Source organism: Glandiceps talaboti, chromosome 5, assembly GCF_964340395.1.
Source record: "Glandiceps talaboti chromosome 5, keGlaTala1.1, whole genome shotgun sequence".
NCBI lineage: Eukaryota > Metazoa > Hemichordata > Enteropneusta > Spengelidae > Glandiceps > Glandiceps talaboti.
The window spans coordinates 14,573,477-14,717,655 of record NC_135553.1 but is presented as its reverse complement, the minus strand read 5'-3'; the positions used below and the strand labels follow the sequence as shown (position 1 = coordinate 14,717,655).

At 37.0% G+C, this 144,179-nt stretch overlaps 6 protein-coding genes across 9 annotated transcripts in view; 4 read left to right on the top strand and 2 right to left on the bottom strand.

Moving 5' to 3' along the window:
- The first annotated feature begins 43,510 nt into the window (after positions 1-43,510).
- Positions 43,511-54,315, top strand: LOC144435611 (alcohol dehydrogenase [acceptor]-like). The gene is made up of 15 exons (XM_078124202.1): positions 43,511-43,720; positions 44,969-45,034; positions 45,476-45,621; positions 45,845-45,945; positions 46,887-46,936; positions 47,514-47,642; positions 48,324-48,440; positions 49,802-49,894; positions 50,133-50,186; positions 51,044-51,094; positions 51,333-51,427; positions 52,019-52,208; positions 52,816-52,868; positions 53,492-53,659; positions 54,161-54,315. Exons 1-15 carry the CDS (start codon positions 43,517-43,519, stop codon positions 54,291-54,293), a joined length of 1,650 nt encoding a protein of 549 aa, XP_077980328.1. The 5' UTR covers positions 43,511-43,516; the 3' UTR covers positions 54,294-54,315.
- Positions 54,316-56,424: 2,109 nt separating this feature from the next.
- LOC144435193 (alcohol dehydrogenase [acceptor]-like) lies at positions 56,425-69,757 on the top strand. Its single transcript, XM_078123769.1, has 15 exons — positions 56,425-57,495; positions 59,444-59,509; positions 59,956-60,101; positions 60,336-60,436; positions 61,391-61,440; positions 62,114-62,242; positions 63,007-63,123; positions 64,410-64,502; positions 64,783-64,836; positions 65,831-65,881; positions 66,187-66,281; positions 66,925-67,114; positions 67,734-67,786; positions 68,200-68,367; positions 69,533-69,757. Exons 1-15 carry the CDS (start codon positions 57,292-57,294, stop codon positions 69,663-69,665), a joined length of 1,650 nt encoding a protein of 549 aa, XP_077979895.1. The 5' UTR covers positions 56,425-57,291; the 3' UTR covers positions 69,666-69,757.
- Positions 69,758-76,225: 6,468 nt separating this feature from the next.
- Positions 76,226-91,740, bottom strand: LOC144436023 (glucose dehydrogenase [FAD, quinone]-like). Of its 4 annotated transcripts, none has more exons than XM_078124696.1 (16): positions 91,525-91,740; positions 89,747-89,995; positions 87,648-87,713; positions 86,547-86,692; positions 86,077-86,177; positions 85,302-85,351; positions 84,919-85,044; positions 83,864-83,980; positions 82,881-82,973; positions 82,186-82,233; positions 81,050-81,100; positions 80,452-80,552; positions 80,112-80,301; positions 79,472-79,524; positions 78,206-78,373; positions 76,226-77,600 (listed from the first exon to the last, which is right to left on the bottom strand). In XM_078124696.1, the coding sequence occupies exons 1-16, from the start codon at positions 91,723-91,725 to the stop codon at positions 77,471-77,473; spliced, it is 1,890 nt and encodes a 629-aa protein (XP_077980822.1). In that variant the 5' UTR covers positions 91,726-91,740; the 3' UTR covers positions 76,226-77,470. The 4 variants fall into 4 exon arrangements, with proteins under 4 accessions (XP_077980822.1, XP_077980823.1, XP_077980824.1 ...); XM_078124697.1 differs by having other exon boundaries at positions 85,302-85,345; XM_078124698.1 differs by having other exon boundaries at positions 89,747-89,955; positions 91,525-91,600.
- Positions 91,741-93,834: 2,094 nt separating this feature from the next.
- Positions 93,835-121,876, bottom strand: LOC144435398 (glucose dehydrogenase [FAD, quinone]-like). The gene is made up of 12 exons (XM_078123994.1): positions 121,676-121,876; positions 120,549-120,614; positions 98,852-98,997; positions 98,495-98,595; positions 98,166-98,215; positions 97,755-97,880; positions 97,353-97,469; positions 96,747-96,790; positions 96,219-96,408; positions 95,214-95,266; positions 94,852-95,019; positions 93,835-94,138 (listed from the first exon to the last, which is right to left on the bottom strand). Exons 1-12 carry the CDS (start codon positions 121,868-121,870, stop codon positions 94,009-94,011), a joined length of 1,386 nt encoding a protein of 461 aa, XP_077980120.1. The 5' UTR covers positions 121,871-121,876; the 3' UTR covers positions 93,835-94,008.
- A 14,619-nt stretch (positions 121,877-136,495) lies between these two features.
- Positions 136,496-140,104, top strand: LOC144435397 (uncharacterized). Its single transcript, XM_078123992.1, has 3 exons — positions 136,496-136,655; positions 138,804-139,835; positions 140,092-140,104. Exons 2-3 carry the CDS (start codon positions 138,955-138,957, stop codon positions 140,102-140,104), a joined length of 894 nt encoding a protein of 297 aa, XP_077980118.1. The 5' UTR covers positions 136,496-136,655; positions 138,804-138,954.
- LOC144435732 (uncharacterized) overlaps positions 139,829-144,179 on the top strand; it is a 7,931-nt gene continuing 3,580 nt past the window's right edge. Inside the window, exons 1-5 of the mRNA XM_078124341.1 lie at positions 139,829-140,416; positions 140,825-140,901; positions 141,245-141,535; positions 142,384-142,566; positions 142,911-143,224. Coding sequence (XP_077980467.1) covers positions 140,233-140,416; positions 140,825-140,901; positions 141,245-141,535; positions 142,384-142,566; positions 142,911-143,224 — 1,049 coding nt within the window. The 5' untranslated portion in view covers positions 139,829-140,232. The remainder of the gene's footprint in view (positions 140,417-140,824; positions 140,902-141,244; positions 141,536-142,383; positions 142,567-142,910; positions 143,225-144,179) is intronic.

The following is a 144,179-nucleotide window of genomic DNA, read 5'->3' as shown; positions in this document are numbered from 1 at the left end:
CGAGTTCATGCTTGCGAGAATGGCAGGAAACGCTAATCGCTGTGCAAACAGAATTAAACTATCATGGGTGAATTAAACTATCATCAGCAGAATTAAACTATCATGGGTGAATGACTGTGCATACTCCTTCTCCCCTTACACTTGTCTCGCTGCCAGACTCGTGACTATCGTCCCTAATCTGTTTATGCATGCCGAGCGGCGCAGCCGCGAGAAGAGGGGGACTACTACAGCGAGACTACCCTTACACCTCCATACTCTAATAATGATTAGAGAATAATAATATTGCCATTCCGGTTAGGGTTAGGTACCCATGATATTAACCTACATCAATGAAATTGCTGCTGACAACAATGTAGTGAATTAAGGTGGCGATCACTCGGAACAAAACAAACGGCACAAACGATGGAAACAGAGGCAAATACAGGCATCTAGCTGCTTTCGCTACATGTCATCAGATTTTAATAAGATTGCTTGGAATCTTACCTTTCGCGTTGTCACGTACAGCTGATGCAACAATCGAAGGAACCCTTGTCACATTGTGTTGTAATCCTTTTCCAAAATATACATCTAGGAGGCATAGAGTAACGCAGAGACAAATGAAAACGCATTTGGGTGTGGACACGCGAACGTTTATGCCACCATCACATAGACGGTCCATTGCCACAGTTGTACATCCAGAACCAGAGGGAACTATCGTGTTGTGTATTTTCTTGCAAGAAAAGGAAGCATAAACAAAATGCACACGATTAACGAAGTTGGATTGATTCTGGAAGTAAATCCCGGGTCTTTCACTATTCTACGAATCACTCATGGACATGACAACCTGTCTAAGGGAGCCGTCAGTAATTACAAGAGGGGAGGGCCGGGGGAAAATCAGGTTCGGGCTGTTGCCTAAAATGTGACCCTCCCCGATTCTGTCGTGCTAAAAAGTGGCCCTCCCTCAAATTTCTTTTTTTTTTCTCTAAAACATGACCCTCCTCTTGTTTAAGTAGTTGTAAATGTGAGTTAAATGCAATAGAACACGAGTTTCAGAATCATTGGTTAGGATTCAGTTCCACCGCTACCACCAATGTTAAAAGTTTTAAAGGTATTGGTTATTTCCCACTACTATCACCACGTGGATGAGTGTGAAGGCACTGCATTAATAAATACCCGTGTTTGGATCTCATTGGCTGATCCGAAGGCTGTAACTCCCACCGATTAGATTGACACACTCCTGACATAGTCGGCAACAAAGTCATGATCTCAACATTATCCATAATATCTTACCTAACTGTTCCCATTTTTGTATATTTGTGAGATCCACTCAGCTCTTCACACCAGTGACAACATATGAAATTAATTCACTACATTGTTGTCAGCAGCAATTTCATTGATATATGCTGATATCATGGAAACCTATCAAACCCTAACCCAAATGGCAGCAATGGAATGACACAAACAAATAATGCAATGTCAGGCAATACAATGAGTCGAAGAAAAATTTGACCCTTCCCTAATCACAATTTATTAAAATATGGCCCTCCTCCGACAGCCGGTTTATAAAAGGTGACTACCCCTCTGATTCCCTTGGCCCTCCTCCCTTGTAATTACTGATGGCTCCCTAAGTTTGAGCAGCATACGATAGACCGGTACTCTGAGACCACTAACAATAGGTGTCCAAGACCTGAATGATAAAACATGACCATGGTTTATATTCAGCAAATCGAATAAAATTGAAAAGAATTAGCAATGAAAATTAACGTCTTTGTTCAGTCTTTTGTAAGTTCGCAATAGAAAGTGGAACAAAGAATAATTGAGGACTTGAGGTGAAAGAAAAGACTTATCAATGGTAGTAAGTTACGCAACAATAGCCTTACATTACTGTAGAGACTCGCTTTGGAGTTGACATTCAAAAATGTGAGGCATGTAAATGATGTTAATAACATTGTGTGACAACAACACGAAATTTTCAGTGGCATAGAATTCACTCGAGCATGTTTCACAAGAAAAATTATTTTTGACTATGATACATTGTTCCTTTTTCTTTGAAGAATGGGACGATGATTTAAATTGAATTGTCAGTGTGATCCAATTCATTCAAATGTGAATTTTATTCTGCTTAATCTTAGCCGGGCTGTCAGGTCATGGATCTATTATAGCAATAATAGATGGTCCATGGTACGTAGTATGTCCATCATGATGGTGGATGTAAGCATAGACATTGGAGAACAAATTTCTTCTCCACTGGCTAACGTAAGGGAATTAACTTTCAACTACGCTTTTGTCTTCATAGTTATTTATATTTTCCTGGACATAACGAATCGGATGTCCCTCAACATGTTGCAGCTGAATGACGGGAAAACTGAAATACTGTACATTCGTTCAAGATTCGACCGCCTTTCTTTTACCTTAGGGAACGAGCAGACTTTTCGGCTAGGGGGGGGGGGGGCACTGAGGAGAAAATATTTTGGTTAAAATCTTTTTCACAGTCTCCCTCTGTGATCTCAAAAATATTCATTCAATGAAATATTTGAACGGGGGAGGGTCATATTTTAGAGAAAGGAATTGAGGGTGGGTCACTTCTCAGCACAACGGACCAGAGGGAGGGTCACATACCGGGCTTGATTTCCCACTGTCCTCACCAGTAATCACCTGAAGGCTCCATTACGGAAGTTAACACGATCAGTCGCCTTTACAATATCAACAACAATTTGCGAACCTTCCAATGGAACTTGTCTTCGTACGGTAATTATGATGTCACGCACTTCCGGCCGACAATACAATCCCGAATCTAGCCTATAGTTTTAAATTAAGAAACAAGATCATCAGAAATATTTAATTCAGCTTCTTTGATGTTTATTTGGCTTATTACGTTCTATTCCGATTGTTTTCTATATACTTATTTCATATCTATTTTCATATTGTACAAGGGTGGCCTAATGTACTGAATAAATCATGTCCTTCATGCAAACTCTACTATTTCCTCAAGAGATTCTCCAATGGTATGTTATAATTTAATGGTAATGAAGGTACATTTGATATATTCGGGATGTTACCTAACCGTGGATCGAAGCATACTTCCCACGGTATTGGGGACGAATCTGGTAGGTATTTTGCCAAAGATTTCATGAACCCTATCACAGCAATCTTCAGTTTGTCTGTAAACATATCATATGCTTTCTGTCTGTCGTCGAATTTTCGATGGTAATTACCCTCCGTATTGTTTATAACGCATCGTATTCTCTCTTCAGTAACAGTCTCAGATACATTAAGAAAGGCTGCCATCCTCTTCAATTCGTGGATTTTGTTTTGTTTGAGATTTTCGTAATGGACGACAAGAATAGGAAGCCCAGAGTCCGACCACGTCAAAACTCGATCCCTATACATTCTCGCATTAAATGCGGCAAATTTTAGCCACGCTGAAATGAAATATACGAATCGGTTACAATTTGAACCACACCGTAGTCTGACACAACAAAAATGTCACAAAATTAAATGATAATTTTCGTTCAGATACGCGATCGTTTAGTCGCCATCAGTGTAATCAGTGACGTTATCAATTTTGCTAATCCTGCCACAGAGGGCGCCTTTTTTATTATTTCGCCAGACTGAAGCAATGTAAGGTTGGTCGGGTCATGAGAAAATGTTACATAGAATTAAGTACGACAGCCCTTACAACAAGGATTATATACTTTCTAGGAGTACTAAATTAACAATGAAACTTTACCTGTGCTATTTCGTAGTCTTCTATCCCACATGTGCAAAGCTACTGCAGTTTGGCTCTTTGAAAATTGTCGATTTCTTTCAGCTATGATAACATCGATGGGGTTACGTATCAGCACAATAGCAGCGGTCAAATTATTTTGCATCTCCGATGAAAGCTTCGAATACAAGTGATGAGTTTTCATTGTTAAAGTAGTGCCTGAAGAGGGGTCTTCCATCTCGCCTGGATATCCTTATAAAACAAACACGAACGCACTTGTTTGAGGTCATAGTTTAACATTTACGCAATATTCTGACACACTTTGTTTCAAGCTTCAGGTCGCTACCATAGTTGCTATAACTTAGGATTATGACTGCAACTGGAACAGTTTTGTTAGACATAATGACATTAATATTGCATACTTTGAATAGTATTGAATCACATGTGGATAAACACATGTTGTGTAGAAGTACATACAGCATGGTGCAATATATCAATATTTGGGTTCGCACCCAAAAAAATCAGTGCTGTAATACAGTTGCTGTAATTCCAGGCAGCATATAGACGAAGACAGTCTGATATCAGCACTATTCGTTTTACATACACACACACACACACACACACTATATATATATATATATATATATATATATATATATATATATATATATATATATATATATATATATATATATATATATATATATATATATATATATATATATTTCACACTTTATCTATATATATAACACTTTACACGGAGGTTCTATATATAAATAATATCATGTACCATACAGTTCTGACCTAAATATTTCGAAGAGACAGAATTTGACAGAGCTGGAGACACACCGATGATGAGCAGCTCAGTCTCTTCGAAATATTTGGGTCAGAACTGTGTGGTTTATGATATTATATATAGATACGTGTATATATGTATAGGGAACTTGTGAAAGTAATTCGAACAAGTTAAGTATTATGAACATTTGCTCACGAGTAATTGGTTATATTTCACGGTTATTTTAAGTGAAGTTGGCTGAATGGGTTGACTTCACGTGCACATACTATCTACGTTTAGGTGACATTCCCATTTACTTGTTGACCAACATGTACTATGTACTTGAATTATGTGGGTGCCTATTCGGCGGCCATGCCACCAAAGCAAACAGCTACTTGAACGCATGTTGCTGTCTCGGTAATGTTGTGGTTAGTATACGCTAAATCTATGTCAATGCGTATGCACCAGAACAATTTCAGTGATGTATCATTATGGAATGATGGTGCAGTACTTTATCGTTCAAACCTTTGATTGAAAGCAATGCTACCGTATTACCCTGCCAACTTTGATGCATGTATGTTTTCCCAAACAGTACACAATTTCATACAGTAAAACTTTCAAATTCATGACATTTCTAATAACTGCAACGTCTCTTGAAGTCCATACTTCTCTAACACAAGTAAAGTTTGGCTATTCCATACGGTATAAAACAATTGGGTTCAAAGGTGCTACGTACACTTGTGACACAGTTCTTGTATCGAAAGTCGAATGTGGAACCCTTCTGTACTAGAAGCTGACAACGAGGGAATTACGTCACAGTGATTCGCGGAGGGGTACCACGTTGAACAAATGATGAGACGTTATAGGGTGTATATTTTGGATGTAAGTACACGTTCTTTCAAATAACACAAATCATAGTAGGGTCTATGCACAAAGTCATTTCTCTTGTATTTCTATTTAGAACACATTGTGCACTTCAACTTACCATTATCACCTAGCCCTGGGTATTGATACATTGATCCTGTGTAAAACCCCGTTGCTTGTTGAATGAGATGTCGAGTCCATGTATTACCAGAACCAGGAGAGCTGATCAATGCTACCAGAGGAAATGTCCCCGGTTCAGCCATGCGAACAATACAGTCAAGGGACTTCTTTTGTGATTGTGCTGGTAAAATATACAAAAGATGACATTTCAAGTTCAGGGTTTTGAATAACAATACACTTCATAAATGTATGACAATCGCACCTTTCACATTTTGATAGGTCGTTACTCTAATTTAATAGACTTAACCCCCGACTTAACCCTAGAAAAGGGACAAGGATCGACTTCTTACCTCCATAGCCTGTAGTCAAGTCGTATGGGAATTTTGATTATGATCGCCTTCCCTCATGCCGAGAATTTCGCTATTATAAACGTTCGTTTATACAAACCTAAAAACTAGACACAGCTACATTCTGCTGCAATATCCCTATGTGATACTTAGACAGGGCGAACAGCGTCCTCACAGTACAAAGACTATTGGTTCTAATCACATGGTGACGCTGTTTAACGCCATCTCATAGCACATTAGCAGTAAAACTGACCTGCAAATTTAATTGAACTATTTTCTTATAATATTCATAAAAACACACAACCCCCTCCCCAAATATTAATGCTTATTGACTAATGTCAGACCACTAATACAATTCTTTGATGGTCTGAGGACTAACGCATGGCACATATTCGTTTCCTCGCACCTCGTTGGTGCTGACTCGATCCTCAGACCACTATAAAAGAGTTTGAACGGAGTCGTGACATGTTAAATTTCTATTTAAGGTTTAGCGCCCTCTGGTCCGTACTAAAAAAAGACAGGACCTATCCAAGTTATCCAGCTTTTATTATAGACATATAGCTTGGAAATGGTTAATTTTGGATTAACAAAACAACTTTACTATAGTTTCCATCTTAAGGAGGCTCGCTATTAATTATTTGACGACACTATAGGTTCCTCAAAATGTGTACAGGTGTAATCAAAAACTAGAAAAATCAATGGTTGCCATGGTAATCTCCATTGAAACTTCACAACTAAAAGGTATAGAATTAATATTCGACATATATTCCAAAACAATATTTCCACTTTTCCTTATAAAACAAACATTAGGATGCTAAACACCATACACAACAATTACATCAATGTATTGTGGGTAACATGTTTCACTATACCTGACCACTATAGAGGTCTATAGTGGTCTGAGGTAACAGATATAGGGTTACTTTGGCATCCTCTACAGTTTGAAAAGCAATCTATTTCTGGCTAACTTTATGAGTGAGACATTCTTTTATGGATTGTACATTAGATTGAAGGTGATGATATTTTTATTGGATGAGAATTAGTAAGTTTACATCAAATTTTAGCGATTAGAATAAAAAAAGATACCCGGGGGCTCGGAGAAGAAAATTCTTATGCCTCATTAAAACCTTATCCCACTATAGAAATAGAGTTAAAACATTACATTTTGGCCGCCAACATTTCTTATTCTATGATGATCAGTACTAGTACTACTTTTAAAAGTTACCTAAACAAACCGACCGTCACTGAGATGTACAATAAATTTTAGCCGATGTATTCTTTTCATTCTATGAAGATTGGTTCTTTTCCAAATATAGCTCTGTCGCACCTAAAGCAACTTTATTGCAAATACGACACGGTTTCCCAACGAGCGTCAGTTGTACTTCAAAATTTAAACAAGACATTTATGATGATTGGTACTTTTTTTTTTAGTTGTCAAGATAATGTTGTCCAGAAATTCTGTCTTCTGCCTGTACTTTCACAGTCATATTGGCTAGGTCGATGTAATAACAATGTCTGCTTCGGATATCAGGGCCTCATTCCTAATGAACGGGATCTCCGTTTTCATACGTTAGAATCAATACGATTGGCCTAAAAATTTTCCCAGCTTTGTACCAATTTTTTTTAAATTTTTTTTATGCCACTGCAATAACGCGCAACAAGACACTTTATTAGTAGCCCGCGCTGATCTTTAGAACACTCGAAACCGTGAAGTGACGATAACAGAAAAGTACGCGCGCACCGAATTAGCCGCGACCCACCTTAAAACATTGTGGAATAACATTATGTCAAGCTCCTATTTGTAAGTCATTTATTGGGAAAAATTTAATTAATAATTTGTTATTGTATAATAGACAGTGGAGGGGAGATCCTTTCTCTATTGTTTATGATTATACATACAGGCGCAGTCTTTTCCCTGTCTGTGGTACAGGAAGTGATTTGTGAACACACTAGGTAAGTTTAACACTAACCACAGACAAGTAACACACTAATTAAATATATTTATACATTGTGATATTTCAGTATATGCAGCTTAAAACGATTGGTTATAGCATGAAAAACTGTTGTACATATAATTTGTAAAGATTGAACTAAAATTTAATCAACCGGAGAAAACAGATGCCAAATGACGTCATGACTAGTAAAATCAGTGTTGATTCAAAACATCTTTTCCTTGCAAGGTGTCACGTAATAAAGTAACAATTTGAAAAGCTGGTGTTGTGTTCTTTTTTTCTAAATCAATTGGTTCTTTTGGCTTTACTATGGCTACCTTATTAATAATGAATGAGCTATTCTAGCGAGCGCTCTCGAGCGGCGACCCTTAGAGAATGTCGGCAACCCCTGTAACAAGGGAAGCGTCTCTTTCTACAAAGTAAAAAGTAAACAAACAAACTTGGAAATAAACATTTCAAAACAAATACAAATGCCTATTCCGAGTCCCTATGGTTGAAGGCCAGATCCGCAAATAGTAGACATTGCCTGGACCAAGAACAACCTTCTTCATTTACCAACATCCCCAATGTCTCTTTAACCACAGTGTTCACGCTTCTCTCTCCTTTCCTATCACCACAACCAACAACTGGGAGTTGTATTTGATTCTACATATTTTTGTTACATCATATTTTACTGCAGTGTATAATACCACAAACCTATATATGTACCATAGGTAGCACTATCAAAAATTAGCTTATGTTGCTTTCTGTCAACATTTGCTACATTTGTAAAGACTAATTTTTATAGAAAGAGTTGTATTGGCTTGCAAATAATTATAGTCTTCCATGGATTTATGCTGTGTACTGAGATACTCAGACGAAATTACATGTTCCATAGATTCTAGATAACCATCCCAATGAAAGCAATAATATCGTATGTCTGTTGGAATCTTACCTTTCACATCGTTACGAATAGCTGATGTAAAATTCGGAGGAACCACTGTCACATTGTCTATTAATACTGGAAGTTGACGAAAATTAAATCCTTGCCCAATATATACATATGTTTTATTTTTTTACCATTGCTCCAATGTGTACTCGAAAACGTAATGGAATTATACAAGGGAACACCTTATCTTTTATGACTTGGAATATACGAGGTGTTCAGCAAAGATGTACAGATATCATTGATTTCCTTAATATAATCAACTCTTACGACTTTGTAGCCTTACAGGAAACATGACTTAATTCTGTCGATGTTTTTTCTCTTAGCAATTTCAACTGCTTTCGTAGTGCCAGGACAAAAAATAACCAGATTTTAGCTGAATGCCTTCCATAAGGAATTTCATGATTTATGCAAGAAATTTAGCTCTATATCTGTGATTTGTCAAATCCCAATGAAAGTAATAGTGGTCAAAAATGTTGTTGAAATGCCCGCCATGCCTCCTATTCTCAGCACAGGAAAGCTTGCCATCCTTGACTTCACTCGGCTTTCGTGATCCCCAACATACCCAGGATATGGCATGTGCGTATCGAACTTCCTTCTGTCCCACCACGAGTTTACGGGAAAATTGTCAAGATTTTGTTGAGTGGCGCGCCCTCACTGTACACTATTATATAGAGGTCAATGTATAGGTCACCATTATTGATACATTGTCGCGAAATTTTCTTCACAGGCTAGGTGAGGCTTGGTCTGTTTTCCATATTTTGACCACACACATGATTTGGGTATAAATTATAGATTATTACACTTGATAAATATGTGAGAGTGTATTTATATCCAGAGATACAGAGCTAGATAAATGATTATGTACAAGCCTTGCAACGAACAGCGGTAGTTTGTTATCGAGAGAAATCGGAAAAGAACATGGTAAAAAGGAGACGGTTCGCGGTCAATATAATACTTCCCAAACGTCTAATCGAAAATCTAAAAAGACACGATTTCTCTTTATTCATCTGCGCATCAGTGTGTGAAATTTGAAAATGATAAGTCCATATTTGACGAAATAGAAACGATGATAAATATTTCACCTGTGTGTGAACTCCACGCTCATTGTAAACCTATTTTCAGGCCAAGAAAAAAAATTGTTTTCTTGTGAGTTTGAATCACTTAAATACCCTGCCTCGGAGTCTTCTTTTTTTGTGTTTGTCCAGCCAATGCAGAGTGCTGATCCAAGGGAAACACAAAATAAGGTTGGCACGTACGAAACCCCTGAAAACAGTCATCAGTGTAGAGCTATGTAGAGGACGAGTATAAAGTTGGCGTCAGATTCAGATTCAGGTAGCCTCAGATCCAAATACACCCGACGGCAGTGAAGCAGAATCCTTCCCTGTAGTCTCAATGGTATTATTTCAGGTTTGAGTCCGTCGGGTGTCTTCGGATCTGTGGCCATCTGATGCTCAATATAAGGTTCATAAGATAAGGCTACCTGAATCTGAATCTGCAGCCAACTTTATACTCGTACGATCGATTAATTACTCAAATTGGTCATTAATATTCATCGGATTATTACTAAAACCTAATCAGTTCTGGCCATCACCCTACGGAACATGTCTATGAAATTTCGTTTGAATTGATGCAGCCGTTCTTTCGGAAATCGTGATAGAGACACACACACACACACACAGACTTCATCGGTATATTATCACCTTCCTTACGGAAGGTAAAAATGCTAGGCGAAATTCGAAAAACGCATGGAGGCGTTTAACAGTCCATTGAAGGACTGATGAGAAAAACGCATGGACAGTTCGCTGAGGGACTGATGAGAAACAAGCGACCTATCGGTCAGAATAGCTCCGCTGTTTTTTTTTTTAATTCAATTTTTTATTTTGGTGACATGTAGAAGTGGTTCAGGTCTTCAGCTCTTCACTATGCAGTTTTGTTTTAGCGATGCAATAAAGTGGTTAGTGGTTTCATATGATGTCTCACTATAAAACACATTTTACACAGAAGTTGGTAATGTATTGTACTTTTATACCATAGTCACCATTTTATAACAAAAATCTACTGTTATGAAAAATTGCACAAAATCTCAGAAAAAAATGACTGGGAAATTCACACAAGAAAAAGTAAAAAAAGAGGATTTTGAGGTTGGCTATAAATAATTCCAGTGTCTTACAGCTGTAACCCTGGAAAATTTTAATGATGAATGAAATAAACTAGGGATCTAAAATAATTTTGAGGCAATTTGAATTTCAATTTTCTAACAAATTTACAAAGTCAACAACATTCAACTTGTACTAGTTGTGGTAGATATATATAGGGAAGAAATGTATTAATCGCCATCTTAGTTTCCGTACGGCGACAAACTCAAGTACCCGGAAGAGAGTCATTCTCAGCCATACGTTACAGTGGTAACACTCGTTCATGTTCGGTTACCTTTCACAAAGAAAACACAACGAAATGGTTGAAATGATCTTTTTTTAATTTCTTTTCATCACAACAACAAAATCTGTGTGATCAAAAGTGTTGTAAACTAAACCAGAAAGAATTATCGGACTGGCTAAACTTCCCGATGAACTGGAGTATGGTCCTACTACTTCCAAGTAAGCCTCGATAGTACTATAGTACGTGAGAAAATCGTCTCAAACTAGCGATACAACTTTCAAAATATAACTTGACATGTCTTCATTTGTTAGAGTTGTACAATTCAAGACGGGTTTTCACTCGAAAACAACAATTCTGTGAATAATGACACTCTGAACGCAGCGATTTCTCGGACGATGTTACCACTGTAACGTATGGCTGACAACGACTTGCTTCCGGGTTAGTCCCTCGTGCATACGGGTGGATTGTCGGCGATTAATACATACATCGTCTGATATTTTAATTCACAGTGTTTCTTGTGACCGGCGCCTGTCAGCAGACTCTGCCATTTTTTTTCATCATTCCATTGTATTTAAACCTTGTACTTGACATTTCGCAATATTTATAATTCTCAACAAAATACCTCAACATGCCTCACTTCGCTCGTACTCAAAGCAGCCCCGCGCGTAGTCCTGCTTGCATACGGAGGAATTCGGGACTCGATTCTGACAATTGTCCCTCCCCCTCCGGTGTTTAGAGTCAAGTCAGTAATACAGACTCGTGCACCCGAGGACTATCCCGCGCGGTATGATCACTGACACTGATGACATGATGAGAGAGAACCTTTTCGGATTTACATGTAAAACGGGGAAAGATACGCAAAAAATAATGCAAAGTCTGAAGCCAAATTAAAGTTGTAATTATTTTAATTATTTTTACTTGCCAAATATTTGCATTTTGGAAAGGCAAGACACGTTCATGTCGTTTAACTTTACATGTGAACTGTCGGCCATAACTTCAACCGCATGCCTGGCATGCCCTTCCTTACGCAAGTTGTCTGAATTCTGGTTCACTGTCATTCCAAAGTGCACGACAATATAGAATTAACCACAAGTTACATCATGTTATCTGAAAACATCACACTTTTATAGTGGGTCTGAAGTGTGATTTTAGTGAGTACCAAGAACGTCCTGTGTTGATACTCAAGATACTTGCTGTGGAAAATCGCTCGGTCGAATGAGGTCACCTTCAGCTTCTGGTCGAATCAGGATAGAGTATGCAAATGAGGATGTTGCGGACTGGCTGATTATGTAGAAGGGTGCAGAATTGGATTTGAAGTTTACAACCCTGTTTCGAACAAACGCTTGTCATTTGGGCGCCCAATGCGTAGAATTATGACTATAGCACATATTACATTGCTTGTTTGACGTCAATAGTGTCTTTTGAAAAGTGGCAGTTTACTTAAAGTCTCGTCGACTGATTTCCAATATGGCGTCGGTCATTATGCTCATTAACATATTCATTTTTTTTTTAAATTACAAAAAAAAAATCATAAAAAATAAAAATGAGGATGTGCTGACTTGAAATTAACAAATCTGAGTAAGCTACCCCCTGCGCATCAACACGCCAGATATCAAAGCAATCTAATAAGAGGTTTTCAAGGAGTTGATGAAAATGACATTATATGAAAAAAAATCATAAAAAATTGAAAATGGCACAGATCAACTTGGCATGAACAAATCTGAATAGCCTCCCCCCAGGGAACATGCACACCAAATATCGAAGAATTCCGACTGTCACTTTCGGAGTAGATAGTAAAAATATAAAAGTTTGACGGACACCTAGGATTCACTCTACTCTCTATACCTCAATACCCACCTATACCTAAAGCTACGCTTTCAGCTTTCGCTGACAGCGGAGCTAAAAAACGTGAAGGGGCATTTAAAAGTCCACTGAGGGGACAAATAAAGAAAACACTGAGGGGGTTCAACAGTCCTCTGAGGGACAGACAGAGACAACTGACACTGCTACATGACAACTCGAGTCAAGGCGTTTACATGTAATAGTGCATCGAAGGAGGTTTGTGAGTGCTGGTAGAGAAGCTCATTCTGAATAGTAGAGATGTTCGGGAGTCTTTTAAGAAATGCGGTGTTTGAAAGATGTGCGAACTTTATACAAACAAACAATAATCCTGAGAAATTTTGAGCACCTCGAGTGCATCAGAGGGTACCTTTAGACAATTGAGTAAATTGTCTATAATATGAAATCGGCCAGAATTAAGCGAGTGAATAACTTACGTTTCGTGATAGAGCATCACACAAACAAAACAAAATGTTCACACCAGCTTATGGAAACAAGATTGGAACTGCTCTCGCCCCGTTTGAGATTAGTTATCTTATGTAAAATAATTAGTAATGCCAGGAGGGAAATCCTGTTTGACAAACCTGCTAGAATTCCTAGGTGAAGTAACAACATACACCGATAAAAGATTCCCCGTTGATATCATCTACCTGGACTTTGCTAAAACCTTCCACAAAGTACGAGCACATGCATGTATAGTTGGAGCTAACTGGATTGAAGAATGGCTGCCTTACAGACAACAGTGTGTTGTTGTTGTTGTTTGTTCAGGGATGCAATTCACCATGGAACCCTATTCCTAGTGGGGTGCCACAAGGATCGATGTTGGGCCCTGTGCTTTTCTTAACTTTTATTAATGTCATATTGATGTAGGTATCCATCACAAATCAGAAGTTTACAGATGATATTTAGGCGTAAAAAAAACTTGTGTGGTTCCGATTACATTCAATTTTAAAATAGGTGGGTAGGTAGATTTTTTTATTTCATGTGTGAGTGTCTAGTTCAGGTTTCCGTTGTTTTCTAAATGGTCCCTGTGTTGTTTATTTCTTCCTATCAGATGTACAGCCATTACAGATAGGAAGAATATTTTTTTATTGTCTTTTTAAGTTGATGTCAGTTTCCACTATTTCTTGCGAGACTTCACGATTTTCGCGATTTTATTATTATTTTTCTCGCATACATAAAACTTTTAGGGTCGACGTGAAAAACTAGGTGGGGTCGAGTACCCGGAACCAAACTACTTTTTTTTTATTTGGCCTTAGATGTTATTCCCCAATATTTTTCTTTGTTCAGCAAAGACTGTAACTGCAAATGCTGAACTTCATTTTCGCACTTCTAACCAAATTTCACGCCTTCAATGATAACAGTTTCTGTACTTACTCCTGACATGCTGATAAGTTGATAACCAGATTTAAACTGAATGCCTCCCGTAAGGGAATCACTAATTATGCAAATAACTCATTAAACTAAAAAAAACTATGGTAACAGGCTTCGTTTTTTGGACAAGCGTGCTTTCTTAGGTTAATGTATGTAAGAGTGTATGATACTGCTTAATTACTGAATATCGTTCATTATTCAAAATACTCATTAAAGGAAAAAGTTGTAGCAACAAACTTCATAGGACAGGTGTGTATTATTATGGTTGATGTATCATATTATACGAAATTTGAAGCTTGCATTTTTAAGATACAACCTAGTTACCTGAAATCATTAATTATGCAAATTTTTCATTAAAACTAAGCTATATAAAAGATTTTATAGGACATATCCGCTTTGTTATGGTTAACGTATGTACTAAGTTGTATTGAAATTGAAGTATGCAGTCTTAAGATATAGCCTAATTACCGAAAATCATTAATTATGCAAATTATTCATTAACACTGTAAGGTACATCAACTAACTTTATAGGACATACACAATTTGTTATGGTTAACGTGTGTACTAAATTATATTGGAATTGAAGTATGTATTCTTTAGATATAGCCTAATTACCGAAAATTATTAATTATGCAAATTATTCATTAACACTGTACGGTGCATCAACAAACTTGACAGGACATATGTGTTTTCTTATGGTTAACATATGTACTAAATTGTTGAATTTGAAGTATGTATTCTTAAGATGTAGCCTAATTACCAAAAATAATTAATTAAGCAAATTATTCATTAACGCTGTAAGATACATCAACGAATTTTATAGGACAAATGTATGTTGTTATGTTTAACGAATATACTATATTATATTGAAATTGAAGTATGCAGTTTTTAAGATACTGCGTAATTAGTTGATTTCATTAATATGCAAATTTCTCTAATTAAACATTAACAGATCTGGCTCAAACCTAATCAGGTCTTGCTATTACCCTAAAGATTATATATCCCAAATTTCATTACAATGGAGCAAGCCGATTTTTAGAAAATTATGACACAGACAGACAGACAGACAGACAGACACACACACACAGACACACATGCCCCTTTTAATACCTCCCGTACCCTTACGGGAGGTAACAAATGAATTCTATGTGACATTGAGTGCTGAGTTTCTGGTAGCGTTTTGGTATGTTAACCATCATCTCAGTAAACAGGTTTAAAAGGTTGAAAATTCATGTTTATCATCATGTTTTTACATTACATCGATCGTAGTGGTGTGACCGTTACATTTTGCATCCAGGGCTTTCTAAGGAGAAATGAAAGTACTGTATCAAGACGTACCTGCAGAAAAACAGCACACATCTCACTCGTCAGATCAACCATGGAATACGGTGCAATTATAGGGACACATAATCACAATCAGATATAGACAAACTAGAATGCATACTAAGGCAATCAGCAAGATTTATATAAAAAAAAGAACTACAGATCAAGACAGTCATGTTCATAGGAAATAACATCCGCCCACTACAGGAACGGAGAAAAGAGAACTTCGCCTCAAATTCATGTTTTAAACTTGCTTGGGGCCTGATACTGGCTATACATCAGGCCTGATACATATCTCATACTACAACCAACACACAGCAACCCTGTGGAAAGCACACAACAAATAACACCTGGTTTCAAATCATTACCTCATTCAAATACACACATTTCCTGGAACTCATTTTTACATCTGGATTGGTGGATGCCTTCAAGGCATCCATGCAGTGTGACTAAAGTATATCGCCTTCCATTGACTGTTTACCAGTTATTGACATATTTATACTGTTCCTGATACTGGTGCACATCTGTACACTGGAACAAGTCTTGATATTAGTGAATATCAAACTAATATTGCAATATTAGGCCATCGTTAAATACTTCAATATGTTTTTACTGTTCAGTACTCCCCCATCCCCTCCCTCAAAGGAAACACCACTTCGCTAACATGGATTGAATGACTCCGCCAACCCAATCATATTCCGTTGTCTGTTAACTCGCTATTGTCCTTATTACAGACGTTTTTTCCGTCTCTTCTCTTGAAGCTCTGACAATGGTATCGTATAATTCAATCGTATTGGAGCGATATCTGATATATTTGGGATGTTACCTAACCGTGGATCGAAGCATAATTCCCATGGCATTGGGGACGAATCTGGTAGATATTTGGCCAAAGTTTTCATATTCGATATTACATACGCCTTCATTTTGTCAGTAAACATATCATATGCTTTCTGTCTGTCATCGAATTTTCGATGGTAATTACCCTCTGTATTGTTCATAACACATCGTATTCTCTCTTCAGTTACAGCCTCGGATACATTTAGAAACGCTGCCATCCTCTTCAGTTCGTGGATTTTGTTTTGTTTGAGATTTTCGTAATGGACGACATGAATAGGAATCCCTGACGTCAGCCAGGTTAGAGGGCGTTCCATATATTTTTGTGCAAGGAATCTGGCATATGTTAACCACTCTGTAATAGAAATATATATATATAATTTATATTAGGGAGTTCAAAGCAAAAATTTCAAATCAATTTAGCTTTATTGCAGTACATGGATTTTGAAATATTATGGATAAGAAAAAAAGAAAAACAAATTTTCAAAATCCATCGAGAACTTTTAGAAGTACAGCAATTTGAATGTCGAAAAAAGTGGCTTTTTCGTGAAATTTTGCCAAAAAAGTGCGAAAACCACAAAATTTGCATTTTTGTATATGTCCAATTTAAAGTGTATGTAAATAGGTTTCCAAAGTTTCCGACTTTTTGCCTGCAAATGACGAAGTTTTCATAGGTGATTAAAGATTTGTATGACATTTTTGACAAAAGTACGATATTAATAACGAAAAATTGATTTTTTTGGAAAAATTCCGGAAATTGCCGAAGTTGTTTATGTATTTCATGACGTCACAACCAGAACCAACTTCAAATATGTCCGATTGCATAACATGGGATAGCCATTCTAGTGGAACCATGTTCCACTATTTAGAAGTCAAAATTGACAATGACAACAATAAATGGAGTACTAGTACTAGTGATGACAACGATGATGCGGTAGTGGGGGATGCTTGTATTGTACCCAATCTGATTAAAAATCCGATGTAGATGTCGGCTAATCGTGCATTGCTATCTTACCATTGTTATTTAGCTTGAATTGACTTCCTAGTACATGTTTACGTTTTTAGCCTGATCGCCTCCTCTGAAAATGTAAACATGTACCAAGAAGGTCAATTCAGGCAAAATAACGAAGGTAAAATAGCAATGAACGATTAGCCAACATCTACATCGGATTTTAATCAGATTGGTATTGTACCGTTTCTATATGATCCACTACCAAAACCACGACTACAGCCAAACAGCAATCCCCAGCTGCAGACATGCATAATGGTTGTTGACGATGTTATTGTCGACAGACTAAATAATACTGACTGGTAAGTTATGATAATAAAAAGTAGATATTTAAAATCAGCAGATGAAGGAAAACATTGGGTCGAAATTTCGAAAGTAGTTGTCCCATTGAGATCGTAACACCGTAACAGTAGTACTATTTAGTTTAGTTGGATTATAATCGACTTACTGACTACACAATATGTGTACGCTGACATGTGTTTAAACCACAGGCATTTGTTTCCCGAGTTATGTCTCAGAATGCAATAAAATGTCGATAATATCGTTAATATTGACGTATTTTATCCAACTATATATGAACATGATGAAAGGGGTAACATTACACATGTTTCTGTGATCGCGCAGGTTCACCCGCCGCGAAAGAAGACAGGCCGCCATTAGTATATAGTACCGTAAGTACATGAACTTTCAACCGGCCGTTGTAGTGGGCAAACATTTCGACGAGTGTGAAGCTACCATCATATTCATATTCATCTTCACTTTCAAAAGCTGACCTCTACGATCAATGTGAATATGATGATAGCTTACACATTCATCATCAGATTCGAAGTACTTCCGAATGGGTACGAACATGCGTTCGGCAAATCACATATCCTTCATTGGCAGGTTGAAATCATGTGATTGTAATTACTTTTCACTTGATTTGCCTGGATTTGCATGCTCTCTTGTTATTTTTGCCAGAGTATCCAATTTGCACCATGAATTATTGTTGTCATGGACCATTATTTTTCACAATCAATTGCGTTGACCGATCCCGATCAAGGGAACTACACACATTGTGATAATTGTGGTCTTGACAACACTATTTTGTGTAAATTTCACCAGTGTAAGTGTTAAGTAGGGTTTCAAAGATAGCAGCACTGCGGGAAATCAAAACACACCCAGCCAGGTCGTATTTTATTACATTACTCATACAGGTTTTTTTGTACACCCAAATATTGATATTTCATGTTCAAAGATATGGGAAAGGCATACTAAACATCCAAATTAGTTTTTTATATGACAACAATAATTCATGGTGCAAATTGGATACTCTGGCAAAAATAAGAAGAAAGCATGCAAATCCACGCTAATCATGTGAAAAGTAACTACAATCACATGATTTCAACCTGCCAATGAAGGATTTGTGATTTGCCGAACGCTTATTTGTACCCATTCGGAAGACTTCGAATCTGATGATGAACGTGTGAAGCTATCATCATATTCACATTGATCGTAGAGGTCAACTTTTGAAAGTGAATATGAATATGAATATGATGGTAGCTTCACACTCGTAACATTTCGAACATTTCACCTTCCGTTCCTTTCGCGGTGAGTGAACCTGTGCGATCACAGAAACAAGTGTAATTTTACCCCTTCCATATATAGTTGGCTAACTACGTCAATATTAACGATATTATCGACATTTTATTGTATTCTGATAGACATATTCTGAGACATAACTCGGGAAACAAATGCCTGTGGTTTGAACCACCATTCGTATATTTCATGTAAACGTCTATGTAAAATTGAAGGTATGATCGGTTGTCAATCTTTAAAGGATTTTGTGAAATCATCATTACCAGAAAAAATCAGAACAGTTCAGGAACGGCCAAATAATTTATTGACGGTGAGCACTGAGGATACACTGCGTGTCAGGGTAGCAGGGCGACTCGGAGGTCTACCGCTACAGCACCCTGTACAGCCGCTCAACGTGTGACTAGACACGCTCCGGACTGGAGAACACGCTAGCCAGCCCGACGAACCTCTGACTCTGATCTCACTCTCAGTCACATTCAACTGCTCTCAATCTTGCGAACAATGCATTAAATTTTGCATTTATAAATGACTGGTCTTCATTCACTGACAAGGAAACCAAAGTCATACAATAAGGTCATGAATATGTCTAAAAGGAAGTGCACTGTAATACGTGTGAAAAGTACCGTAGCATGTTTCGTTTTTGTTGTTCATCCGAGCAGTGGGCCGTTACGAAGACCTTGCTACCGCAAGTAAAAATTCCCATTATGTGGTACCAGCTCGTAATGTTATACTAGTATGTTCTTTGAAAGTGTAATTTATGTTTCTTATCTGGTAAAATAACTTTCAATTCAATATTAGGACTCGTAATCACAGCCAACAAAAGAAACTTCATCATTGCTAGTGCCGTAATATGTATGTAGTACACCATGCACGAGGACACAACATGTTATAATTCATGATCGTTTTTCGTGAGTTTGAGAGCTGTGCAGTACTAAGACATCATTGAAAACGTTTGGAAACTTATCCTCTGTATGTTGAAAAGAAGCAGGCTGATTAGAACTCCCAAATCTTTTGTGAGAAAATCAGTGTAGACTCAATCGTTGACGGCCCCCTCTACCACGCAACGTTCAAGCATGGTAAAAAAAAACATGGACACAGCGATCGTGTTCTGGTTGTGACGCAATTTTCCGAAGACTCCCGAAGCAAAATGCTAATCGCAGATTTCCAAAAAAATCAATTTTTCATTATTAATATCGTAGTTTTGTCAAAAATGTCATACAAATCTTTAATCACCCATGAAAACTACATCATTTGGAGGCAAAAAGTCGGAAAAATTGGAAACCTATTTACATACACTTTAAATTATACCTATTACCTATTAAACATCCCATTTCTTTGATCATATCCACTAAAAAGTTCATTTTATCAAACTTGTGCAAAGTTAACATGTTTAATTCTGACTAAAATTTAAAAAAAAAAAACAAGTTTAAAGTTTTTAAATATTTCATTAGTCTTTTTTCACGCATGGCACCATGGGAAATTTACGTAATTCATCGATTTCAAAAGGTCATAACTAAAAAACTGCACACAATCCTCTCGAAATTTTCAGTGAAAAGTAACGTTTAACTAAAGTCTTAGTACTCAAAGTCATGGATCGAGAAACAGATGTGATATTATATTTTATCTAACTTGAAAATAAAAAAAAATCACTTTTGTCAGATTATGTTAATCTGGCACAGGAAAAGCATGGCGCCAGTTCAGTATTAGTGCATTGGGCATACCAGCCATGACATAGTGCCTACTTGACTAACAGTATTGTCATCAAGGACTAGAGTATACCTGTATAAAACTATGATATATATTTAATAATGTATTATTTTAATTTCAACACTCTGAAAGTGACAAAATAGTATGTATTTATGTATACGACTTTACATTTGACCTTAGTGACATTCAACAAATTTCTCATGTCACGTGATACCTTGCAGAAAATCTGAAGTATACAAAGGTTGCTTCTGAAATGAGTTAAAACAAGTATTCATAATTCAGTAAGCAAATTTCACTAAAAGGTAACTACCAGTATTAGCATCAGTGATTCAAAAATACTGATGCTTAAACACTTTGTATAGTTGCTCTTATCTCAGTTATATCTTGGACTGATCACACACGAAGCAAAGAGTCTTTTGGCTCAATACGAATTTCCCTTTAAGATAAACCTTGAATCAATATTAGCAACATCTGCTCGTGTGGGCCATTTAAATGAATTTGGACCCATTCGAGACGGAAAGGTTGTTGCGACATTTTGATATCCATCAGGATTTAAGTGAATATCTTTAATTCACCAGCAAACCAAGAATTTCCGTAAGCTACATCAATGTACATTCCAGCCTGCAGTGTTCTTTCTACTCCAAATTTATGTTCTTTGTTTTTCTAATTCTCTTTCGTTTCTTCTCCATGTTATGTGTATGTTCAGTGTCTGTATTCTTTTTTCTTGAGTTCTCATTTATCTCTTTTACAAAGTCTTGTATTTCACTGCTGTTTGCATGTATGGTAGTTTTTAAGTTCTCTGCCAGATGCTTAATAGTGAGTTTTCTTCCACTGTCTTGCCACTTTGTCAACTTTTTATTCGGTACACAATCTTAAAGGATGGTTACTCTATACATAATTTAGTCCTTAATGGCCTTGACTTCTTCAGTTCGTTTTATTTCCTGTAGCTTTCTATCTACCACAGACTCATCTTCCCAAACACCCCACTTATTTTTAATGTTCTGCTCTAACTGTTGTCTTTTCTGCTGTTTTCTGTGATGGTTTTTTTCCATTCTTGATTTCTGTAATTCAAGTCTTTTCTTACTGAGATCTTTACTGTGCATGTATTCTCTCTTTTTTCTATTTGGCCCTTGCTTTCTAGCTATCTGTATGTAAATATTTCATTTTGATGTGTTTTGGCAGCTTATGAAGATATGCAGAAGTTGTATTTCTGCCATAACATGACACCAGCCTTGGCTACTCTACTTTTTTTGTGGTGCATGTGTAATTGACTCGGTCAATCTCTCTTGAACAAACTTATATCTGCTCATCCCTAAACACCCATACAACAAATTTCAACTCAAAATTTTTGAAACATTTTTACCAAAGCTTTATATTCTTAAACCCACTTTGCATATTTATGACCCAGTTAAATTTTCTTGAACAAAACTAGATATGGGCATTTTAATCCACCTTCTCACCAAATTTCAGCACAAATGGCCAAGTTGTTTCAGAGATGAAGATTATCAAAGTATCATATTATAAGACCCATTTTGCATATTTATTACCCAAATTCTCTTGAACAAAATCAGAACTGGGTATTTTAAGACACCTTCACACTAAATTTCAGCTCAATAGGCCCATCAGTTTTGGAGAAGAAGATTTAAATACAAAAAGTTGACTGACGGACGGACGACGGTCAAATGTCAGACATCAACCTAACCCTATAGCTCTGCTGACTGTCCTTGACAGCGAAGCTAAAAACTCAAGCTGTACAACATAAATACATGTACAATTACATAAATGTAAATGGCAAATTACAGTCTAAGACCTTTGAAGCAACTAGTGAACTACCGTGTTGTTTATCATACATCCACCCTCCTTTAGCAAATCACATAACATTGCATGTTTGCATCGAGCTGACCATAGACCCTACACATGTAGGGTCTTCGAGCTGACGAATATCCTATGACATTAACCGACATGTAAACGGATGATCTTTTATGTATTTTAATACCTCTAAATTCTCCAGTTCAAGAGGAACATTCGTTCTTTCCTTTCCATCAACAAACTTTGACCCTCGTTTGGCTTGGACCCCCCTCCCTCCTAACAAATATAAATAAATAAAGAGAAGAAGAAAAAGACTGTGGATTCTAATATGACTGCCGAACTAATTGAGCAAAGTCATGACATGTGACGATCGCGTTTAGTATTGCTTGTATTGAATCCTTACTGTCGTACAATTATGAACAGTATATTTCCTTTACTTGCAGAAAGAGGTAAATCCACTTCACTATAAGGTGAAGATAATCGAGACGATTGCATTGCATTTAATTTTGGGGCTAGACTAGTAGTTTGAATGAATGAACACATGAAATAGTATTTTATATGTAGTATTATTTACAAGGACCATTATACAGTTACAATCAAAATTATTAATTAACATAATATTTTTACCTTTGCTATATTTTAGGTTGCTTTCCCATGATGCTGTACCGAGCTGGCTCTTCGATTGTTTTCGATTTCTTTCCGCGATGATTACATCAAATGGATTCCGTATCAGTATAATGGCAGCGGTCACGTTCTTTTGCAGCTCCTCTGGCATCTTCCAAAACTTGTAATGAGTTTTCATTGTTAGAGTTGTACCGGCATACTTATCTTCCATCTCGCCCGGATACCCTGAGAAAAATTAGAGTGCTTTCGTTTAGGGACATAATTCAAAAAGTATAAATGTCCTGGGATATTTAATGACAAGCTATAAAGTAATGAGGAGTGCTTCCATAAGAAGGTGAACGGGTATGTTTTGAAAAATCCCTAAACATCGGTCTTTTTCTCTGCCTCAACATTCCCTTAAATACGTAAACCCAATCCAAAGTTTCGAGTCACTAGTTTAAACAAATATAATACAACCCGCAGTCCCTCTGTGATGTACAGCTTTTACAAAGTAATAGAAATTGTATCACATGTTCATCGACTTGACATGGGTGATGATCTGTATATAGCACCCCCAATGGCCATGGCCGAACATCAATATCTTCATCATGAGTCTGTCGTTTTTCTATACTTCCTCGACCTTAGTATTAATAATGATCTTCCTTTTTGCTTAAGAACATTTTTTCGAAATGGATTGGTATTTAGAACCAGGGAGACAGAATCCTGATTAAAATATATCTAATCACAATAGCATATAGATTCAAACTAGCCATGCAGAGTAGTAGATAGTCTGTAGGGTACGTCGTCACAGGATGCCCTCACACATAGGTCAACGTGAGCTGAGGCCGGTGAGGGGCCGGAGTGAAACAACGTATCTGACAATCTAAGAGGTAGAATACCAAAGACTTCCATCCATAACAAAACAATGCTATCAGTTGTATCATAGAAACAGCGAGCGAACGTATTAATGTTTTCGTTAATGATAATAACACATTAACTCATCTCAACTAGCCTCGGTTACCCAGACTCTCGCCGTTGAAGGCATAACCCATCTCGCACGGGGGTTATGCCCTCAACGGCGAGAGTCTGGGTAACTGAGGCTAGATCTCAACGGCCCGCCATTAGAGATGATGACAGTGAAGCTTCAAATGCAGGTACACCAGGTCAAGAAGGAAGGGGGCGGAAGGGTTGGTAGCCATTTTAGTACAAGTAACGACTGTTAGTTGTTACATAAACAGTTTTTTGGAATTCCCTATATTCTTGGGGAAATTTCATGACTAACCCCCCCCTCCCTGGAAGTTAAAAATGAACACACCCTTACTATGATTGTAGGTCACAATAGGCACACTATTCTGTGCTGTATGCCCAGCAAACATTCTAGGGCAATGCAATTTGCCTTGCTTGAGCAGTCGTTTACCTAGCATATTTTTGGCAACATTTCTTGCTGCGAATCGCCTCAATATTAAATGCACAATTTGTGTAACTTTGCCAATATTTAATTATGAGGCCGCAGGTGATCAAGCATGTGTGTTTGTGTACATTGAGCATTATCTGGCATTCTATTATGTGTATTTGATAAATTTCATCATGTGGAACCATTCTGTACTAGAAGCTGACAATGAGGGAATTACGTCACAATGATTCGCGGAGGGGTACCACGTCGAACAAATGATGAGACGTTATAGGGTGTATATTTTGGATGTAAGTACACGTTCTTTCAAATAACACAAATCATAGTAGGGTCTTTGCACAAAGTCACTTCTCTTGTATTGCTATTTAGAACACATTGTGCACTTAAACTTACCATTATCACCTAGCCCTTGGTGATGATACACTGATCCTGTATAAAACCCCGTTGCTTGTTGAATGAGATGTCGAGTCCATGTATTACCAGAACCAGGAGAGCTGAGCAATGCCACCAAAGGAAATGTTCCCGGTTCAGCCATGCGAACAGTACAGTCAAGGGGCTTATCTTGTGGATGTGCTGAGAAAAGGAAAATATACATTTAAAGTGAACAAAGTTCAAATTTTCGAATGAACATTGAGGCCCCAAACTTCGTCGAAATCACAGTATACCTCAATTAAGCTTATAGTATAGTACGTCTCCTAAGCAGTCGAGGCCGACTTTCTACGGTTTAAACAAAACACGTTTCCGAAAAAAGCCAGTGAGGAGATTGTAAAATAATATTGTGGACTCGGAGTATTCTTTAGTTTGACCAATTGTTAACAGATGTTATATTTAAGCTGTAACTGGGGTGTTCAATTTTTTTTTCTCATAAAACAGCCAAATAAATATTTGCTAAAAATCGCTCAATAGCTTAGGGAGTCATAAGTAATTACACGGGAGCGGAGGAAATCAAGCCCGGTATGTGGCATAAAACGTGACCCTCCTCCTAGTCCGTTGAGCTAAAAAATGACCCCCACCCTCAGTTTCCTTTCTCTAAAATGTGACCCCCCCCCCCGTTCAAACAATTCAATGAAAAAAAAAACATTTTAACACCACCTCCCTGTGGTGCAGTTGTTCAAGATTAGTAGTCAGGAGGTCCTGGGTTCAAATCCCACTATAGAGACAGGGAATTTGTCTGTAGTAATATCCCACCACATTGATAATTTTTAAAGGCATTTATTTGTTTGCAACTATTACCACCACAGGGAGTTCATGTTTGTATTAAATCAATGCCTGCATTTGGATGTCATTGGCTGAGCTGAAAGACAGAACTCGGACCCCCAAAGACTCGATGAGCACACCACTGACAACCTCAGGACTGAGGTCAACATCTCGGCTCCGCCACATTATCCCCAATATCTTGCCACGCAGTGAGACCTGCTCCTCTCCTTACATCACAACTATCAGTTAATTTACAGCATTTCACTGATATGTTATGACATTACTACTTTACAGTGGTGGCAGTGGTGGGATATGGTAGCAGTAGGATCAAGTTGGGAACGGGTGGAAGTAGTGGGATCAGGCCCAAATAACAAATTAATGCAAAGTTAGATAAAAATGAGTCAAAGTAAAATGTGATCTCTCCTATTTTCAATTTTCTAAGTAAGCCCTCTCCGAGGACCGAATTGTAAAAAAGTGACCCACCCCTAATTACCTGGTCCTCCCCTTGTAATTAGTAAATTACTGATGGCTACCTTAGCTATAAAAAGACATTGCATCTGTGAATTAGAGGTCGATTTTATGTTAAATCCGTGACAAATTGCTTCCAACCCTTCTGCAACGCCAACACTGCATAAGCCATAAGCAATGACACCATTTTACCCCTTATTTGTATTTTTGAAGATTGTAAATGTTATGAGGAGGGCGCCCTCCTGTTCTGATGTTGCAGTACAACAATGGTGGAATGCCACCAATTACAAAAGCAATTCTAACTCAGATACTGTAATTCAAATGGTCATAGTAAAATGTAATCCTTTCTTATGAAAAGTTTTCAGGACATCATCCAAGCCCTACATAAGCCATCATGACTAGCAGTAATACCTCCTACAATTCCTGGCTGGCATGAACATGTGAAAGAAGCTCACGATAACGCTCGGAACTTGTTCAACCTCAGAGCACTAACTTTTAGTGAATCAATTAACACAGACATGGACTACCGGTATACAATTTTAATAACGAGTATTGCGTCAGGTTTAAACACGCATTGGGTATTCGTAATCAAAACGACAATACACCACTGGTCGATCGATGGACTCAATTCAATTCTTTATTTACTTTGAGCAATTTCTGCTCATCAGTTACAGAACTAGAAAAACAAAAAACAAACGAAAGAATGTAAATAGGATCAAAGTGTGTTTGAGGTCGCCATAAGTATAGGTCGAGTGAGTTCAAAGTAAAGAGAACTTGTATTCATGACAAAAGCCTTTCTACCTTGATCCGATATTTGTTTTTCAGCCATCCAAAATCTGTTATTATAATAAAGTAGAATGCCAATGTATGTAAATCTATCAATTATTTCAAGAATTTGACCATTGTAGACCCATTGCTCAAAATTTCTCACCCTACCACCCTTCCTGAAAACCATGACCTTTGTTTTTTAATATTTACTTCAAGGTCCCATTCACGGGAGTAATTACAAAGATAGTCCAACTGGCTTTGTAGCCCTTCAACACTTTCAGAAAATAGTACCAAATCGTCAGCATACATTAAAAGAAAAAGACTCAAGGATTTACAATCAAAGGGAATACAATCGTTAGTCAAGAACCCCATTTCCAAGTCATTACTATACAATGAAAATAGAATAGGGTTCTCCTTGCATTAACCCAAGAGTACAAGAGAAAAAATCTGACTGGAAGCCATTTACTGTGACACAAGACCTGACATTGAAGTAAATGTACATAGACCGAATTATTTTCAAGATTTTTCCCCTTATACCTATTTTTGATAGTTTATACCACAATTTCTATCGGTTTATAGAATCAAAAGCCTTCTTGAAGTCTATAAATGCATAATATAAACGTTTTCTATTTGACAAAGATTTAGCAATAAAATTGTTCAAAGCAAATATTGCATCCACAGTACTCAAGCCAGGCATAAAGCCAAACTGGGCATCGGTAATAACATCTTGGTTCGATGACAATGTCACGAAGCAAACGTTGATTAATTACGGCTGTGAAAAGTTTACCTAAATGACTTACTAAACTAATACCACGATAATTGCTGGGATCTTTGGCATCACCCTTTTTAAATATTGGCACAATTACTGCCGATGACCAAACTTTCTGGAAAAAAACCTTTATCTGACACACAGTTAAAGATCTTAACTAAAATTGGAACGATAAAATCTTTACATTCAATGAAAAATTCATTCATAACACAGTCTGGCCCATGACTCTTCCCACGTTTTAACTTGCCAATAGCATTCTCTAACTTGTCCTGTGTAATACTGACCTCTAGTTCATCAAATACAATGTTTTGTTCATCGATAGCATATTCTTCCGCAGTCTCAGTGTCAACTATAGACGACTGTAGTTGTTTGAAGTACTCTGAGAGCGTCCCCAAATTAACACCTATACTACCCTTCTTCGAACGAGAGAATCTTTTAAAAAATTCTTTTGGATTATGTTTTTTTTCAAATGAGCTAGCATATCTCCTTCAGTACGCAAATAATATCGCTTACGCTTAGCTTCTAAAAATTTATATTTTCGTTTCTTTTCGTTCAAAAAAGTGTGGTGCTCAGTAGTCTTACTCTTGTTGACTTGGTTGAGTGCACGTTTGTACTCTCTGTAATATCGCTTTAGCTCATCATTAAACCAAGGTTTGTCAGGTACATTACGAGACGATATATTTACATCAAAGGTATGAACATTGCTATCGGGTGTTCGAGATCGGGTAGCATAGGATTTACAGAAAGGAGTGAATATCCCACTCAGCACACTAGTGAAATTATCAACGTTACTATTCATGGTAGCTTGTGAAACAATCTCAGCTTCATTGAAAGAAGTGTGAATTTTATCGAGATTCACTCGTACTGCCTCACGACATTGTGGTGCAAGATTAGCGTTCCAATGGTACACTTCACGAACTTTCCCTGTACTAAGTTCGTTGTTCTCTACTTGTGGATACAAATAGCTGACTGCCAAATCCACATGCAGGGGCGCATGGTCAGAATATTCATTAAAGTTACACACAATAAATTTACTAATAATAGGGAAAATGTTGGTGTGGTCAACACATAGTCAATTACACTCATTCCACGTGCCCCATTGAATGTAAAGTCATTACTAGTGCCACCCGTATGTCTACCATTCAAAATCCGCAAACCAGTCGACTTGCATAAATTGATTAACATAGTATAGATAGTATATTATGCCCTTTATCTGTCATAATGTTGACACATTGTTTGACATGTACGGGATTAGCAGTCCTCTACCGGAGCTAATATTAAAGTTTGTGTAGCGGGTTATAACCAACTCCTTGTCCGAGTTGCTGCTGAAGTCTTATCAGTATTGGATAGTGTAAGACAAAGGGGGATTTAGAAGGTGTGAATTGGGTTGACCTTTGTAGTTCAAGTAAAACCAGTCCAGCAAAGTCAGAAACCATATGCCTGCACATGGGAAGCCTCCATGGTCTCAAGAATGAAATGCAAGAGGACCAAAATAGTTTGCCAAAATTACGAGGAGAACTTAATTACGGAGAAAAATAGTTGTGGCGAGTAGTATTAAAAATAAGTCATACTACTGTACCATGAATGGAGTAGTGACTGCACAGTAAGGGTTTATGGATGAAGGGCACAACTGTAACCATTCAAAAGAAACGGTAAACATTTAAAAAAAACTAATTTTACACATATCTTCATATGAGCTACACTATAAAATAAGACACGTCTCGTTGTTCAGCCCTATCAGGGCTTGTGAATGTTGCATGGCTTATTTGTTTCGCCGTGAACACTGCATGCTGCGTGTGTCCCCATCCGAATGTGTACATTTTTATCTCAGTATTATCATCACCTAGCCTGGCAAGGGGTGAGACAGTGTGTACTTTATCTTAATCTAGTCTAGCAAGGGTGAGATGGACTAATCCTGCTATCCTGTGAACTTGTCGGGCATAAGTACAATAGACACCGGTGGAAAGATAAACAACGCGGCTCCGCCTTGTTGTTTATCTTTCCACTGGTGTCTATTGTATACTTAATCTAGTCTAGCAAGGGTGAGATGGACTAATCCTGCTATCCTGTGAACTTGTCGGGCATAAGTACAATAGACACCGGTGGAAAGATAAACAACGCGGCTCCGCCTTGTTGTTTATCTTTCCACTGGTGTCTATTGTATACTTCTTTTGACTTGCTTGTCAATTATAGCTACACTGTGTGCCTACATACTTATTTACCACTGTGACTATGCCAGGTATGTTTTGCTACACACACTCCTGCTGACGAAGTTGTGCCGTTTGTTTTGTTTATCTTGTACCATGGATCTATTATTGATTATACGATGACTCACGACCGACCTTAGTTATTTATGAGTTAGTTCTACTGAGCCCCTCAACCGCGTTGAGCCTTCTTCGTCCCCACTCACCATGGTAAAGATATTTTTTAAAGAGCAAAAACAGTAAACAAACAAAACACTCACTTCTGTAAGAAAAGAACGTAAACAATGAACAAAACCAACAATTTGAAAACAAATATGGCCAATTTCAAGCCCTCATGTTCCGAGTTCATGCTTGCGAGAATGGCAGGAAACGCTAATCGCTGTGCAAACAGAATTAAACTATCATGGGTGAATTAAACTATCATCAGCAGAATTAAACTATCATGGGTGAATGACTGTGCATACTCCTTCTCCCCTTACACTTGTCTCGCTGCCAGACTCGGGACTATCGTCCCTAATCTGTTTATGCATGCCGAGCGGCGCAGCCGCGAGAAGAGGGGGACTACTACAGCGAGACTACCCTTACACCTCCATACTCTAATAATGATTGGAGAATAATAATATTGCCATTCCGGTTAGGGTTAGGTACCCATGATATTAACCTACATCAATGAAATTGCTGCTGACAACAATGTAGTGAATTAAGGTGGCGATCACTCGGAACAAAACAAACGGCACAAACGATGGAAACAGAGGCAAATACAGGCATCTAGCTGCTTTCGCTACATGTCATCAGATTTTAATAAGATTGCTTGGAATCTTACCTTTCGCGTTGTCACGTACAGCTGATGCAACAATCGAAGGAACCCTTGTCACATTGTGTTTTAATCCTTTTCCAAAATATACATCTAGGAGGCATAGAGTAACGCAGAGACAAATGAAAACGCATTTGGGTGTGGACACGCGAACGTTTATGCCACCATCACATAGACGGTCCATTGCCACAGTTGTACATCCAGAACCAGAGGGAACTATCGTGTTGTGTATTTTCTTGCAAGAAAAGGAAGCATAAACAAAATGCACACGATTAACGAAGTTGGATTGATTCTGGAAGTAAATCCCGGGTCTTTCACTATTCTACGAATCACTCATGGACATGACAACCTGTCTAAGGGAGCCGTCAGTAATTACAAGAGGGGAGGGCCGGGGGAAATCAGGTTCGGGCTGTTGCCTAAAATGTGACCCTCCCCGATTCTGTCGTGCTAAAAAGTGTCCCTCCCTCAAATTTCTTTTTTTCTAAAACATGACCCTCCTCTTGTTTAAGTAGTTGTAAATGTGAGTTAAATGCAATAGAACACGAGTTTCAAAATCATTGGTTAGGATTCAGTTCCACCGCTACCACCAATGTTGAAAGTTTTAAAGGTATTGGTTATTTCCCACTACTATCACCACGTGGATGAGTGTGAAGGCACTGCATTAATAAATACCCGTGTTTGGATCTCATTGGCTGATCCGAAGGCTGTAACTCCTACCGATTAGATTGACACACTCCTGACATAGTCGGCAACAAAGTCATGATCTCAACATTATCCATAATATCTTACCTAACTGTTCCCATTTTTGTATATTTGTGAGATCCACTCAGCTCTTCACACCAGTGACAACATATGAAATTAATTCACTACATTGTTGTCAGCAGCAATTTCATTGATATATGCTGATATCATGGGAACCTATTAAACCCTAACCCAAATGGCAGCAATGGAATGACACAAACAAATAATGCAATGTCAGGCAATACAATGAGTCAAAGAAAAATTTGACCCTTCCCTAATCACAATTTATTAAAATATGGCCCTCCTCCGACAGCCGGTTTATAAAAGGTGACTACCCCTCTGATTCCCTTGGCCCTCCTCCCTTGTAATTACTGATGGCTCCCTAAGTTTGAGCAGCATACGATAGACCGGTACTCTGAGACCACTAACAATAGCTATAGGTGTCTAAGACCTGAATGATAAAACATGACCATGGTTTATATTCACCAAATCGAATAAAATTGAAAAGAATTAGCAATGCAAATTAACGTCTCTTTCAGTCCATTGTTCAGTCTTTTGTAAGTTCGCAATAGAAAGTGGAACAAAGGACAATTGAGGACTTGAGGTGAAAGAAAAGACTTATCAATGGTAGTAAGTTACGCAACAATAGCCTTACATTACTGTAGAGACTCGCTTTGGAGTTGACATTCAAAAATGTGAGGCATGTAAATGATGTTAATAACATTGTGTGACAACGACACGAAATTTTCAGTGGCATAGAATTCACTCGAGCATGTTTCACAAGAAAAAATATTTTTGACTATGATACATTGTTCATTTTTCTTTGAAGAAAGGGACGATGATTTAAATTGAATTGTCAGTGTGATCCAATTCATTCAAATGTGAATTTTATTCTGCTTAATCTTAGCCGGGCTGTCAGGTCATGGATCTATTATAGCAATAATAGATGGTCCATGGTACGTAGTATGTCCATCATGATGGTGGATGTAAGCATAGACATTGGAGAACAAATTTCTTCTCCACTGGCTAACGTAAGGGAATTAACTTTCAACTACGCTTTTGTCTTCATAGTTATTTATATTTTCCTGGACATAACGAATCGGATGTCCCTCAACATGTTGCAGCTGAATGACGGGAAAACTGAAATACTGTACATTCGTTCAAGATTCGACCGCCTTTCTTTTACCTTAGGGAACGAGCAGACTTTTCGGCTAGGGGGGGGGGGCACTGAGGAGAAAATATTTTGGTTAAAATCTTTTTCACAGTCTCCCTCTGTGATCTCAAAAATATTCATTCAATGAAATATTTGAACGGGGGGAGGGTCATATTTTAGAGAAAGGAATTGAGGGTGGGTCACTTCTCAGCACAACGGACCAGAGGGAGGGTCACATACCGGGCTTGATTTCCCACTGTCCTCACCAGTAATCACCTGAAGGCTCCATTACGGAAGTTAACACGATCAGTCGCCTTTACAATATCAACAACAATTTGCGAACCTTCCAATGGAACTTGTCTTCGTACGGTAATTATGATGTCACGCACTTCCGGCCGACAATACAATCCAGAATCTAGCCTATAGTTTTAAATTAAGAAACAAGATCATCAGAAATATTTAATTCAGCTTCTTTGATGTTTATTTGGCTTATTACGTTCTATTCCGATTGTTTTCTATATACTTATTTCATATCTATTTTCATATTGTACAAGGGTGGCCTAATGTACTGAATAAATCATGTCCTTCATGCAAACTCTACTATTTCCTCAAGAGATTCTCCAATGGTATGTTATAATTTAATGGTAATGAAGGTACATTTGATATATTCGGGATGTTACCTAACCGTGGATCGAAGCATAATTCCCACGGTATTGGGGACGAATCTGGTAGGTATTTTGCCAAAGATTTCATGAACCCTATCACAGCAATCTTCAGTTTGTCTGTAAACATATCATATGCTTTCTGTCTGTCGTCGAATTTTCGATGGTAATTACCCTCCGTATTGTTTATAACGCATCGTATTCTCTCTTCAGTAACAGTCTCAGATACATTAAGAAAGGCTGCCATCCTCTTCAATTCGTGGATTTTGTTTTGTTTGAGATTTTCGTAATGGACGACAAGAATAGGAAGCCCAGAGTCCAACCACGTCAAAACTCGATCCCTATACATTCTCGCATTAAATGCGGCAAATTTTAGCCACGCTGAAATGAAATATACGAATCGGTTACAATTTGAACCACACCGTAGTCTGACACAACAAAAATGACACAAAATTAAATGATAATTTTCGTTCAGATACGCGATCGTTTAGTCGCCATCAGTGTAATCAGTGACGTTATCAATTTTGCTAATCCTGCCACAGAGGGCGCCGTTTTTTATTATTTCGCCAGACTGAAGCAATGTAAGGTTGGTCGGGTCATGAGAAAATGTTACATAGAATTAAGTACGACAGCCCTTACAACAAGGATTATATACTTTCTAGGAGTACTAAATTAACAATGAAACTTTACCTGTGCTATTTCGTAGTCTTCTATCCCACATGTGCAAAGCTACTGCAGTTTGGCTCTTTGAAAATTGTCGATTTCTTTCAGCTATGATAACATCGATGGGGTTACGTATCAACACAATAGCAGCGGTCAAATTATTTTGCATCTCCGATGAAAGCTTCGAATACAAGTGATGAGTTTTCATTGTTAAAGTAGTGCCTGAAGAGGGGTCTTCCATCTCGCCTGGATATCCTTATAAAACAAACACGAACGCACTTGTTTGAGGTCATAGTTTAACATTTACGCAATATTCTGACACACTTTGTTTCAAGCTTCAGGTCGCTACCATAGTTGCTATAACTTAGGATTATGACTGCAACTGGAACAGTTTTGTTAGACATAATGACATTAATATTGCATACTTTGAATAGTATTGAATCACATGTGGATAAACACATGTTGTGTAGAAGTACATACAGCATGGTGCAATATATCAATATTTGGGTTCGCACCCAAAAAAATCAGTGCTGTAATACAGTTGCTGTAATTCCAGGCAGCATATAGACGAAGACAGTCTGATATCAGCACTATTCGTTTTACACACACACACACACACACACATACACACACACACACTATATATATATATATATATATATATATATATATATATATATATATATATATATATATATATATATATATATATATATATATATATTTCACACTTTATCTATATATATAACACTTTACACGGAGGTTCTATATATAAATAATATCATGTACCATACAGTTCTGACCTAAATATTTCGAAGAGACAGAATTTGACAGAGCTGGAGACACACCGATGATGAGCAGCTCAGTCTCTTCGAAATATTTGGGTCAGAACTGTGTGGTTTATGATATTATATATAGATACGTGTATATATGTATAGGGAACTTGTGAAAGTAATTCGAACAAGTTAAGTATTATGAACATTTGCTCACGAGTAATTGGTTATATTTCACGGTTATTTTAAGTGAAGTTGGCTGAATGGGTTGACTTCACGTGCACATACTATCTACGTTTAGGTGACATTCCCATTTACTTGTTGACCAACATGTACTATGTACTTGAATTATGTGGGTGCCTATTCGGCGGCCATGCCACCAAAGCAAACAGCTACTTGAACGCATGTTGCTGTCTCGGTAATGTTGTGGTTAGTATACGCTAAATCTATGTCAATGCGTATGCACCAGAACAATTTCAGTGATGTATCATTATGGAATGATGGTGCAGTACTTTATCGTTCAAACCTTTGATTGAAAGCAATGCTACCGTATTACCCTGCCAACTTTGATGCATGTATGTTTTCCCAAACAGTACACAATTTCATACAGTAAAACTTTCAAATTCATGACATTTCTAATAACTGCAACGTCTCTTGAAGTCCATACTTCTCTAACACAAGTAAAGTTTGGCTATTCCATACGGTATAAAACAATTGGGTTCAAAGGTGCTACGTACACTTGTGACACAGTTCTTGTATCGAAAGTCGAATGTGGAACCCTTCTGTACTAGAAGCTGACAACGAGGGAATTACGTCACAGTGATTCGCGGAGGGGTACCACGTTGAACAAATGATGAGACGTTATAGGGTGTATATTTTGGATGTAAGTACACGTTCTTTCAAATAACACAAATCATAGTAGGGTCTATGCACAAAGTCATTTCTCTTGTATTTCTATTTAGAACACATTGTGCACTTCAACTTACCATTATCACCTAGCCCTGGGTATTGATACATTGATCCTGTGTAAAACCCCGTTGCTTGTTGAATGAGATGTCGAGTCCATGTATTACCAGAACCAGGAGAGCTGATCAATGCTACCAGAGGAAATGTCCCCGGTTCAGCCATGCGAACAATACAGTCAAGGGACTTCTTTTGTGATTGTGCTGGTAAAATATACAAAAGATGACATTTCAAGTTCAGGGTTTTGAATAACAATACACTTCATAAATGTATGACAATCGTACCTTTCACATTTTGATAGGTCGTTACTCTAATTTAATAGACTTAACCCCCGACTTAACCCTAGAAAAGGGACAAGGATCGACTTCTTACCTCCATAGCCTGTAGTCAAGTCGTATGGGAATTTTGATTATGATCGCCTTCCCTCATGCCGAGAATTTCGCTATTATAAACGTTCGTTTATACAAACCTAAAAACTAGACACAGCTACATTCTGCTGCAATATCCCTATGTGATACTTAGACAGGGCGAACAGCGTCCTCACAGTACAAAGACTATTGGTTCTAATCACATGGTGACGCTGTTTAACGCCATCTCATAGCACATTAACAGTAAAACTGACCTGCAAATTTAATTGAACTATTTTCTTATAATATTCATAAAAACACACAACCCCCTCCCCAAATATTAATGCTTATTGACTAATGTCAGACCACTAATACAATTCTTTGATGGTCTGAGGACTAACGCATGGCACATATTCGTTTCCTCGCACCTCGTTGGTGCTGACTCGATCCTCAGACCACTATAAAAGAGAGTCGTGACATGTTAAATTTCTATTTAAGGTTTAGCGCCCTCTGGTCCGTACTAAAAAAAGACAGGACCTATCCAAGTTATCCAGCTTTTATTATGGACATATAGCTTGGAAATGGTTAATTTTGGATTAACAAAACAACTTTACTATAGTTTCCATCTTAAGGAGGCTCGCTATTAATTATTTGACGACACTATAGGTTCCTCAAAATGTGTACAGGTGTAATCAAAAACTAGAAAAATCAATGGTTGCCATGGTAATCTCCATTGAAACTTCACAACTAAAAGGTATAGAATTAAGCAATAACCCCCGCCGAAGGCGGGTATACACGAGATTTTGGTACAATTCGCGACATATAGCACGAGCCGAATGGCGAGTGCTATATGGAGCGAATTGTACCAAATTCGAGTGTATACCCGCCTTCGGAGGGGGTTATTGCTATTATATTATATCAAAATATGTGTCTATTTCTTCTAAATGTGATTCTGTGGTTATTTATATGCCTGAAAAGGTGAATTCGTACGTACAGAAAAAGATCGTCGGTAATAGATCGTCGGGAACAAGCATATTTTGATGAGTGGATACGTTCATGTCGCCCAAACACACACACTGCATGAACACAAACCATACACTACATTGCATTGCATTGATAAATTACTTTATTTACATCATATAATGCATAACGAAAACGCGTTGAAAACTAGCAACGAAGAAAACGGGGCAAGGGGTCAAAGAAAGTAACAATTTTGTTTGGATATTTACATTAAGAACAATACAATCTTGTACACAAAATAGATGTCTCGGCGTTGAATCAGTGGAATCGGAGAAAGCTCGAGACAGTAAATCAGAGACGCGACGTTACACAGTCTACTTTAATTTAATGGTTAACAAATTGAACATTGACTGAACCTGAAAATGTACAGTTTTGAAATAATCCTGACGCACTTGACTGATGGTTAAAAGTTAAATTGGTATTCCTTGATTCAACGAGAGCAGGACGCTGACGGCTCGTTGCATGGGAGAACTTGTACCTTATCAGCCATGGCCAGTGATGTTGAAGCCACTGATCGATCGTTACTTTCGATCGCAAGGTCATCAGTGGAATTATTTGGACTACTGTAACCCAAACTATTGGACAGGATACCTGACATACCTTTACTCCGAGGAAGTGTTAACTTACTGGTATAAGAACGAACACTAGCTTCATTTTTGTGAGTACTATTCATATGCTAGTTTAGGGGCCCATTTTACCACTGTCAGCCGTGGTAAAATGGGATTTTACCACAGTTATTATCCAATCAGAATGGCGCATAGTAGCATGATATAATATAATTAATATTCGACATATATTCCAAAACAATATTTCCACTTTTCCTTATAAAACAAACATTAGGATGCTAAACACCATACACAACAATTACATCAATGTATTGTGGGTAACATGTTTCACTATACCTGACCACTATAGAGGTCTATAGTGGTCTGAGGTAACAGATATAGGGTTACTTTGGCATCCTCTACAGTTTGAAAAGCAATCTATTTCTGGCTAACTTTATGAGTGAGACATTCTTTTATGGATTGTACATTAGATTGAAGGTGATGATATTTTTATTGGATGAGAATTAGTAAGTTTACATCAAATTTTAGCGATTAGAATAAAAAAAGATACCCGGGGGTTCGGAGAAGAAAATTCTTATGCCTCATTAAAACCTTATCCCACTATAGAAATAGAGTTAAAACATTACATTTTGGCCGCCAACATTTCTTATTCTATGATGATCAGTACTAGTACTACTTTTAAAAATTACCTAAACAAACCGACCGTCACTGAGATGTACAATAAATTTTAGCCGATGTATTCTTTTCATTCTATGAAGATTGGTTCTTTTCCAAATATAGCTCTGTCGCACCTAAAGCAACTTTATTGCAAATACGACACGGTTTCCCAACGAGCGTCAGTTGTACTTCAAAATTTAAACAAGACATTTATGATGATTGGTACTTTTTTTTTTGTTGTCAAGATAATGTTGTCCAGAAATTCTGTCTTCTGCCTGTACTTTCACAGTCATATTGGCTAGGTCGATGTAATAACAATGTCTGCTTCGGATATCAGGGCCTCATTCCTAATGAACGGGATCTCCGTTTTCATACGTTAGAATCAATACGATTGGCCTAAAAATTTTCCCAGCTTTGTACCAATTTTTAAAAAAAATTTTTTATGCCACTGCAATAACGCGCAACAAGACACTTTATTAGTAGCCCGCGCTGATCTTTAGAACACTCGAAACCGTGAAGTGACGATAACAGAAAAGTACGCGCGCACCGAATTAGCCGCGACCCACCTTTAAAACATTGTGGAATAACATTATGTCAAGCTCCTATTTGTAAGTCATTTATTGGGAAAAATTTAATTAATAATTTGTTATTGTACAATAGACAGTGGAGGGGAGATCCTTTCTCTATTGTTTATGATTATACATACAGGCGCAGTCTTTTCCCTGTCTGTGGTACAGGAAGTGATTTGTGAACACACTAGGTAAGTTTAACACTAACCACAGACAAGTAACACACTAATTAAATATATTTATACATTGTGATATTTCAGTATATGCAGCTTAAAACGATTGGTTATAGCATGAAAAACTGTTGTACATATAATTTGTAAAGATTGAACTAAAATTTAATTCAACCGGAGAAAACAGATGCCAAATGACGTCATGACTAGTAAAATCAGTGTTGATTCAAAACATCTTTTCCTTGCAAGGTGTCACGTAATAAAGTAACAATTTGAAAAGCTGGTGTTGTGTTCTTTTTTTCTAAATCAATTGGTTCTTTTGGCTTTACTATGGCTACCTTATTAATAATGAATGAGCTATTCTAGCGAGCGCTCTCGAGCGGCGACCCTTAGAGAATGTCGGCAACCCCTGTAACAAGGGAAGCGTCTCTTTCTACAAAGTAAAAAGTAAACAAACAAACTTGGAAATAAACATTTCAAAACAAATACAAATGCATATTCCGAGTCCCTATGGTTGAAGGCCAGATCCGCAAATAGTAGACATTGCCTGGACCAAGAACAACCTTCTTCATTTACCAACATCCCCAATGTCTCTTTAACCACAGTGTTCACGCTTCTCTCTCCTTTCCTATCACCACAACCAACAACTGGGAGTTGTATTTGATTCTACATATTTTTGTTACATCATATTTTACTGCAGTGTATAATACCACAAACCTATATATGTACCATAGGTAGCATTATCAAAAATTAGTTTATGTTGCTTTCTGTCAACATTTGCTACATTTGTAAAGACTACTTTTTATAGAAAGAGTTGTATTGGCTTGCAAGTAATTATAGTCTTCCATAGATTTATGCTGTGTACTGAGATACCCTGACGAGATTACATGTTCCATAGATTCTAGATAACCATCCCAATGAAAGCAATAATAATAATATCGTATGTCTGTTGGAATCTTACCTTTCACATCGTCACGAATAGCTGATGTAAAATTCGAAGGAACCACTGTCACATTGTCCATTAATACTAGTGGAAGTTGACGAAACACTTGTCCGGGATTAAATCCTTGCCCACTATATACATATACGAGGAAGACTAAAGCACCGCAAAGACAAATTATAAAGTATTTGGGCGTGGACACGCTAACGTAAATGCCACGTGGACGGTTCATTGTCATAGTTGTATATTCTGAACCAGTCTGAGAGTGCATTATCCTGTCGTGTACTTTCTTGCCAAAAGGAAAGTTAACATAAATAACCGCACGATAAACACAGTAAATGAAGTTGGACAGATTCTTGGAAGCAAATCCCGTGTCATTCACTATTCCACGGATCACACACGGACATAAAACCCGCGCCGACTATATAAAATTTGAGCAGAATACGATAGATCATGGGTTAAGAAGCACATTATTCAAAGCCCAATCACGCAGCGAACATATTACACCAGATGTTAAATTTAAATACTAGTATCACAGTCTAAGAGTACATAACGGTAAAAGTAGGGCAATCGGACATATTGTCATATATTCCTCGCACAGACAGGGCGCTTGCTGACAACAGTGAGCTCCCAGATGGCTTCAACTTCACCCAGCCGTGCAGCCCCTGCAAGTGTCACAGTACTAATATGCATCACCCAATCTGATTAAAATCTGATGTGGTGAAAGCGGCTAGATGCCTTTATGATGTGCCTCTATTTCCATCGTTTTGTGTCGTTTGTTTTGTTCCGAGTGATCGCCGCCTTGGCAGCGACCACTCGGAACAAAACAAACGACACAAAATGATATACGTATAGAGGTAAATAAAGGCATCTAGCTGCTTTTACATGTACCACATCAGATTTTAATCAGATTGATGCACCACTATACTGAAGAAAAAACAACATTTCTGCAGTCCAGAAGACCACAGCCGAGAAGACTTCAACCACTTGAACATCGACACATCGATCATGATCACGTCCAGACAGTCTATTATTTGTATTTGTCGTCACCCAGAGAGAACAGCCACTTCAACCCAGCCAGCCACAGCAACTGCAACCACACCCGGCCCGATCAGCCACCTGTTTTTTTCCAGACCATGGAATAAGTGCACGTGTCGCTGCCGCACACTTGAAATGGTGTAAAACACGTACGTTTGACAGTCCGCTGAGGGACTGATGAGAAAATAAAGAATGAAAAAACTGAGTCGAGGGGTTCAACAGTCTGCTGAGGGACAGACAGAGAGAAATGACACTGCTACATGACAACTCGAGTCAAGGCGTTTACATGTAATAGTGCATCGAAGGAAGTTTGTGAGTGTGGGTAGAGAAGCTCATCTGAATAGTAGAGATGTTCGGGAATCCTTTCAGAAATGCGGTGTTTGAAAGATGCGCGAACTTTATACAAACAAACAATAATCCTGAGAAATTTTGAGCACCTGAGTGCATCAGAGGGCACCTTTAGACAATTGAGTAAATTGTCTATAATATGAAATCGCCCAGAATTAAGCTAGCCAATAACTGTTAAGTTTCGTGATAGAGCATCACACAAACAAAACAAAATGTTCACACAAGCTTATGAAAACAAGATTGGAACTGCTCTCGCCCCGTTTGAGATTAATTACCTAATGTGGTATGACAGAAATAACTAATTAGTAATGCCAGAAGGGATTTCATTGGTGAAGTAACAACATACTCCGATGAAAGATTCCTGGACTTTGCTATAAAGCCTGCCACAAAGTACGAGCACATGCATAACGCATGTATTGTTGGAGCTAACAGACAACAGTGTCTTGTTGTTGTTGTTGTTGTTGTTGTTGTTGTTGTTGTTGTTGTTGTTGTTGTTGAGGGATGCAATTCACCATGGAAACCTGTTCCTAGTGGGGTGCCACAAGGATCAGTGCTTTTCTTAATTTGTATTAATGACATTGATGTAGGTATCCACCACAAATCAGAAATTTGCAGATGATACTTTCCCCAATATTTTTCTTCGCTCAGCAAAGGAAGATAACAGTGACCTAACTAAGGGGCCTTTGTGACTTCGAGTAGCTAGACTTGTAGTGACAATTTAGGGATGATCGCATAACGTCACACACGCTCAAAGCGAACTTCGTTCGTTTAGGGAGGGAGGGAGGGAGGGAGGGGGTCTGGCTTTAACATTTCAGTAAACAGGTTTATAAGGTTGGAAATTCATGTTTACCACCATGTTTTTACATTACATCGATCGTAGTGGTGTGACCATTACATTTTGTATTATGGTTACATCATATATACTAGTATATATAAACGTGTGATATCGCACTTGTGAGAAGTAATATAAGCATGTGACATTTGACGATGGCACGAAAGGTTTCTCGTGACTAGCCCACAACGATTATGAATTGGCGATGATGAATTGACAGCCTCGCCGACATGTGTACTCATTTGCTTTCGGTGTTTTCAACTTACCGACCGAAGCTCCAAAACTGATGACACAGCATTTTCAAGATGAGGTGTTTACATTGAGAAACATAGAAAATAGGGAGATTTAGATGCCCGTATTTACGTGTGTCTTTATACGCACAGCATCATAGTCACGTGAATCGAAGCAACCCAGGCGTTCTGTATGATACGTCAAAATGGCGGTCTACGCGTACCTGCAAATACGTGCTAAGTTTTTGTCATTTTTCTTCTATTAAATGTTGTATTTTTTATATCAAAGTTCGAGAGCATAACTGTAAACTAATTGTTCGGTTTTTCGTTTGGGTACTTACAAGAAAAATAGTAAAACAAATACCGACATATTTAGAAAACGAAGTCATGTGTTTATCCTTCTGTACAGAAGATGCCAACGCGTACGCGCGCGTGCACATTCCAATGTTTTTCACGTGAACACGTAACTAAACACAACTTTTTTTTATATTTTAGACAAGACGTTTATTGCTTTTTTTGCACACAAAAATTTATACACCGCAACCACAAAAAGGGAAAAAACACTCAAAACAGGAAAAGAACATGGAAAAGAAGAGAAAGTAGCTGATGGTAAAAAAAATAATTCATACATTGTACAAAATATTTTGCATGGCTCCCCATTTTTCCAAGTGTTTATCTAATTTTCCCTTCTGCATTGCGACAAATTGTTCAATTTTATGGATTTGGAATTCTACCCAAATTGGGATTTTCAGGTCCATCTTAACTTTATGAATATACTTCTTGAATAGAAGGGTAATGAAAGTACATACAATTGAAAGGTTGCTGTCGCCAAGAATTACTTGACTTGCAGAAAGGGAGGATAACCCCAGTGCAAGAATGGGATCCCATTCATTAACAATACAGTCCCATAAGTTCTGAGAGTAGTGACAGGAATAACTAAACACAACTTTGTACACGTCATTACGTGAATGCCTGCACGATAACGCTCCCGTACGCGTACACGTTAAAACGTGTATCTAAACCTCTCTCATAATAGGGTGACCCTTACTCTTGTACCAAAAGATAGACTTCCTGCTCTCGAACAAAAATGGCGTCAGAGAGTAGAAAGGTTTATGACTATGCTATAATCGGAGCTGGTAGTGCTGGTTGTGTCCTGGCAAATCGTTTGTCGGTAGATAAGAACACCAGTGTGTTGTTGATAGAAGCTGGTCTTGAGGACACGAAACCTTCCATTGATATCCCCGTAGAGGTCGGAAATGTGGTGGGTACAGAGATTGACTGGATGTACAAGGTAAGCGACCCTGTCACCATTCGTGGTCGAATTTTACCTTCCGCTAGCATTAGCTGTCTATTTATTTATTTGTCTGTCTGTCTGTGTCTGTCTGTCTGTCTGTCTGTCTGTCTGTCTGTCTGTCTGTCTGTCTGTCTGTCTGTCTGTCTGTCTGTCTGTCCGTCTGTCCGTCCGTCCGTCCGTCCGTCCGTCCGTCCGTCCGTCCGTCTGCCCGCCCGCCCGTATGTATGTATGTATGTATGTATGTATGTATGTATGTATGTATGTACGTACGTACGTACGTACGTACGTACGTACGTACGTACGCACGCACGCACGCACGCACGCACGCACGCACGCATGCATGCATGCATACTGCATGATGCTTTACAATTGTCTATATACATATACAAAAACGGGTGTTTGATAAACGTCCTATGATACACTATATAAACAATGGCCAGTCTATATCTAAAGCCCAAAGTCCAGCCACTCTGGGTGCCCACGCTACGGATTCCGAAGTATGTTTGCGCAAGTGCAACGAAAATCTTTTGTTTATCTGAGAGGAGCAAGCTTCACATTTCAGATATATATATATATATATATATATATATTATCTTATTATAGTGACACAGTTTCACATACACAAGTACATACGTACCTACAGTAATATACAAACATTAATTAATGTGAAACCCCAGCCAGGTAATTGGCTTATGAGTCACTTATACCCAAATAAGTCTTTACGTGTTATGTGGTCTTCAAGAAAATATGAATCATAAGTATCACTTTTCCCCTAAGTTGGTATATAACCATGAATCACTTTTCCTAATAGGGGGAGGATTATGTAACTGAAATTGCTTATATATTGCTATATATGTAAGATTTTTTGTATCTTTTGCAGTGGTTTTAATGTGTCATTTGCCTAATTAATAATTTTTGGTAATTTGGCAATATCGTTAGAATACAATATTCAAATGCAATACAGTTTGGTACATACATTGGTTATAATGAAATGTGCGTGTCCCCTAAAACTTGTTGGTTTATTTTAAATGTATGGTGTAATTTGCATAATTAAGACATCTACAAATTAAAGGATATTCTTTCTGTGGTAGCTCAGAATTTGCATACTAATGATGCGTGTGGGAATATAATTCGAATCCAACTGTGTGTATTTTGTCCTTATGGATGATATTCAGTTGATATATTTTCAAATTTTGCCCGGCCAGGTGTTACTGACACTTTATCTTCTTTTTTTCTATTTTGTAGACTGTTCCACAAAAGAACGCATGTCTGGCATTTAAGGAGCAACGTTGTCTTTGGAACAAGGGCAAGGTAATATAATTGGTATGAGGGCACCAGTAGACGTCTGTTACCAGTAGGGTTGTTATGCAGCAAACAATTCCTGGGGGTTAAAGCCTTGGGAAATAGATCCTTATAACAGCACGAGGGGTAATGTGAAGTCCACTAGTGTCAGGATAAAGCGAGGAAATAAGTTTTTTTTATATAACACATCATATGCTCAGACACATATTCTTTTCGCACAAATCGCCGAAAAGACCCCTATTGTAGATGACTATGGCCCTAGGGAAAACAAAACACAACTAGTGCACAGTCAATGCAAATTGAGGTCACTATGGGTAACTAGTTCATACCACGCGATATGAACTGGGGATATGAATCACTGATGGATGTATGATAAAAGATTCTTTGAGCATTTTAGTTTCAATAGAATGTTATATATTACTGTACACATACTGAGAATCATTCCTATAGGTACTTGGTGGTTCAAGCAGTATCAATTACATGACATACATTCGAGGAGCTGGAGAAGATTATGATTCTTGGGCTAGCCTTGGCGCTGAAGGATGGGGCTTTGATGATGTTTTGCCGTATTTCTTGAAATCAGAAAACAACACCAAGTAAGTTAATAATATGTACCCTTATAAAATATGTACCCTTCACCATGCTTTCAACTCAAAGTTACTTCACAAAGTAATTAAAAAATGATATCGACGAATTTGATCTAATTTCGAACTAAAAATCTGTTTGAAAAGAATCATGACAAGAATTGTTGTGATTTTCATAAATTGATGCATGTGATAATTTTGTTCACATGAGTGGTATTAACTTTTTTGCTGGTAGTGAGGAGTATGTGAAAACGCCCTATCATAACAAAGGAGGACTACTGACAGTGTCTGATATGCGCCCAAGGTGCAAGTTTGGAGAGATGTTCGTTAAAGCAGGTAAGAGCTCAATCTGATTAAAATCTGATGCAGTGTACAAGTCAGGATTTCTCTTTTTGGCTGTTACATTTGTTGTCGTTCGTTCTTTTGTGAGTGCTTGTTACATACATCTGACACAATATAATAGGTTTCCCCAAACCCAACCCCATACTTAAAAGTATAGCCAATCAGAATCCGTCTTACAATATAGCACTCCAGGTTCGAAAGCGAAAGAAAGAGAAAGACCAAACAATAACGATAACATCGTTGTCTCTGCTCTGTGCTCGTGCTCTTTTCAAACACAGTGCTCTGAAGAACTGTACCCGTATGTTTCGGCGTATTACGCGTTTTCATTGGTTGAGTGAATTCACTCAGCTCTCTTGTGTGGCTCGAGAAAACCTATGGTATTGTGTCAGATGTGTGTATAATGAGCTTGCACAAAAGTCAAACGACAGTAAACGTAACAACCAAAAAGCAGACTAAGTCGACGCTAAGACATTTTAAAGTATCTTTCTCATGTGGAGTCAGTTAGTTGCCAGTTTTGTTCGCTGTAGTTTTGTTCTCTATGTCGGTGTCTACCTTCGAGCTTCCTTCCTTCGTGTGTCAATAATCGAGTCTTACTTGCCTATCCGTCCACCTACCTACTTATTACTTTGCAATGATCTGTACATCTGCTTGCCTAAGACTTCACCTATACACCTTCCTACCTACAGATGCCTATTTACCCATCTCATATGATAGCAACCCATATACGTAAAGTAACCTACCTTTGAACTTAAGTCGGGAACTAAGTCGGTCGAAACACGGACTTGCCCGTGCAAGTCTTTTTGTTTGTACGTGTAACTTTAAAGCAAGTACATTTAATTATACAGAGTTTACATGACAAGATGAATTACATCATATAATATCATATTCGAAATAATAGAAATAATTGTACGTAAATAAATGAAATTTTGTCACAGCTGAAGAATTGGGCTATGTCATTGAGGATCTGAACGCCTTTGACAAGAGGGTGAGTGAATTCTTACTCTTGTGGTTTTGAAGGCTTAATTTACGGGCTAATTACGTTGTTTTAGTCACCAGCTCGCAACTAGTTGCTGTAAGAGTTTTGAGAGAAAGGCTTTGCAGAGAAATTTGCAAACTTGTGACACCAGTTTTGCAGAAGATGAGTTCAAGTTTCTGTATGAATATCCTCTTAATCATTTTGCAACCTTAGAAATGTCGACTACATAGGAATTTTACTAAGGAAGGAAGGGGTGTTAGGATGCTATAAGATTTAAGATTTTTTTCTTTCTTTCTGTTCATATTTGATTTGGATGGCATTATTTTGTATGTATCTTGTCTGTTCTGTGCCGGTGCCCTAAAGCATATAACAGAATGTTAATATTATTTTGTCCAATGTCAATAAAATGGTACCCAGTAAAATGATATGACGTTTAGCACTACAAACAGCTCCTAGATTAAAACATCCATTTTTTAGTACAAAAATATTGAAAAGTTGATACGTAACGGGCATATAGGCCTGGATTTCCTCAAATCAGCAACATTGGTTGTATTTCCACCCAATGACATCACCTTTCACCTCGCAGGATTGCTTCAATTTCACTCAAGCAACGATAAAAGATGGCAAACGATGCAGCACTTCACGAGCCTATCTGACTCCCGATGTTAAGGAAAGAAAGAACCTGACTATCTGGACAGAAGCAGTGGCAACGAAAGTAAGACATTTAAAGAGTACCTATGAATCATTCTTGTCAATGCCCTATATATTCAGATTGACTAGGTCTTAATCCCAAAGTATGAATCTCATAGTCTTTGATAACTACTATCTTATCCTGGAGGTTTGGGATAAAAGAGGACCCGTGGAGGGATGGAGGGGGTGTACTCCTATGGGAAGATATATGGGTATGTACCACCCAAATTGGTCACTTTTTAAAAGAAAAATCCGTGAACACAGGTCGCCTTTAATCTAAAAAATTCGCTAATCACGGTGTCGACAACATGGGAATGGAAACGTCTTTATGTGTTAGAAATACCTCACGGCATCAGAGTAATGTAACTGACTGGGTGATTCTGATATGACCGGAAATGCCTATAGCTGTTTTGAGCTTAAGCCGTACACCACCGTCTGAACATTTGGGGAGTACCCCCCCCCCCCCATAAGACCTCGTAATGAGAAATTGCCTTTTCTTGAGCATTACGGAAGAGTAGCGTGCATGTGTGTATACGTTATTAGAATATCTACAGTTTTGTTTTCTGCATAGGTATCGGCATTTCAAACACACTTATCAATGCAGTTACAAGACTCTGTGTTTCATCAATATCAATATTTTCCTTTGGCTTCATAACTTGAAAATGATCTAATTCACGAATCATATTACACTGTTTATATTATTCAGATTGTTTTTGAAGACAAGACAGCGAGACGAATCAAATTACTGAAGAATGGCATTGAAATTGAGGTTGCCATACAGAAGGAGATCATTTTGTCTGCAGGGACCATTGCATCACCTCAGGTATATAGAGAATGGTTTTCTGCCGATATGTAAGTATAATGAAGTCAAGGAGTTTAAAGTTCATGCGTACACCTTTTATTTAAACAATAATGTACGCCCTCTCAGCCCATAATGGACGAAAGCAAACTTTGAACGACATAATGGAGTGCAAAGTTTGCTTGAGTTCATTATGGACTGGGAGGACGTACATTATTGTTATTATTTTATAGTTTTGCCAATTCCAGTGAATTTGTAGACCGAGAAACGCAAAACAACGTATAATATACACAGCGCTGAACATCGTCTGCCATGTTCGGCCCGGAAGCTGAATACTAATCACAGCGACACACGTACGTACACGTACACACACATATACACTCCAATGAACTGCTGTGAACACAAATTTGTTTCATGAATGCGTTGTATTTTTAAACAGTGGAAATGACAATCATAAGTAACAACATACATTTCGAAAAAATACCTAGTCGTATAAAGAAACAGAACAAATAAGCTTGTATTGTTATGCTCGTTCCGGGGCCGCGATGCCCAATAACGGAGTACATTATCAGTAATAATGTACAACGATGACGTCACAAAATTCACTGGAATTGGTAATGCTATAATATAATCAAGAATATTGCAGTGTTGACCATACGAATAACCAGTTTTAAGGAACCGTTTATTACATAAAGTAATTGCCATACTTATAAACATGATTACTGTTGAAACGCTGTTAATCGGGTTGCTGTGCAGTTTATCGATATTTAATGTTCAAACGGGGAAGTACTCACTCGCACTGCTGTTCTAATCGTCAGTCTGTTCCATTTAAGACTATAACGTTGATTTAGCCGCAACGGAATGTCACTGTATGTACAAAATTTAAATGCTTTTTGACTTCAATTTAGAGTTCATAATGAAAGTTACTAAAATATTCTGAATAGATATAATTTAGATCTGTGACTCGTACCACTGTATTGTCTAAATTACAGTCTTCTCCACATGATTATAGTTAAATCAGTGGCCACATTGACAATAACACAGTGGAAAGGCCACTGAAAAAAATTGTAACATGTATCCATGATGATAGTGTGTAAACGCCTCAGACATGTACAACGTATGGTTACAGTTACACCTCAATTATTCCAGATTCATAACTAGGCGCCCAGACTATGGTCGACTCACACAGTACCTTTACACAAATCACTGATCTTGTTTGTACGGGTATCTGAAGTCTTTGATGTTACATTGTAGTCAAGAGAGAAATGACTTGAAATTGACTCTAGCAGCGTCGTTACAGTTATCAAGAATATTCTTCAAATGATACACTCTCAGATATCTTACTCCAGTAAGAAGTGAATCCCTTTTTTTCACATTTACTGTAGTTGCTGATGTTGTCTGGCGTAGGACCAAGAGAACATCTAGAAGACTTAGGTATACCTGTAGTGTGTGATCTCCCAGTAGGAGATAATTTACAGGTAAGTAATCAAAACATTCAGATTAAAATAAAGATAGAGCAGGGGAGGGGAGTAATTTGAAAATCTTACCGACATTGTTAACATTTTAAAATATATTGTATTGTGTCCCTGTGTATTAGTCAAGAAAGAACACTAATACTGTAGAAAACACTCAATGTTGAGCGCAATAAATAAGATATGTGAGGTAGCTTCATATATAATGTATAGCCCGCTGCGATTTCTGGTCTATTTATTACAGGACCACATATACACCGTTATACGTTATGAAGGGTCTGGAGGTGGTATTTCTACAGTGAGTACCTCTTACGTTACACTTGTTTGTTTGTTTGTTTGTTTGTTTGTTTGCTTGTTCGTTTCTTTGTGTGTATGTGTGTGCGTGCGTGTGTGTGTATGTATGTATGTATGTATGTATGTATGTATGTATGTATGTATGTATGTATGTATGTGTGTGTGTTTGTGTGTGTGTGTGTTTGTTTGCTGCATTTTAAGAAACAGAAGCGTAGTACTGACTACGCCCCAACTAAATCAACACAGAAGTCTATGTAAAGATAAGTAACTGTTCTCTGTATGTCAATTTTTAAAACGGCGTGTTTGCATTGGATTGAATAAAGCCAAAGTACGGGTCAAGGCAACACAGAACAGGTCGACCATAAAATACTCAACCACTAATCACGCTTGTAAATGGTCAGTAGAAATCAGATGTACAGTACTGACATTGAGGAATGATACAAATAGCTTTAATATCGATTGTGAACGCTCCAATTTACCAAGACAAAAATTATGTCCTCCTCCCTCAACCTCAGACAGTCTTGAAGTCAACGTTTCTCTAATACAATTCCTACAATAGGAATACAAGAGAAGCGTAAAAATCAATGTGCAGATGTTGGGTAATAGCGATTCCTTTGGATCTATGTAAAGCATGCCTTGCAGTTTTATTATTGCTGCTGCTGCTGCTGCTGCTGCTGTTGTTGTTGTTGTTGTTGTTGTTGTTGTTGTTGTTGTTGTTGTTCATGATAATGATGATGATGATGATGATGTTGTTGTTGTTGTTGTTGTTGTTTGTTCTTAGAATTAAGCAAGAATGAAATACATTTTTTTGGAGCGTGTACCAATGCTATATAATTATTTTTTTCCTGTTGTTTAATTCAGGACTGGACGTCGACCACTGGATCTGATGCTGGTGGTTTTGTGAAAACTAAGGTACAGTTTCTATTGCTATACACATGTTGTTATTTCAATGTAATCACAACTGTAACATTCCAGGTCATCAGAGAAATGTCGCTATATCGTCATCAGCTTAATCGACATCGATGTGTGAAATTCACACAATTCGCCTCTCCGGCTGAAAATCATGATGTAACACGTGGTTTCCGCGATGTCTGATGAAATGGGTTATAATGGCACTCTGTAACAGAAGATTCTTTGATTTGTTGCACAGAAAGATGCACCCTGGCCTACCGTACAGTTCATATGTAATCCCTACTTTTATTTAAATGGACCGAATGAACAAGAATATTTGAATATCAGTGATGAGTAAGTATTTAGGGTCATCATCCAGATCAAACGTTATAGCATGTTATGCGTGCGTCCGTGCTTGCGCACAGTCTGTCTGTCTGTCTGTCTGTCTGTCTGTCTGTCTGTTTATCTCTTTGTCTGTGGACAGAAGGCTTTTAGTTTAAACTGGTGTATTGCCATTGTAATATTGCCTTGATCAAACTATCAAACTGAGATATCTGACATATCGCAATGGTCTACTCCTAACTCGCCAAGCAATACTCAAACATTCGTCTTGATGAGGTTTAGTCATGACCTACGCGTTTATTGAAGAGCAACAAAACTGGGTGTGAAAAGTGTGTTTTCAGAGTTAGTTAAGGGTTGCAAATACCAAACGGATTGTCCATGAATGTCAAGCTCAATGAGTGATCCGCATAATTTAAACGGCGTTAGATACTACTTGCACCACAGACGTAGACCTAGGGCCTATCAACACAAAACATGCCAACACTTTTCTTCTTCACAATTTGACAGTCGGTCAAGTACATGTAAATAACAACATGTTAAACATGAACTTATAATTGATATCCAAATTGTCGATGAAATGGAAATTTCCTTGTTATACATTAGATTTACCGAGGCGCTACTACATAAAAGCAGAGAGTATATGGAAACGAAGGAAGGGCTGGTAATTTTACCCTGTTTGTTGCATCCAAAAAGTGTTGGTAAACTAACACTGAAGAATACGAATCCCCTGGAGCCACCATTGATGGATCCACGTTATCTGGAGGATCCTGATGATGTAAAGACGATGATTGAGGTAAATAATTTAATGATTTATTAAGCAAAGGGGAAATCGGAATATTGAACTATCATATCAAATTCAGTATGAATTTAAGTTGTAACGCCACTCCAGGAAATAAAAGTGTTTGTGTTCTGGAGCAACCATTTCATGATTTCACATCTACTGAATTTCGCCCAATTGCCACGAAACTTTACCAAAACTTGAAACTATCTCTCACTTCTATTATTCTGTTAGTTGACCAGTGTTGTCTCATGGTCTTAGCATACGTTAATATGATTTAGATGAACATTGAATATTCATGAAATTTATCTGAAGGAATTAAGCACGTAGGAGGCGTGCTTATTCAATGCTGATTGTTTGGATTCAATTTTTGTGAAATATTGTTTTTCGAATTTTCACTTGGGAGAGAGCAGCTTAATGTTCTATATGCTACTATAATAGTTGTTTTATATTGAACAGCAAAGACATGGCCGTTAGACAGGAACTAGCATTATGACGTCATAAGGTTGTGTATGGCTAAGCTCAATGAGCCTTACCTTTTGACTGATAGAGTGAAGCAGGGCTTTGAAATTATATGACACAATTAGTATGTACAGTTAATTTCCGAGCAATTCTTTTGCAGGCAGTACGGATTTCCCAAAGACTGGCATCAACGAAAGCATTTAGGGATATGGGGTAAGTTTTATTAATTTGCAGCACTGGGTGGGATTTACTGCAAATATGCAAACAAGTGATCTTTGTGTACATGTATCGTGCTGATGTTTTAGAGGATAATTGTACAGATTATAGAAATGGTTGTTATGAAGTAAATTAATTAAAGAAATAAATATCAAATTAAGTTAGCAATCAAATTGTGATATCAATCATAAAGTATGTATTTTCTTTTACTGACGTTAATATTATGCACATTTAGATGAAAACGTAGGCGACGCCTCGACTAGATATTGAGTACACACACAGACACACAGAAACACACAGAAGACAAACACATACACATCTATGTTTATACATATATGTATATATATATATATATATATATATATATATATATATATATATATATATATATGTGTGTATATATATATATGTGTGTGTGTGTGTGTGTGTGTGTGTGTGTGCGTGCGTGCGTATGTATGTATGTATGTATGTATGTATGTATGTATGTATGTATGTATGTATGTATGTATGTATGTATGTATGTTTGTATGTATGTATGTATGTATGTATGTGTGTGTGTGTGTTTGTAATTCGTTTCAGAAACTTGTTCCTATATAACCCCGTCCCTTTCCCTGTTGTAGAGTAACCCCTTGCTACTTTAAGTTTGACAACTGCTCTCATAAGGTGGACAGTGATGAATATTGGGAACACGTCATTCGACATTTTACTCGAACAGTTTGGCACGTTGTTGGAACTTGTAAAATGGGTGCCAAAGACGACCCAACAGCTGTTGTAGACCCTTGGCTAAGGTACGTCGCAACAGTCAATTATATATCGAAGTTGTGTGTCTCTTATTACAGGGATACAAGTCTTTGTTAATAACAGTTTCAAACGATATAACATAGTTTCAAAATGATGATAAACGCAAAAAAATGTAATAATATTGCAGTTATTCTAAATTTCTGTTATATCTCCAATGTGATATTCAGTATACGATTCAATGTATGTATCAAAGTCAATAGAATAGTAATGACGTTCCACTTTGACATCTAGTACACAGCTGCTAGAATATCATAACGTAGTATCGTGATGGTATATTTCAATTGAGATATTTTCAGGAAAAGTTTCCCCCTCAGTCTAATTTCAGGGTTCATAAATAATGTATTTGTATATAATATATATATATATATATATATATATATATATATATATATATATATATATATATATATATATATATATATATATATATATATATATATATATACATTAAATTATGAGGGATTTCTTTTCATTTCATTTCATTTCAGGGTACGAGGTTTGGAAAATATTCGTGTTGTCGACGCATCTGTGATGCCTCATCTTACCTCGGGTAATACCAATGCTCCTACTATAATGATTGCTGAAAAGGGTGCAGACATTATTAAGCAAGGCAATTGCTGATCTGAAAACGGATTTGTGATAATGTTAGGGTCAAATAAACACTTTTAAAATCATTGGTGACATTGCATTTGTATCAAATTTGATGGATTTATTGGTTTTGCTATGCCTTATACAGTGTGCCTACATAAATTTCCAATTGGATTATCTTGCATATTACATCTATAATTTGCATAATTAATGACATATACTAATACATTAATACTTCAGATGTTGGTCAGAATATCATCTTTTCAACTGCAGAGCTAGAAATCCACAGACAGATTACAGGACATGACCGTAACAAATCCTGTAACCTGGTAACAGGGTATGTGAAATAAGTTCTGTTACTGGGTCCGTAAATTTGGTAAGATTTCATAGCTGTATTTTCAGAGACATGTAACAGGTTTGATGGTGTAAGTGATATGTATGTCTGTACCTTTAAAAATCCCACAAACGGGTTAAAGTAGTAATTTAAGTGCATGTACGAACACATAACAGGCAACAAGAGCTGTGACACACCTTTATACACATCAATGTATACAATCATGTATAAAAGACAGATACTGTACATGCATGTATATGATACATCAAGGTATCAGCAGTATACCCCCCAAAAATTAAACAGTAATAAAACCACACCTCTGTTAACAGCCCTGTATCATACCTGTACAACAGGAATGTTACAGGATCTGTTACAGGGGCGAAACGTTTATTTGGTATGTATGATGGATATCAATATGACACTTTCACCTTTACATATTATGGGTAGGATTTGGTTTTGACTGGATAATTTACAAAGTTAATTATATTTACCGATCATGAACTTTTTTAGTAAATTCAGAATTTTATCAACGTTGTTGAAATACTACTGTTAATATTATACATGTGCGTGTTTATGATGTAATATGTATTATTGTGTGCACAATTCTTTGTACCATTTAAATGAATTAGTTTAGGCCAAAAAAAGAAAAGAAATGGTTCTGGTCAGCGCGTACGTTACTTCAACATCATCGCTTCACTCTTTTGTTTCCGATCTGGCGGCAAAATTGAAAATGGACACTGGTGGTGGGCTTCATACCCCTTTCTCATAACATTCTACCCACAGTTCATCACTCATCAAGCGGAATGCACACACATCGCGCACGGGTGTTAGGGAATGTTTAATATTGCAGGGTACAAGTATCACCTAAAATGGCTGTCAGACCTAATTCATCACATACCCAGTGTCATGCTAATCTCAGTTCAGATTACGTTCAGGTCAAAGATCGGCCTTTTGACCTTGTCAACGTCCTTACTAAGGCTGTTCCATGACTTGAGCAGGGGTGTTCTGAATACTGAGATAGATTTGTACTGGAGCCAGTGTATGCTGACTTTCCCGTGGAAAGCAGCGTAGTACTTCAATCACCGGCCAGTTTCAGACGATACATTATCAGTGACAATTTCTGCGGTCATCGAGTTTGGAAAGTTTATCACCTTTAATTTAACTGGTGAGGTTCAGAAAGAGTCGAGACCAGTACCAGTGCAGAATACATTTCAACTGTTGATGGGTGGTGCTAGACAAAAAAACATGGCCAAAACAACGACAGCTTGACCGACCAAACGCACGTTTTAAGTTGCACAATGATATGATACGATGTTTACAGGGACAGAACCTCGGATGGGATTATAACATTATTAGTAAAGTCTATGTTCAACATGATCTGCAATGCACATCTCCAGTTGAGATTCCATATTTCTCATATTCTATGTTTCCAGCAATCTGTAATTATTGTGGCTGTGGTCATGATTTGCTGACAGGAGAGAGAGCCGCTGACATCTACCCAACCTGCAGTGGTTGCTATGCAACCAAACCAAAACGACTCAGAAGAAAGAGAAAATTCTTCAGGGCCCAGACCCATGATCACTGGCTGAACACTATATGTGATATGTGAACACTGAATACTGTATGATATATATATATATATATATTAACATATATTGAAAGGAAAAAAAATCGCGTCGTCGCACCGTTTTCTGAAAAAAGACATGACCAGAACCATTTTTTTTTGGCCTTATGAAAATGCAATTCCTGGGATGGCATTCCCCCGTATTCCCCCCTAAAGGTATTTTGATACAAAACAATATACAATAACCACTTGTTAAAAGGATAAAAATCATTATGTAACAATATTGTACTTATAAACTGCTGTTGACCCACAGGCAATATCAGTAAGACTTTTGCCATGTCATATTCTCTTTCGGGTTAACGACTGTCATGGATACTGTTTCTTAGATGATACGTCTTTCATATATACATCGCGAAATACAAAAAAAAAATACCAAACTGGTAGTACTGAAGGTGCTTAATATGTCTGGATCATTGTTAGACAATATTTTCTCATTAGAATATCCCTGGGTCATTGTTAGACAATATTATCACATTAGAATGTCTCTGAATCGTTGTTAGACAATATTATCACATTAGAATGTCCCTGGATCATTGTTAGACAATATAATCACATTAGATATGGGATCACAATATGTGACAGGAAATAAAACATTCGTTACTAGATCCCCAATTTGTAGTTTTTTGTGTGTAAGAAACAATCTCCGCATAAAAAAGAGGTTTAATACCTTCTTATTTCCGAATTGTAAATATTACGACATTCAAACTAGGCCTGTTCTGTAGTACTGTACGCCATCAATAAATTAAGGTCACGAGAAATACCAATTTTGTAAGGAGGGCGAAAGATCAGTAGACCCAAAACACTAAGTACACATTCCTATAGCTAAAAACAACGATTGTATAGTCATTCTGTTGACCTACGTCTTGTCAGGGAAAGGTAACAATATATGCACCGAATTCAATGTTGGCGCTGACCAAGGTAGCCGCGATACGCACGCATGTGTGTCGTTCTCGTCTTTTCTCGTCGTATTAGAGAATGTCCCTGGGACATCTGATCCAGGGACTTTAAGTTCAGGGCCACTTTTAGTCCCGAGTACTTGTACCGCAAGATAAACTTCGTCCTCTTAAACGAAAATGGCGTCAGAGATTAGAAAGGTTTATGACTATGCTATAATCGGAGCTGGTAGTGCTGGTTGTGTCCTGGCAAATCGTTTGTCGGTAGATAAGAACACCAGTGTGTTGTTGATAGAAGCTGGTCTTGAGGACACGAGACCTTCCATTGATATCCCCGTAGAGGTCGGAAATCTGGTGGGTACAGAGATTGACTGGATGTACAAGGTAAGCGTATGTATGTATGCTGGGGTGAACAAATCATTTTGTGAACTGGTGGTCCCTGGACAAGTGCCCTAAAAATCTCGTGGTCCTGCTGAAAGAATTTATGGTCCCAAGTGTCGCTAATGTGAAACATTAAATCTTGCCTATGAATCTGTACTGTGCTGTTGTTTTTAGTATGTTGTGTAATATATGTACTGCTATCTTTTGTATTGCTTTTATTTTTGTTTTACCTGCAAGAACTGTCGTTTTAATTTCCCCTCGTGGGATGAATAAAGTAATTCTGATTCTGATTCTGATTCTGATTATGTATGTATGTATGTATGTATGTATGTATGTATGGATGGATGGATGGATGGATGGATGGATGGATGCATGGATGGATGCATGCATGCATGCATGCATGCATGTATGCATCCATGCATGCATGCACGATGTTTTACAATTTTCTATAGATATGCAAACACGGGAAAGTGTTTGTTAAACGTCCTATGATAAACTATATAAACAATGGCCAGTCTTTATCTTAAAGTCCAAAGTGCAGCCACTCTGGGCGCCCACGCTACGGAAATACGTTTGCGCAAGTGCCCTAAAAATCCCGTGGTCCCGCTGAAAGAATTTATGGTCCCAAGTCTCGCTAATGTGAAACATTAAATCTTGCCTATGAATCTGTATGTTCAGACGACGTTTTAACATAGTTATTAACAGTGAGGTACTGGTCTGACGGACCACACAAAGTCAAATTTGTGTACTCCGATCAAACAAATTGCCAGTCCTGGACCCAGGACCAGTGGATTTGTTCACCCCTGTATGTATGTATGTATGTATGTATGTATGTATGTATGTATGTATGTATGTATGTATGTATGTATGTATGTATGTATGTATGTATGTACGTACGTACGTACGTACGTGTGTGTGTGTGTGTGTGTGTGTGTGTGTGTGTGTGTGTGTGTGTGCGTGCATGCATGCATACATGCATGTATGCATGCATGCACGATGCTTTACAATTTTCTATAGATATGCAAACACGGGAAAGTGTTTGTTAAACGTCCTATGATAACCTATATAAACAATGGCCAGTCTATATCTTAAAGTCCAAAGTCCAGCCACTCTGGGTGCCCACGCTACGGAAATAAGTTTGCGCATGTGCAACGAAAAGCTTTTGTTTATCTGAGAGGAGCAAGCTTCACATTTATATATATATATATATATATATATATATATATATATATATATATATATATATATATATATATATATATATATATATATATATATATATATATTATTGTAGTGACACAGTTTCACATACATAAGTACATACGTACCTACAGTAAAGAAAAATTCTTAGCAATATACAAACATTAATTAATGTGAAACCCCAGCCAAGTAATTGGCTTATGAGTCACTTATACCCAAATAAATCTTTACGTGTTATGTGGTCTTCAAGAAAATATGAATCATAGGTATCGCTTTTCCCCTAAGTTGGTATATAACCATGAATCACTTTTCCTAATAGGGGAGGATTATGTAACTGAAATTGCTTATATATTGATATATATGTAAGATATTTTGTATCTTTTGCAGTGTTTTAATGTGTCATTTGCCTAATTAATAATTTTTGGTAATTTGGTAATATCGTTAGAATACAATATTCAAATGTAATACAGTTTGGTACATACAGTGGTTATAATGAAATGTACGTGTCCCCTAAAACTTGTTGGTTTATTTTAAATGTATGGTGTAATTTGCACAATTAAAGACATCTACAAATTAAAGGATACTCTTTGTGTGGTCGCTCAGAATTTGCATACTGATGATGCGTGTGGGAATATAATTCGAATCCAACTGTGTGTATTTTGTCCTTATGGATGGCATTCATTCGATATATTTTCTAATTTTGCTCTGCCAGGTGTCACTGACACTTTATCTTGTTTTTTCTATTTTGTAGACTGTTCCACAACAGAACGCATGTCTGGCATTTAAGGATCATCGTTGTTTTTGGAACAAGGGCAAGGTAATATAATTGCCTGGCTATGAGGGCACAGTAGACGTCTGTTATCCGTAGGGTTGTTATGCAGTAAATAATTCCTGAGGGTTAAAGCCTTGGGAAATAGTTCCTTATAACAGCACGAGGGGTAATGTGACGTCCACTAGTGTCAGGACAAAGTGGGGAAATAAGTTTTTTTTTATACAAGACATCATATGCGCAGGCACATATTCTTTTCGCACAAATCGCCGAAAAGGCCCCTATTGTAGATGACTATGGCCCTAGGGAAAACAAAACACAACTAGTGCACAGTCAATGCAAATTGAGGTCACTATGGGTAACTAGTTCATACCACGCGATATGAACTGGGGATATGAATCACTGATGGATGTATGATAAAAGATTCTTTAAGCATTTTAGTTTCAACAGAATGTTATATATTACTGTACACATACTGAGAATCATTCCTATAGGTACTTGGTGGTTCAAGCAGTATCAATTACATGACATACATTCGAGGAGCTACAGAAGATTATGATTCTTGGGCTAGCCTTGGCGCTGAAGGATGGGGCTTTGATGATGTTTTGCCGTATTTCTTGAAATCAGAAAACAACACCAAGTAAGTTAATAATATGTACCCTTATAAAATGTGTACCCTCCACCATGCTGTCAACTCAAAGTTACTTCACAAAATAATTAAAAAATGATATCGACGAATTTGATGTAGCAACAAAATAATTTCGAACTAAAAATCTGTTTGAAAAGAATCATGACAAGAATTGTTGTGATTTTAATAAATTGATGCATGTGATAATTTTGTTCACATGAGCGAACTTAACTTTTTTGCTGGTAGTGAGGAGTATGTGAAAACTCCCTATCATAACAAAGGAGGACTACTGACAGTGTCTGATATGCGCCCAAGGTGCAAGTTTGGAGAGATGTTCGTTAAAGCAGGTAAGAGCTCAATCTGATTAAAATCTGATGCAGTGTACAAGTCGCGATTTCTCTTTTTGGCTGTTACGTTTGTTGTCGTTTGTTCTTTTGTGAGTGTTTGTTACATACATCTGACACAATATCATAGGTTTCCCCAAACCCAATCCCATACTTAAAAGTATAGCCAATCAGAATCCGTCTTACAATATAGCACTCCAGGTTCGAAAGCGAAAGAAAGAGAAAGACCAAACAATAACGATAACATCGTTGTCTCTGCTCTGTGCTCGTGCTCTTTTCAAACACAGTGCTCTGAAGAACTGTACCCGTATGTTTCGGCGTATTACGCGTTTTCATTGGTTGAGTGAATTCACTCAGCTCTCTTGTGTGGCTCGAGAAAACCTATGGTATTGTGTCAGATGTGTGTATAATGAGCTTGCACAAAAGTCAAACGACAGTAAACGTAACAACCAAAGTCGACGCTAAGACATTTTAAAGTATCTTTCTCATGTGGAGTCAGTTAGTTGCCAGTTTTGTTCGCTGTAGTTTTGTTCTCTATGTCGGTGTCTACCTTCGAGCTTCCTTCCTTCGTGTGTGCTTAACACCTACCAACACAATAATCGAGTCTTACTTGCCTATCCGTCCACCTACCTACTTATTACTTTGCAAAGATCTGTACATCTGCTTGCCTAAGACTTCACCTATACACCTTCCTACCTACAGATGCCTATTTACCCATCTCATATGATAGCAACTCATATACGTAAAGTAACCTACCTTTGAACTTAAGTCGGGAACTAAGTCGGTCGAAACACGGACTTGCCCGTGCAAGTCTTTTTGTTTGTACGTGTAACTTTAAAGCAAGTACATTAATTTAATTATACAGAGTTTACATGACAAGATGAATTACATCATATAATATCATATTCGAAATAATAGAAATAATTGCACGTAAATAAATGAAATTTTTTGTCTCAGCTGAAGAATTGGGCTATGTCATTGAGGATCTGAACGCCTTTGACAAGAGGGTGAGTGAATTCTTACTCTCGTGGTTTTGAAAGCTTAATTTATGGGCTCATTACGTTGTTCTAGTCACCAGCTCGCAACCCGTTGCTGTAAGAGTTTCGAGAGAAAGGCTTTGCAGAGAAATTTGCAAACTTGTGACACCAGTTTTGCAGAAGATGATGAGTTCAAGTTTCTGTATGAATATCCTCTTAATCATTATGGAACCTTAGAAATGTCGACTACATAGGAATTTTACTAAGGAAGGAAGGGGTGTTAGGATTCTATAAGATTGAAGAGTTTTCTTTCTTTCTTTCTCTTTCTTTCTTTCTTTCTTTCTTTCTTTCTTTCTTTCTTTCTTTCTTTCTTTCTTTCTTTCTTTCTTTCTTTCTTTCTTTCTTTCTTTCTTTCTTTCTTTCTTTCTGTTCATATTTGATTTGGATGGCATTCTTTTGTATGTATCTTGTCTGTTCTGTGCCGGTGCCCTAAAGCATATAATAGAATGTTAATATTATTTTGTCCAGTGTCAATAAAATGGTACCCAGTAAAATGATATGTCGTTTAGCACTACAAACAGCTCCTAGATTAAAATACCCATTTAGTACAAAAATATTGAAAAGTTGATACTTAATGAATTTCCTCAAATCAGCAACATTTTGGATGTATTTCCACCCAATGACACCACCTTTCACCTCTTAGGATTGCTTCAATTTCGCTCAATCAACGATAAAAGATGGCAAACGATGCAGCACTTCACGAGCCTATCTGGCTCCCGATGTTAAGGAAAGAAAGAACCTGACTATCTGGACAGAAGCAGTGGCAACGAAAGTAAGACATTTGAAGAGTACCTATGAATCATTCTTGTCAATGCCCTATATATTCAGATTGACTAGGTCTTAAGCCCAATCTATGAATCTCATAGTCTTTGATAACTACTATCTTATCCTGGAGGTTTGGGATAAAAGAGGACCAGGGGAGGGATGGGGTGGGGATGATACTCCCACGGGAAGATATATGGGTATGTGCCACCCAAATCGGTCATTTTTAAAAAAAGAAAGAAAGATCCCTAAACACAGGTCGCCTTTAATCTGAAAATTCGCTAATCACGGTGTTGATAACATGGGAAACGTCTTCATTTATTACAAATACCTCACAACATCAGAATAATGTAACTGACTGGGTGATTTTGACATGACCGGAAATGCCTAACCATGGGTTTGATTTTTGATTATATATGAATAGTTGTTTTGAGCTTAGGCCGCACACCCCGTCTGAAGATTTGGAGAGTAACCCCCCCCCCCCACCCACCCACCCACCAAAACCCAGCCACCAACACACCCAGCCACCAACCATAGGACCACTCGATGTGCGAAATTGCCTTTTCTTGAGCATTACGTCTGCGGAAGAGAATATCTACAGTTTTGTTTCCTGTATAGGCATCGGCATTTCAAACACACTTATCAATGCAGTTACAAGACTCTGTGTCTCATCAATATCAATATGCTGTCATGAAAATGTTTTTTTTCCCCTTGGCCTCATAACTTGAAAATGATCTAATTCACGAATTATATTACACTGTTTATATTATTCAGATTGTTTTTGAAGACAAGACAGCGAGACGAATCAAATTACTTAAGAATGGTATTGAAATTGAGGTTACCATACAGAAGGAAATTATTTTGTCTGCAGGGACCATTGCATCACCTCAGGTATATAGAGAATGGTTTTCTGCCGATATGTAAGTATAATGAAGTCAAGGAGTTTAAAGTTCATGCGTACACCTTTTATTCAAGAATATTGCAATGTTGACCATACGAATAACCTGTTTTAAGGAACCGTTTATTACATAAAGTAATTGCCATACTTATAAACATGATTACTGTTGAAATGCTGTTAATCGGCTTACTGTGAAGTTTATTGATATTTAATGTTCAAACGGGAAGTACTCACTCGCACAGCAACTGCTGTCCCAATCGTCAGTCTGTTCCATTTGAGACTATAACGTTGAATTAGCCGACCAACTAGTTTCTTCTCAAACCATCTCTTCTACGATACGAGGTACCGTACCGACTTGGATTGTGTTGAGTCGAACTCTCAACGAAACATACGTATCTGGTTCAACGAACGCCAAGCTAACCACTTGGTTGATTTTATTACATGACCAATCTCCGTCTCCGCTCTTCTTGAGATGGGCTAAAAACCCAACTTAAATACATTTTATACAAAGATAATGACGTATTCTTAAGTCTTATGAAAGACATCATCTAAGTTCTAATATCCAAACACCTTCTCTAGATTAGTAATACAAGTTCATATCTCAAAGACCATAACATAGTCATGTCATATTAAAACTTGTTGACAGTTCAATCGTACCTGGTACAATCAATTCAGAAACAGCGATATTGAGATGTCAAGGACCTATGTTCTTACGCAACGGAATGTCACTGTATGTACAAAGTTTAAATGCTTTTTGTCTTCAATTTAGAGTTCATAATGAAAGTTACTAAAATATCCTGAATGGATATAATTTAGATCTGTGACTCGTAACACTGTATTGTCTAAATTACAGTCTTCCCCACATGATTATAGTTAAATCAGTGGCCACTTTGACAATAACACAGTGGAAAGGCCACTGAAAAAAATTGTAACATGTATCCATGATGATAGTATCTGGTGAGACAGACAATTACAGTGTAAAACTTGTGTAAACGCCTCAGACATGTACAACGTATGGTTACAGTTACACCTCAATTAATCCAGATTCATAAATAGGCGCCCAGACTATGGTTGACTCACACAGTACCTTTACACAAATCACTGATCTTGCTTGTACAGGTATCTGAAGTCTTTGATGATACATTGTAGTCAAGAGAAAAATGACTTGAAATTGACTCTAGCAGCATCGTTACAGTTATCAAGAATATTCTTCAAATGACACACTCTCAGGTATCTTACTCCAGTAAGAAGTGAATCCCCTTTTTCACATTTACTTTAGTTGCTGATGTTGTCTGGCGTAGGACCAAGAGAACATCTAGAAGACTTGGGTATACCTGTAGTGTGTGATCTCCCAGTAGGAGATAATTTACAGGTAAGTAAATCAAAACATTCAGATTAAAATAAAGATAGAACAAGGGAGGAAGTAATTTGAAAATCTTACCGACATTGTTACATTTTAAAATATATTGTATTGTGTCACTGTGTGTTAGTCAAGAAAGAATACTAAGCCAGCGTTACCACATTAACTGTAGAAAACACTCAATGTTGAGCACAATAAATAAGATATGTTTCCAAATAATTTTATGTTGGACAGTGAGGTAGCTTCATATATAATGAATAGCCCGTTGCGATTTCTGGTTTATTTATTGCAGGACCACATATACACCGTTATACGATATGAAGGGTCTGGAGGTAGTATTTCTACAGTGAGTACCTCTTACGTTACACTAGTTTCTTGTTTGTTTGTTTGTTTGTTTGTTTGTTTGTTTGTTTGTTTGTTTGTTTGTTTGTGTACGTGCGTGCGTGCGTGTATGTATGTATGTATGTATGTATATATGTATGTATGTATGTATGTATTTATTTATTTGTGTATGTATGTATGTATGTATGTATGTATGTGTGTGTGTGTGTGTGTGTGTGTGTGTGTGTGTGTGTGTGTGTGTGTGTGTGTGTGTGTTTGCTGCATTTTCCAAAACAGAAGCGTAGTACTGACTACGCCCCAACTAAATCAACACAGAAGTCTATGTAAAGATAAGTAACTGTTCTCTTTATCTCAATTTTTAAAACCGACGTGTTTGCATTGAATTGAACAAAGCCAAACTACGGGTCAGTGCCACATAGAACAGGTCGACCATAAAATACTCAACCACCAAGCACTCTCGTAAATGGCCATTATAAAATCCGATGTACAGTCCTGACATTGAGGAACGATACAAATAGCTGTAATATCGATTATGAACGCTCCAATTTACCAAGACAAAAATTATGTCCTCCTCCCTCAACCTCAGACGGTCTTGAAGTCAACGTTTTTCTAAATACCTACAATAGGAATAGCAGAGAAACGTAAAAATCATTGTACCAGATGTTGGGTAATAGCGATTCTTGTGACGGTATGACGATGGTCAGTAAATCTATTGCAAAGACATCACATAGTCGAACAGAGATCTATGTAAAGCATGTCTTGCAGTTTTGTTATTGCTGCTGCTGCTGCTGCTGTTGTTGTTGTTGTTGTTGTTGTTGTTGTTGTTCATGAAGATGATGATGATGATGATGATGATGATGATGATGATGATGTTGTTGTTGTTGTTGTTGTTGTTGTTGTTGTTGTTGTTTGTTCTTAGAATTTAAGTGAGAATGAAATACTTTTTTTGAGCGTGTACCAATGCTATATCATTATTTTTTTCCTGTTGTTTATTTCAGGACTGCACGTCGACCACTGGATCTGATGCTTGTGGTTTTGTGAAAACCAAGGTACAATTTCTATAGCTATACACATGTTGTTATTTCGTTGAGTGACAATTACTTCCAAAGACTTAAATCACAGGCTTCTTCAATATTTCAGAGTGTACTCACAACTTTTACATTCCAGGTCATCAGAGAAATGTCGCTATATCGTCATCAGCTTAATCGACATCGATGTGTGAAATTCACACAATTCGCCTCTCCGGCTGTATGCATGTCTGAAAATCATGATGTGACACATAGTTTCCGCGATGTCTGATGAAATAGGCTATAATGGCACTCTGTAACAGAAGATTCTTTGATTTGTTGCACAGAAAGATGCACCCTGGCCTACCGTACAATTCATATGTAATCCGTACTTTTATTTAAATGGACCGAATGAACAAGAATGTTTGAATATCAGTGATGAGTAAGTATTTAGGGTCATTATCCAGATCAAACGTTATAGAATGTTATGTGTGCATCCGTGCTTGCTCACAGTCTGTCTGTCTGTCTGTCTGTCTGTCTGGCTGGCTGTCTGTCTGTCTGTCTGTCTGGCTGTCTGTCTGTCTGGCTGTCTGTCTCTCTGTTTATCTCTTTGTCTGTGGACAGAAGGCTTTTATTTTAAACTGGTGTATTGCCATTGTAATATTGCCTTGATCAAACTATCAAACTGAGATATCTGACATATCGCAATGGTCTACTCCTAACTCGCCAAGCAATACTCAAAAATTCGTCTTGATGAGGTTTAGTCATGACCTACGCGTTTATTGAAGAGCAACAAAACTGGGTGTAAAAAGTGTGTTTTCAGAGTTACTTAAGGGGTGCAAATACCAAACGGATTGTCCATGAATGTCAAGCTCAATGAGTGATCCGCATAATTTAAACGGCGTTAGATACTACTTGCACCACAGACGTAGACCTAGGGCCTATCAACACAAAACATGCCAACACTTTTCTTCTTCAAAATTTGACAGTCGGTCAAGTACATGTAAATAACAACATGTTAAACATGAACTTATAATTGATATTCAAATTGCCGATGAAATGAAAATTTCCTTGTTACATATTAGATTTACCGAGGCGCTACTACATAAAAGCAGAGAGTATATGGAAACGAAGGAAGGGCTGGTAATTTTACCCTGTTTGTTGCATCCAAAAAGTGTTGGTAAACTAACACTAAAGAGTACGAATCCCCTGGAGCCTCCATTGATGGATCCACATTATCTGGAGGATCCTGATGATGTAAAGACGATGATTGAGGTAAATAATTTAATGATTTATTAAGCAAAGGGGAAATCGGAATATTGAACTATCATATCAAATTCAGTATGAATTTAAGTTGTAACGCCACTCCAGGAAATAAAACTGTTTGTGTTCTGGAGAAACCATTTCATGGTTTCACATCGACTGAATTTCGCCCAATTGCCACGAAACTTTACCAAAACTTGAAACTATCTTTCACTTCTATTATTCTGTTAGTTGACCAGTGTTGTCTCATGGTCTTAGCATACGTTAATATGATTTAGATGAACATTGAATATTCATGAAATTTATCTGAAGGAATTAAGCACTTAGGAGGCGTGCATATTCAATGCTGGATTGTTTGGATTCAATTTTTGTGAAATATTGTTTTTCGAATTTTCACTTAGGAGAATGCAACTTAATGTTCTATATGCTACTAATAGTTGTTTTACATTAAGCAGCAAAGACATGGCCGACAGACAGGAAGTAGCATTATGACGTCATAACGTTGTCGTCACGTGTATGGCTAAGCTCAATGAGCCTTACATTTTGATCTACAGAGTGACACAGGGCTTCGAAATTATATGACACAATTAGTACGTACAATATTTTTAATTTCCGAGCAATTCTTTTGCAGGCAGTACGGATTTCCCAAAGACTGGCATCAACGAAAGCATTTAGGGATATGGGGTAAGTTTTGTTAATTTGCAGCACTGGGTGGGATTTACTGCAAATATGCAAACAAGTGATCTTTCTATACATGTATCGTGCTGATATTATAGAGGATAATTGTACAGATTATACAAATGGTTGTTATGAAGTAAATTAATTAAAGAAATAAATATCAAATTAAGTTAGCAATCAAACTGTGATATCAATCATAATGTTAATATTATGCACATTTAGATGAAAACGTAGGCGAAGCCTCGACTAGATATTGAGTACACACACAGACACACAGAAGACAAACACATACACATATATGTTTATATATATATATGTGTGTGTGTGTGTGTGTGTGTGTGTGTGTGTGTGTGTGTGTGTGTTTGTAATTCGTTTCAGAAACTTGTTCCTATATAACCCCGTCCCTTTCCTTGTTGTAGAGTAACCCCTTGCTACTTTAAGTTTGACAACTGCTCTCATGAAGTGGACAGTGATGAATATTGGGAACACGTCATTCGACATTTTACTAAACCAGGTCATCACGTTGTTGGAACTTGTAAAATGGGTGCCAAAGACGACCCAACAGTTGTTGTAGACCCTTGGCTAAGGTTCGTCTTAACAGTCAATTGTATATCGAAGTTGTGTGTCTCTTACTACAGGGATACAAGTCTTTGTTAATAACATTTTCAAACGATATAAGATAGTTTCACCAGATTTAAACTGACTGCCTTCTTTAGGGGCAAAGTTTTGAGATTGTCGTTCCTACAGACAGTTGTTGGAATACAACAGAACATATGCAACAAGTTATTTTTTCTCATTGATTGCTATTTGCTCATTGCTGTTAGTGATCTCCTGGCCAACCACAACATGTAATGTGAAGCTTTATAGAACGTTGTAGCATAGCACTCGCCATAGAAAGAGTTTTAAAGGCCAAAAATAAATTGTTTCTGGTCAGCGCCCATCACTTAAGTACCCCCCTTTCCCGCGTTATTTTTTTCTTCCGTAAGCCAATTCAGTCTGCAGATGAAAGGGAAAACACAAAAATAACTCTCCCTACATTAATTGCCACCAGTGAAGACAACTGCAAAACTAATCATGAACTAGCCTATGACATCTGCCCCACATACACACTTGCTGTAAGGTACTAAATAAAAAGAACAGTAACTGCAATGATAAGTAGATTGATTTGTTGAGAATGTAAAAAAAAAGATAAGTGCATCATCGCACCACTTTAGACAACATTTCCTGACGGGAAACTGTTTTTTCCTTTTTAGTGGCCTACATAAATATGCCAATGACTTATTAAAATTAAAAACTACATCAATAATATTTTCAGGACAAGTGCGCTTTGCTATCACAAATGTATGTATCAAATGAATTTGAAGGGTGCATTCTTGAGATATAGCCTATTTACCGAGAACTATTAAATATGTAAATTGCTCGTTAATATTCATGGGTGTTTACCGAAACCTAATCAGTTCTTGTCACTACCCTATAGAACACATGCAATAAATTTCGTTTGAATTGAGGCAGTCGTGTTTTAGAAAATGGTGATAAAGTCGCACCACTTTAGACATTTCCAGACCAGAAAGTATTTTTTTCTTTTTATGGCCTACCGAAAATATGCCAATAACTACCGAAAACCATTAATTACGGAAAATTGCTCATTAATATTCACGGGATTTTTACCAAAACCTAATCAAGTCTTGCCATTACCCTACGGAGTACGTCATCAAAATTTTGTTTGAATTTCAATCTGGTCTTTCATTACAGGGTACGAGGTTTGGAAAATATTCGTGTTGTCGACGCATCTGTGATGCCTCATCTTACCTCGGGTAACATCAATGCTCCAACTATAATGATTGCTGAAAAGGGTGCAGACATTATTACACAAGGCAAATGCTGATCTGAAAACGGATTCATGATAATGTTAGGGTCAAATAAACACTTCTAGAATCATTTCATTTGTATCAAATTTGATGGATTTATTGGTTTTGCTATGCCTTATACAGTATGCCTACATAAATTTCTAATTGGGTTAGCTTGCATATTACATCTATAATTTGTTATAATTAATGACATATACTAATAAACTAATACTTCAAATGTTGGTCAGAATATCATCTTTTCATCTGCAGAGCTAGAAATCCACAGACAGATTACAGGACATGACCGTAACAAACCCTGTAACCTGGTAACAGGGTATGTGAAATAAGTTCTGTTACTGGGTCTGTAAATTTGGTAAGATTTCATAGCTGTATTCACAGACATGTAACAGGTTTGATGGGTACAGGTGTTATGCAGGTCTGTACTTTAAACAAAATCCCATAAACTGATTAAAGTAGTAATTTAAGTGCATGTACGAACACATAACAGACAACCAGAGCTGTGACACACCTTTATACACATCAATGTATACAGTCATGTATAAAATACACACTGTACATGCATGCATATCGTACATCAAGATATCAGCAGTATAATACAAATTAAACAGTAATAAAAACACACCTCTGTTAACAGCCCTGTATCATCTTTGCTAACACAGTCCTGTACAACAGGAATGTTACAGGATCTGTTACAGAGGTGAAACGTTTATTTGGTATGTATGATGGATATCAATTATGACACTTTGTCCTTTACATATCATGGGTAGGATTTGGTTTTGACTGGATAATTTACAAAATTAATAATATTTACCGATCATGAACGATTTTACTAAATCGTAATTCAGAATTTTATCAACGTTGTTGAAATATAATACATGTGTTTATGATTGGTTAAGCTTGCATAATACAATGTAATATGTATTAATGTGCGCACAGTTCTTTGTACCATTTGAGATAATATTGGCGCCAAGCGCTACGAATAAAAAGACAAAGGCATTGTATGTAAATTTATGCGGCAATAAACTGTCAGCGACTATTGGTGAATGACAGGCAAGTCTCAGCGAAGTAAAACAACTAAAACGAAAACGACGAAAAAACACGCACAGGTTCCATCCCGCCCATGTCATTTTAAAAGTATTTATGCGGCATCTGTGACTTGTATTTACTGTTTTTACATCACATTCTATCCCAATGATGTTATGAGTGACACCATCCATATACAAAGAAATCCCACCTATTGTCTCTTGATTTATAACCCAATGAATTAAGGGCATTGGTTGACCCTCGCGCTCGCCTCGGTGGAATTCGAAGATCTTAAGAATGAGTAGCATTCAGAGCATGCGCACTCGTCGAATTCACATTCGATGTAATGGAATAAAACGACCAGTCAAGAGTAATGGAAACTGACGACGAACTCTGTTGTAAAACAAAGAAACACCAAACGGAAAACACTAAGAGCGACGGTAAACCTAAATTAGCTATCGGTTATGCAGAAGAACTTGCAAACAAATTATCTGGTTTAAAAATTGAACGCATAAAAGAGTTTGATAGCTACTACGACCGTAATTACCATATCAAGGGTAACGTGGACCAAGGTGAAAGACAACTTGTCATGAAGGTAATCAATACAGTCGAATCAGAGAATATTTCCTTCTTCAACGGATTAGTGGAACTGTTGCTTCATTTACGAGAGAAAGGAATCAAATGTCCCCAACCCTGTAAGCAGACAACGGGTGATTATCTGACTATTCAACAACTACCAGGTCAGTGACATCTACATATATAAGGTCAAAGGTAATTGAATACGCATTACTTTCGCACGGCAGAGTAATAGGTAAACAAGTCGTGGTAGTCTTTTCCCATCAGATATAGTTATATTGATTATGCTGCCATGGTAATATCTTTTTTTCTTCCAATGTTTATATATCTCTCGTTATGACCGTACATGACGCTGAAACTTGGTCGCACATATCCCGGTGAGTAAATAAGGGTACGATCAGTTTGTTTAGTCTAGGGGGTCATCTATGACCTGTTTTCAGCGCAACTGAACGAATTGTATGCAAATATATTTCGGAACAAGATCACACCCATTGCACTACTCAAGGTATGGCACATTAGCATATACTGCAAATACAACAACATGGATGGGTAGGCAAATTGATGCGCAACACTAGATGCAAAATTTAATTGACAACAATGTCATGTCCAGAGCATGAGCTAAATAGTGGTGTATATTGTAAAGATAACAGCAGGAGTGGGTAGGCAAGTAGATAGGCCTTTAAAAAATGAACACATACCTCTAGGAACAAGACCACACCCATAGCAACGCTTATATTAGGGTGTATTGCAAAGATAACAACAAGGATGGGTAGGTAGTGGTTAAAGATTAAACATGAAAGTATATGCCTCGCAGCAACATCACGCCCATAGCAACAATAAATTTTGCATAGATAACAACAAGGGTGTATAGGTATGTTGATAAACATTTCAAAAATTGACAAATACATACCTAACAACTAAGACCATGACCACAACCAAATACCAGTGTCCTTTGCTAAGATAACAATAATGAGTCAAGCATTCAAATATAAACACAAATATGCACAGCAACCATTGACACAACCATAGCAACAACCATCGGTATAACATAAATGGGTATGGATCAGCTTATAAAGACAGAATAATGTACTACCCTCTCAAAATAACATCACCAATCATTGCCAAAATTCTACAATTGTGCTACAACGCGTTCTGGTTGAATGTTTGTTTACTCCAAGAATAGTTTATCTTACAGATAATTTTAGAAACATTTTCTGTATAACTTTACATTTGTCTTCAGAATCAGGTCATCATTTAGTATATTTTCTGACATACCTTGATGGTGTACCAGTTGCTCAAATCAACAACGAATCACATTCTCTGTACTACTCTGTTGGTGTTTCACTGGCTGAATTTGACATGGCACTCCAGGTAAGTAGAACATGTACATCCAACAGAATCTAAAATTTGAAATTTTTTACTTACCCCTATCTCGTCTGTAATGTGTTGCTAGAAAACTAAAATTAACACAAAATTATTGCGAGAAAGCTCAGTATGTTGTGAATATTTGTTTGAGTCATATAAAGTATTCTTCAGGAGAGAGAGGAAAAAGAACCCAAGAAAACTATGAGACTAAGAGACTTTTTTTCTCTCTCGAAACATTTTTTTAAAAGGATTTTAATTGTGAAACATTCAAAGTTAAAGAAGGCCCAGATGTTTTATGGCAACTGGAGAATGTACTAGCTGTTCGTTCTTACCTTCACTTGATTAAAGGTGATGAAGAAATGCTGAAGATGGTCACTTCTCTTTTGGAATCATTTGAATATAATGTTTTACCAAACTACAAGAATTTGCGTAAAGGTAATTGAATGATTGTTAATGAAAAAAATAACAAGTAATTTTTTTTTTACATATTTGAAAACATCAACAATGTAAAACCGTACCCTGATGGCATACTACGTCTCAGACCACTATAGGAAATAGTGGTCTGGGTCTATGATACCGTGAAATACTGAGTGTCTTGATTAGAGTGGGCTACAGAAAATGTGTATGGTGGCATAAGTTTTAGAATGGTTATGCTGATGTAGTGTTTTTTTTTGGATGTTTATGATGGCGTAATTTTAGGGTGTATATGCTGGCGTAAATGTTAAGGGTGTTTATGCTTGCATTAGTTTAGGATGTTTACACTGGTGTAAATGTGAGGGTGTTTATGCTGAGGTAAGTTTTAAAGGTGTTTTCGCTGGTGTAAGTCTTAGGATGTTTAGTCTTGTGTAAGTTTTAAGGTGTTTACACTGGCGTAGGTGTGAGTTTAAAATGTTTATGTTAGCACAAGTTTTATGATATAAGTTTTAGGGTGTTTACAGTGGTGTAAGTTTTAGGGTATTTACAGTGGTGTAAGGTTTAGGGTGTTTACAGTGGTGTAAGGTTTGGAGTGTTTACAGTGGTGTAAGTTTTAGGGTGTTTACAGTGGTGTAAGTTTTAGGGTGTTTACAGTGGTGTAAGGTTTAGGGTGTTTACACTGCTGTATGTAAGCATTAGATTGTTTATGCTGGCAGAAGTTCTAGGCTGACTGTACACGTCTTTTCATTTTCCTTTCAATTTAGGAATACTTCATGGAGACTTCAATCCATTCAATGTTATTGTCAAGTTAGAAGACAACAACCTCCAAAGCAGCAGCTGTAGTAACTGTAGTTCCTCAGATAATAATTACCGTATATCTGGCATTATTGATTTTCACGAAGTTACATATTCGTGTTATGTGTTCGAAATTGCCATAGCAATTGCTCACTTCATCATGGAGAGTAAAACCGAAGACCCAGAAACGGTCAGAAATAACATACTGTCTGGGTTTGAGTCTAAGTTCTCCCTCAATAACTGTGAGAGGGCACTGTTGGATATGTGTATTGCGTGTCGTCTAATGCAAATGGCTGTTCTTGGTCTTGATGACATAGAAACCCAACCAAATAATGAATATGTAAGGCACTTAACCATGTTAGCCACTAGAAAATTTAAACTAATTTGTCATTCTGCATCCAAGGGCAGTTTTAATTTATATGGAGGTGTACACACCCAATGACACATTATTAACCGGAGGGCACTGTTTTCAGTTCATACCTCTGCCATTGTCATCTCAATTACTCAAACTTACCGGTGGTGCCCGTTACTTCCAGTCGCCCCAGCTAGAGTATGGTGAATTACTGTATACGTTATTAGAACAATGACAATGAACATAGAAATTGCTCTTTTTTTTGTTGATTCCTGATTCTGTATTTGATGGTATTTTCCCCAAACGACTTAAACGTTTCTCAGTTTGACAGGGAAAATCCATAGTTATCATTAAAAGGTATGATTTAAATTATAGTGTTCTTAAGAAGATCATCTAACATCAATATGGGTTATGACAACCCATTGTAGTACATACGTCCTTTACGATGCTGAAGAGACATCAACAAATATTAGAGATTGGCTATCAAATTACAAAATAATGATAACGATACCATTCAGCTAAGGAAAATGCTCGTGACCTAAAGGTCATCATTGTGTATTATACCATGTACGTGTTCATTTAGTGTATTATACTATACACGTGTTCATTTCGTGTATTATACCATGACCTAAAGATCACTAGTATTTTCCGGCTGAGTGAAGAAAAATATTGGAAAATAACATAATTATATCAGCGCCAGGAATATATTTTGAGCGTTTTGACTCATATTTCGAACACAACAGAACCAATGACGTAGACACTCATTGTTATGCCATAGACGCGCGTTGTCATGACGTAGAACAACCGGAGTATATATAGCCCATATTTTTTGTTTAACCTGGCTATGCATGGTATTATACATGTTGAATAATGTTCAGCAACTAACAAAGTTGCTACCAACTGTTCATATATCATTAACAAACATAATATTCCTGTATATCTTAGATACACAAACGATTTCAGAAAATGTTTTTTTTTGTTTCAGTTATTTGTACATTTTATATTTTCAACAGAGTGAGTAATATGATTTAAGCATACCACACATATGTTAGTGTACCAATACTTTAAGACAGCATTTTTATATAATTTTTATGGTTATTAAAAAAACTTTCAATGAAAGCGTTTACCAATAATCATCAGTACACAGGGAACCTTGTACACCCCTGTCACATTCACATACCTAGGACAGGGTTGTGCACATAGCTGTACCGGCTCAGTGGAGCCACGGGGACTGTACCGGCTATGTGCACAATATCCCTTAACAGCTCTGGCCAACACACTAGGTGTAACGTACCTAGGTTTGACAGATGTGTAACTGGTATGCCAACAATGTAACATGGATGTGAAAAATAGCAATGCAGCATAGGTTTTTACAACATCCATGTACAAGAGCTTTTTTCCCACAGCCATGTACCTGCTATGTTAACATAGCTGTAACATAGGTACATGTATTTCCCACAGCCATGTACCAGCTATGGTAGCATAGTTGTAACATAAATATTTTCCACAGCCATGTACCACAGCCATGTTAGCAATGCTAGTCAGATATGAACAAAAGGGTTGCTACAGGGTATTATTCCACCACAGCTGTTACATGCATGTGCACAACTGTGTGCTAGGTATGCAGTACACAGCTGTGGTACTGGGATGTGCAAAACTGTCATGGGACAGGGGCGGTATTCCACATCCATGCAACAGATATATTTTTCACAACATTATACCAGGGCTGTGGAAAAATATACCCTGTAACGGGACTGTAAGGCACACAGCTGGTACATAGCTGTGCTTTTCTTCCTAGCACTAGGATGTGCACATCCTAGTGCTAGGACGTACAAGGTTCCCTGTGATATATTATGTACTAGTACTCTCGATAATTATGTTCACACTCTTTAAGTTTCCAGAAAGAACTTTGTGTTTTGTTCATTTATTGCACACTATAGCCTTCAAGCAAAAGTTTGAAACCTTCAAATTCCTTTAATCATGTCTTGGAATGTAAAGATTTATGAAATAAATGATAGATAAACAATTCTTTAATTATATTATAACGATATGATAATTTTTATTTATACTGGATAGTCAGTGTCAATGCAGGAGGAAACCGGAGTGCCCGGGGAAAAACTGAATGTTACTTTTCTGACTTGAGCGTCGGTATGGCGTCTACTTCCGATCGTTCTGTAATACATTTACGCAAAAGCAGCAGTACTTCGATTTTTGTATTAAACTGTTGAATCACTATATTGGCTTGTCATTTACTAAAACGCGGTAAAACATGCCTAGTACAGGTGACGGTTTTACGTCAGTTATATGAAAAACTTGTCATCTGGGTCCACAGGTAACTATTTTTGAACTTTACATTCAGGTTCGCCATTCTGTATCCTAATTTATGTCGACGTTTTGAAAGACTTTTTGAAAGCTGTTTTCATGATGACTGAAATATACTATGTGACAATCATTTATTACTACTACGGAAAACAAGCTGTGTAAACTTTGACGCAACCTTAAACTACTACTGTTCTTGCATGTGATAGATCACACGAGTGGCTGATAGCTTAGCATTCAGGTTTGCCATTCTATATCCCATTTTACGTAATCATTTAACGACGTTTTGAAAGAATATGTGGGTGACTCGACTATTGAAGCTGTTGTCATGGCCGAAATGTACACTCCGACATCATTTACTACTACAGAAAACCATTCAGCTCTATGTAAACTTTGACACAACCTAAAACTACCGTTCTTGCATGTGAAAGATCATACGAATGGGTGATAGCTGTGCCTTGGTTTGTGGATGTTTTCACCTTGTAATCAAGATAATTTTAACACTAAATATGGTCAAATATGTGGTCATACGAGCAAATATTGCTATCAGAGACACTCATTACACAACATTAGTTGTAGTTTGTGTATGTCTTATTTTGCCTATCATAGCTCAATTTCCGTAGTAGTACTTGGACATACAGACATTTTGACGACAACCAACGATCCACGCAAGAATACGTGGCAGTCACAGTATAAAGAGATACCAAAATGCATGCTGTCAGCCGGTAACCAAGCTCATTCCACGCAAGACAAGTTATATGCAGTACTGAATCGGCAAATATGCTCGTTTCCGACCGTTTTATCACTGGCACATGAATAGTTTACCCAGCTATTTTGAACTTTCGTCCAAAGACAACGCAATACATTAACAAGAATGTCATCTTTTAATGCAGAGATGTAGGTGTTGGTAGAAGTATTGCAAAATGATACATTGCCGAAGAGAAATCTTAGAGAAATGATATTTCTGTAGATACATGTTTACACATCCTTTATTATCATATCAGCTCCCTTTTCAGCAATCATTACTGTTGGTGCATTGGTATTTCCTGAAGGTAGGTGAGGCATGATAGATGCATCCACTACACGGACATTGACCAATCCTCGCACCCTGTAGAGCGAAACAGATGAAACATTTTGTTCTGCAGGAGCATTTCGCCGGAATTAATCTATGTCACACAAATGGATTGACGAATCGGATTCTCTTTCGTCATTACATCCATTTACAGAATGAGCATACAGTTTGGACGAGACGCAATATCAAGTTCAGTGAAACTTGCCACAGGGTTTTATGTTTAAGATAAACACCATAAAAAAGACCGTACGCAATCATTGTTTCTAAATTTTCTGCTCTGCACTTGGTTAATGATGTAAACAGTTACTCACAACATGCTTAGTGCACACTGCTACTTTTACAATAGATACATGGTAGACTTGATATTGTACACGTTGAAACATTCGAATATCCAATTTTACAGCGACCACACACTGAAACTCTTTCATACTGAGAGATCAATAGCTGCTATCATATATGTGTTTATCTCAACACAGCCTGAAGTAACCAGTCTGAGTGAACATATCACGTCACAACTGCATGCTTAAACTGTAGTGATTGTAAGAACTGTATCTTCAGTAAGAACGATGAGAAGTAATCAACATTTGAATGACTGTAATTAAAAGTACAAGAATTTGAAAGACGAATTTCTATATGGTTACCTAAGTGACGGGTCTACAACTGCTGTTCGGTCGTCTTTCGCGCCCATTTTACAAGTTCCAACGTAGTGCCAGCCCGACATTGTGATGTGTCGAATAACGTGCTCCCAATACTGATCACTATCCACTGCATGGGGGCAGTTTTCAAACTGATAATATGCAGGAGTCGCCCTACAATGAAGGTAGTGTTTTAAAATACCGTACATATAATCGAACCGGAAATGAAGATCAAGCAATACTCGGAGATGCACTACCAATTATACACAGAATACCTATACATTTTGAAATAGCGGTTGCCATGGTCACGCACTACTCTGATTTCTACAAAATGTATGCAGTACAACTGCGTTAGGCCTAAAGAAATAAATTGTTTGGTTCCGGTTACCCAACCCCACCTAGTTTTAAACTGCCGACCCTAACGTTTTTTTAAACATATTCGAGAGAAAAAAGATTAATAAAGTCGCGAAAATTGTGAAGTCTCGCCAGAAATTGTGTATGCAGAAACTGACATCAACTTCAAAAGACAATATAAAACTGTTCTTTCAATCTGTAATGGCTGTACATCTGATGGGAAGAAACCAATAACACATACACAGACCATATGGAAACCAACGGAAAACATAACTACCTGAACTAGACACCCACATATATATGAAAAAAAATGATACAATACAATTAAACGATAAAAAATCGACCTACCCCATCTATTCTAAAATCGAGCGTAATCGGAACCACACAATTTTTTTATTAGGCCTTATGATTATTTATTTGTGACCAGGTTTGCCTTTTCATCGATGTTGTATTTTATATCAATGAAGGTGTCAGAAGCAAAAGAGCCATATGCCACTTAATGTGATTTTTCACAAGAAGTTACAATTTAGTTCATGTATAATTACTGATCTCAAAGAAGGTTAACCTTTTATTCTGAAAGATAACCAGGTAATATACTAGTAAATTCCTGCATTAAAGTTGATCAGTGTCAAAGGGCCCTTTTTACTAAAAGTATTTCTTAAAAACTCTGATGACATTTGCCGATAGCTTAAGGTTTCTTTTTTTTCAATCACACCAAATATTGTCGTGGGCGAAGACAAATGATAGAGAAAACTGTCACGGTGATTTAAATTTACTTTAAATTTAAGTTTGGGCTTAGTGCCGAAAATACGTTGTTTGTTCTTTTTCTAAAAATAGGATTTTCGTCATTTGGTCCTTTTGACACTAATCACGTCAAATGATAAAATGAAAAGTTCTTATGATCAAAGAGAAACTCACCCGATGTCTTTACACGTCTTTGTGTTCGATAATTTTTGGACAAACCTTATCCCCTAGATTAAGAAAAAAATTAAAAAAAGACGATTAGAAAGGAAAAGAAAGCCTAATGGTTCAAATTAATCACAGTGTTGATATTTTGTGGTAGTTCATCAAATTCAAATTTAAATTGAATATAGTATCACCAAAGATAACGCTCTATTAAAAATTTTGACAATAAATATTCAACACTATTAATCAATTTTCGCCAAATGGTTAACATTATTGAAGACGTCTCAAAGACACAGAGATACAAACACAGACAGACAGACAGACAGACAGACAGACAGACACACACACACCTACACACACAAATACATACATACATACATACATACATACCTACCTACATACATACATACATACATACATACATACACACCTACCTACCTATTACCTACCTACCTACCTACCTACCTACCTACCTACCTACATACATACATACATACATACATACATACATACATACATACATACATACAGACGTGATAACAATAGCGGAGAACTTTATGTTTACACAGTAATGAATGGTAGAATCATATCAGCTGATACCAATATTCGATGGTAAATATTAAAGCAAATTTTAAACCTGCAGTTTACATACTCTAATAATGGTAGCTACATCCTCAGGATCTTCGAGATAGCAGGGGTCAATAAGTGGTGGCTCAAGAGGATCCCGGCTTTTCAGTTTCAATTCTCCAACACTCTTTGGATGTAACAATTGAGGGAAAAAGCATAGTCCTTCCGTTTGTTGCTGTTCTTCTTTGCGTCGATATAGAAATGCACTGTCAAATCTGTATATGAAAAATAAATGCGATTATTGATTAGTTTTGAAAATACTACTGACAAACCATAATACAACTTGCACGCCATACGTGTGTATGGAGCGTGCAATCATAGCGTTGATTGCGCGTCATATACATGTGGCGAACACTGATACTTACACATCAGATATGTGCTGGATTCCCTTCTCATTTTCGCTAGACCCACCCAGATAAAAAGTAGGTGCATAAAACAGTTGGATATCTGGCCACGGAAGGTCGTCCTGTAAAGGGAGTACAACAATTATTGATTTTGATGTTATTATAATTTCGATAATTTGGAAATATCATAACTAGCTTACTACATTATGCTTCTTATCTTCAGGGTATTTGTAATATGCAGAGTAGAGAAAGCAAGAAGTGAGACATTCGTTGCCATTCAATATCCAAACACAACCCTCATGGCACGTGAGTGTCACTTTAGCGTACTTTGGTAATTTATGCTCGATGCTGGGGGTTTTGTCTGCGAAAGAGGGACATCTTAGCAGAAAACACCAAAAGCAAGGTATGTAAAATGCCCGGGTACCAACATTCACTATAGAGCTTACACGTCCTGTAGTTCTGTAAGTATTAATATCTGAGACATAAAATTATGACAAAACTTGTAAAAAAAAATACGTTAGCGTTTGCATTGCCTGATTACATACGGAAAAATGATTGCCCTTTAAGTTATTGAAAGTCAAATACAGAACTTTCGCCTTTTTATCAATTTGAAATTTACCTCGGTCTTGATGAATCCATGGAAATCCAGTGCAAAGTTATTTCCACAGCCCTATAAAACCAGAAAGGAAAGGTGTCACTCATAACATACAAGTATAGCACTTTGAGAACAAGACTTTTGTAGTTCATTTTTTTCTTTTTATTTGCCTTAAGTTATTAAAAGTGAGGTTTTAAAAGTAGTTACAGCTCGTTTGAAGTTACCGTTCACTGGCTGTGTTTGATACAACCATGTAGGAACTAATAAGATTAGAAAACGGCATACACTATTATACTAAAATAGCGAGATCGCAATTTCTTGCTACCTTTTTTCTATTAATGGGTCATTTATTCTTACTTCGACTAGACGCAGACACGCAGGCACCAATATTTTGATGTCCGCATTTGATGTCTGCATGGTGGCACTTTACGTCATTTTTCCATTCAGACAAAATGTGGCATGAAACTGTTTTCATTCAATCTTGCTATCTTAAAGTGTAGTACGTGCAGTTTCTTATTAGTTTCTGCATGGTTGTGTCATGGAAGTATCACCCAAGTGATACTTTCAGGGTTGTATCAACCAGCCGGTGAACGGTAATTTGAAACAGGCTGTAAGTACGATACGACAACATTGATTATAGACCTGTTGCCGGTTCCAAAATGCATTGCGCGTCTCTCCATACAATACTATGTATTGTGTATGCGCTCAGGGGTTTGCACGCGCATGACCGTACCCAGGGTTCACCAGTAAATCACTATCTGTCATTGATGGTGTTTAGTCTTTGTTCTATAAAATCACTTATTATCAAAGAGGTCAACATGTGTTTCCACAATTTCCTGATGAAAACGTAATAAAGACAAAACAAGACTAACTGTAACAACGTAAGCGACATCATCTCGCGCAGTGCATCTTGGAACCGAAAAATCGACTATTATCCTTTCTTCACGCTACTACTTTGTCAGCAGCGTAACCAACCAACACTGACGTTGCTAGTGATGAGACGCTTAATCTCAGATGAAACTAGTCAGGCATGGGCATTATAATTACACACTCTTTAACATAATGACACCGATTTTCACGAAAACCGGATACATTCTTTACACTTTGGTTGAAATATAAAGGACATATGAATCTAAAAAAAATAACACGTAATTTCCTACCTTGGGAGCTCCACTTGTGTTGAATCTTACCATTGGCATAACGTGATCCTGCAAAAACGACATGGTAACTGTTATATCATATACAGTTTATTCGTAAAATTTGATATCACTTTAATATGATTACCAGGGTCTCAATATAGAATAGCCAGATGTTCATAACCACACACACACACACACACACACACACACACACACACACACACACACACACACACACACACACACACACACACACACATACATCAGACAGATATACAATTATGTGTGTATAAATATTACATTACAATATATTACGTTATGCTGTTACATTACATTACATTGTATTACAATACATTACCTAGCCTTACCTTACATTACACCACGTTGCATTACATTACATTACATTACATTACATTACAATACATTGCATAAATTACATTACATTACATTACGTTACATAACATTACATTACATACATTACCTAGCCTTTCCTTGCATTACGTCACGTTACATAACATTGCATTACATTACAATACATTACCTAGCCTTACCTTACTTTACATTACGTTGCATTACATTATATTACATTACATTACATTACAATACATTCCATTAAATTACATTACATTACGCTACATAACATAACATAACATAACATAACATAACATAACATTATATTATATTACATTACATTACATTACATTTCAAAAACGTACCTGCATATTTTGACCGACAGGAAGATCACATATCACAGGTATCTCTAAATCTTCAAGTTGTTTTCTTGGTCCCACACCCGATAACATTAACAACTGTAGAATAGTTCAAATCGTACAATATATAGGATTATTAAACCATGGTGCCAGAAAACAATATATGAAAGACAAATATCATTATACACATAAAGAAACAAACGATGTGAATAAAGGGTTCAAGGGGCGATCAATATGTCCCCCCCCGGGGGGGGGGTCTTTTATGTATTACGTTGTATTGATAATTCAGTTTCTTCAGCTTGGGATGTATCGATAGCTTGATAGAAGAGTTATTATTATGATTACTTTTGAAGTAAGGGGGTGGGCTTCCTTCAGTATATAAATCAAACGGGGTATATGTGTGTCGGATAATGATGGTAAAATGAATAAATTATACATGATACAGTACCGTGGTGTTTTTCCATCTCCCCGTTTCCTACGTGTAATATACTTACAGTGATACTGGGACATATAGTTACTGTATATTTCATGCAAATATTGTTCAAACTTACCTTGTAAGTGATTATGTGTGTGTATGTGCTGTTGACATGGGTATTAAAGGGGGTACCTTTTAATCTCCCTATATGGGAAAGATGTTCCAAATCAGGTGCACGACCCTTTACTTTCGTGAGAAACTTGTGTCTTTGTTGAACATGTTCACCATATGTGCACGTGATAATGCACATGATCGTATGCATAGTCGATTTAATGCAAAGTTGGTCACAGGTGATGGATGGTTCTTTCTTGGTAAAATTATCATATAGGAATTATTAATAGTTAAAAAGTCTACTGTCAGAAACATGTAACTGACTCTAATAATATTACAAAAAATCTGGGGCTAGTCCTGATGCATGCATGATGCATGCATCGTGCTAATGCGTCTTCAACACATGATTTGGGGGCATGTTGTTTTCAAGTCTATACACTGTATCTACATCAATGCAACAAACCTTGGGTGATGCTAAGCTTCCAGCTGATAATATAACTTCCTTTCTGACGTACACCTCACCATCGATATCACCTTTGAGAAATTTCACTGCTTCCGCTTTTGTTCCTTCTAACTTGATCTGAAAAGATCAAATCATATGAACAAGGAGTATTATGACAATATGTTCCTCTAATTACGTTAAAAATACCAACAAAACATGAAGTATCTACAAACAAACTAAAACGTTACAGCACTGAGTCGTCCAATTCAAACACGCATGCCTTGGGTCCCCATGCTACGAAAACCTTGCCAGGAACTCTAAGGATTCTTAATACAAAGTTTTGCTGCTGAACAGATATTTGAACGATTTTTTCACGATTTGAGAAAGGCTTTATCACCAAGTGAAGTCCGGCGTCACCCAAGTAAGCTAAATTGAACGTGATGGTTGGAACTTGTGACTAGTAAAAGCTTGAAGTTGTCATATGGATGACAAATGGGCAGTTAATTTGGATACTTAATTCATAAAACAATTATGATATGTTTATGTACTTGAAAAAAATGCAAGGCAATATATACCACGTCCTTGTTTGTAACCCAATAATTGGAAGAATTTTTTTTTTAAAAGTCTAAAATATTTGTTATTATTATACATACAATGACAAACGTTTTTCAAACTTTTTAGCTTTTTGTAATTTTTGAGTCACAAACCCGGATTTGGTCGATGCGGTTTCAAAATGTTTTGATGTTTTTTTCAAGTAGGAAAGCGTAGTGGAGTTGTTTTATGAATTAACTATGCAAAATTATTCCCATGTGTTATCCATATGACCACGTTAAAGTTTTTAAAGGGTATCGCAATGTGAGACATCGTATTTGTCAGCAGACAAAAATCACTTAAGCCGAACATCCGTATGGGACAACCGGTGCTCTTTAAAATAGTACGTCATAACAACAAGTATAGGAAGTAATATGGCATACTGTCTCTACTATATATGTTGACGACACTCTTTGTCCTATAGCATCACGACATACACATTAACAGGATTTATCATCAAACACAGACTGTAGTTAGCTCCTTACTTTGGTTACTACTGTTTCAGTCCAGACTGTTAAATTCTGCCTATTCTTCGCTGGATTAAGAAATGCCGTTGCCGTGCTCTCTCGTTTACCGTCTCTTATAGTTCCTTGAGTGTAATTGAATGCAACCTATACGTATACAATAGTAATTATGTGTTAAGCAATAGCATTCACGTTTCGTGCTGTGAATTCCAAATATACACAGTTAACGTCTACCAACAGTTTCAATCATTATACCACATGAAATATAGTCAAATACATACTACATTAATCTAAATAGACAAATATATGCAATGAGAATATTAATAATGAGTACGGACCCTTTTAAATAAGCTATATGCTGATGACGTTTACGTATATCAGACAAAATATAGAATATTGCTTACTGTATCGATGCAGTTATTCACATCTTTCAATTCGTATCCCAATTCTTGAACTTGGTAGAAATAATGAGAGAGAAAAGAGCGAGAGAGAGAGAGAGAGAGAGAGAGAGAGAGAGAGAGAGAGAGAGAGAGAGAGAGAGAGAGAGAGAATGACAGACAGTTAGACAGACAGACAGACAGACAGACAGAGGGAGGGAGGGAGGGAGGGAGGGAGGAAAGGAAAGAGATAGAGAGGAAGACAGAGACAGAAATAGAGAGAATGAGGATGAGACATTTGAAGGAATACTTTCCATAGAACATGGAAAGTTGATAAATTCGGCGTTTCGTTTGTACATTTATCATTCACTCGACATCGCATAACGAGTTGTATCTAAAAGTTTGTCTTTTTGTACATGAATGTCAACAAATGACAAAAATACCATACATTCTAACATAAACCATATACCTATACCATCGTCTAAATAAATCCAGTCTGTTACTTTAAATTACATCCTGCCATTTAAAATTGTACTTATTGTCACTGAGACCGATCCATTAGGAAAACTTTAAACAAGAGAAATTTTGATTCATACACAAAGAAATTTAGGTTAAAAATACCAACTTCTAATAGTGTTAGGAACATGCACTACAACTAGTGAAATTTCCTTTAGTAGAATTATCGTGATGTAAAGATTTTCCCTGCTATATATGTTCTCGCGAACAACCACAATTGTAGAATCTCTCCATCACTTTTATGTAGTAAAAGGTCAAATCCAACAAAAAAATAAAACTCTTTTACCAGCTGCTGCAATCACTTCGGAATAGCTTAACCTAGGTAACAAATCTGATACCATCATGGTTCCGTCTTTACTATGGTATTCATTTTCCAAATACTCTTTGCTGTAGCAAATTGTGGTAGAGGTGGGTGGCGACGACGGCGGCGGAAGAGGTAACGAACCACAGTAACGACGACGAATAGCAAAGGAAAAAGCCAAAAAGATCATTCATTTTATTTCAATTATAAATGAAAATTATAAATAATTTGATCGAACCCTCGGAATATTTGGGTTTAGAATGTTTGCTTTGAATTTGCGACCTTTATGATACTTTTAGAAATCAGTCCTTCATTAAATTCTGCACTGAATTATAAAACTGGGTTTCACACATAATCCATTTTGTACGAATGAACTGCGCAAACTCAACAAATTTCAGTAAATGCGCGCGTAAGCTTAATTAGGAAAATGTTAGTAAAACTAAATTGCTACATACTTTGAGTTATTTTCAGATTTTAAGAAATAAGGTAGTATTTCTTCAAAGCTCCAACCATCACATCCCAGCCTAGCCCAAGAATCATAGTCTTCTTTACATCCACGAACATATAGCATACCGTTGATACTAGTTGAGCCACCAAGCACCTGCAACATTTTAAGTCATCAGCAATTAATAAGCAATCACAAGGATTCTTTCTAAGCATGTCGTAAACTACGTACGTCATTTCCGATGTCTATCTGAGCATGTGAGTGGTTTGATTTTATGTTAAACACATATACACGGGGTTTATTTTTGAAGTAACCGATTGCATCAATTTCTGAAAAAATTAATGTACCCAACTTCTAAACATTCAAAAAGGTTATTTCAGATATCATGCCTTTATGAACTAAAACGATTGGTATAAGGTCCAAAGAGGAATTGTGAATCTTTACAATAGAAAACACTGTGTAGGCCTATATGCAGATAAAGAGGGAATGGAAGAGAAATATTTGTATTTTGAACTTGGCTTAAGTGCATGTACGAGGCGCATCTTATAGCGTTTGCGAATGTAGTGTACATATTCCATGTCGAATTTCTTACTGCTATACCATTTATGATGGCTGCTCAGAATTTTGTCAAATTTTGACTATATATTCATGGATTTAATTCATGGTATCACAGCGCGCACAAACAATCGAACGAACGAACGAACAGACAGACAGACATACATACATACATACATACATACATACATACATACATACATACATACATACACACATACATACATACATACATACACACATACACACATGCATACATACATACATACATACATACATACATACATACATACATACATACACACATACATACATACATACATACATACATACATACATACATACATACATACATAATGTGTCTGTCCGTCCGTCTATGAGTTCCCTTTCTTTTGGTACACCGCTATGTATATAGGTCGGTACGTATATGTAATGGAGGCAGTTAAAGTAACTATGAGTCGTCTGAGTCAGTTCAAATATCACTGTCACATACTAAGTTGACTAGGTTGATAGTTATGTTATCTTGTTTCAACTCTATACTATTCCAACCCCTTACCTTTCCACTGGGCCATCTTGATCTATGATCAACACGTGCAAGACAAGCATGTTGCTGTGGAACTGTCTGTTTAAGAAAAGGATATATAAGAAAATAAGTCCATTTTTATACTAACTTATTAACAACAACAAAATTAATGTACACGAAGATAAATATATCGGTATAATACGGGATACGCTTTGCTGCAACATATTAAATAAATCGGTTTGTGCATGTCATGAGTAATATGACTGAACTATTCTGTTAGCTCCTCCTTTTAGGTTCTGTCTGTTGTGAGCGAAAAATGTATCTCAAAGAACCTTGGTTGCATTATATTATCTCATGGGAGTCGTGAACTTCAACTCATAATTCATGTTCTATGTCCTTAATGGGAAAAGGGGGAATGGTCTGGGTCAAGAACCACAGGTGAATAAAAGCGGGTCATTCACGAATAACTGAAATTCTAATAGGCCGATCATGAATTACGGAAAATAAAAGTTACATGATTTAGCAAGTTTTTGCACCGCACATTGAAAACTAAATTCACTTGCATTAAGATGTGGATGAAACGATCAGCCGAATTCTCTCGTACACTGAAATAAATGTAATGTAGAAAACTTTAAATTTCTAATCAACTGTTAAAGTATTTGTGGATAGTAACCATAAAACAATGGAAAAAAGAAGTCCATATATATATATATATATATATATATATATATATATATATATATATATATATATATATATATATATATATATGTGTGTGTGTGTGTGTGTGTGTGTATGTGTGTGTGTGTGTGTGTGTGTGTGTGTGTGTGTGTGTGTGTGTGTGTGTGTGTGTGTGTGTGTGTGTGAAATTTGACCTGCTGATCTATAGTACATTATGGAAAAGTTCGGAAGTTGGAATAGGTAAGCGATGCATTATTTAGAAAATCAGGAACATTTAATTTTTTTTTAAATATAGTTAAAAGACAAAATTACATACACTTACAAATATGTCAAACGATCAACAATAAGATAAGTTCATTGCACTTTTGAGTTCTGATAATGTAACTTATTTGAATAATTTACCTTCATTTATTTACTTTGCAATGAAAATAGAGAGGAATTTCCCTCTTTGCGATGAACTGAAACGTTTGTATTATTGTTTGCTCTTTGGGCATGTGGCCTTATTGATCTGAAACAAACTGATTGGTTGGTTGGTTGGTTGATTGGCTGGTTTATTGGTTGATTGATTGATTGATTGGTTGATTGATTGATTGATTGACTGATTGATTGATTGATTTATTGATTTATTGATTCAAACTATCAACAATGATAGCTTCTACAGCATGCCATAGTTTATATGTATGGCAAAGATTTAGATACATAATATATGAACGAAGTATATACTGTGTGTGAATATATATATACTGTATACAAATGTATATACTGTATACAAATGCATGCTGTATATAAATGTACTGTTGTACGTGTTAATCACATAACTGAAATAAGACCTGTTTACGATCTCTATGTTTACTTATTAATGTGTTTAATGATGAGAAGAAAGTATACAAGTGATTTTCAAGATCAATGCCAGCTTGGAAGGTATTAATGACCCCTTAATGACCAATGTCACGGGTAAACCCAAAAAGATTTCATCTCTAATTTTGGAGATCTTTGAACGTTTGGGGGCTGACATTTGGCAACTTGTACTGAACGATATAATTTACTTCTGGAGCAACTGATATATACGTTGATTGGAATAGAACATATGTGGTTTTTGTTAAGGGAATACGTCTTCAAATTCGAACCGTAAAGGGTTTTAAATAATAATAAGTAAATGATATACAACGAGGCACGTGAGCAACTGCGTAACACCCTGCCGTATCCCCATCTCTTCTTTTCATATACTCTACCTTATTATTCACTCAAACCAGGTCACGACCCGACGAGGGGGGCAATGCCAGTGTCAATGAAAGGAGAACACACTGAAACTTGATAAATTTATGGGTTTTCATAACAATGGAAATGTTTACTAAACGATCTGTTCAGTGCTTCATCATGAGACGTATTCGTAAATGTACTTGTGTTTTATCCGAATACTGGACACACTAGTAAGTTAGTTTGCCGCTCACCGTGTAACCCCAGTCAATGTCAGTACCTTGTAGGGCACCAAGGTCTGCGGGGGCATCCTGAATAGCCGGTTTTGTATCCTCAGGACCTGCTTCTATCACCAACACAGTTGTGTTCTCATCTTCCGACAAACGATTTGCCAGGACACATCCTGCACTACCAGCTCCGATTATAATATAGTCGTACTTGCTTCCGTCGTCTGCCATGATTGCTACTGGTAGAGATGACTGGTTTCGGTCAGCTGAAACATTCTACGTCACAAGTCGGAGGTCATGAAAACATTGTTGTTTCCTTTGAGGACGGTCACTGTACTGTCTATAGTGTAGATCACCGGGTCGTTTGATAGGAGGGTCGGGTTATATGTATAGACTACTGAGACTGTGGTAAATTCCTTTACACATGCATGAGCATACATTGAACCTATACTAAGCATACATAAAACGTACATTTATACTTCACACACACACACGCACGCACGCACGCACGCACGCACGCACGCACGCACGCACGCCCGCCCGCCCGCCCGCCCGCCCGCCCGCGCGTGTTATTTACACAAACAACTGTTGCTAAGCAAAAGTCCGTGTCATCAAGATGTAAGGTTTCATTGTGACATCCTACTCATCATCACGAAATACAGTAATTTCACCCAACCTCACCGATACAGTTCTTGTTGTAAAAGGTATTTTTTATCTTGGTTCTGTCTGACTACGATGACATAGAGTATGTCACAATTACTTCAAGTCATTTATTTGCAGCAATTTAAACATGCCACAGAAAGGTCCTTCTTCGTTACCATACGCTTGTTATGTCAAACACAAACTTAAGTATCACTTACAGACACTTTTAACAAGTGGTGGCGCATTCAACCCCCCTCAGTGTTTACAATACAGAGTTGATTATATCCACTCAACCAAGGCACTGATACTATCAAACACCAGTGTAATCTACCAAATCAACAACAATTAGTTTGTGTCTATCTTAGTTTGCCAATAGCTTGTTTTCCTGCATACTGTAGTTACTTTTGTATTATACGGCTTATTTAGCTTTGAAAATCTCTGTCTGTAAGGCCTAAACAATTGTTTGGTTCAGGTTAACCGACCCCATCTAGTTTTTCACTGCCGACTCTAAACTTTGTTTTTCATATTCGAGAAAAAATAATAAAATCGCGAAAACTTTTGAAGTGTCGCTAGTAATAGTGGATGCGGAAACTGACATAAACGTAAAGACAATATAAAACTGTTCTTCCAATCTGTAATGGCTGTACATCTGATGGGAAGAAACCAATAACACAGAGACCATTTGGAAAACAACGGAAAACATAACCACCTGAACTAGACACTCACACATAAAAAAAATAAAATAAAAATAAAATAAAAAATCTACCTACCCCACTTATTCTAATATCGAGCGTAATCGCGAAAATTCAAAATTTTCGCGATTTTATTTTTTTTTCTCTCGAATACATAAAAAGAAATGTTTGGTCGGCAGTGAAAAACTAGGCGGGATCAGGTAACTGGAACCAAACAATTTTTTTTAGGCCTAAGGGTTAACTTGGAATACTTCTTTGAAATTCGAGTTGTAAAGGGTTAAATAAATGACATACAGCGAGGCGTCTGATGAGCAACTGCATACTCATCGCTAGCTTATTATTTTCACATATACATGTACACCTGTACTCACACTCAAACCAGGGCGATGCCAGTGTCATTGAAATGGAGAGCCACATTAACTTAATATACTCGTGTGCTTAAACAACTAGGTAAGATAGTTTGCCGCTCACCGTGTAACCCCAGTCAATGTCAGTCCCTAGTAGCGCTATGTTTGCGGGGGCATCCTGAATAGCCGGTTTTGTATCCTCAGGACCTGCTTCTATCACCAACACAGTTGTGTTCTCATCTTCCGACAAACGATTTGCCAGGACACATCCAGCACTACCAGCTCCGATTATAATATAGTCGTACTTGCTTCCATCGTCTGCCATTGCTACAGGTAGAGATGTGACTGGTTTCGGTCAGCTGAAGAAGTGTGCGTTGCAGGTCGTGAGGGCATGATAACAATGCTGTCTTCTTTGAGGACAGTCACAATAGTTTAGACCACTGGATCGTTTAATAGGTAGACCAGGTCATATGTCAAGATGTACACAATTTCGAGATTGTGCTGTAAGTTTAGCACTTTGAACCACCACAAACACACGTGCGCGCGTGCACACATAAACACACCCTCTCCCCCCCCCACACACACACACATACATACATACATACATACATACATACATACATACATACATACATACACAGCGCATACATCATACATACCACTCATACTAAACAGACACAAAGCACACATTTCTACCACACACACGTTATTATAACCGCGTCACTGTCGCTGTATCAAAAGTCAGTGTTGTCAAGACACGAAGGTTTCCATTGTGACATTCTCACCATCCCAAAATACAGCTATTTTTACCTAACCTGGCCGATACAGTGTTTGTCACAAATCATGTGACTTTTTATCTTGTTCTGGCTGACTTTGATGACTTCAGAGTGGTAACGGGGTATCATACTTTTTCTTGTATTTTGTTTTCATTTTGAAAGAGTCAGTACGTTTGAAGTGTTGCCCTTATTTACCAATACGGTATAAAAAGGGTAAAAAATACACTCTTTCGGCGAGGTTATACGAAATTGCCCGACATGATGAATCTTCATACTAGACTGAATGTTATCTGTCCTTTTCCACCCATTTTACTCAGATAAAATACGTTTTCTAGGAGTATTACCCAACTATATATTTTTCTGCCCTTTTTGTCCGATGGTTGTTGTTGTTGTTGTTGTTGTTGTTGTTGTTTGTTTGTTTGTTTGTTTGTTTGTTTTTTGGGGGAGCGGAGTTATATTTTATGTTGTATTTATTGTATGTTTATTTTAATACGTCACCGTAATTTCTCTACGTGGGATAATAAAGTTTTCTTGTATCTTGTATCTTGTATGTTGTATATGCCATACATCAGTAAAAAGTTTACTTTTGGGGTACCACCATCAGTCATTTTGCTTGTAGCGCCTGGATTTACACATGACCATAGACAAGTCCTTATCCTTGGCACATTTCACGACAAACCAAAAAACAAAAATATAACTATAGTAAAGTACTAATGGACGTTGATGTAATTACACACACAATATAAGGTTGCGTCTGTGATAGCCAATTTCCTCAAATGGTGACACTTTGAACCCACTCAGGGCACCGATATCACCATCACTTAAGTCTAATCTACCAACAATTAGTTTGTATCTATCTTTACTTAGTTTGCCAATAGTTTGTTTTCCATAGTGTAATATAACTTTTACATTATAAGTTATGAATGTCTGTCTATCTGTTTAGTATATGGAATGGCTTGTTTTGCCATTAGAACCTGAACGTCAAGGTCAAATTTAGCATTTAAAGAAACTAGCAGAAATGTCATGATTGCTTATACTTGATTACTTTCCTTATTCTGTGTTCCTGTGCTTTTGTATTCCTATTGAAATGGTTGTGATGCTATTGTTTTATACTGTCAGTCTGTCTCTCTAGCTCTGTCGATCTGCCTGTCTGCTTGCCTGCCTGACCGACTGTCTGTCTGTCTGTATAGTCTGTCTGTAAGCATGTCACCCATATTTCAAGAAGCAGTGACCCAAATGAAATCAAGTTAAGTTTTCAGCGAAGTTTGTGGATGTCAGTTAGCCTATTTTAAATAGAATTGTGTTTTGAACTCCAATGGGGATGTTATTATTTTGTGCACTGTGTGTCAGTCTGTCTGTTCTAATGTTAAGATCTTTATTTTGCCTTTCATAATCTACACACTAAGTAGACAACAGTATACGTTCTGTATGTATGTATGTATGTATGTATGTATGTATGTTTGTTGCATGTTCTTAGAAGTCTGACTTTTGTCAAATATTCATACAAATTGTTGTGGTGCAGGGTGTATAATGTGCTGAATATAACAACAGGGGCCCATTAACATATTTTAGATTCATCTCAATGCCAGTTTTATTTGAAAATCAAATCAGTTTATCATCATTGTTACTTTTAAGTGTAAACAAATTGAATATCTCAGTATTGTGAATCACCATAGCATCGCCATTTGTTGTCATGGTAACCATTAAGCCTAGATGTAAAGTAAACATCACCAACTGAACGAAAGAAAATATACATGACCATAATGGCTGGTTAAATAACAATCTACAAATATATTTTACTACTACAGAGATAGACCACAAATGAAAACGTTTCACACGTCCCTCATTATCATATCAGCTCCCTTTTCAGCAATCATTATGGTTGGTGCGTTTGTATTTCCTGAAGGTAGGTGAGGCATGATAGATGCATCCACTACACGGACATTGTCCAATCCTCGCACCCTGTAGAAAGGGAAAGGAAAGAATAATTGAAGTACGTCCTTATCCTCAATGTCATCCACATTAATTACAAATATTTGATCTTTATGCTATATGGAATACGATTTACTATATTCATCAATGGGGATATGTTTGTACTTAGTCTCATTTTTTTGAGGATGATCAGTAAGTTAGCCTAAAATCTTCTATTGTTGACCTTGGCTATGTCTCCTCAGTAAGTTCCGAGGACTCAGTTTGCCCAATACTTCAGTTTTCAAACCCCATATTAGATTATTATTTCACATAACAAGTCAGCCTACTTCTATACTACAAAGTCATGTGGCGATAATGATTGCATTGACTAGAAAGTGTTTTTATTTCTGATTGGCAGGCACTGTCTATCGACGCCCATTCATTACTATTCATGTCACGTGGAGACGCTTACTGACGTCACCTGACACTGTGGGTAGATTTAAAACCCTGTAGGTATTTTGGGCCTTTTTTCTGATCAACGCTCAATAAGGTGAAATATTGTATTCCTTTTCCTAGGCTTGTGTTAAGAAGACATAGTCAAGATCAACCAACGAAGATAGAAAGCCATGGGGTAAATGGACGTTGTTGCATTCACACTCAAAATGAACTATAACCCAATCAATGCGATGTGTGTATTTGTCAACATTTTGGATGTTTGTTATTAATGTTAGTTCAACAAAAATGATGTAACTGTTTCTGGTTACCTAAGCGATGGGTCTACAACCGTTGTTGGATCGTCCTTGGCGCCCATTTTACAAGTTCCTACAACATGAAAAGCTGTCATTGTGATGTGTCGAATAACATGTTCCCAATACTGATCACTATCCACCGCATGGGGGCAGTTTTCAAACTGATAATATGCAGGAGTCACCCTATCACAGAAAAAACACTGCAGCATTAGTGACAGAATTCACACAGTCAAAAAGAAGTTTCACAAAGGGAGTAACGGAAAACATAGTTATGAAAATATGTGTTCTTATTTAGATTTCATAATCGTCATATTTTACACGAATAAATGAATGGTAAAAGGAAAACTCTTTGTTCTTATGAACATCATGACACTCACCCTATTTCCTTACATGGTTTTGTGTTTGATAATTTCTGGATAAACCTAATTCCCTGGAAGGAAAGAAAGAAAGAAAGATATTTCATGGTTAATAAGGAAAACAAATACACATCACTTAATACATTATAATATCAATGTTTTCTACGACAGACATCCTTTGATATTTATTCAATACACAAGTTAATTAAACGTTGTTTGCTAATACGGTATATGTCTTCGTTCAGATAAGCCAATGAAAATATGAATGATCTGAGGAGGCCTTTTCACGGCGGGTCGAAAAATAGTAGTGGCAAAAACTCTTAGGTCGCATGCGAGTATTTTCCAGCTATGAAGAAAACATAGGTCTAGTCATACCTGCAGAAGACCATCGTATGATAAATCTGTGACAATAATGGAACATTTTCAGTAATATGTCGAACTCCATAGAACAACGGACTTAGATGCACGTTGTAGTGACGCATTACCACAAGTGTATGCATCCACATTCAACTTAGCATAATCATATATGGTATAATCATATTCCATGTTCTGCATTCAGTCGTAAAATACGAGCGACCTAAGGGTTTTGTCACTACTCGTAGTGACAAGGCTCCTTAGGTCACTCGTATTTCCTTTTGGTAAACGAAGAAAAATATTGAGGAATAATATCCAGGAGTAACACGCTTCTCCGAGGCTTTCAGAACGAATACTTGTCTCACGACCCGTAGTGACAAGGCCCCTTAGGTCACTCGTGTTTCCTTTTTCTGAATGAAGAAAAAAAGAGAGGAATAATATCTAGGAATAACATGCTTCTCCGAGGCTTTCAGGACAATTATTCGTCTCACGACCCGTAGTGACAAGGCCCCTTAGGTCACTCGTATTTCCTTTTCCTGAACGAAGAAAAATATTGAGGAATAATATCTGAGAGTAACATGCTTCTATTTCAGAACGATTACATTCGTTTATACTTGTGGTCAGCTACACGTACTAGAGTTTTTCATTAGGCAAACAACTCCATTTACATACCCTTATCAGGGTAGCTACATCCTCAGGATCTTCGAGATAGCAGGGGTCAATAAGTGGTGGCTCAAGAGGATCTCGGCTTTTCAGTTTCAATTCTCCAACACTCTTTGGATGTAACAATTCGGGGAAAAAGCAAACTCCTTCTTTGATTCCTGGCTCAACCTTGCTTCCGCATAGAAGAGCATCATGAAATCTGGAATAATACATTGTATATCAAGTGGGTATACCTCCATACTATATACCACCTTAACTGTAATACAGCTTCGCAATGTATTTTAATCGATATAACAAGTACTAACAGGATGTCAGTTTTTACATAATGTTGTTTCAAACAAAATCTTTGAGGAAATGAAATGAAATAATCATCAACACAAGAACTGACAGAAATGAAATCATTAACACAAGTTGCAAGTTTTTACTTAAGATTAATGTGTAATATTTGATACATTACAGCTATGGGAAGATGAATGGATATACAAGAAAGCATCAATGAAACACATGTATTTCGAATTCAGGGCTTGTTGCTGTTACTGGAGCACTTGTGATTTATGAGCTGGCTGGACTTGTTCCTTAAACTGCCAGAAAACAGTGCAGTAAGACCTGGTGCTGTAATTTTCAGGTAGGGTTTAATTCTTTTTCCAGCCATGCATGTTGCCTCCTCTGTAGAACGTATGGATATTTGTACAGTAATGTATGTCTAATGAATTTCTAGTTCCTTGTTATACTTAACTTTTGTCCCTCGGGTAGGACGTAAAATGGAGGGTCCCGTGTATCGGGAGCAATACCCAATGCACGTTAAAGAACGTGCTACACTTTCCGTAAAAGAGTAGGGTGAAAACCCGATGTAGTGTTTTTAAACCGGTTTATGATTGTTTATCTGTAACTGTTTTCAAAATTCTTGTAGTCACACATTTTTTGTTAATTCTGAGCAGCAGCGAACCAATTTGATTGGCCATTTAGGAGAGACCTTTGTCATTTGATACCCGTAGTGGCTTATTGTTCTCAATTGCACAACATATACAAAAAAAGTTGCGCATGGATTTCAATTACAAATAACGGCAGACAGTATAAGAATTCATTGTACCCCGCCTTATCTTCAAGTCTGTAATTATACCGACACAAAAGCTACTAACTTACCTGAGGAGATGCTATGCTTCCAGCTGATAGTATGACTTCCTTGCTCACGTGCACTTCACCATCGATATCACCTTTGAGAAATTTCACTGCTTTCGCTTTTATCCCTTCAAACAGGATCTACAAAATAAATGAAGTTAAATTTCACAAGAAACATGGAGTCTTTTTTCATGTTATGATAAAAAGTACTTACACGAAATCTACAAATATTAATCAGCAAAATTCACAGAGAACTTTGTCTCATAACCTGTTTTACATGTAGTGGGTAAACATTAACACAAGACGGTGACACTGTGTTAAATCGTTTCGTTTCTCACAATGTAATATCATAATAGTGTATTATACACCATAATTTACAAGCTAGCAGAATTTATCATAAAACACAGACTTTAGTTAGCTCCTTACTTTGGTTACTACTGTTTCAGTCCAGACTGTCAAATTCTGCCTATTCTTCGCTGGATTAAGAAACGCCGTTGCGGTGCTCTCTCGTTTACCATCTCTTATGGTTCCTTGAGTGTAATTGAATGCAACCTGTAAAACGCCAAAATGTTGATGAAGCAAATTGCATTTCAAATTTCATGAATTCTAACTTATAGTAAGTATTACAGCGATGAGCCCCTTTGACATTTCTAAATATCTGATGGAATCATTGGATTTTCTGTACTTCAGTTATTGGTATTCATTTTCGTAATTACTAGTTGGTCGCGTCGAAGCACAAGACGGTGTTCCAGTGATCACGACAGATCGATAAAGTATGGTGTTGCGTAGATATCGTGTACAATATTCAACACATGCATTATATAGAAAATTACTTACTCTATCGATGCAGTTGTTCACATCTTTCAAGTCGTACCCCAATTCTTGAACTTGGAGGACATATGGAATATAATAATGAAAATACAAATTTCCAAGATTTGATTCTATTTGTACATTAATGAATACATGAACACTCAAAATTACATGGCAGATGTATCATAATATATTCATATCATATCACTGAGGTCAAAATCTACTTAGTGCCAAGTATTTCTTAATAAATCAAAAGCAAACAAAGCTGTGTTCTATAAATATAGCGTGCCCTATCTTAAAGATTTTGTCCCAGGCCAGAAACTACAACATCAACCAAAGAAAAACTCTTTACCTACCTGCACCTGCGATCACTTTGGAAAATCTTTTTCTCGGTAAAATATCTGACACCATCATGGGTCCTTCTGTACTGTGGTAATCTTTTCCAGAATACTCTTTGCTATGGTTATTATTAAAAATGGTGGTGGTGGTGGTGGTGGTGGTGGTGGTAGAGAAAGGAAATAAGATACTAAAGTAATCATATCTATTAGGGAATTTCATGGATTACGACTTTGACTCAGAAACTATAATATTTGAATGTGCAACCAATGTATAAAGCACCATATATCTAATAATTTCTTAGAACACGGGATGCTTCTAATGTCTTGACAAGTAAACATGGAAAGTGTTGGTAAAACTAAGATGTCAATACTTACTTAGCGTTGTTCTCTGATTTTAAGAAATAGGGAAATATTTCTTCAAAGTTCCAACCATCACATCCCAGCCTAGCCCAGGAATCGTAGTCTTCTTTACATCCACGAACATATTGCATAGCATTGATACTACCTGAGCCACCAAGTACCTACAATATTTGAAAAGTAATCACAACACCTTGCGAGTAAGGTTGGGTTTGTAGTCCCCAGTGTGCAGAACTCATTGGGGATAAAACTCTATTGGAATGCGTCTGTACTAAGGTCTGTCCGTTAGTGTCCAGCCTATAACATGTGCGGACCAACTTTTTAAAAACATATATTTACTTAACTTTCTCAACCCTATTGATTCTGTGACGATGATCTTGACGTCGATGATCAAGTAAGAATGTAGTCTTCAATCTAAGAATCGAGTGATACTTCTGCATTATAGGATTCCTATCACTTTATAGCATTTTATAGCAATTTATACCGTGCAATGTAACCCTTTCTCCTTTTCTTTTCCTTCCTTTTTGTTGTTACTATATTCTTTTGGAAAATAAAAAAATAATTTAAAAAAAAAGAAAAAAGAATGTAGTCTTCACTTGTATATTACAGACACAATCCCGAAGTTAGAGTTTATGGGTTATGTTTTACCACACATTATCTGCCTTCAGATAATATGCAAGATTAAATTGGCATTGGCAATAATTATAAAATTACGTATACTTTGATTTAGGGGTTAGATAGCATAGAAAGGATGATTTTATTCTTTAAATAAACAGGGGGAACATTTGGTATATATATATATATATATATATATATATATATATATATATATATATATATATATATATATAGATAGATATGTGTGTGTGTGTGTGTGTGTGTGTGTGTGTGTGTGTGTGTGTGTGTGCACGTGAAACGCTATTCGATTCAGACATGTGTTGGGTTTTACACCCTACGTTAGAGGACTTAAAATCTCTTCGAGAACTTGATATGGGGTCCTCGAAGTTACATGTGCTGCATCACTTTTAAATGTATCAGGGGCACTGTGTGATGAACCTGAAGTGCGTCCTCTATTGTTGAGAAATTGTGAGTTTTGTGTGTTTACATTGAACACAAACTTGTGGGGTCCTTTTTTAGAGTAGTGCGCCCTCCCTAGAGGCTAAACACACTTGCGTCCATTTTTGAGCTTCACACACACCTGACAGAAACGAGTGTGTGCCCACGTGCTGAGTAGTTCCTTGGACGTTACAAACATTTCTGGTAAGTATCCACCATTTTTCTTGTTACAGGTTAAACAAGAAGTACAACTACATCTACTTATGTCCAGAAGAAACTGTTCTTCCTGTTATTATAATTCATTTCCCCCTTAATTTCTCGTGTAGCACTGATGATTTCACAACTTGAAATTCAAGTGTCAATGAAAACAATGTAACCGCGGTTTGACCTGAAACCACTTCTTTGATAAAGTCTCCCAATACATTAAACATATTATGTTTGTTATGATCTTCAGATTCACTTAGTGTTACTACTGTGCATCATTGCCGATTGTCTATGCCAGTAAGTATTGTAATAGCTAATACAGTGTATACTTGTGCCAGTCAAAGAGATAGTGTTTTGTTATCACTGTCTGTGATAATATTGAGGCTTTTTTTTAAACCCTTTTATTCCTAGAGACGACTATGAAATAATACAGAAACTTGAATTTTATGAACATTTTTGAAAATTTAAGAATGTCACTTCATTAGGAATGAATAATTCTTGAATTCTGGTCTAAATTAAGTCAATATATGTCAAAAATATACAGAGAAACTAGAATTTTTATTCCTAAATTTTGTCGGGAAAATTTCTAGTCCTGAAGGGGTTAAAAGTCGGCCTTTGGGTATACTTGTAATGATGTATACACAGTTTTTTATTATAATTGTTTTGGAACAAAAGTAGTACTTTTTGAGGGCCAGTCAACAGGATGGAGAACAAAAATGTGAATTTGTCAAAGCTATGATAATTGGTATGTAGGTACCTGCAGGGAAGGAGTCTGAGAAAGTATGATGTTGTTCACATAGATAGTAGCCATTGCTCATGTGCAAGTTGGCTAGGAAAACACAAGAAAATGCTTTTCTTCTAGTGTCAATTTATTCTGACAACCCCGTCACTTTGCAAATAACATGTCATATATACCATAACTATGATAAAACCTCAATAGAGCAGAGATGAATGCTAGTAAATTCAATGTTACCAGTAAACAGCTACAATTATTTTGAAAGGCTATTTGAAAGATATTCAACTTTATGGGTTGGATATATTTCTTTACACATGTTGAAAACTTTGTGAAGGTACAATACTCATGAAAGCGATTGTCTTGAAGTTGCAAAATGGACGAGTTTGTTTACATTTAGAATTTAAATCTTAACATAGGTATGTCATTTTATACACTAAATCAAGATGACCCATCAGTGTATTGGCCCTTATCCACCACTTGTAAGGCTACAATGACATTAAAAAGGTACACAAAAATAACATTGTGTTTGTACACAAACATTCCTATTCAAGATGATAAACATGGGTAATATGACACCTGCATTCATCGCACTGCCTTTAGAACTTGAGCACATTAGTTTAAACACATGGCATGAATGAAATAACATCTCAAATCTCGATCCTGCATGGTCTTATCCACCATATGACAATGCAGGTTCTGCTCAGGTATTGCGGGACATCAAAACGTGTTTACAAACAACATTTTCTCAAAGCCATATCTTGTTAGTAGGGTCAGTTTGGCTTGCACCCATGAGCCAGGGGATATTTGACATTCTAAAGGTTGGTTCAAGAATTTTTTTTCTCATTTTCGACAATGTAAACAAATCAACACTACCATCTTCCCAAAATACAATGTACATCAAATTTGACTGAAATCGTCGAAAAAAAAGCCTTTTTTCGTAAATCTACTTTTCTGACTGTACTGAACTATGATTGAACCCATTCAAGAGCTAATGTATTATCTTAGTGCTGTATGTGTGTGTCTGTTGGTGTGTCTCGGTCAGTCATATGTCAAATGGCTACAACACATACAATTTACTTCCACTATTTTACTACATGCACATTCAGATCACTTCTGGTTTGGCGAGGGGTTGTTAGTCCTCATGAATATAAGAACTCTGCTTTATTTTTCAAAACAGATCATGATGTCCAACCAACAAGGCATATTATACCCCAAAGGAATATTCCTTGCTGTCAGAAATGAAGAAGGTAATCTTTTTTATTGATAACACACTTCTTATAAATACCACAGCACCAGCAAGCCTAGAGTATTACACTAGGGGAAAATGTGTTACCAGTCTGTCACTGTTATTAATTTATGAGATATTATTTATTAATTTAACAGGAATTTGTTGAAATTGAAATAATTTACAACATATATATAGATATTAGGTCTGTAGAGTCATTGAATTTTTTGTTATTTTAAATATAATTAATGGCCAGTTTTTACCATTTTCTTGCAATACCAGTGGCCAAATAAAGAAAAGCACAAGATGTTTGCATTTCATATACTAACATTACTGCTGGCTGGGTATTTTGTTGTTATAGGGGCTGATAATCTATGAGGGATGTGTGCTCTTGACTGGACAAAATTGTCTCTTTCACATTAAATATAACAAATGAAGATGTAAAAATGGTCAGTTGTAAGACACTATCCCTTGCCTGATCAATGAAAGAATAAATAAAAAAGGTCACACACTGTCAAGAACACTGCCCCTTTGAAGGAAAAAAAATCAGAAAATGTAAACCAGTATCCAATCTCTCATGATCATGTTAATTTGTTCTATTATGGATGTGTCAGTGAGACTCACCATGGATGCATACATCCATGGATGGACTCACTAATACATCCACGGTTCTATCAACTTCCAGCTTCTTGATTCTTAAATAAGAATGTGGTTAAAGTAACGAATAATTTCACTATGGCTAAATAATACTATCCATATCCCAATGACAATTTAAATGAGAGATAAAATTATAAATAATGGACATGCAAAAAAAATATTCAAATGTTAATGTTGAAGAACACAGTCTATCTATACACTGCAAGAATTAATTGTGGATTTTTGTCAAGATTGAAACTTTCAGCATTGTTGCAGGAAGTGGAGAACAATAAAAACAATTGGGAATGGATTATCACTTTATGGGGCACTTGATCTCCATTAATGTTGACAAATGGAAAATTTTGACTGCTATGATTACAATTAATGTACAATACAAGTATTCTGGTAGGCATCATTTTGTTAGTCCTAATCAATAATGCATGTCTTTACAAACAAGGCTCATTTAATGTTTAAAAAAGTAAACTGAGGTATGACTTGGAGAAAGTGAAAAGAACAGAATAAATAATAGTTTATTTAAATGCATGCATTGACTGGTATCATAATTTCTAGGATGGAGAATCTGATTAAAAATAAAATCATGTTTCTGCAACTTCAATGATGGCAACCACAGCAGACAGACCAATTACAAAACATGTAATTGGATATGGATCAATATATGACTTATAATAATTTGTACCAATATTTTGGAAATCATCTACTGATATATATATTATATATATATATATATATATATATATATATATATATATATATATATATATATATATATATATATATATATATATATATATATTGGCCAACTTGACAGTTAATTGTTGCTTTGCCACAGATAAAGTAAGTCATAATATTATAGGGTTCTTGCCAGGATTTTACCAGAGTGAGACAATTGTTCCATGGCTTCCAAAAACATGACACTTTTTTCAATTTAAGTGAGACAAATGAATTTCATTTTGTAAAAACAGTGAAATATATAGAAGCTAGGTCAATTAGTGAGATTGAAGTAAACACAACAGATTCTATTAAAACGCACTGTTTTATTGATACAATAGGTAGGACATAATATTAAATCAGAATTACAGTTTACATAAAGCACTGCTGCATGGAAATCAGACTTACTGCATCAGAAAGCACTGCTGCATAGAAATAGACTTGCACTTGCAGTATACTGTATCTACATAACAAAGCACTGCTGCATGGAAATAAGACTTAATACAAATGGACTTGCAGTATACTGTATCTACACAACTGCTGCATGGAAATCAGACTTACTACATCAGAAAGCACTGTTGCATGCATTGTAGTGCTATTTGCAAAGTGTTTGTCTGCATTGACTGCCACCGCATCTCTGTGTTCCCTCTGTTCAACGTGTCTTGTTAATGTCGTTGTTCTCATATTGTTCGTACCTTGAGCCATGGAATTACTTTTCTTGTGTTTCCTAAATACTGTACAGTACATGAAGCCCTTACTGCTTTTGTGAGATAACCATGGGTATGTCTTCAGCCAACTTTTCTGAAATCGTCGACCAGTTTTGTCGGTCGTACCTGCAGCACGTTGATCTGATCATTGTGAAGTGCAAGGAACTTCAGTACCTGTTGCAGCATCTTCTGAGCTACCACTTTGATCAGTTGACGGGTGGCTTGAGGAGTCGATACCCCAGTCCCTGGGTGTACTGACTAACAACCTTGAACCGCAGACCCAGAGACTGGGGTATGGCCTACATTATCTGTAACAGTGCCATGCTTGATATCCCACAGCTGAAAAGGGTCCTTTGTCGCTTGGAGCTAGTCGATGCCAATCCTGACATCGGAACACAATAGCATCATACCATAATACATGCGCCGCCAAGAGACTAAACTTACTAGTTATCGTTGAGGCTGGCACCTGACCACTATCACGATGACATCGATGGCATATCAAGTCGTACACTTTCGAAAATTTGACCGCGACAATTTTGTCACATGACCACAAAAAAAAGTGCCAAAAATTGGAAATGTGCGACATTTTCCCAATGTCGCGGCCTGGCAAGAACCCTGAATTATTATTTATTGATTTATTCAATACTGCATGTGTTCACAACAGTGAAATTGGCAAGATAATAAAGTAAAAATAATAACTGAGAAAGAACACTCTTGGTGAGTTGACTTGTACAAAGAGTAGTAAAGCTTACACTAATAGCTAAAGTAACTTCTGTTATTAGCTCCCTTGTCAACGACAGTCAGCAAAGCTGTAGGTATAGGTTGATGTCTGACCTTTGACCACGTCCGTCCATCCATCCATCAACTTTTTAGCTCCACTGTCAGCGACGCGGAGCTTATCAGATAGGCTGATTGTCCGTCCGTCGTCCGTCAACAATTGCTTTAAAAATGTTCTTCTCCAAAACTACTGGGCTAATTGAGTTGAAATTTGTGCGCTGTCTTCAATGATGAGTTTGTTTCATCATCTACTATGCCATGACACTGTATAGTTGTAGACATAAAGTTTTTAAAAATTGCATTTATTTATGACACAATAAATTGTTGCATACTGACTCTCACACATAACATCAAACTGTGCACATCATTATTCAAAAATCACTGTAACTGTTGCAACTTTTTGTGTCCTTTCCAGATTCCTTTTATATATGCCAGAGTAAGCAGAGAATACTCGGAAGTACTGACACAGTCAAAGTGAGATGGTTAGACCAGGCCCACATACCAGGGTTTTATAAGTTTTCATATAATGATAAGGTGGATGCTAAAAGCATACTAACGGATGTAACATTAAATAAGATGGGGAAGGACTGCTTTCAACTACCAAAGAATGAAGAAAAAGAAATCTTAAGTGTCTTGGGGGAATCACTTGGTAAGTCTTCACAGGGTGACTGAGGTATAACCAATGACAGCAACACAATAAAACAGTCTGAGAGTATTCTTCCCCATTACACCCACAGATGTTATTCCTACATGTAAAATGCAACTTGGCTGCTTTCTCAAAAACTTGTTGGGGGGGGGGGGGGTCTAGAGATTTTTTGTAAAACCCCTTAGCTCCCCTCAGACGAAGTCCGATGGGGGCTACTACGTTGGGTCCTGTCCGTGTTTCCGTCCGTGTCCAGCCGTATCTTCAATATGTATGAGGCAATTCAACCAAACCAGGTACCAATGATTGATGCTATAGTCTGCATATGCACGTCACTTCATTTCACAATCCTCGCGACAACAGCGAAATGGCGGCCATATTTGTTGTAAATATTCACATTTTGCCAATTAACACTTGAAGCATAACAGATACAGATCCCATTCAGATGTCCTCACTTGTTATCAATGATGACCTTTCGAATGACACTTTGAACTTTGACCTTGACCTTCATCTTCAAGGTCAAATAGCCATAGTATTGTCTAAGTTTTATGTATATCTCTTATATGCATGGACAGATTCCAACCAAACCTGGCATACATGTCACATACTATAGCCTGCATATACCTGTCACTATGTTTTACAACCCGGAAAATGATGGCCAAAGGGCAACCATATTTGTCGTAAATATTCACATTTTGCCAATTAACACTTGAAGCCTAACAGATACAGACCCCATTCATGTGTCGTCACCCATGTTACCAATGATGACCTTTTGAATGACACATTGAACTTCGACTTTGACCTTCATCTTCAAGGTCAAATAGCCATAGTATTGTCTAAGTACATATGTATATCTCTTATATACATGGACTGATTCCAACCAAACCTGGCATACATATCACATACTATAGCCTACATATACTCAATTGTCACTGCGTTTCACAACCCGGGTGAAAATGGGCAAATTGCGGCCATATTTATTGTAAGTATTCACATTTTACCCATCAACTCGAAGTGTCTACCCCGGTCAGGAATGACCTTTGTAATGAGACCATGACCTTTGACCTTGACCCTAGTCTTTAAGGTCAGATGGCGAAAATGTGTCGAAATACATTTATAAATCTGTGGCAAGCACAGGCCATGTGATGTTTGATTGAGGGGGGACTATGTCTTTGACAAAGACTTGTTTTTCAAGTACCCCCCCCCCCATATTCCAAAAATGTTCAAGTACCCCCCTAAAGCCCCAAATATTTCATGTACCCCCTACACAAATAAAATCTTTTTGAATACCTTCCTGTGCAAAACTGTACACAATACACTTTTTCTCTGTTACACTCAGCTTGTGAAATATCAATTGTCTTCTGTTTCACATGTAGCAGACGTTGCCAACTTGCTAATTTTAGGAAATATTTAGAATGTCTTAATAAAAGTTTCTGTATAGTCATGTCTATAGGATGAAACCATACTTCAGGCTGAGATGAACCTTTTCCAACTCTTTTTTTTTTTAACTTCCGAGAGCTGCAAATGTAAAATGTCATCTGTCATATTTGTCTGTCATTGTATACTAAAAAGAACTTGCATGAAAAGTTACATATCATTTTAATAACCACAAACCAAAACACAGTCATGTCACAGAGAATATTTTCAGTACAGTGTAAAGGTAATTTCACACATTAATTGAACCAAATTTCAGTAGATAGTAGTGTACATGAAAGACACTAGTATTTTCAGACAAAAAGCAACCCGTACCACGCGCAGTTCGTCCATTTCGTTCAATTTATCATTACATTAACAGTTTATTATAATAAATTTAAAATTTGACAGTTTTTTTCATTTACTAACTTGTGGGCAACTGTTGTTTGTAGCTGCTGTTTTTGTTGTTGTTGAAAAAGAAAGACCAACATTTTAAAAGCTAATTTTCCCATGTTTGAAAAGTCGTGATGTCAGTTTATTTTTCAGGTACATTGTACCCCTCTCCCTCTACAACCCATAACATTGTTTCAGGTACCCCCACACACTATCCATATATTTTCAAGTACCCCCTTAAATCTCCCGGCCCCCTTTAACAAGTTTTTGTGAAACCAGCCTAAGTCAATACTAGAAGACAGCTTCAAATACAGGTTCCTCTTATTATTACTTTCAGCCAACAAGATTGGCTTATTTCATTCTCCTTATTTTGCAAAATGCATATAGTAGTAAGATAAGTAATTCTAATTCTGCCTTTCTACAATGCTTTCTCTTCCAGAGCTTTCTACACAAGGAAAATCTACTGAGTCAATAGCTGTCTTGCAGCACATTCCCATATCAGATTCTACTTCCTCAACGAAGACTGCTGATGCCAAAAGCAATACAGTACCAACTGCACAAGATAATGTCACACCATTGCCTGCTGCATTCAATGAAACACGTTCTTTGTGTGCTCCACAACATATTTCTGAACAAGAGTCTTCTACAATACAGAAGACTGTTGAGTCAGGCAGTCCTGTTCCACAGTGTGATGCACCAGAGGGTCATGAGTGGTCACAAGTAGATGATAGTGCAAACAATGAAAACCATATGAGGTTAACTCTGATTAAACAGTCTCATGAAACTGTTTCTTCTTCTGTCTCCAAGCATGGAAAAGCTGCTGCTGCAAAACATCAGAGAGTGCAAGAGTCTAACTCGACTTCTTATCCATCACAACTTTCTGTTCTAGAGCCCTCCATATCAAAGGAATCCATACAACCAAGAAGTTCATGTACCAGCCTTCAACGTGTTCGACCAGACGGTTGTGAGAGTTCAAAGTTTAATGATAGTGCATGTTCTACTAACATTGCAGGAATAGAAATGATGACTTCAAAACAGTGCAACAAGGTTTCCCTTGCTGTGTCCAAACATAGCAGACCTTCTTCACTTGAGAGACACAGAGTGGATGATTCTGTACCAGAGCTTTCTACAAGGACCTCATCAAAGATAATCACAGAGTCAAGAAGAGAAATCACTCAGAGAGTTGAACCAGAGGGTTGTGAGAATCCAAAATTAGATAATGGACCAGGTGCATGTTCTTCAAACATCACAAGAAGAGAAATGATGACTTCAAAACAGTGCCACCAGGTTTCCCTTGCTGTGTCCAAACATAGCAGACCTAATTCTTCACTTGAGAGACACAGAGTGGATGATTCTAACATTGTCAATTTATCAGAGTTTTCTGTACTAGATCTTTCTACAAGGACCTCATCAAAGATGATCACAGAGTCAAGGAGAGAAATCACTCAGAGAGTTGAACCAGAGGGTTGTGAGAATCCAAAGATAGATAATGGACCAGGTGCATGTTCTACAAACATCACAAGAAGAGAAATGATAACTTCAAAACAGCGCAACAAGGTTTCCCTTGCTGTGTCTGAACATGACAGAGCTTCCTCACCCAAGAGACATAGAATGGATGATTCTAACTTTGTCCATTTACCACTGCAGTTTTCTGTACCAGAGCCTTTTGGAAGTACGTCATCAAAGATGATCACAGAGTCAAGAAGAGAAATCCCTCGGAGAGTTGAACCAGAAAATCCAAAGATAGATAATAGTGCATGTTCTTCAAACATCACAAGAAAAGAGATGATGAATTCAAAACAGTGCCACAAGGTTTCCCTTGCTGTGTCTGAACATGACAGAGCTTCCTCACCCAAGAGACATACAATGGATGATAGTTACTGTCAGTATCCATTACAACATTCTGGAACAGAGCCTTCTTTATCAGAGGAATACACTGATGATTGGAATGATGATTTTAATAGTTACAGTGACTATGACAACTCAGATGACTCTGATTTCAACCCTGATGATGAATGTGTTTCTGAATCTAGTGATAGTGGCTCCTATGTTTTTCCAGTGATTCCATTACCTAAAAGAAGGTCAATTGTTACAGAAAAGATCAGTACACAGGATAATACCCAACATGACATTTGTCAAATTCCAAGCACATCCTCTGATGTCACGCAAACTGCAAATGTTCAGTATATGGATATTTCTTCCTCAAAATCACAGACATTGTCTCCATCAATAAAAGTTCTGACTGCAAGCAATAGAAGCAAGAGGAAATGGGATAAACAACAATATTGTGTGTTCTGTATGAAAAAATTTTCAAAGCCAGCAAGACATTTCCAACAAATGCATAGTAGTGAACTAGATGTAGCTCAAGCCCTGCAATTTCGTAAAGGCAGTAAGGAGAGAAAGGCCAGACTACAGTTACTTGTTAACAAGGGAAATCATGCCCACAACTGTGATGTATTAGAAAAGGGAAGTGGGTTGCTCATTCCGTACAAGCGTCCAAATGTTGATGTGCCACATACTGAGTACTTACCATGCCAGTACTGTCTGGGCTACTTCATGAGAGGAGACCTGTGGAAGCATGAAAAATCTTGCACTATGATATCTAAGAAGACAAAGGCAAGTGGTCATATTCAATCAAAGTCAGCAATGCTGCTACCTGTGGCAAAAGAAGCAAGTGATGGATTAAAAGCCAATGTACTTTCGAAAATGCATGCTGATTCTATTGGATTGGCAGTCCGTAATGATGCCCTGATCGTTAAATTTGGTGCAAGAAAGTACATGAGGAAAGGAACAGATCCATTCCAGTGTCAGTTCATTAGCCAGAAGATGAGAGAGTTAGGAAGGTTATTGTTAGTCATCAGAGAGGTCAGCAACAATAAAGTAATATCCTTAGCTGATGCCATTCATCCCAAGCATTTCGATGTGGTTGTTTCAAGTGTACGTAAGGTAGCAGGGTATAATGAAAGTAGTCACAACTACAAGGTACCATCGTTAGCAACAAAACTGGGCACAACTTTGAAGATATGTGCGCTTATTTGTAAGGGTGATGCTATAAAGTCTTCAGATAAGCACACAGAGGAAGCAGCAGAAAAGTTTCTCCAGTTGTGTGAGATGGAATATACAGACACAGTTAGTGCCAGCGCTCTCACTACATTGAATGATATGAAAAGAAACAAACCCAAATTACTTCCCTTAGTGGAGGATGTTTCAAAGCTACACTTGCACCTGAAAGCAGTGGCACTAGAGACTAAGAAGAAAGTGAAAGAAGCACAGGTGCCTGATGTGAAAACGTGGTATGAACTTAGTCAAGTAACTCTGGCACAGTTGATTCTCTTCAACCGCAGAAGAAGTGGGGAGATGGAAAGGATGAAGTTAGAAGATTACCAGAATGCATCCAGTGAATTGAAAGAAGATATTGTGAATTGCTTGTCACCATGGGAGAAGAACTTGTGTAAAAAAATGAAAAGAGTTGAGATAAAAGGGAAGAGGGGACGTAATGTGCCAGTTATCATTCCTGGTAATTTGAAAGAACAGCTTGAAGAACTTATTGCCAAACGAGAAAAGGTTGGTGTGACCAGTGCAAATCCATATGTATTTGCATGTCTAAAGGGATCAGAACTTCCCATTAGAGGTTCTGTGGCATTACAGAAGTATGCAGATAACTGCAATTTGACACAACCTGAACTGTTGTCATCAACCAAACTTAGGAAGCAGATAGGAACTCTGTCTCAGGTTTTTAACCTACAAGAAAACGAGCAGGACATCCTAGCTGGATTCATGGGCCATGATATAAGAGTTCATCGCCAGTACTACCGTCTCCCAGAAGACACGCTACAAGTAGCCAAAGTCAGTAAAATTCTGCTAGCTATGGAAAAGGGCAATATAGAAGAGTTCAAAGGGAAATCATTGGAGGAAATCACAGTTGACCTTGATGGTAAGTAGAAAAAATGCACTTGGTCCACTAATAATTCTACAACTGTTAGAAAAACAATTATATTACAAGAACTGGTCCCACTAAACAACATACTTTGGCTATCACACATTGTGACAATATATGAAATAGTGTGTACATAGCTTTCTTTATTGGTAAAATCTAAAAATTTTGAGGACACACATGGACAACTAGTTTCATGGTGTGGACCACCTGATTTGATCATGTAGTTAAGTGAACGACCACAACAAAAACTGATGATGCTCGTTTACAGTTAATCTTGAATAGTTAGGTTAGTATATTTCCCCCAAATGTATATGCACAACAAAATGACCCTAATTTCATTTCAATAACAGTATGAGGTATTGTATGAGATGGTAATGTTTCATGTATTAATTTCTAACAATACCTATGTGAATATAAACTAGGATATTTTAAATTTTTTCAACATGATCACTTATATTTCATGATTATATTCAATGGGCTTACACTTAGCTGCACTTACTGAAACTTTGCATACAAATCATGTACTTCAATGAACAGATTTAATTTACCTTTGCTTCATAATTGGATTTCTGATTTTGATTCCAATTTTGTATGTGTAGATATAAGTGATGATAGTGCCTCTGACAAAGAAGATGAGGACACTACCAAAGGAGGAGGAAAGAATGTTGGCACTAGTCAATCCAACAACCCTGACACAGATAATGCTGCCAGTGAGTAGTAATTTCTAGTTTCTCTGTTTCAGAAAAATTTCATCAATTTCCTGTGTCATTCATTATAGAGTTCAAGGACAACTGTACCATTATGTGAATTTTTCATCATCTGACCCAGGACATTCATTAGTTTGTTTATTCAAGGTAGATAAACAAATCATAAAGCCAAAATATCAGGTTAGCAACAAAGAAGTTCAAAGTCTATGCTGAATGAATAGTATTCGCTATCAGTGTTCAGTTTCAATGTAAGTGTGTGTAGTCATTACAACCCATAACACCAAAGTAAAGCGTTTTCTGAGTGTACCACAATCATTTATAGCATTCATATCAAGTGTAAAAGTATACTGTTTCATTTGCTAATTGACCACATTAGAAAGGCCACATGCTAGGCTTGTAAATAAACCAATTAAAACAGTATACTTTTACATTTGATATCAATGCTATAAATGAGTGTAGCACATAGAGAAAGTGCTTTACTTCAGTGTTACTAGTTGTATAAATGTCTGGATGATTGCCATTGTCTGATGTAGAACTATATGTGAGAGAATTGATAAGCACAGTAATGGTTTCCTAATGTAACCAAGGCAGTGTCGCACAATTAAGCTGCCCATTTCTCTGTAATGTTGACAAAAAACAAATAGAAAACAGTGAGACCTCTGAGAGAGTTGATTATAATTATTTCAAGTCACTCTGTCATCCAGTAATTTGGTGATGTTTGAGAAATGTGAAAAACACTCAATTTGGGGATGATATGAAAAGTATACACTGTACACGACATGTCTTTGAGTTTTATCTGTCACTAGTTGCATGGTATGATATATTAGTGTCAAAACTTTCATACGGGTAGTGATGTCTTCACTAATTCAAAAGACACAAGCATTTGAATATTCTATTATTGGTACTTTTGGATTATTGGACACATTACGAAATTGATGCTTTTATGGTTTTCAGGGCTCATTTTCCCTGAAGACAAAGAAGATGAGGATACTACCAAAGAAGGAGGAGAGAATGATGGCACTAGTCAACCCAACAACCCTGACACAGATAATGCTGCCAGTGAGTAGTAATTTCTAGTATCTCTGTTTCAGAAAAATTATATCAATTTCCTGTACGTGTCATTCATCACACAGTCCAAGCATATCTGGGGTACTGCAATGATTAATTTTGTTTGAAGGGACAGAGATGCAATCATATAACTATGGTGCATTTTATTCTCTATGAGTCTATGCTTTAAGTCCCTGACCTTGCTGTGGGCCCCTCCTGGTGGCCAGTTCAAAGCTGCAGTGACCCCTGTAATCTATACATTTTTAAATAGTGTAATATAAATCATTGTGGGGTCAACTGACCACAGTTGGGAATGGCCACCAGAGGGTGCATGGATATGTCAAGGATTTTATACAACTAGGTCAAGGATTTTATACAAAGACCCAAAGAGCCATTACAGATATTCCACCATAGTATATACTTTCATCTCTACTTACCCTTTAAACAACAAACAATCTAATACCTGGCCAGTTTTTGCACCTGTTGTCCTATGCCAGAAATGTTAACTCTAAGTAATCTGGCAGAGACATTCATTAAATATTATATGCCTCATATTTATCAATCATTGTGTATGCTGCACCCATTTATTTCAATGGAATCTTGCTGATGACATAGTGGTCCAAATGTGACAGTAATAACCAAAAACAACCTGGAACTTAGTTTAACAGTATATTAAGATATATATTTATCAACCAACTGTCAAAATGGCATAGTTTTCTCAGATATGGCAAAAGGAGCCCCATTCTAATATCAACCCCTGAGTAATCAATGATGATCTTTGTAATAAAGTGCTAACCTTTGACTGAGACCTCGATCTCTGTCCATGATCAAAGATCCAAAATGTCTAGATGGAAAAGAGGCAGCTCCTTGGGCTTTCATTCACATAGTTCTAACAACACCATTGATGAGTGTTTTATACATCTTTCTCTAGGTTGGTGCGTTGAGACTAGGCCAAACCAGGACATACAGCAGGAAAGATTATTTCGCATTTTCTTTCTTTGTGTAGTACTTACTTTAAGTTTTTGCCTCTCAAGTCTTTTTGTTGGACTGTTCTTTGGTATTTTTCTAAATTAATACATAGTTTCAAACATGCATTCTTAGCCCCCAGGTGTAATCATGATGGATGCTAATACATTGGGTTCCCTCAGTCCCTCCATCTGTGCTTCTGTCTATCCATCATGTGTCTATATACATTTGTGTCTACCTGTATCTCCAATATACAGCAGCAAAAATATTTTAATTGTCGATGAGAATTAATACAGTGACAATTAAGTCAGTGGCTGGAGGACCCCATTCTAGTGTCAACTCATAGTACAATGACTTACTGAGGGTTATTTATACATCATTTCCAGGAAACAAGTCTGTCTCAGCAATACCACATCAGCCCACAAAGAGAAAATGGACCACCATAGAGAGTGAATCTGTGAAGGCATTTTTCCGTAAAGAAATCAGACTTCACAAAGTACCAGGGAAGGTAGCTTGTTTAGAGTGTAAAACACATTACTCAGCTCTGCTTGTGAATCGCGGATGGAGGGATATCAAATTCCATGTGTATAACATTATACTTAAAAACAAGAAAAAGTAACTCAACGCTCCTTAGTAAAGAGGGACATCGAAAGTCAGAGACTAATCATGTAGTTGTATTTGGCTAATACATGATTAACTCAGTCATACTGTGTAAGAGAACTGTTTCTCATTTTCAGAGTTATCATGTGGTTCTATTTGGTTAATACATGATTAACTCAGTCATACTGTGTAAGAGAACTGTTTCTCATTTTCAGAGTTATCATGTGGTTGCATTTGGTTAATACATGATTAACTCTGTCATACTGTGTAAGAGAACTGTTTCTCATTTTCAGAAAGTATTTTTTTTTCAGAAAGTTGTTACCATGGGTTGTTTTTTTATTAAACTCTTTGTCATATAAGAGTACTGTTACTCATTTTTAGAAAGTGACCATTTACTTGTATTTGACTAATACATGTTGAACTCTGTTATATAGTATGTGTAGGAGTACTGTCACTCATTTTCAGAGAGTTATCGTGTATTTGTATTTGGCTAATACATGATTAACTCTGTCATACTGTGTAAGAGAACTGTTTCTCATTTTCAGAGTTATGTGGTTCTATTTGGTTAATACATGATTAACTCTGTCATACTGTGTAAGAGAACTGTTTCTCATTTTCAGAATTATCATGTAGTTGTATTTGGCTAATAGATGTTTAACTCAGTCATACAGTGTGAGAAAACTGTTACTCATTTTCAGAAAGTATTTTTTTTCAGAAAGTTGTTACCATGGGTTGTTTTTTTATTAAACTCTTTGTCATATAAGAGTACTGTTACTCATTTTTAGAAAGTGACCATTTACTTGTATTTGACTAATCCATGTTGAACTCTGTTATATAGTATGTGTAGGAGTACTGTCACTCATTTTCAGAGAGTTATCATGTGGTTGTATTTGGTTAATACATGATTAACTCTGTCATACTGTGTAAGAGAACTGTTTCTCATTTTCAGAGTTATGTGGTTCTATTTGGTTAATACATGATTAACTCTGTCATACTGTGTAAGAGAACCGTTTCTCATTTTCAGAGTTATCATGTGGTTGTATTTGGTTAATACATGATTAACTCTGTCATACTGTGTAAGAGAACTGTTTCTCATTTTCAGAGTTATCGTGTATTTGTATTTGGCTAATACATGATTAACTCTGTCATACTGTGTAAGAGAACTGTTTCTCATTTTCAGAGTTATCGTGTGGTTGTATTTGGCTAATACATGATTAACTCTGTCATACTGTGTAAGAGAAATGTTTCTCATTTTCAGAAAGTATTTTTTTTCAGAAAGTTGTTACCATGGGTTGTTTTTTTATTAAACTCTTTGTCATATAAGAGTACTGTTACTCATTTTTAGAAAGTGACCATTTACTTGTATTTGACTAATCCATGTTGAACTCTGTTATATAGTATGTGTAGGAGTACTGTCACTCATTTTCAGAGAGTTATCATGTGGTTGTATTTGGTTAATACATGATTAACTCTGTCATACTGTGTAAGAGAACTGTTTCTCATTTTCAGAGTTATGTGGTTCTATTTGGTTAATACATGATTAACTCTGTCATACTGTGTAAGAGAACCGTTTCTCATTTTCAGAGTTATCATGTGGTTGTATTTGGTTAATACATGATTAACTCTGTCGTACTGTGTAAGAGAACTGTTTCTCATTTTCAGAGTTATCGTGTATTTGTATTTGGCTAATACATGATTAACTCTGTCATACTGTGTAAGAGAACTGTTTCTCATTTTCAGAGTTATCGTGTGGTTGTATTTGGCTAATACATGATTAACTCTGTCATACTGTGTAAGAGAAATGTTTCTCATTTTCAGAAAGTATTTTTTTTCAGAAAGTTGTTACCATGGGTTGTTTTTTTATTAAACTCTTTGTCATATAAGAGTACTGTTACTCATTTTTAGAAAGTGACCATTTACTTGTATTTGACTAATACATGTTGAACTCTGTTATATAGTATGTGTAGGAGTACTGTCACTCATTTTCAGAGAGTTATCATGTGGTTGTATTTGGTTAATACATGATTAACTCTGTCATACTGTGTAAGAGAACTGTTTCTCATTTTCAGAGTTATCGTGTATTTGTATTTGGTTAATACATGATTAACTCTGTCATACTGTGTAAGAGAACCGTTTCTCATTTTCAGAGTTATCATGTGGTTGTATTTGGTTAATACATGATTAACTCTGTCATACTGTGTAAGAGAACTGTTTCTCATTTTCAGAGTTATCATGTGGTTGTATTTGGTTAATACATGATTAACTCTGTCATACTGTGTAAGAGAACCGTTTCTCATTTTCAGAGTTATCATGTGGTTGTATTTGGTTAATACATGATTAACTCTGTCATACTGTGTAAGAGAACTGTTTCTCATTTTCAGAGTTATCATGTGGTTCTATTTGGTTAATACATGATTAACTCTGTCATACTGTGTAAGAGAACTGTTTCTCATTTTCAGAGTTATCATGTGGTTCTATTTGGTTAATACATGATTAACTCTGTCATACTGTGTAAGAGAACCGTTTCTCATTTTCAGAGTTATCATGTGGTTGTATTTGGTTAATACATGATTAACTCTGTCATACTGTGTAAGAGAACTGTTTCTCATTTTCAGAGTTATCATGTGGTTGTATTTGGTTAATACATGATTAACTCTGTCATACTGTGTAAGAGAACTGTTTCTCATTTCCAGAGTTATCATGTGGTTCTATTTGGTTAATAGATGTTTAACTCAGTCACATATAGTGTAAGAGAACTGTTTTCCATTTTCAGACAGTTATCATGTAGTAATAATATTTGCAAGTCATAATATATATGCATAATATGCAAGTCAGTTTGTGTCATCATACTATCCAATTTGGCCACAAGGCAGTCATTATCTTACAATCAAGTGATACTGAAATCAAAACAGGGATCAGCAGCTTCAAAATTCTTAGCCGACAAGGGCTGTGTTATAGATGATGACTAGGTTGTTACCTTCTTGTATTGCGTCAAATTGTATACACTGTTTGTTGATTGTTATAAGACATACACACTGTCAAAGATATGTCATCTTTTGAAGAGTTGTTATTATCTTGTAATTTGCAAATACATATTAAACTTGGTTATAGAAGGTTTACTCAAACGGTGACTTGTCATTTTCTGAGTGTTGTGTGTATCTTGTTGCAGTATGGTGATAAACGTATGTAAGAATTGGCAAGGTCGACTATTCATCTCTCTTGATGTATTTGTTGCCTGGGAGGGGTTGAAGTAGGCCAAGTATTATAACACTGGCATCCCAAAACCACCAAGTTCCACCTAGTGCCTGGAATAGACTGCTGGAATGTAGTATTTTTGGTAGCACCGAATCTCAGTTATCTGAATAAGGCATATGTCTGAAGTGCTGTAATGTTTCCCTGTAGCATAGCTAGTACAAGTTCATTAGCTGCAGGAAGCAAGACGTTCATACACTAGATGTTTGGATTTCCCACAGTGCCACTATCTCTAGTGTCCTACTTAGAGACTCCACTGATTAAAATTAGACAAAATAGTGTTATCATTACCACAATTACAACAGTGTATCTAGTTCCTAGTATCGGGACAGCTGAAGGCAATTGGTAGTAAAAAGTGGAATGACAGGGTTTTGATTATTGTACAAGTCGAATGACAACATATACCCTATAGAAAAAGTGGAATGACAGGGTTTTGACTATTACACAAGTGGAATGACAGGGTTATGAGTATTAAACAAGTGGAATGACAAGGTTTTGACTATTATACAAGTGGAATGACAGGGTTTTGATTATTGTACAAGTTGAATGACAACATATACACTAGAAAAAGTGGAACGATATTATACGAGTATTAAACAAGTAGAATGACAGGGTTTTGACTATTATACAAGTGGAATGACAGTTTACATAAAAAGTGGAATGACAGGGTTTTGATTATTGTACAAGTGGAATGACAGTTTACACTACGTAAAAAGTGGAATGACAGGGTTTTGATTATTGTACAAGTTGAATGACAACATATACACCATAGAAAAAGTGGAACAATAGGGGTTTGAGTGTTATACAAGTAGAATAACAATGTTTACACTACAGTTAGTGTTGACTGACGGGATGTTGACTATTATACAAGTGGAATAACAGCATATGGAGTATAGAAAAAGTGGAATGACAGGGCTTTTACTGTGTAGAAAATGTCGAATGACATTGTTTTTAATATTATACAAGTGGAATGACAGAATTTACACTATAGCAAAAGTTAAATGATAGGGTGTGATTATTATACAGTTAGAATGATAGCAGTTACACAACCGAAAGAATTGGATGATTTATATATTTAACTTGTATAATACTACAAAACCCTGTCATTCCACTTGTATAATAGTCAAAACCCTGTCATTCCACTTGTATAATGCTCAGAACCCTGTCATTCCACTTGTATAATAGTCAAAGCCCTATTATTTGGGGGTTTTTTTCTATAGTGCAAACCTTGTCATTCCACTTGTTTGATACTCAAAACCCTGTCATTCCACTTTTTATGTAGTGTAAACCTTGTCATTCCACTTGTATAATAGTCAAACCCCTGTCATTCCACTTGTATAATAGTCAAAACCCTGTCATTCCACTTGTATAATAGTCAAAACCCTGTCATTCCACTTGTATAATAGTCAAAACCCTGTCATTCCACTTGTATAATAGTCAAAACCCTATTATTTGTTTTTTTTCTATAGTGCAAACCCTGTCATTCCACTTGTTTGATACTCAAAACCCTGTCATTTTACTTTTTCTATAGTGTAAACCCTGTCATTCCACTTGTATAATAGTCAAAACCCTGTCATTCGTTTTAGTGGCTGTGCCATTCCTTTTGCTGTCATTTGCCTGTCATTCGGTTTGGTATCATTCTGTGTCATTCATCTTTCTGTCAGCCCCTTGTAATTCGTTTTAGTATGACCCAAAACAGCATAAAGCAACCCTGATCATAGCAAGTCCTCTCTAATACTGTACCAGAATGAGTCCTCAGATTGACATCTCGAGTCCTCGATCTGTGGTCCTCAAGAGAATAGGGTTTTGCAGATTTTTGAAAATTCACTTCTGATGGATTAAGAAGTAGCCCACATGAAAGTTTAGTGTGATAGATATTCTTCTGCAAAATCTTAGATCCGTAGGGCAATGGGAAGTTGATGTCCTCAGAGGACGGTCGTTCAACAGGGTCCTCAAAGGTTGTGTAAAACGCGTGTGTGTGTGTGTGTGTGTGTGTATGTATGTATGTATGTTCTTGTACCACAGTAGACCGAGTTTGGTAATTAGCAATTCAAATTTATCAGGTGTGAACTGTGACGGTTTGCACTTATCATTTCAGCACTGAAGACAGTTTCAGGACAAATTTTAATAAAACAGTATAACATAATAGCAATGAACCAGCCCTGGGGACGGCATATCCCTTGACTAATTGACTCCATATACGCACTTTATATATATGCGTTGTCAAATTGGCAAAACCTTGGAATGTAACGTTCCCAGGGAGTGGTTTATTGTTTAAGCCTAGTTTGTACAGGCCTCAATTTGTCTAGCAAATAGGGGAAAAGTTGCAACAATACCATGCTAACCTTATATAAGTCGCTCACCATGACAACACACACAATACATGCATACATGATACATACATACATACATACATACATACATACATACATACATACATACATACATACATACATACATACATACATACATGCATGCATACATACATACACACACATACATACATACATACATACATACATACATACACACATACACACACATACACACACATACATACATACATACATACATACATACATACATACATACATACATACACACACACATACATACATACATACATACATACATACATACACACACACACAGACAGACAGACAGACAGACAGACAGACAGACCTTACCTTTCCCTTGTTCCATTTACACATGCTATCAATCTTAATATGACAAGAATATTTCTGTGGCACAGTCTGAAGAGAAAAGCGGAATTGAACATTTATTAGCATATAGGGTCTACGGTGGTGATAATGGTTGATTCAACAACAGCATTCTGCATATCATGCATATGGCAAATCAGTATCCTTAACGATCTAAATGCCAATAGGGTGAAGCATTACATGGATGAAAATGTATAAATATTTGTAAAGATTTGCATAACTTTTACTTCCGGTATAAGCTCCTTTGGAATAGCATGTACCGAAAAATGCAGACTGTGTACAAAGTGTTTTTCGCCAGAGTTCCACCGAGTTAGCCTCGAATCGAGTCATTTGGGGATTTTACTCTCGCCTTTCTCTTACCGGATTCTAGGCAACCACTGAATGAAAGCTAGCCTACCTATAGACTTGAACGACTACCGCTACTACACAGTGCACTCTTCCGCTATCCTAACTGACATTTATATTTTTTTTTTAATTTTCGCCGTCCTCCAACGCGAAAATTAAAAAAAAATCAAACTGTCAGTTAGGATGACTGAATATTGAAGTAGAGATGGTCGAGTCCTTCAAATCTACAGGACTGGTATAAATGAAAGCCGTTGCAGGTCTCCATCCTGCAGCTGGTAGCGAGTAAAGTTACCTTGCAGAAAATGTTGATACCCTGCGCCAGGACTAACCCTTTCTTATTCCACCACCCCAGATGGTGCCCGTTTGAACAAGAATTCATTGAATATGTCATTTTATGTATTTCCTCTAAACTCGTGCCGTGGGGTAAATATCAAAATGAAACTTTACACATGACGATAACGAGTTGAGGCAGTTCATGTAGCCTTGATCCCACGCCCCTCTGCAGCGCCGCCTAATGGTTGCTACACTCCTAGAACAGAGGATCTGAGCCATGCTTCTCGACATTGCCAATTACATTAATTTTTACAAACAAAATTCACATCAAAGGGATCAAAGTGATACACATGCATGTTCACTTGACTAACTCGATTCTGATAATCACGCAAGAGGTGTACGTAATCTAGATCCCCAAGAACTTTTTTTCTCATAAACTGAATAACATCGGTAGGAGAGCATTGAACGCTACTAACCACGTAGTTCCAGTCAATATCACTGCCGAGAAGGTTGAAGGGGACTTCCTCGATAGCAGGGTTTGTATCTTCGGGACCAGCTTCTATCAGTAACACGCTAGTACTCTCATCTTCCGATAGACGACTTGCTAGGACACATCCTGCGCTGCCAGCTCCAATGACAACATAGTCATAAGTGTTTCCTTCGGCTGCCATATTCACTTGAAAATATATTGTTCTCGATCAGCTGGAGAATTAATCTACGTCACTGAGGTCATGTCATTGCGAATACGCTTTCTTTCAGGACGTTCATCATGTATTTCGTGAATGAGCATGTTTTGTGTGTAATTTCACTGCGTTCTGGTTGATAGAGGCACTAATTTTAGGGTCTGTAACATAAATACAAATTAATTACGTTTTTACCTTGCAATGTCACTCACACGACTTTACTTATAGATGATTCAACTTACCTCAAAGTGTACAATAAAACATTAAGTCGTTATATCTAACAAACAGTTTCAAACAATGGCCTGTTGTAGCTAGCATAATAGTACAACTTTAATCGACTGTTGTTGTTTAGCAGCTGCTTGTCATTACTGTCATTTTTACCTGATAAATGTAACCTATACGGCGATGTTTACCCAAAATCATGACACATGATAAACGTTACGTTGGAGATGTAATGTTATTTTGGTATGTAAGAATGGTGCAAGCAGTTGCCTTGAACATATCACATCCATCATTCAGATGTACTTATATTTGAAGTTGGGTATGCTTATTATTTATCCACAGTGACAACATTTGGGGTTTTCTGTCTGTTTGTTTGTTTGTTTGTTTGTTTGTTTGTTTGTTTGTTTGTTTGTTTGTTTGTTTGTTTGTTTGTTTGTTTGTTTGTTTGTTTGTTTGTTTGTTTGTTTGTTTGTTTGTTCGTTCGTTCGTTCGTTCGTTCGTTCGTTCGTTCGTTCGTTCGTTCGTTCGTTCGTTCGTTCGTTCGTGCGTGCGTGCGTGCGTGCGTGCGTGCGTGCGTGCGTGCGTGTGTGTGTGTGTGTGTGTGTTTTAGGGAAGGAAGGAGGGTTGGTCATTTGTTCCGGAACAATGTGGAGATTACTGACTGTGCATCAATACCAGCACCAGCGCCTCCAGACCTAGTCCTAGCAGTCTTAATCTAGTTCCTATACGACATCCTTACCATTTACACCTCCACTCAAAATATATAGTCAAAGTCGTTACTCTAGAAGACCTGAGATGCATGAGATGCAATTTGAAATTCATCCACAGCCATCCACACAGTCATTGAAATAATGTCTTTGTTTATCAATCACAAAATTCTAACCAATAACACAGTCCCTCATAAGGTTAGAGTTTATTGGGGCAGTTATGTAATGTCCAAATATGGTATATTTGTCAGCTCATCAGGATGCTACTTATACAATGTTTACGTCACTATAACTGTTGGGATTCACTAATTGGATGAACAACATTTTGTGCTGATTGAGGGACTTTGACCAGACGTGGTTTAGTAGTTATAAACCCCGTTGGCATCCAGACTAAAGTCCTATCTGAATACCAGCGCCTCCAAGCATCTCGCAGTTATAGTACCATGTACATTCAATCACCAAACTCAGTCGACAGCTCAAATAATTCTGCAGTGCTCCTGAAAATCGTTTGGAGGATACGAGGTTGTACCCGAAGGCACAGAGCAAATGAAAGTAGGTTTAGTATTTTTGGGATCTTGATTTACCTAAGAGTAGAAGTTTCTCTGATAGTATATGTACCATTCTATAGAATACTGAGTAAAATCCCAAAGATGGATTATTAGTGTTATAGACCCAACACTTGTAAGGCATTAACAGATTTCACGCGGTCACAAATTTATAGCTGTTACAGTGTTAAATCCCAAATCATGTGATGTGAATGGAATTTTCTTGTTTTCCAGATTCGTGTTGTTGTTGTGTTGTTTTTTTAATTGCGTCAGGTATTATTGTTTACGTTGTTGCTCTTGGTGTATTTTTGTTACTTTGTTGTGTTCTTTGTTCAGTTTTCAAACATTTTTTTTGGCTACGTCCTTTTTCACAAACCTTTCCTTGGAATTTGTTAAACTGTCAGTATCTCATCACCATGTGTGCCAGCTGTTGCATGTTTTCTTTACGTCTCCTCTCAAATTACGTACTGGGCTTGTATACCGTTACCAGGCAACGCCTGGTCGCTTGAAAATTATTATTGTTCAACCGAAGCATGTTGAATTACTCAATAAAGTGTTCTCGTATGGAACGCCTTTTCCATACGAGTGCACCACATAACACCTATGTTGGAAGATGAATTGGATATCAAACATGATTCAGTGAATTTCAGTACCTTAAAAAGACATTTTGTGCAGTGCAACTGAGAAACTCCAAATAGGCATTCCTGTGTCCCCACGCCATACACATCTGTGATATGTGAACGTAGTCATATTTGCATACTGTCAGCAAAGGTCAATGACACATAGTAATATAATATTAATAGTATATGATAAATTCGACAGCTCATGATTCTTTTATATTTCCGTAGAGGGGAAATGATGCTGTCGTGGTGTTTCACTAATGATGTTTTTTTGACAGGATGACAATTTTTACACACACTTGGGACAACTTCAAATACAAAAGAAACAATAATACATATGTGCCATGCACAGTGGGGGATGTAGAAGTAGACTAGTTACCATGTTAATTATCAGTTGGAAAGTAACCCATTTAAGCCATTACAGTCAGATAGTTAGCCTGCAGTCAGCACAGTAGGGAGTCATACAAAGCAAACAAAGATAAGCAGTCGTTTGGTTTTGAATGCCTCATTTGCATACAAGTCAGTGTTTTTTTCAAACTCTAATAACATTTCACGGTGAATTTACAGAAACGTAATTTTTTCAGGAGATTGTCAAGGACATTCAGAGGGTTCCATTGATGTATTTTTTGTGTGATATTACTATAAAGTAACTGGGTTCTTGTCGATTCAAAAAATCCTGTATGGTTACACCACCATGATCTCCAAACAATGTATTACTTTTTAGTGTTTCCATGTACTCCACTATTTCAAACTACCCATATAGTTAGAGGAACACTTCAACTACATTACCTATGAATGTCAATCCATTTAAGTTTGCGTGAGGGCCAAGTCCAACCTTTTTAGGTAGCAGTGCAGAGAGGTCACACTGTATCAATGAGTTTTCAGTGGTGGTGGGTGTTACGTAACAGCCACATTGGGGTCATCTCTGGTCATTTACTAAGGATTCTATTCTACTGCACACTTTTCTTACAGCGGATACTACATCTACAGTCAATATCATTTGTCCATGGTCGAGTTGTAGTTTCCCTTTTTTATATTATACAATTTCAACAGTTTTATCAACAATCTGTATAGGAATCAGGAGGCGTAAATGAGAAACTCACACTTAGTCAGTGTTGTGCATGTTTTTCTTCAATCCTTTACACAGTAATATATCATGGGACAAATGTTTGCGCATACTTCCACTTCACATAGTATAGCTGTATTTTGTTCTGTTTGACATAATATTTAACTTAAAAGGGGACTACTAAAGTGACCATAATAGGTGAGAATGGGGTTTGTAACAAGGATTTTGAAAGTATCAAAAAGTGTGTAATGGTACAATGATTAATAGTTGTTTCTCCATCTTTTAATTTCATGTCATTTATTGAGTTACAATCTTGAACTTGGTATGTTTTTACACGGTATTTTGACTTTTTCCAAACATTTCATTCCAAGCTGAGCTAAAGTAAAAAGACATGCAACTCCAAAGCAGAATGCATACACAAGTATATCACATAAGGAAATACACATGTTTTACTTATAAACACTTGTTTATTTTTTAAATATATATTTTTAAAATCAATATTTACATATTATATAATCTCTAACTGCTCTTCATCACTATCTATGTTCATTTCTTCCAACACATTCTCTGGCCAATCCAATGAGAATGGGGTTTGTAACAAGGATTTTGAAAGTATCAAAATCTGAGAAAATGTCTGACTGAGTATATATTTCCTTGTGGCCAATCTTGAAAACTTTAATAATCTTACGATTTGCTTTACCCATCTTCGTGATTGGTACAATAGTACCATTGAAATAGAAAAACTTGCCATGTTTCACTATAAAAAAAACATAAACATATTACAAGTTACACACAAGGTTGAAATTTTGTTTTGAGAAATAATACAATTAAACTGCAACCACTTGTAATTGTATCAGAACAATGGCAAATAGCAAACCCATATTAATAATCATATAACTTCTACCTTCTTTAATGCATTTTTTGTTGTTTGTAATGTTAAACTTTGTATGGTTTTGTTTTATTTGGATTTTGTTATGTATGTGATCGAGTGTATCACCCCAAAAAAGTTTTAAAATAAATGAAATAATCACAATTAAATAATAATATATAATAATGATGATGATGATAATAGACCTCAGCATTTCAGTCATTAATACACAATACAATAGCTCCCTTATTCTAATATACACAAGTACATTTAAACCCACTTTCACTTGAATTTCTCACTTACACTTACGTATAATCGCAACCTATAAAGTATTAGTTAGGTTTACATGTACAGCCTGGAATGTCAAAGTTACACGACATGAACAGCAACTGTTGGATATCCAATGTACATGCTTCTCTTTTTCTAAAACAAAACTACAATAGTTACAAATGTCCTAATACGAACAGCAAGAAAGAAATGTTTGAACATTGACCACTGCATTGAGTTTTCAAATAATTATGTACATTGGAGCTAATACATCCATGGTACAACGTAACACTGGATTTTACCGTGTGCTTTCGAGTCATGCCAGGCTTTGAAAACCAGAACATCATTCGTTTCGTACTGATACAAAAATTCCACACCGATCACAGTTATTGTTACTCCACTTATAAATGCAATCTCACTTTTACCCGTCACTTACCAGTTTCACGGGAAGAGCTGTGTAATTTTCGGTTGACCCGTCCGTCTGCCTTTCAAGATCGCTCGGACTGACTGGTTCCCGCAATAATAACGCATGGCCATGGCAACCTCGTTCATGTAGTATTTTAAATAAAGCTTATAATTACAACCGTAACGCATTTGATTACACAAATATATATTAAGTAGACTATTTTTGTAAAAGTGTTCATCAAAGAGTATTTCTTTGGTACGATTTCTTTCACTAACCCTTTAACCTCGACAACAGATATAAACTTGTAATTTCCACAGTTGGAACGAGTCAGCGTATGACGTCATAAAATAACAAGGTTGACCTAGTTAACGCGTCCGCTTCTTGTGCTAGGCTTGTGACGGAGGGTCGATTTCGCCGTCGATTTTCTCCGTTGTTTCGAGCCCCTACTACAGGAGACTTTACAGTTCTGTTTTGAAGACATGTAAAAATGGAATTTGAACTTTTTTATCGTATTTTTTGTGCGTGAACCATAGGTCCTTCATCCGAACTCGTGATAGCAGAATCACATTTTCTAAAGACTGTTACGGTAAAACTTCGTAAAAAATTCGACACATGAAGACGGTACTATTGTAAATATATTGTGAAAGTTTCGAGCTGGTATCTCTCTTAGAAATATCGAAAATGCTCTTTTGAAATCTTTGAGTTTAGCGTGAGTGAGCGTTCACTGTGGCGGTTAATTTCAAATTAATTCGTTTGATCTTGCCGGCCATTTCCGCAGGCTAGCGATCCGACTGATTAAATCATCAAGTCTATGTGTAATGTTTCCAGCAGAAGTTTTTTTTTTCTTAGACTGTAAGTTGGGTCATGTCGCGCTGATGTGTGAGGGCAGCCTGTCAAAGCGTACCTTACAGCCTATTTTTTTTTTGTATAAAAGAATATCAATGCTTATCACTTTTCATGTTTCATGTTACAGAAATTAAGGTTCTTATCCCAGGCATATTCTCAATATTTGTCACATTCTCTGTCACCATTTATATTTATAGTTACATTAATATTAAATGATATTATATGGCTGTGACTTATCTGACACCTGGTAAAAACATAGCAGTGTATTGTTACAGCTTCGCTTTATTTTATATACAGGTCTTTGCATTTCCTCGTTTTTTTGTGCTTTGATTAAACTACTCCACAGTACATATAGATGATTACAAACCCAGTTTGTGAAATAAAAGAGCATTGTTATTGGCACTTCAATTATTAACCTGTCTGGCGTCAGTTATTTTTACATTCAATACAATTGTTACACATTAATCCTGCTATCAAGCATTGATATAGACATGCTTGCAGACGAAGTATAGGACTCGATTCTGACAATGTCCCTGAATACCGGATAGAGATATTGTCAGAATCGCGTCCCAACTTACTCCACTCAGTGGGCAAACTTTATATTTCAGTAGACTGTGGGCAAGGAGAGAAAGAAAAGGTATTGGCAATTAATGCTGAATGATGGAGAGAGTAATGGGAAGTACTCTGATATGGGGAGAAGGAAAGGGGAGACTAGTCTCGCGGCCAAACTCGTGATCGTCCCTAAACTTTGTAAGCCGAGCGGAGAAGCTGCGAGAAGCGAGGGACTTTAAAACAAATTCATTTACGCTAAAGAAGCGAGGGACTTTAGACTAAACTAAACTTATGGACGATAGTCACGAGTCTGGCAGCTAGTCTAAGGGGAGACGGATACAGATATTGTTTTGGTAGTGGGCAGCGGGCATTTGGATCCAGCGGAAGGTATTTTTGCAGTGGGAGGGCATATGCGAACAGCTTTTCCCTCTGATCACCAATAAAACCAAAAAATGTGACAACACAGTTTGATATTTTCTTCGATTTTTTACAAAAGAAGTCAGAAAATTGACTCGTTGGCTGCACCTGCTGAAAACACAACAGGGACCTGTTAATTCAGCAACAGCCATCAGCCTGTTGCCACTTACTTTGGACGCAGCTAAACGTTACGTGATGCCCAGAACTTGGAAACACTAACTAAATTAATTAATTTCTTTTTAAATTTCAGAAATTGGCCATTTTAGAAATGACGTCAGCAACGTGCCTGAAACAGTGAATTCAAGTTTATGGTATTTCCAAACGTTTGTGTTTACCATTTAGCTTGTCCGATATAGATCATTAAAGGCCATTCTTCAGTGTCCTGCTTCGTCTATTTAATCGAATCCTAACTTTGAATATAAAGTATGGCCACTGCTCTTACGAAACCATTAGGGGAGGGGGTGCATTCTACTGAGATTGATTTAAGTAGAAAGGGTCTGGTTGCTGTACCATTGAGCGTTTGCCAAAATGATGAACTTGAGCTTTTAGACCTACGTCAAAATTCATTGAACACTCTTCCGATGGAAGTATCAGCTCTGCATTTCCTTGAAAAACTGATTCTTCGAAACAATCTGTTTGATTCCATTCCTCGAATCGTGTATGACCTCAATTGTTTGACTTATTTAGATTTTGGAAGTAATTTTATTTCGACTGTGGGGGATAGCATAGGGGCGCTTGGCGGGCTTATGACGTTGCTTCTTGACGATAACCAACTTTCTAGCATTCCGGAAAGCATTGGTAGACTTGTGAATATGCGGACACTCGATATTAGCGGGAATCGCTTCACTGATGTACCTGAATGCGTTACTAAATTGTGGGCACTTCGAGAACTTCGTCTGGGTAATAATGACATACTAGACGTGACACAAGAACTAACAAACTTAGATGCCTTAGAGGTTCTCGATGTGAGTGACAACAAACTAACAGACGTACCCGAAGTGCTTCTAGAGATGAAGAATCTCAGGCAGATCGATCTCCAGCGAAATGAAATAAAAAAGGTTCCACCCGAGTTGGTAAATTTGAAATTCTTGGAATCGATCGATTTTTCTGAAAATCAAATTAAAACTCTTCCGGACGAGTTTTGCAAAATATGGAGTTTGAAATATGTCAATCTGGCCTCTAATCGCGTGAAAGAACTTCCAGGTGACTTTACGCAGTTGAAATATTTGAAATTCCTGAGTCTGAAAGAAAACAATTTGAAACAACTTCCTGTCGACATGATTGATAGATTCTCGTCTTTGACAGAATTGTACATCGACAACAACAAAATCAAAAGTTTACCGGAAGCCCTGACAAATTTACAAACGCTGGTTATTTTGTCTGCAACCAACAACAAAATAAGCACGTTTCCCCCTGAAATAGTGAACTTATCTAATTTAAGGAAACTAAACTTGTCGCATAACAAGCTTGACAGTTTAGTAGGAGATTTCGCGAATTTAGTCAACCTTGTCGAGATCAGTCTCGATCACAACAAGTTTCGCCAGTTTCCTGCTGATTTAACACAGGTTAGACAACTAAATGTGTTAACACTGGGCTATAACAAATTAAAAGAAATACCCAAAGATATCAAACATCTGACCCAACTCGAAGAGTTAAACATCCAAAACAATAAACTGCTGACGTCATCATTCCACAATATTCTACCGATGGGGAAGATTCGAAAGTTGAATCTGTCGAACAATGTTATGTCTGACATTCCGGGACTCTTCAGTGTAACTCTTCCGAAGTTAGAAGAGTTTGATATCTCGAATAACCCATTCCAAGAACCCCTGTTGAAAGTCTGTCAATCTGGTATTCCAGCCATCAGGTCATACTTACTTGATCAACTTGGTAAGTTAATGAATCAAACTTAGAGCAGACAGACAGACAGACAGACAGACAGACAGACAGACAGACAGACAGACAGATAGATAGATAGATAGATAGATAGATAGATAGATAGACATAAACAGCCATAAATACTCCTTGGAACATCAGTATAGTTATTACAGATTTTGAAGCAGGTCTCAGTATAGATTATAGAGCGATCCACAATCATTTATGAAATATATAACTTGCTAACAAATTGATAACAATTTAAAAATACTATTTATATTATAAATCATACGATTAACAACGAAAACATTACAATTGTAACCTCTATCGGATAATCAGACCTTTTATCTGACATTTCGTTTTTCAGACGATGTTGATGATGACCGATATGTTGAGGACGAACTGGAAGATACAAGATATATTTACCTTTTTCCAGCGGACAAGGTAAAGGATTAGTACCAACAGCCTACAAGTTGGTACTATACATTCTATTTGTACTAATAATGGCATTTTATAAACTACTGTCGGCAGCGAATAAACTAAAATAATGTATGTCCTCTCAGTCACGTCCTAAAACCTCGCTGAATTTCAAAGTATCTCAACATTCCACGACTAAGATTCTTTTTCTATAAATTATACCGAGAAGGAGAAATTGTATTAGCAAAGCACTGTTGCAGAATGTACAGTGTGTATATAATTTCTCATATGTAAAACCATTTCGTTCTACAGGTTAGCAAGTCCTACATTCTGCCGTCTGGTTACAGCCTAAAAGTATTTCCTGGTTCAGTCAGACAACTCGTCAAGCTGTTGACCACTTGTGATCCGAACGACACCAGAAGACCTCCTTTGAAAGATTATGAATTTTACCAGTCAGATCTGTTAGAGTTTGTACCCAGTGTAGTCTTGTCAAAGCCAGCACACCTTGTTAGGCAATGCCCTTATGTCGACTCACAAACAGATAGATTAGTGGTTGTTTTGATGAGCGATGATGGACATAATTGGAAAGAGTTACCAGTCACATATGTGAGTAATGAGAATCTGCATCCATCTGTGATGTATGTTAACCATTTCAATCGAGTGGAAACGCCTAATCTATGCCAACGACAGTGCCTTAATAGTAACATATAAGAATGTAAACCATATTGCCAGAGTATTAAACAAGGAACTAGAATCGTGCAACATGTGGTTGATCAACAATAAGCTTTCAACCCGTTTTGCATGTAATAAGAAGTGAATAACCAGCATTTATGTTGTGGATAAACAAACGTAAGTCATTGCACAGAATGAAAAGGCCAAATGCTGATGGAGCAGATCTACTAGGGAAAGGACCAATCAAAAGGAGAATTCACTTTAACTTTTAGATTCTGATTACGTCATAACATTATTTCAGATCACTCTATAGAGGTCTGAGGTTTTATGTAGAATTTTTGTAGAATTCTAATGCGCATGTTTTCAACTTTCAATATATTCAAGGTAGGAGACGACATCAACGTAGAAGTCAGCAAGTTGTCTATGTTTATCGGGATATCAAGACCTCGACGAGAAAGGTTTGTCGTTGACAAAACTGGTGGGATGTTGTCTTCTGAAACGGACGACGGGGTAGCAATAGCCATCCCCGAGGACGCAATTAGAGGAACTGCACCCTTAAACTTAGAGGTATGTAATTAATTGTACAATATATACCTGTACTTCGTTGTGATTACGTCAAAATCACAATCAGCAATACATACATTATACACACATATACACACATATACATACATCATTTATAGAAATGAAAGTTATTTAAATACCAATGTCATATCATTATTAGATATTCTTGATCACAAACACCTTTAAAATTTTAAAGTATTCTAAAAGTACTTTGTACGCCAATTTACATTATCTACTCACCAAGGTCCATCTTCTCGACTCTGATGTCTTGGAGAATGTCTTAGAAAAATGTGGAGAGCCCATCAATGCCTCCTTCTCTCCGATGGTATACGTCAACCGAGGGGAGAAAAGTCTTCAATTACTAAAACCTATCATCATTAATATACCACTTCCAATTGATGACAAGTTGAAATTTCCTGGTGATCTTTTTGACGACACAGAACTGTGTATCGTTAGGGACGAACACAACGACGGAGAGTGGGAGGATATCACAGATGGCGCCTCATTTACCGTAGAGAATGATGTGGTCAAACTACTCAGACACAACTTTTCAGGGTAGGTGATGATTTATCAGAAAGGCTATCGACTCATTGTAACAAGGCCCCTTAGGCCACGTGTATTTTCTGGCTGAACGAAGAACAATATCTGGGATAATATAATTACCTCCCCAAGCATAAGTTATGAAAAATTGCGAACAATGATGGTGGCGATTTGAACGTTTTGACTCATCTTTCGAGATTCGCAGAACCAGATGCATGATATAATAATTATCAAAATTTGATTTATTTTCTTATGTTTTCAGCTACACGGTGGGTAGAGTGAAAAGAGGTCAAGGGTCAAAGGTTGCGGGATACTGCAGAGCAATTACTAATAACAGAAAGTCAGGCCTTCATAAGATCTCGATACTTCTTCTCCAACACAATGATGACAAAGGAAAGCTATTGCTCGACTTGGTACAACTGAAGGGACGCCAAAGACAACAACTCTTCAATCGTATTAAAGCTCACAGAAGATACGGCTATCGTTCCTTTTACAACGTTGACTTGCCATACAGTGAGGATATCCCCATACGGAGCGGCGATACACTCGTTTACGAAGTTAACGACGAGTTCGTCTTGAAAACCAAACGAAGAAAAGTTGTATTCTTCCCGGATCACAGAAAATCCTGGACTGCCTATGTGGAACCAAAGCACCGAGAAAGTGAAAAGTGTAATATGACGGGGTTTATCTCCTTCTACAAGGGAAATACCGCGCCAATAAAACAACCATCTGGAGATGCAGCCGACGACAGCAGTCTGTCCGAGTCAAAAGAAGAGCCTCTTGCCGAATTACAATTCGTTATTCCTAAGGGGACAACGGTAAATATTATATTAATATTTGTGGCGCAAGATGATAAAATCTAGCAATGTTCGTATAATTTTTGTCTAGCCAGACGATGTTCTGTTTCATCAGATTAATACCTTAATTTTTTCCCATTTCTTGATGTTTGCTTCGTAGACGGGATCAAGAACACCAAACACAGCAAAAATACCTGATGCACAAAGAGGTACGTGTTTTCCATGATTCCATGACACCTACTTCACATCACAAAGACCAGTGACCCAGAGGTCAATATAGCCAAGGAAAGTCAAAGGACTTGCCTGTCTAATGCCTAATAGTATTGAAAAATACACGACAAACAATTCTCTTTGCTACCAAATACCGCTCTGTAACACGGACATCGTCAAAAACAATAGTAGGCTGGAACAAACCTGAAGATGGCGTAGTTAAAGCTGGATCTATTGATGCCTTCAAAGCATCCATCCAGCTTGACTTATATTAAGTACCCTCTCTCCATTCGGCGTATTTATACAGATACAAATCTACAGTACAGATATACTGAGACCACCATAGTTGTCTGAGTGTTATACTACTCTTCGTCTCGTTCCCACTGTTCAAACCATTTTTCCTTCTTTCGTGAAAACATTATGAATTTTCTTAACATACTATTATTAACACAATCAATGTGTATGAGAACTTGTTAACATCAACGAAATTGTCCGGACCACCACGCACGATCCCAAATATCTACTTCCGAGATTCTAGGTTTATTGGTGGTTCAATATTTGCATCGATTTGTTTTGTTTGTTTGTTTGTTTGTTTGTTTGTTTGTTTGTTTTATAATAGAGAGACGGAAGTGCTTCCAGTACCTTGCAGTGAAAATCCTGTGTGACGAATGGAAATGGTTTGCGAGGAAGCTACTTGGAGATGACGCAGACTCAGTTATCAACCAGGTGGAATACGCAAACCCAAGGGATAAAAATGAACAAATCTACCAAATGTTGTTGAAATGGGAGGAAACGCTTGGTGACACTAGCCGTTCATATATATCCGTTATTATCGATGCACTTGAACGTGCTGGGCACCTTTGGCATGTTGCCGAAGTCAAACAAAGATTTCCTGAAGCTTTGAAAGGTGAGTTACAAACTCATTAAAATAACTCGTGAGTTAAATTAGAAATTGTGCGAGCGTTTCAGAGTAACTGAAGCATCTACAAGGTTCACTCTGATTGGTTGTTACTTGATGCACAAAACATAGAATGGTTCTTCGTGAGAAATTTTGTGAATACTTCCCAAAGTCGCTTCAATCGAATGTGTACAGCACAGTACTAGTATGCACGGAGACATGCTCGAATTCCCGCCTCCGACCCAAACATTATACTGACTTTTCACATTGAATTTTCACCGCAAAGTAATGCAGGATTCTGTTTTTGTTTTACACTGCAGATGAAGGTGGTAGCAGTGAGAAGTCTAGCGCTAAAATTCGAGGAAAGAGTCTTTAATTATGCAAGCAGAAGATTGTAAAACGTCTTGAGTCGTCAATTCCATAATGTTGTCACGCGCAATCTGTTCAAACAGGATCCGTAAACCAAAGATGAGAGACCAGATCGGAAACAAATATTACCCCGATATTAGTTTTCAATGCCGTGATTGATGGATTTGATTGTCACTTTCACATTTGATGAAGTGTGTAACTACGCGAATTAAAGTACATGTATGCAAGACCCATGCTAGATTATGTAGAACAGAAAAATGACGTAGTGGTTGCTAAAACCGGACGGGAGTTGGGGATTGGTCACTTTATTCGTCGTTATTGTAGAGATTTAGAATTTAACACATCACATGATGTACTTCCTCGTGAAAGGTCCCAAGTCAGAAGAAGCCTTGTTGATAAACCGATCTAAGATAACGGCTCTAGGACATCGAACTGACAAAGACCCATTATATAACTGTACATGTATCCCTGTTATTGTTAGTCTAGAGTTAAAATATGTCTAGCTCTGTGTCAAAAATTAATGTAATGTCCCACGAGTGAAACACCAAGCCTACATCATTTTGGCTATAATAGTCATTTAATTTGTAAGATAAACCTGAGATCACAAAAAGAATATTCTTTTTGCGCTCTGAGGATAAACATACATAATGTAGATATATAAATGGCAAAAAAAATCGATACTCTTCTATGTAGTATTGTAACCTAAAGTATTATCTTATCGTTTGTATTTTTAGTTTAGTAAGTCTTTTAAAGGCCAATTGATGTTGGGAATACGGTCTATATATACGTATTCGTTGGTTGTTCACTAGTAAACTATATTGTGTCTGGGGTCTCTACATAACAACAACAAGGAGACGCTAACTACTTTTGACGAAAATGTCACACATGAACAAGGGGAGAATAAATGGATATACAAAAGGGAACACAAAAAAGTTAGATACGTACACATAGCAATATAGACGAAATTCGCGAGCATGACAAGATATCCATTGAGACTATTTCATTCTACTTTGACTCGTGAAAGTTTTAGTTCCATAAAATTACTGAACTATAACTTTGCTAGTGACTTTAATTTCCTCATACTTGTGAGAATTAAGGGGTAGCCAAAACTATATGCCCGTACAGTGGTTCACGGCCAAAAGAAGTCGTGCCAAATCTATCATTCAAAAAGTACAAGACGTTGTCCACTGTGCTAGTCACTGATCTCAAATCGAAGTGCCCACGAATAAAGGCGTGTCTCGATGTGATGATTTTTTTATCACCTGGTATAAAGAATCACCTGTCGAATTTCATATACCTCGTTACTGATTACGAGCATGGTGAATATCGCCCTCTTAGTTGAACAAAGATCCATTATAAAAGTTATTTGCTTAGTCTAGTGCAGAGTATTATGACGTACATGCATATGGATTAGATGAGCATTGAATATTCATGACTCCTAAGTGATTATTTCCTTCACATAAATGTTATGAATATGCATTATTCATCGAATAAATATTATGGTATATATATGTTGCTTAGACCATTGATCAGTGTGCACTGAAAGAAGAATGGAGGTAAGACAGGGCTTCAATTTGTTGTTTCTTGGCAACCGAGTGAATTTATGTAACGTGTAATGAAATGAAATGAAAATACCTTTCATAAATATCAATCTACAAGCCCAACTAACTATAACGCCACTTGCGTCTTTATTAAGTTTTCTTTCGTTTTTATGCGCTGTTGAAAAAAATAGCAGATGGTTGTATACATTGTGCATGGTGTCGTCCGTATATTGATAATTACTGTGTGTATACCATAAGGAATATCATTTGATGTGACCCTAACAGGTAACCAATAACCACTGCAGTCTCCTGTTTCCAGTCAGAAAATCGACAGATCAAAGTTTATATTCAAAATCACGATTCCACACATCAAAGTAAGTTTACTGTTCTTCTCTTAGCATCTTGTTTGCATGTCAACTATAACATGTCTCTCTAGCTTAGCGTTAGAAAACCCTTTTAATGTTTTGAAGTTAACAGATTTTTTTAACACTGTACGTTTTGACACCAGAGCACCCAGCCGTTGTCACGGTGATAATAATCAGTGTAAACAAAACAAAATATGAAATATGATACTTCATATTTTCTTGTAATTTGGGTGTTATTTTGTGTCTTATTTTCATTAAATACTTGTGTTACTATTGGTGTACCTTTTATTAATGTTGTTATTCTTGTTGCTATCGTTGCCTTGTTTGCTTTCCAAACCTATATTGTGTTTGCTTTTGTAAAGGAGACCAAACTGCTTTTAAAACATATTCGTGATAAATTGTCAACAGTCCACTATCGATGCCAAGTTGCGTAGGCATGCATACTGATCTACTCACTTGGTTCGTATATCGTTCCTAAGTAACATTGAATATATCGTATACCATTTCTAAGTAACATGAAAACTGTCATTGTTCAATACATGCGTGTTTCTTGCTTCGTGATAAAGTCGTACACTTGCTCGAGCACTGTTCATGTATTTTCATTATATCCTAAGTAAGTTGAAAGAGGAACAGAATATAAAATATTTTTTCCTAGTGACCTGATCTTTAGAAACTTTTGTGTACATTGCAGCTAATAAGAAACCAATCTAGACATGCCTAAAAACCCTTTGTCCATGAATGTTTGCGTATGAATATAGAACGTATAGATGTCTGTGTCCCGAGGGCGGTACCACTGGCCAACTCTGATAGGGGTGTGTGGCCAGTGTTTGAAACTCCAGGCCCCATTTTAGACCCACTTTGACCAAAAAATCAATACCCTATTTTAGACCATTACAGGTTTCTAAAAGATGAAAGTTTAGACCTAACTACATTTTCCTTAGGAGGCAACATTTAGGGGCAATTATGGCAATTACGATTTGGTAAAGGACAATGGACCACATTTTAGACCAAGCAAAATAAAAGATAATGGAAAGTGGACCCCATTTTGGACCAAAAGGGCTAGAAAATACACCCCAAAAGTGCTTCACATATACGTATACTCATATAAGGGAAGTAGCCCCCTCCCCCCGCCCGCCCCCGCTGGGGTTTGTGTACTCGCAACAAAAGTTTTATGCCTAATGGCACGTACTGTGTAAAATACTATGTGACAAAGTAAACAATGTACGGATTAACGTGTCTTTCACAGAGAATGTAACCTATAGTTACCAAGCGAAGATTGATGCATTTGGTCAGTATGTTAGTTGTCACAGTGCCAAGTACTCTGCATTGTCAAACCAATATTGTGACGTCTTTCTTGTGTTCGCTGGAAATATGCTCAGGCTCGATTTACAAAACACAAAAGTGGCTGATGTGCTGTGTTTTACTAGTTACTGTAGTAGAAATGCGATTTCTCTGAGATTGGGACATTGTTGCTGAAATTTTCCTGACACGTACGACGTTCACGGTCAAAGGTGGAATATATTGGCACTGCTAGAATAATGTGACAAACTTTACAAGAAATTGATACAATTTCCAACTTAATGCTGAAATCGTTTCTAAGTGTTGAAAATGCATCTGAACTTGATACGTAAGGATTTACCACTTTCTCGAATAGCCATTACAAACTGATTTATGGTTGCCTAAGATAACTTTAAGCATTTTTAGCACAACTGAACTGATAAAGTTCAGTAGTGCTATATAGACATGGTGCGGTGTGTGTATGTCTGTCTGTGTGTGTGTGTGTGTATGACTTAAGCGATTGTATACAAGAATTTATATATTTGATAATGAGAAGATCTTCCAGTGCCTTCAAAACCCATTTTTATCGTCCATCGTCCATCACTGGAGACGCGACATTGTGATCACAGTAATTCTAATCAACAATGACAATAGTTGCAATATAGTTCCCACAATGCACCATTCAAGATGGAGGGTTTTCACAAGATTCAATTCAAGTCATTCATTTTGATTTACCATTAATTTGCTATTGAAAAGTTGGTTGATATCGTCAAACTGAACTTACATATACCATGAGAAGCTGAACAAAGCAACACTCAAATCCAATTTGATTTTTATAGTCAACAACGCATTGTTTTTTGTTTTGTTTTTCAATTTCAGGAGTTTTGAGAAATGACGTCAACAGCCTAAAACAGTTAATTTGGGTCTATCGTGTCAATGGGTCAAAATGTCTCATACGGTTTATATATCTAAAGTCACTTGTGTCACTTTAACAGCTTAGCTCAATTGCCGTACAGTATCCCCAACAAGCATGGCTAGTATGAAAAGTAGACCATCAGAGAAGTTCGTGCAACCGAGCGAGCTTGATTTCAGCAAGAAGAGTCTGCTTAAAGTACCGTTGAGTGTTTGCCAAAGTGACAAACTGACCGTTTTAGATCTCAGTCATAACAGACTTAGTAGTCTTCCGAAGGAAATAACCGGTCTTCATCTCCTTGAAAAATTCACCCTTCGCAAAAATAAGTTTGAGTCCATTCCACGATTCGTATACCAGCTTCAATGTTTGACGCATTTAGATTTTGGCGATAATTATATCTCGTCTGTTGATGACGACATAGATGAGTTAGGCGGGCTGATGAAGTTGTTCCTTGACAATAACCAACTTTCTAGTCTCCCTGAAGGCTTTGGTAGACTCGTAAATATGCGGACACTCGACATTAGCGGGAATCACATATCCGAGGTGCCTGACTGTGTAACTAAATTGTGGGCAATGAGAGAACTTCGTCTCGGCAAAAATGGCATACAAAACGTAACATCGGAACTTTCAAACTTAGATGCCTTAGAGGTTCTCGATGTGAGTGACAACAAACTAACAGACGTACCCGAAGTGCTTCTAGAGATGAAGAATCTCAGGCAGATCGATCTCAAGCGAAATGAAATAAAAAAGGTCCCACCCGAGTTGGTAAATTTGAAATTCTTGGAATCGATCGATTTGTCTGAAAATCAAATTAAAACTCTTCCGGATGAGTTTTGCAAAATATGGAGTTTGAAACACGTCAATCTGGCCTCTAATCGCGTGAAAGAACTTCCAGGTGACTTTACGTACTTGGAATATTTGAAAATTCTGAGTCTGAAAGAAAATAAGTTGAAGCAACTTCCTGTCGACATTGATAGATTCTCGTCTTTGACAGAATTGTACATCGACAACAACAAAATCAAAAGTTTACCGGAAGCTCTGACAAATTTACAAACGCTGGTTATTTTGTCTGCAACCAACAACAAAATAAGCACGTTCCCCCCTGAAATAGTGAACTTAGCTAATTTAAGGAAACTACATTTAGCAAATAACAAACTAAACAATATAGCCGGAGATTTCGCGAATTTCGTCAACCTTGTCGAGATCAGTCTCGATCACAATAAGTTTCGCCAGTTTCCTGCTGATTTAACACAGGTTAGACAACTAAATGTGTTAACACTGGGCTATAACAAATTAAAAGAAATACCCACAGATATCAAATACCTGACCCAACTCGAAGAGTTAAACATCCAAAACAATAAACTGCTGACGTCATCATTCCACAATATTCTACTGATGGGGAAGATTAGGAAGTTGAATCTGTCTAGCAATGCTATGGCCGACATTCCGGGACTCTTCAGTGTAACTCTTCCGAAGTTAGAAGAGTTTGATATCTCGAATAACCCATTCCAAGAACCCCTGCTGAAAGTCTCTCAATCTGGTATTCCAGCCATCAGGTCATACTTACTTGATCGACTTGGTAAGTTAAAGAATCAACCTACCTTAGAGGAAGCACAGACAGACAGACAGACAGACAGACAGACAGACAGACAGACAGACGGACGGACGGACGGACGGACGGACGGACAGACAGACAGACAGACAGACAGACAGACAGACAGACAATAACCATAAGGACTACAAGTTGGGGCACTTTATTTTATGATTTTTTATTGTTTTGCTATCTATTTGCGCATATGATTACGAAACTTTTTGTCAGTATATATTGTAAGGTGATCGACAAACCGACAATCCAGTCATGACCATAACAGACTAAGTACAGCTACCAAAAAAAGAATACTGTTGTTTCTGTTCCTTCATCAATATAAATCGCCACAGCTTATACAAGATTATCCCTCTATCTAACAACAGTGGCTTCATTTTTCAGACGATGTTGACGATGACCCGTTTTTCCACGACGAAATGGAAGATTCCAGGAATATCTACCTCTTTCCATCGGACAAGGTAATATGGGTGTTCAGCTACAGTGTTGATGATTTATGAAAAGAAGAAAATAAAGGGAATCGACCTTTTAAGTTAATATTGTCATTATCATGGCATTTTGAAACAAGCACTGGAAACAAAGTTAACAAGCTTACAAAGTTAACATCTAATACCACTCTAGGGTGAGCTGAACAAATGATAAGAATTCGCCAGATTTTGATATGATGTGGGGAATTTGATAGGGTTCTAGTTAAGTGAATTAGTAGGAAATGGATGTCCCCACACTAAAACATACATTACCAACCCGAATGAAATAATATAGTATGACTTGCGTGATTTCTTATTTGATTATTTCGTTCAATAGGTCACCAAATCCTATATCCTGCCGTCCGGTTACAAGCTAGAAATACCCCCTGGTTCGGTCAAAAAACGCAAAAAACTGTTGTCAATTTGCGATCCGAATGATACCAGAAGACCTCCTTTGAAAGACTATGAATTTTACCAGTCAGATCTGTTAGAGTTTGTACCCAGTGGTGTAGTCTTGTCAAAGCCAGTACGCCTTGTTAGACAATGTCCTTCTGTCGACTCGGATAGATTGGTGGTTGTTCTGAAAAGCGACAATGGACAGAATTGGACTGAATTGCCAATCACATGTGTAAGTATACGAACAATGATATAGATTTTTATCATTTTAACACCGACGACATACCCCCCCCCCCCGTCCCCGCTCGTTAGATTATAGACTCAGTGGTCTTTATCGGTTGATACGGATGTCCAACGGTGACACAGCGGTGATACGGACGGAATGTTTGGATTTGCTTTGTTTTGTTTGTTTGTTTGTTTGTTTGTTTGTTTTTGTTTGTTTTTGTCTGTCTGTCTGTCTGTTTGTTTGTTTGTTCGTTATTGTTTGCCTTGTCATTTTTTTTACGACAAACGCGGTTCGTCTCGTTGCGATTGCTATGTAAACTTTGAACTTACCAATCCTGGCAAGTCGTCCATTAGTCGACCAACGAGTTGAAATTTTGCTTTTTAGCATGACGCCTGGGGTCAGTTGGAGGAAAATGACTCTCGTGACTCGTGTTACTAGAAATTCCTGATAAAAAACAAAGGGTTACATTGTGTACTTATAATGTTTAGGTTTTCGTAGCGTGGGACCCCAAGTGCGCTTGCGTATAGGCATCTTTTTTATCAGACTTTGAAATTCAATATTGAAGCCAATCACCTAATACAAAAGTGGTGTCAATAATATGATTGTGAAGTAAACTCAAAGACAAATAAAATATGAGTTTTTCAATTACTCAGTTTGAAAGTGGAAGTGACTAGAGAAAAAGATGGCCAAATAAAGTGTTTAGGGGTCGGCACGTCATACTATTTGTTGGGGGAAATTGTCCGATCAACCCGAAAACTCGTTACATCAGCTTGAATTATTTATGACGTCACAACATTATCATATATACACTAAAGATGTAGAAGATTAATGTGAAACATTTTGTTTTCTTCAAGGAAAACGACGAAGTTGAAGTAAAAGTCAACAAATTGTCCATGTTTATCGCTATATCAAGACCACGTCGAGAACAGTTTACCATAGACACGACTGGTACAATATTGACCTCTGAAACGGACGATGAGGTGGCCATAGACATCCCACAAGAGGCAATGCGAGGAACTGCACCATTGAACTTGGAGGTAACTAATTCTGAACAAATTTCTGATATTATTACCTTTAGTTTCAAACGAGGGGAGGTATAGGCCCATTCATTCAAAAAACTATTTTCAGCTTCAAACATGCAATTTCAAGAGAATAGATGTTGAAAATTGAGCACATAGGCGTCATGGATACACCATTTTGATTTAATACCCGGTTTGTATTCATTGAAAAGTGATCGTATTTTTTACTGTATGACGTAAGATTTTAATCTCGTACGATTGGTTGAAAAAATAATAATTTCGACCAGAAGCAAATACGATGTATAATGTTGTAGGCAATTCACTTTATTTCATTTCATCAAAATAATTTCCGGCTTTTCAAGGTCCATCTTCAAGACCCTAATGTCTTGGAAAACGTCTTCGAAGACACTGGAGAGCCCGTCAATGCATCCTTCGCTCCAATGGTATACGTCAACAGAGAGGAGAAGAGGAGTCTTCATTTTCAGAAACCTGTCGTCGTTAATATTCCGCTTCCAGTTGACGACAAGTTGAAATTTCCCGGTGATCTTTTTGACGACACAAAATTGTGTATCGTTAGAGACGAGTACAACGACGGAGAGTGGGAGGATATCACAGATGGCGCCTCATTTACCGTAGAGAATGATGTGGTCAAACTACTCAGACAGAACTTCTCAGGGTACGTAGGAGACATGTCAGAAATATGAAGCACGTTTCTGTTTGAAAACATGTTTAGGAAAAGGAGCCCTAGAAAAAGAATTCGTTCATTTGATTATTTCCCATAGGGACAAGAATTTAGGTCAACATACAAACACGTTTATTATGTGAAAGGAGTGCGTAGCATAGCACATTTTCACTAACTCTGACCACGATCCAACTTTCATCCATCCAGCTGGAATACGAATACGCTTCTGTTGTATAGTTATTTTGCGACACGTGTTAGCCTTTTATAGTTTTAAGAATCGACTCGTGTGATTTATAAGGGTGTATTTGACGTTATTTAGTTATTTAGATTTTAGATTGAAGTTACGCCTTGTACTTAGAAGATGAAAACTGAATTATTACACTATTAAATTAGTGAATGTATGAATGATGTCCAAAGATATCGCTGTGATTAAGAAACTATATTAGATTATATCTTGAAGCCTTAAAAACTGTTTGGTTCCGGTTACCCGATCCCACCTAGTTTTTCACTGCCGATCCTAATTTTTTACACATTCGAGAAAAGAAAAAAATCGCGAAAACTAAGAAGTGTCGTGAGAAATCGTGGATGCGGAAACTGACATCAACTTAAAAAAAACCAATATAAAACGGTTCTTCCAATCTGTAATTGCTGTACATCTGATGAGAAGGAACGAATAACACAGAGTTCATATGGAAAACAATGGAAAGTATAACTACCTGAACTAGACACTCACACATGAAAAAAAAGAAGGAAAAAATCTACCTACCCCATCTATTCTAAAATTGGGCGTAATCGGAACCACACAATCTTTTAGGGATGAATGAGAATCGAATCTTCTCTTTTCCTTTCTTTGCTGTGCTGTGCTATACAGTGCTGTGCTGTGTTGTGCTGTGCTGTGCTGTGCTGTGCTTTGCTTTGCTTTGCTTTGATTTAATTTGATTCGATTCAT

Excerpts from the sequence above, each read along its gene's own strand:
- LOC144435397 (XM_078123992.1), top strand. The coding sequence starts at position 138,955 with ATGGCTAGTATGAAAAGTAGACCATCAGAGAAGTTCGTGCAACCGAGC.
- LOC144436023 (XM_078124696.1), bottom strand. The coding sequence starts at position 91,725 with ATGGCAGACGATGGAAGCAAGTACGACTATATTATAATCGGAGCTGGT. Across the intron at positions 86,178-86,546 it reads AAATCTGAAAATAACTCAAA|CAAAGAGTATTTGGAAAATG; the intron begins GTATGTAGCAAT and ends AATTTGCTACAG. Across the intron at positions 82,974-83,863 it reads GAAGCTTAGCATCACCCAAG|TTGTTAATGTTATCGGGTGT; the intron begins GTTTGTTGCATT and ends ACTATTCTACAG.
- LOC144435193 (XM_078123769.1), top strand. The coding sequence starts at position 57,292 with ATGGCGTCAGAGATTAGAAAGGTTTATGACTATGCTATAATCGGAGCT. Across the intron at positions 59,510-59,955 it reads GTTTTTGGAACAAGGGCAAG|GTACTTGGTGGTTCAAGCAG; the intron begins GTAATATAATTG and ends TCATTCCTATAG. Across the intron at positions 64,503-64,782 it reads CAGTAGGAGATAATTTACAG|GACCACATATACACCGTTAT; the intron begins GTAAGTAAATCA and ends TATTTATTGCAG.
- LOC144435611 (XM_078124202.1), top strand. The coding sequence starts at position 43,517 with ATGGCGTCAGAGAGTAGAAAGGTTTATGACTATGCTATAATCGGAGCT. Across the intron at positions 48,441-49,801 it reads GGACCATTGCATCACCTCAG|TTGCTGATGTTGTCTGGCGT; the intron begins GTATATAGAGAA and ends CATTTACTGTAG. Across the intron at positions 52,869-53,491 it reads AAAGCATTTAGGGATATGGG|AGTAACCCCTTGCTACTTTA; the intron begins GTAAGTTTTATT and ends TCCCTGTTGTAG.
- LOC144435398 (XM_078123994.1), bottom strand. The coding sequence starts at position 121,870 with ATGGCAGCCGAAGGAAACACTTATGACTATGTTGTCATTGGAGCTGGC. Across the intron at positions 98,596-98,851 it reads AAATCAGAGAACAACGCTAA|CAAAGAGTATTCTGGAAAAG; the intron begins GTAAGTATTGAC and ends TAATAACCATAG. Across the intron at positions 98,216-98,494 it reads CAAAGTGATCGCAGGTGCAG|TTCAAGAATTGGGGTACGAC; the intron begins GTAGGTAAAGAG and ends ATGTCCTCCAAG.